Below are 125,467 nucleotides of genomic sequence, written 5' to 3'. Positions count from 1 at the left end.
TGCCAGTTCTGTGAGGCTGGTTATTTTACTTATTTACATAGTGCCACTTAAAACTAAGTTAAGCTCATTCAAACTCATTGCTCTTTGATCTAATGGTATATATAGTGAATAAATACACAAGTTCCTTTCAGTCACTTTCACCTAGCCTGGTTTTAAACCAACATGGAAACTCTTGATATATCCTTCCTATGGTACATTGGTGCTAAATTTCACTGTTCTGCCAGGTAGGCCTATACTTTTCTTACAAATGCTTGCCAAACCCTATTTTATTATTATATTTTTTGGAAAAAAATCACCATTTACTCTAGACACCCTGTACAAACATAACATTTTGGCTTCCAAAAAAGATATGTACCATAGGAAGATCAATCAGAGGACTGTTTAATTGATGGCCAGACAAAACGGAAGGAATCTGAAATCAAAGGCCAACCGCACTGTTGGAAAAAGTCTGTTATAATATATCTTTTTTTTGTGGAACTTCTTTTAGGCATATTCACTCATACTTTTACACACACACAGCTTATAGAGTTCCAGGAGCACCACTAGGGAAAGAAGGAAATTATACATTAACCAACGACTGAAGGGAAAGAATATTGCCAAGAGGGAAAAGAGGCTGCCTATTAATGAAAATCCTGCAAGACTGCATTCAAAACTATGCTGTTCCACACCTCCTCCTCAGGGAGTATACAAGCCAAATTGGCCACAGATGCTGCCAAGCTCCTGTTGGACTAGGCTGCAACTAGATCACATAGAACGAATGACAAAGACAGTCATTGTAAGATTCATATAGACATCTCCTGCTTTACCTAGTTAGCCAAGGGAGAGTGAAGCAAGCTGCTACATAAAACAAAAAACACAAATCGTTATTAAGCAGCAATCACATTTTGGATTTATTGTGTGAACTATGAGAAGACATTTCTATAATAAAGATGCTACTTGGTAAATACCAAATCTGTTATCAAAAGGATTATTGATGGCATTACTTGCAATTCACTAAATTTAGTTAATACTGAGTTGCTGTTATACAGAAAGGCCATCATCTTTAATAGGTATTGAAAAAGGCATTTCTGAAAAGCCAGTAACAAACCAGTAACATTGCTTTTATAAATATTTCTAATAACATGCTCATGTTGGGATGTTGCAGTGGCAGGGTAGATGGAATCCCTGCACTGAAAAGTTCACATTCCACCAGCAGAGGGAACAGGAGGAACCTGTCCATCCAGCAGTCTCTGGCAACTACGGGGTTAATATCCCGTAGGCGTCGGCCTGTTAGGAGACTGGGGGAGGGGAACGAGGTACACCTGGTTTCAATCCCAGGGAACGGGATAATCGCTGAATCCAGGAGTACAAAAGGGGCAGCCTCTCCACCGGTCACAGCAGTGTTTCTGGGTCAAGGAAAGCACAGTCATATATGTCCCAACTAACAAAGTAAACTTTGTTAGTTGGGACACACACACACACACACACACACACACACACACACACACACACACACACACACACACACACACACACACACACACACACACACACACACACACACACACACACACACACACACACACACACACACACACACACACACACACACACACACACACACACACACACACACACACACACACACACACACACACACACACACACACCACCTAAAAATTGAATGTACTGAACATACCAAGACCAGAATCTGTGAGATGTAAAGTTCAGGAATATTGTTTTACTTTATACATCTAGCAGAACCCTTAAAAAAAAAAAAAAAAAAATCAGACAGTATTTTCATTTCCCTTCCTTGCAGCCCTATTAGAGTTACGAGCACGCCACCAGGCTATCACTATCAGGACAACTGACAGCACCTTGGGTGTAAATGACGAACGCATCTTAAAGCTGGCATATTATTTCACAGGGTTTATGAAGTGTACATTTCTATCAGTAGGGTAAAACTTTAACAAGAAAATCTTACTGTCAATTTTGGCTAGTTTCACACCTTCTCTCCAGTAGTTTCACAATGCATTTTGAACTGCCATTACATTAGAGCTGAAGCTGTAACACCAATTGAACAGAGAGAGAGAGAGAGGACAAATTACGTTTCACATAAAGAGATCCTGCTGGGGATGAAATGATCTGCCAATTGAAGATGTAAGGATGACAGCTTTTCCAACAAGATGGCTTCTCTGCTGATTAACCAGCCAGTGTTTCTGAGTGCTCGGACCAGCCTTTTTGTTGATGGGATTCCAGCAGGGTACCAGAGTGGTTTAGTTAGCAATGGCTGAAACCTATTTCAGTGTCCTACGTAGGAGTGATGTTCAAATATGAAGACAGACACACACACAAAAAAGCTAAATGCAAAAAGTCCTGAACAGTACACTGAGAAAAAAATGTTTTGTATAAAAGAAGTCAACCACTCAATCATAAACTCTGTGGTAAAACTTGACAGCAAGTAAACAAACATTTCAGAACTGTTCTTAAAAATGTTACCTCACAACTGGTTTTGTACCAAGTTATTTTCTGTAGAGCCTGTATTATTATTTGTTTATTTAGCAGATGCCTTTATCCACACTGCTTCCTATATTAAATCTATATCCAATTGGCCTTTTTTCACTCTTTTGTCCAAAAGACAAGAGGTCTATTTGTTGTCTTACAATATGGTACAAACCACTTATTCCTATTATAAATGCAGTACATACTCCAGAAGTTTCTACTGGAGGGCAGAAACATGAAGGTTGAGTGGTTTTAATTGTTTAAAATTAGGTTTAGTGCTTAACAACAGTACATTAGCAAGAATTATTTAGTTTGTTTTTGTGTTTTTGAGTGCTTCAGTACGTAATTTAATACAGCACTTCAATGATAACGTTTCACAGACAAGAGCTGAGTAGAGCAGCTAATTAAAACAATTTAATTGGTGAATTGTTGTAGAGTTAATTTACATTGCTTATGTTTTTGAAAAGTTAGTTAGGAGTTGTTTCAGCTTGTGGCATCTGTTTAGTTTGAAGAAGATTTATCTTTCAAATATTTTCTTTGAAATCAGAGAACCTTCTTTTAATCCTTTCTAGTATTGAAACATTATTGCCAATGTAACATACTGTAATTTTAAATTCATTTGAAGCTGATGGAGGAAGTAAAAAAATAATGATGTATTCAACATTTTCTTTTTGTTGTTTATATAGACCCTTGTATAATTAACTTGATATCTGTGTTTTTGTGTAAAAAACAAAACACATCCCCTATTGCACGTACTAGTGTATTAACCCTGAGCTGGGATATTCAGTACAAATATGACCCTAAATATGAAGTAAATCCATTCACATGTAGTTATCTCCCTAAGATTCACAGTAAAATAAATCAATGTAGTGATTTTGAGCAAACTTAAGGGGCCCTAATTCTTGGGATGTGTTTTCCCCTTTTGTGGTTTATGATACATGATATGATACAGGGATGGATAACAGGGTCCCAGGTACTGTAGGTCTTGTATACATTTATAATGGGATACACCTACCCCTGTGCATATATTAAGTTTGGGTTATGTAGCATGGGTGATTTAAAATGTATATTTGTATGTTTCACAAATAGTTCACGTGCAGACTGTGCCTGGACTCAAACAGGGGCGAGGAGTGCCCTGTCACAACAAGATAAAGAAGATTTGTGGAACTCGCATGATTAAAACATTTGTTTTTGACCTCATTGAACAGAAGTCATTCATTTATCATTCTACTGTATCCACAGTAAAGCATAAACTGGCAATAGCTCTTAATGCAGTTGACCACATCCCCCAGTAGAATACAATACTAGCCCCAATGAGTAGAGAAGACAAAAATCTGATACACAGACACAAACTCTGCCTGGAAGGAGGTACAACCATGTCCATGTAATTGAACTACATAACATGTTAAAAGATTAGTCTCACAGCTAGTATTATTAGGTGTCAACAAACAGAGCCTTAGAAAATACATAGCATTTGTTAAAGGCTGCCACACTAAAAGCTAGTCTGTTGTTCAGCTCCATTACTTTAAATCAAAGAGAACATAACTCAATGTGTAATGGTATCTGACATTATACTGGAGAAGCTAAAAAAAAAAAAATACAGAGACTACTATTCCAAATAAAACAGATTTTACCAGTCACATTTGGACAGTGTTTATACTGCAATAATCTGCCTTGAGCTGTACAGCTCTTTATGGTCCTTTCAAATGCTGCCCTCTATTCAGTCACCTAGTCTTGTGTTCATACTTGTGTATTAATGTCTAGACAGCTTAACACATCCCTAATAATCCTTTCTCTTAACTGGTTTAAGCATTTGCATATTTTTTTATAGCGTCGCCAATTACAATGACTTTTTATTCTCGCTAATGCAATCTCTGCATTCAAAACCTGTAATAAATGATACCTGATAATAAATGGCCTATCTAACATATCATAAGCAGTGTGTATGGTGGAAGAGCTATCTATCTAGAACAACTGCAAAAGATTCATTTTAAAATGTGTGTATTTTCAAATGACAGTAAAAACATTGTTTTGAATGAGTACTGTCATTTTTAATTACACATTGTATTTATCAAACTTCGCAGAACACATAACATCTTGATGTTTACTCTTGACTGTCTACAGGCACAGAGAAAACAACTTCAGGGATTCATTCATGAGGATGCTAATTGGACAGATTCACAGAGGGAAATCGCCCCATAATGCCTTGCAGGCAAGAGGGAGGCTGAAGTGGAACAAACCATTTCACTGTGGACGCATTTCAAATGCAGAACAGTAAAGACAGAAATGTTTCAATTAAACAATAAAGCATTAATCTAAAATATACAATTTGTCATGGTCTTACTTAAATGTCCTCTATATATTAGTTAATATTATTATTATTATTCCCTGTACGACATGCAGACGGGAAACTCATCGTTTGGATTGTATGTATTTAAAACATGCAAAAATAACAGATTTTCCGTGCTCCAATGGACAGAGCAACATATGACTTGCAACTGCCTATCAGAAGGCATCTCATAACAATATGCAAGTCTTTGAATCACTTTTAGGCATGCTCTGCAGCTAAACTAATTAAAATAGATCTGTATAAATCAGTGTGTTTTATATAAACACCTTTATCATGGCAAATTTATATGATAAGAAACTAAATTTTTACTACGTTTCGTTTGTCGAAAAAAAGACGGGGGGGGGGGGAGGGTAGGGAGGGAATAAGAATCTCTAGCTTTAATATGCCAAGGATGTATGCTTCTGTTCTTAACCATGATTGTGTGACAAGCAGTAAAACATAAAGAGCTTTTCCTTGCCCCCAAAAAATAGATGAAATAAAAATATGTAACAGCACAGCTCCAGTTTCGAATGATTGTTTTAGTGCGAGCCCACATGGTTCTAATCATTTGAAGCACCACTGCTTCAGTCCAGAGGAAGCCTGCATAATTGATATAAAACAAATAGCCAGAAACACAGTAACTGAAATTTCATTAGATGCAGTTTTCCTGTTATTTATTAAAACAGGTGTAAAGTTGCTTCTACATTTTGCAAAGTCCAAGTTCAGATTACATTATGCTGCATCAGTGACAAACACACAATCACTTCAGTAGATGTATCGTGTGCCATTTTGAACCTGATTATAAGATCAGAAGCAATGAGAGATGGTAATCATTTAATCCTCTAAGAACCTAGAATAGCTTTTGATTTCTCAAGCATTTGATGTTTCCAGTTCCAGTTCCAGTCCAATTGTCAGTATTCAGCAAACAATTAAAGCTTAAAAAGAAAAAAACAACAGTTGGTTCTTTTTATGAAATGTAATGCCGTCTTTCCATAAACAATCCTAAACCATTTTCAAAATATAAGAGAGACAATCTAGGAAGGGTTGCAGGTCACTGTGCCGGGCACTGCAACAGACTACAGGTCCTTTGAGAATTAATCTGCCAAATCTCTTCATCGAGAGCTGTCATTCATTCTCATCGACTGGACAGAGAATGGGAACCCATTATACTGTGCGTCCATCTGCTTAAGTATAAAATGACACAGGAGGGGGAGTAGGAAGCTGTAAAAAACAATGACGGCAACCAATGTTGTGTCAGCAAAACAGATGGGACGGTAGGAATTTCATCTATAGCAGAAGTATGTTCGATTTGAGCAATTTCTTTTCTGAAGACATTTATCTATTTAGAACATTAATGATCACAAGCTATCATACTTAAGGTTAGCGCTTAATTTGGGGGATATGATCCACTTAGCCAAGTTCTCATGATACACATTAAGTAAACAGAAATGAAAGACATTTGCTCACTGGAAAGAGTTGGCATCTAAAGTGCAAGCAGATTCTAATGCTCAAAGACATACCCATCAGTCTGTCACTCTGCATGATCACTTAATGCATCAGAGTGATGTGCATTGACCCTTCCTGCTATGATCATACTGCTATGAAATTACAATAAAATGGAGACATGATAAAGAAGGAAAAACAACAAAAGAAAGCCATCCCTTACTCCATAGAAATGTAAGCTAGTTATAAGGTGAGCACAAGGTTTCCTTAAGCTTCTCACAGCTTGATGAAGGCTGAAATGTTGCTCTGTTTTTAACTTTCTTCTTTTTAAACAACAAAAGAATGGAAATTTGATCTATGATCCATTTTAAGGTGTTGCACCTCTTCTTGTATTAATCGTGAAAAATAAGATTGTTATTGAAAAGTAGCAATGTCCTGCAAGATTAAACAAGCTTAAAACAGGTGCACAAAAAAAGACTCCAGTTTAGTAAAATGTGTATGTTTACCTTATTGAAGGCGGCTGGAGATTGCTTACACAGAAACCTTACCTCTACCTTGTGGCTGGCCTATATTTCTGTTAGGACTGCCTTTAATTTCCATCTGGAGTTTAACATAAGAGCATTACTGTATCTTTTTTATCCACAGTTACTGATCTTGGAATACATGTTTAATGTCAATAGTTTGTATCAAACATAAGTGGTGTGGACTGCAGTTTCCAAATGAAAATAAATCACTTCTCAATGCCAATTCAGTGGTCTCCTTTGGGGAACCTGCACATGGTAGCTCAAGGGTGTGTGCCAATTGCACAGCTTACTGGCACTTATTCCAGGAAAACCTGTAGGCGTTCTAGGCATGCCTCCGGTGTTTGGGGAGGTACAAGCGGTCAAATGGGGATAGCCTTAATAGGAAAAGAATATTAATCACTGCAACAACAACATAGATATAGTACCTTTTAATATCCCATGGGCCCCTTCATACCTTTGTGACACATAATTGGACAAACAATCTAGATACACAGCAACAAGTTTCACAGTTACCGAGTCATTAATCAGTTGTTCAAAAAGATCATTTTTTATTATTTTATACAGACTTGGAAAACACAGAAAAAGATTCAGCTAGTTAGGCCACCACAAGTGAACACTGAAGCAAGTGACAATTAGTAAACTGTAGTCACAAACTTATTTAAATCAATACAGATGTATTTCATACAGTTTATACAGCACCATAGCCACAATGTGAAGAGTATACACACTTCTAGTGATATTTCTCTAAAGAAAAAAAAATTCTTACATAAATCAAATAAACAACAAGCATCACATGGCCTGTTCACCACAAAACAAGTTTGCTTTATAATGACAAGTGCTCTGCAAGCTGAGGAGACCTCTGCTGGGATCCTTGTTATTACCACTGCAGAGCAGCTTACAGTGTCCATGGCTTTGCTAGATGGATTCCTTAAGGTATTTAATGCATTGCTTTAATAATTATAGAAGCAAAATAGTTTTACGATAGATAAGTTGTATATAAATAAAAGTGTATTAAAAAAAAGGTGCACCATTATTTTCATGCTTAGTAACGGGCCTGGGAATTGTTCCACTTTAGAGATTGTTATAATTTGATATTTTATCAGGGGTGAGATCATTTGTTGACAAATGCACGTAGGCATAGTCAGTGGCATCATGACAGATGCTGGATTCCTCCGTTTTACCACTGGTAAATTGTGTTTGCTTGTTTACTTTCCAAATAGCTATGTTCGGGTGTCTTGGCTCATCATCCATCACTGACATAGTGTATGTTCTACCCAGGTTGGTCATCCTGTAGGATTTCTGTCACTAATGGTCGTCTATGTCTGTTTTTCAGGCTCTCATTTATCATAAGGTCCCTCTAGTCCACAAAGCATACACTTTAGAGCCTTTCCCTTAAAAATCAATCTCTTCAACTAGCTGTTCTTGTGGACTGGACAACTGAACTGAAGGATATTTTGTCTGTCTTCATGAACAATTCTCTTGTTAGCCAATCAATTCAGAAAACTAAACAAACTTCTAAATTTATTTTGATGAGGAACTCATTTTTACACAAATACATTTTTGTTACTTTCTTAGCAACAAATGGGCAGTTGCTAGTCATCCAAATGTGAAAAAACAAAACTGTTTCTACATAAAAACATTATTCGCTTTAAGCAAGTCTTAGTGAAAGGTTCGGAATTTTACATTTACATGAAACAGGACCATCTGTATGTAGGTTGCACAGATGTTGAATAACTGAGCTTACCTTCATGCACTCTACAATCTACAAGAGCCGTTACTTTTTTGCAATCTAAACTTATGTTTTTGCATTTCATTGAACTTAAAATATACAGGATATTATATTTAACCCATCAGACCCCAGACTATCTGCTGGGCTTGTCTAACAAATTCTTAAAACACCTACTGCAGTCTGCATCCTTTTCTCTGATACAGTATGTTGTGATTGTTACCGAGCCAACAGGCAAATCACAGAATTGCAACCTACAACCGGGAACATATGGCTAATGTTCACATTTGAACTGCTGAAGCCATTTAAAAGAAAAAAAAAATCATAGTTGCCCCTGCTCCTGTGTGTATTTTATGTTTATGTTGCGTGTGGTGTACTAATGTTGGTGTATACGTATTGGTGCCAGTGCTCGAGTCCCACCAAAAAATGTGCCGGAATGCACTGCCACACTTCAATAGCAGTTCAAAATTAACTAAGAATAACATACAGTAGATGCCCGTTCATCCGAACAGCTGGGGAACATAGCAATGGTTCATGTTAATGAGTGTTGATATGTTTACAAAAATAGCAAAACACGTACATATATATTACACTCTAAAGGTTTATTTAAAAATGAGTATTTTTTGGCCCAAACCTGAGTTTTACACAGCATATAACATCACTCAGCAAAGCACATCTGACAGTGGTACTGAAGCGTTATATACAGTAATCCATCGCGTATCCGCCCATCATATATCCGCCCTAACTGTTTATCTGCCATGATAAACCTCGTCAGCCATGTTAGTTTATTATTGAACAGAGAAGATTAGTTCAGAGATTGTAGATCCAAGCAAAGTTTTCATACACAGTGTTGTATGTGCTCTGTGTGCTGCCATTGCTGGTAGTGTCACGTGAGCTGTTCAGTGTGTTGATGTAAATAAATCCTGTTCGCCTGCGGGGCGTATCAACTTCAACCTCCATCTCGATTTCCTGCCTGTCACTCAGCAGCGAATGCAGGCACCCACACGGCAGACGGCTACTTTGTTACACATTAATACCCTGTATCTTTCAAAACAATGGATTTAGGGGAGCTCCCTAATAAAAGCTGAATCTCAAAACAATTATTATGTGACTATAGCAATTGTTATAGCTGTGTATAATGGTATTTAAAACAGGATTCATTCATCCGACTTTTTACATATCCCTCTTACTCTGGTCCCATTACTGTACATATTTATACATACATTAAATGTAAAACTGATTCAAACTAGTGAAGCACTGTTTTTATTTGTAAGCACATACATATCAGTTCATTGCTTTCACATTTTTTTTTTTTAAATGTTAAAAAAAGGAACAACTATAAAACTTAACTATAAACTGAATACAGTACTAAAAACAAGTTTCAATAAAAAAAAATCTCAAAGGCTGTATTCCATAGTGCTGTTGGTCCTTCAGTTTTATGCTTACATTTGTGTGGATATTTTCCCCAAAACAACAACAAACATAGCAATACAGTATCACGTCTTTCTTAATAGCATATCTAACTAGGATTCCACCTGTAATTCCTAAAAAATATATATTTGATTGAGATTGATATGTTGATCATTTCTAAGTTTTATTAAAGCCGTTTCCTTTATCTTTATTGTTTGGCCCAAAAGGATAAGTAATCTGGAGACTGGCATCATGGAAATATTAATTATTGCATATTTCTTACCCTTTACAACGTTTTAAACAATCTACTGATTAACATGTTATAACATGGACAGTTTAACCTTAAGCGACCAATTACTATACTAAGAAAATCAGTCTTTAATATGTTACACACATGGGATATCACAGTTATGAAGACAAGCAAATGACCATTTTGCCTCATAACACGGAAATATGTATTCTCTCCAACTGCTATTATAAATCACGGTTTTCAATATGGATAAAAATGCCACTAGCGTTAAAAATGGTGGCAATATTAGATCACAGGTCAAAGTGAAGGGTGCTGTTAGAATTTGCTTGAGGATTTGGTCAATTATTCTATCTTTCAGGCACATGGAAAAACTTCTTGCTCTCAGTTAATTTAACATGAATCAGATCCAATATTATTGATTGGCAAAGGTGTATCCTTTTTTAAAGTTAATGGCATGTAAAAGGAACAAAATAAACATCAGGTTTAAAGTAAACTGGTCGACAATAACTGTTGCTAAATAATGTTAATACCAAGTTTCATGACAATTCGCTATGCGGTCCTCCAGATATCTGTCCAAATATGAAATGTGACATACAAACTGTACATAGGACCGTCTCCACTTCGCAGGTGATTTCACCTGGTCTTCTATGGTACATTATCTAACCGTGCACAATTAACTTCCTCTTTGGGTCTAGGTGCATACAGAAACATTTACATATAGCCTAGACTTTTAAAATAACTAAAATATGTAAATGGGCCTGTTTTCCTGTCTAAGACACTTTTTCTTTGAGTTTTTCTATTTCAAAAAAGAAACATCATACATTTATTGATTTCTTCAAAAGATGCCATATTAGTTACTAAAATATATATATATAATATATATAATATATATATATATATATATATATATATATATATATATATATTATATATATATATATATATATAGTACTGTGCAAAAGTTTTAGGCAGGTGTGAAAAAATGCTGTAAAGTAAGAATGCTTTCAAAAATAGACATGTTAATAGTTTATATTTATCAATTAACAAAATGCAAAGTGAGCGAACAGAAGAAAAATCTACATCAAATCCATATTTGGTGTGACCACCCTTTGCCTTCAAAACAGCATCAATTCTTCTAGGTACACTTGCACAAAGTCAGGGATTTTGTAGGCATATAGTCAGGTGTATGATTAAACAATTATACCAAACAGGTGCTAATGATCATCAATTCAATATGTAGGTTGAAACACAATCATTAACTTAAACAGAAACAGCTGTGTAGGAGGAATAAAACTGGGTGAGGAACAGCCAAACTCAGCTAACAAGGTGAGGTTGCTGAAGACAGTTTACTGTCAAAAGTCATACACCATGGCAAGACTGAGCACAGCAACAAGACACAAGGTAGTTATACTGCATCAGCAAGGTCTCTCCCAGGCAGAAATTTCAAGGCAGACAGGGGTTTCCAGATGTGCTGTCCAAGCTCTTTTGAAGAAGCACAAAGAAACGGGCAACGTTGAGGACCGTAGACGCAGTGTTCGGCCAAGGAAACTTACTGCAGCAGATGAAAGACACATCATGCTTACTTCCCTTCGCAATCGGAAGATGTCCAGCAGTGCCATCAGCTCAGAATTGGCAGAAAACAGTGGCACCCTGGTACACCCATCTACTGTCCAGAGAAGTCTGGTCAGAAGTGGCCTTCATGGAAGACTTGCGGCCAAAAAGCCATACCTCCGACGTGGAAACAAGGCCAAGCGACTCAACTATGCACGAAAACACAGGAACTGGGGTGCAGAAAAATGGCAGCAGGTGCTCCGGACTGATGAGTCAAAATTTGAAATATTTGGCTGTAGCAGAAGGCAGTTTGTTCGCTGAAGGGCTGGAGAGCGGTACACGAATGAGTGTCTGCAGGCAACAGTGAAGCATGGTGGAGGTTCCTTGCAAGTTTGGGGCTGCATTTCTAAAAATGGAGTTGGGGATTTCGTCAGAATTAGTGGTCTCCTCAATGCTGAGAAGTACAGACAGATACTTATCCATCATGCAACACCTGATTGGCCCCAAATTTATTCTGCAGCATGACAACGACCCCAAACATACAGCGAAAGTCATTAAGAACTATCTTCAGTGTAAAGAAGAACAAGGAGTCCTGGAAGTGATGGTATGGCCCCCACAGAGTCCTGATCTCAACATCATCGAGTCTGTCTGGGATTACATGAAGAGAGAGAAGCAGCTGAGGCTGCCTAAATCCACAGAAGAACTGTGGTTAGTTCTCCAAGATGTTTGGGCCAACCTACCTGCCGAGTTCCTTCAAAAACTGTGTGCAAGCGTACCTAGAAGAATTGATGCTGTTTTGAAGGCAAAAGGTGGTCACACCAAATATGGATTTGATGTAGATTTTTCTTCTGTTCACTCACTTTGCATTTTGTTAATTAATAAATATAAACTATTAATATGTCTATTTTTGAAAGCATTCTTACTTTACAGCATATTTTCACACCTGCCTAAAACTTTTGCATATATATATATATATATATATATATATATATATATATATATATATATATATATAATATATATATTATCTATTATATATCATATATATTATATAATATATAATATATCTCATTATCAAAATATGTTTTAGAATAAATCTGGCAATAAGTTATATAAAAACTTCAAAAGTAAAAAGGCTGAACAGTGCTCTATTTTTTTCTTTTTTAAGCTAATTAAATCTATTGGGATGCCCCTCCACCAACACATTTATTTTATTTGGCACTCATGATAATACTTGTTTATCCACACAACTGACTAGCAAACACTAATTTATTAACCCATAAACCAGAATACGTAATTTTTAAACACAAAAATTGAATCTATGCCTCTCTACCTGCTCATCTAAACAGCTCTTTCAGTCGAAGTACTTTAATAGGGAGAGATGGATATATGTTTACATACATTGAAACCCAAAAGGTAATGAATTACCATTTTAATTAAATGAATGGTCCGTTTCCATGACAGCTACAGTAAACAGTTACAGTGCAGGAGAAAGGATTCAGTTATAAGCCAGGCAACATTTTAAATGAATGTACTGTGTTACTCTCTTCACAAAAAAGGAAAAAAGCTTTATCCCTATCGCAACAGCAATGATATGTACTTGCTTCCTTATAATCTCCGGAACCAATGTGGTTTTCTGCTTGTATCCAAAATTCTGTTGACAGTGAAGACAGACAAAAAATAATAATACAAAAAATGTTAAACCATCTCACTGTTACATTTGTGAAAGCCTGAAGTGAATTCCTCAATATGATTCTCAGTGTGGACCTGCAGTCCACATGGCCACAAATGTATTCCTTTTCACTGCACACGGCTCTAATAAAGGCGACATTGACCTTTGCAAGTTTGAATGTAATGGTAATGCACTCTTTTACTTCTAACTCCCAATACAGAAATAAATGCTTGACTGGCCAATTGAGAGAAATGTGTACAACACAACACAGAAGAGATATGTTTCAGTATTTAGAAGAACACTTAATGCAGATTTGATATTTTTAGTTTGGTCACAAGAATACGTCTGTCAAGTCTTTTTATTCAATCAAAGTCCTTACAGGCCGGTTTTCTATTGTTATTTAATAATACATCAAGTATTATTTATTTGGCATGTTTCTCAGGTGTTTGCACCTGTGAGAACTCTTCCCATGAGGTTTATAGTTTATGTTATGGAAGAACATACTGGAGCTACTGTACAGTACATATAAGCTTTATGAGTTCAGCAGAGACAGATGGGATCATTTGTTCAGAGTTCTGGCTTTCTCTTATTGGGGTGTGTGCCCCTCCATTTAAGTCATATAAATCCCAGTTTAAGGGACATGCAATTTGAAAAAATAGTATTCAAAATATGAAACTGTATAGGATGCAGAAAGTGGAATTACAGAATCACTTTTTTGAATGTAATAAAATTTGTCACTCCTTAACATTACAGAACACTGAACAATTGGGACCATGGTCACGTCAGGGAGTTCCAAGAAAGAAAAACAAATGACACAAGTACTGTAAACAGGACTGTATAGTGTGTGCTAGACTGCACACAATTTTTACATTAAGATAAAAAATTAAAACAAAGCTTGTATCCAACTAAAACCAAGAAGTTAAGCAAAATCTCAGAAATGCTATATCACTTTACAAACAATTATGTGCATTACATTTTCTACAAGCTGGTTCCTTGTAAAAATGTTTGGGGACTCTCTCTCGCATAAGAGATGGATAGAAATGATCACGTGCCTCAAAGAAACAACACTCAATGCTCTGTCATAAAAAAAGCAAATTAAAATGTACACTTTTTTTGGTATTTTTGATTTTGTTTAACAGTGTACTTCACCCAAATCCAAAAGACCACCTAAAAGTACTATTTGATGGACATATCAACCTACTGTTAAACTTTCTATTAGAGTAATCCTCCCCTCCACCTTCTGTAAGCAGGCATCTGAATCATTTACACCAAAATTTCATTAGAAACATAAGTTTCCCTCAAGAAAATAAGATTTATGAAGCTCTATAGTTAATATATTTTTATCATTATAATATACAAGGAGAATATATGGTACTGTAGATCCCCCATATTCATTAATGCGAGCCGATCTAAAGGTTTTACATTTATTATATTTGTTCTGCTTTATACCAACTAAAATACATTGTGAACATTAATTAAAGGCGATTCTTCCTAAAATGGACAGAATGGAAACATAAGAAATGTATGTGCAATGCTTAAAATCTGGCTATATCTTTTGGAAAATCAGTTTATATATTTTAATGACAGATGTAGACAAAGATCTGTCACAGTATAATAGACCCCTCTGACTGATATCTTTGGGAAGGCAGGACAGAGTGTATGACAAATCACCTGGTATTTGTCATATTTTATTACAAACAACAAAATCTAAATTTAGACACAGGTCTCTCAGCTAGAAAGTTAAATGCAGTATATTTCATACAGGAAGAATGTAAATACACACATGCACTCTCTATTACAAAGTGAAAGGCTTCATGGTTGTGACAGTTTTGTAATTGAACGGCAATTCCCTAAACCACCAAGGTATATTTAAATGTATTCTGGTTTCTGAAGTAAAGCTTTAAGCAAAATCATTCTCAGCTACAATCTAAAATAGAACCCATTTTTTACTTTCATTAGGAGATGGAAAGGTACCCTTGTACATTTTTCAACAACTGTTAAATATTACACAATTTATTACATTAAAAATGAAGCTAGGTTGAGGCTCACTCATCAGTTACTTGGGTATTAAAAGCCACACATCAATGATCCATTAGTGGTCTTTTCAGTGGGTGACGTATTGCAGACAGGACTCCTTTTATTGTGCTTTCATTAAGCTCATTGTGTCAACGGTAAAAAATAAATAAAAAAAGGTACTTTACAGGATTTATGAACTCACAGCATCCACAGGCAAGAAGTTAAACTGCAGGGGTGGTGATACTTCCTTTCACAATAGTACAAAAGAGATTTAATTACCTTGATATTGTGGCAAAAGAAAAGGGTAAACTTTGAATATGCAATAAATGTGCTCATGCTGGGCACTAGCAAGGGCAATTTGCTACTGATCTTTTAGAGGATTTCCAAAGCTCAATGTTCCCTTGTAGAGAAGTGTCAGCCAATTACAGACTATTATTGGCAACAGTGGCTATGGGACTTAGTTGTTATATTTTTACGTAGAATGGGAAGGGTTCAATATCCCACAAGGGCTTTTTGCATCAGGTTAGAGATTAATTAGTGAGACTAATTTCATCACCTTCAACACCTGTGAGCTTTCCTACTGACAATTGCTTTAATGAGAGGCAGTAAGGTGTTTTTTCAAGTGTTCAAGATTCAATATGACTGTATAAATAATACAATTGCTGCATTTTTCTGTTTCCCAAGTATTTAAAAAAAAAAAAAAAAAAAACAAACACCACACACACCGGGCTCCCGAGGGCACGGGGGGGTTGGGGCTTAGGTCTGCCAGAGCTGTGTTGTCCTCTGACGCTAACTCTGAGGTGGCTGTATGGCGAGTCTGCAGTGTGAACTACTGTATATATAATATATATATATATATATATATATATATATATATATATATATATACACACACACACACAATATACATATATTGTGTATATTTAAAACCCACACACCAACAAATCTCAATGCATCACTCAAGGCAGTTTGCACAGGTGTTGAAGGTGAGACTTAGAATTAAATTAGTCATCTAACCTTTAGTCCACAATAGCAACACAAAAAAACCTAATTTTTTAAACATTTACATTCTGCATTTAAACCTGGAATGGAATGGCCATCCAGATCAAGACTTGTGCACCTCTGACCGAGACAGTGGCATGTGTTTATACAATAGAAATACAGAGGAAAGTGGTTTACTGTAAAACAGGTTAATAATTTCAGTTTAGAAAGACACACAATCTTCTTCACCGCTACAACTCTTAATAACAATCATACAAACACAGGTTATTGGGGCTTGTATGTAATGTAATAGTGATACCTTGCTGTTGAAGAAAGACTATCATAACACTTCACTTGAAGAGGTCATTTGTCTTGCAACACACAGAGTTATACTTCTTGTGAGTACATCAAAAGACTGCTTACTGAATCTAATTTCAGAATGTTTAGTATAATGCATTTAGGTCACAAGGTCAGAGTTAGATTTAAAAATGGTTATACTATAAATGGTTCTGAAGAAAGCACCACATGAGCAAGGCAGCAGGTCCAATAAATCATGGAAAATGTAATTGTGGACAATAAGAAGCAACCTTACAGTAAAAGAAACGAAATACACCCTTTTCCCCCAAATCTGCCAGATGAATGTCCCCTCACAGCTGTAAACCACACACCAGCCCAGGAGGACTGAAGATCAACAGGCATCTTCCCGCTGTCTTGCCAGACACCAGGTGAGCGTAAGCAGCACATGTTACCAAGCAATTAAACCCTGGAAGACTGTTTTATGCCTGACCAGTAGGGTTGATGTGGACCGGGATTCGCAATCCTGGGAACCCCTTTATCATCCCCTTTATCATCCGTTTCTGATATCTTGTGCAGCAAGAATGATCAGTTTCTGGTAATACACATGGTCACGTTAAAAAACACGGAAACGTGTGGCTATACATGGGGAAAAAAAAGTCTTATTTTTTTTTATATAACATTTGAGATAAGAAACTGCTAAATAATGGCTTTTGAAAAGAAACCTAACAATTGGAACAACAAAATTGAGCTGGATTATAATGCTTCACAGACTATGAGACTCTATATTTCAGGTATTTATTGAAAATTGATGACAGATAGTTGCTTAGGAAACATGGATTACAAAAGAACATACTACTGCAGGGCCCACAAAGGTGTGATGATACCAGCACTATATACCCTGTTACCATAGCAACTAGCAACAGGAAGATAAATGTGCTACATTCATTTAGCACATGTCTGTAACTCTAAAACACACAAAATAAAAGACACCAGCTTTCTGTTAATCACGCCAAGCCAAAAGGCAGTCCATTGTTTCCCTATAATTATGACAAAAAGGACAGGACAATCTATCCTAAACACAGCACTGAGCTTGCAGATGTACACTGCAGTACTTTATTCAAGTCGGTGTCGTCTACCCCTCCCAATGCAGCACGACAGGTCGCTGCAAATCGCAAATGTTTATAGGCAGCGAAATAAGGACAAAACTATGGCAACTGTTTATGTTGTCCAATATGCAACTTTGCAGTCTGAATATTCTTTCAAATTTAAGCATTTCTATTGATCATCCAACAGTAACCATCTCAGTTCACCCAACCAATTTTCTGGTGTCCGTTGTGTTTTAACTGTTCCAGCAGGAACAGCACTTGATGAAATTCAGATTTCTTACACTTTTGAATATCCTTTATAGGAAATTCTGTAAAGGCTTACAGTTAATTGAAATACTAAACCTGCTCTGCTTTTCTAAGAAATTCAAGAAACCACAAAGGATCCCTTTGGTAAGAAAAATAAAAAACAAAAACAAAAAAGCATTCTAAAAACATGCATTTTTGCTTTGTAGAATGTTCCATGCATAATATTTACTGTTGACATTCTGAGAAAATTAACTGATCAGACACAGTTTACCATATAGGAAAGGCTTTTAGCAGGCTGCAAGATGAGTGTTAACTTGTAATGTGTACACAATTAACCCACTTGTTAGATTTTCTATAATCCTTGCCAAGAACTAATCAGTCAGCTAGATCTGGGAATCTGACATCAGTGGTACTTTGACATGAATTCAGCATAAATCAACAATGACACAGCTCAGATGTGGACTAGTTCAGAACATAACAGCAACCTGACAATCACAGGAAGACCTATGTGAACCCAACACTAAAGCATGCTTGTGGTTTGCGTATCTGTATGGCAGAAAGCATTATTTTACTAACACATGCATGTGATACATAGCATGGACAGTAATGTATATTAATAAAAACTTAGGTCATGAAATAGTTGTGGTAAAGACAGTGAGCTATATCAGTGCCTACTAATGAGAAAGGTTACACTGTGAGCATCTCAGTCAGACAAATGTAAGGACAAATAGGCAAGGCACATTTCTCTAAAGTTTGATCCTCAGCCAGAAGTAAACATGATGGGTTCTACTTTAAAGTAGAAGTGAAAAAGGCAAATTGCAACTGCAATATGTTGTAACATTGTTTTATTTCTTTCAGAAAATAAGGAAATAGTGTGAAATACAGCAATTAACGTAACCAACCTGAATGTTTCCTTACCGTCCGCTCGGGTAAATGGGATGCAACAGAGGCAAATGCCTTTTTGAAGTCTTCCATAGTCAAAAATCCATGACCTTAAAAATAAACAGATTGAGTCACTTTGAGGTTATAATAAATCCCCACTGAAATGATAACTCACTTTCTGTGCATTCAGAATTCAGCTAGGTGTTAGACCCAGGTTACAGGTGTAATGTGATTGACCTTGAGTGATCGGCTTACCCTCTACAAAGCAATAAGAAATGAAGTCACAATTCACAAGGATTTTAGTGATTTTGGTGACTGAGAACCTTAACTGTAATCTAAGATTATATGAAGATATCATCTTTCCTTCACCTTCAATCTGATATGACACACCCCAGAAGGCATGGACTTCAATAGATAATGTACTGGTATGTGGATTTCATTAGTGTCCTTAGATATAATCCAGTATCCAACCGAGTAGAAATAACGGCTTTGGTACTATAGAAAAGGTCAAGCACTACACTCTTAACCATCTCTAGCAGGAGATACCAAGGTGTTGTACTTGAAGTATCATGGGATTTGGTTTAACAGCTGATATGAATACCATATACAGTTAAATAATACATATATTTTTGTATTGGGGGAGGGGACTGACAATTTAAATTTTACATTATTTAAAAAGAATGTAAAGCAGTATTCAACCTTTGCCAATGCCAATGGTAACTTCCATAGAGTCAGTGAAAAGGGGATTGGCATTCTGTCAATATGATTAAAATGAAAAAAGGTAAAGACATTAGTTTGAGCTAACTTGGCCCATGAACAAAGGCATATAAGCTGCCGATATAATAAATATTTATTGTAGAAAGACAATGCAAGATTTAGTGTCACATTTTGGCAACAGATATGGAAAGATTTTTTTGGAGCTTGATTAACGTTGGAAAAACAAAAGCATTATTCATCATAATTCTTTAAATAAATCTTACGGTCAAACAAACCCTAGTATTGTCTATGTAAAATACAATTATATTCTTGTATGCACACAAAAACTATGCCCTTTGGGTTCAGTGGCGGTTCACTCGTAACATTTCTCTATCTCTTGTTTGAGGATTACTATTATTTACATGATTTATTATATATTATATTGCACATCGTGACTTAGACAAGCCAACCCCTGCTCTCCTTTGAAAGAAGGATACAGGATCTTGCATATCCAGAGTAGACAGGAGTCTTACCCAAAGTTCAGTACTAACAGCTCCTACTGGATCACTGACCCACAAAAATGTATCTTGCAGCACCAGGTTTTTATTGGAAGTCACCAAACTAAGTAATGACCAGGCTCAATCTTTTTGCGAGAGCTGACAAAATCTGACTCCAAGGTGGTAGACAGCAGTCTTCACTGTTTTAGAAAAAGGACAGCCAAGACTTGACTTCCTCTCAGGGAAATTTGTACTAGTCTTTTACTTTTCATGCAGATGCCAAAAGGCATATTTCTTGTAACCAAATATTGGATTTACCATTTATGCAATGCTTAAGGGAATATAGTCTTAACTGACTAACCTGACATTTTTTAGTCATATTGCAAGGAATACTGAGGCAAGGCAAGACAAAGCAGCTCAAATCTGGTGTTGACAGACATGCAGACTAAATCTGTTCATACACACAATACATGATTGAAACTGTAAATGCAATATAGCTCAAGCAGTAAGCCCATACCGAACCAGACTTGTGGTACATATAAATAAACTAAGGAGATGATATAACAGAAAGAACGGCTTTCATGTAGAGAATGATTAGAATTTAGATAAAGTATGCAGCAATACAGAAGCATTCAATGAGAAATTAAGAGAGCTATCAACTCTCTTTGCCAAAGCCTATGTGTATTAATAACAAATGTCACAGCAAATTTTAAGAAAATGGGCTAGCTAAGTAAAGGAGAACACATCGTAGAATTAAATACAGCTGAAGCACATAACAAGAACATCCGATTCCCTGTTAGTAATAAGCTGTTAATTAAATACTACCACCTTGAAATTGATTTGGAACGTACCTTCATGCATTTATTTATTTATTAAATTTATTTTTTAAAGTGAACTCAACATACAATGGATATCAAATCCTGTGAAGTTCTGTCTCATCTTTTCATAGTTATCTTGTGCTGCCAGTTTTCTTCCCATGAGACTTATAAAGTGATCCAAAGGCATACCTTTGGGGGATTGGAATTATTTTAGAATTGTACACAGTTCACAGTCTACATTTTCATGCAGGCTAAATTCAGTTTATATATGGAATAGGGAATTTATATCATGTAAGTCATCACATGCTGAAAGCAAGTGAAACTTTATTTATTTATTTATTTTAAACCAGCTCTATTCTGTCTGCGTTGGGAACCGTACTGAGAATGTTGGGAATACTTATTCCGAAATTGTCTGCACACGTAATCATACTCATGCTCTGACAAGTGGCAACAAATATAGTCATGGTGGAGTCCAGTGAGAGAACAGGTAGAAGGAATCAGTAGAAGGTGCAATGGCGGCAGATCAACAACCCCTTACAGGGATGTTTAATACTGGCATCAAGACCTGCAAACATTTAGAACAGCATCTTACAACTTGATTTTGATAAAGCTATGCTGATGCCCTATTTTGAGACATGCATAGATCATCAAAATCACAATCACAATATATAGCCTTCAATAGTTATACTAGTCAGAGGCCATGACCAAGATTCACTCTTAATAAATAACGAATATTAATACCAATTTAATCAACAAAATGTCTACGGAGAAAAAGATACATTTATCTTTAAGTATATTCACTCACTAATGCGATAAAGGCAAAATAAAATATAAATAGTAATTAAATTAAATAAATTATTATTAATCTAATAATTATTCGATTGTGGAGTTGCCCATCTCAAAATTGTTTTTAGAAAGTCTAAAGGTAAGGTAAGTCACATTATTTTGCACTTTTTAATTTAGCAGCTTGATATTGGACTACTATTATCTGATTAGGTTTAAAACTGGGTGAAAGGAACACCACATGGGAATGCTCAGATGCCTTTATTATCAGTACACTTTTGTAGCTGCTCATTGTCACATTCAAAGACACAACCAGCACTGTTTTAACTGCGTTAGCAGCTGAGTGTAAAACAGGACAGATTATTTTTAAATAAAGCGGCAAGCTCTGGAACAGCTACCAGGTGACCTCTTCTTGGTCATCATTTTGGTTGAGTGGCAGTTGACAGTACTTTGTTATATCATTGCAGAGTGCCAATGATTTCTATTGATTGCATTTAAGCACTATCACATACCAAGGGAAAATCCATAATATAAGTAGCTTTTTAGTCCACAGCAAGACAAAACTAGTATTTTCCATTCATTTTAAATACAGAAATATAATTTATGTTTTATTTGTTTTTACTTCTGTAAGTTTCTAAAAAGTTATGATGTCCAGAGTTGGCAATACGTCCAACGTCTAAAACTGTGCATGACAGATTTGCTTAATAACTTTAATAAACATTGATAACAGAAGTCTATTCTGGTTTTTTTTACCTGATAGTGAAAACATCAGCTCTGTAAGAGTTTCCTAAAGTTTTTTTTATTGTTTATTTTGCCTCTTCAGTTAACAGAGATTGAAGATGTCATTTATAAACTCTGACTGCTGTAAATAGTTGAAAGCAACTTGTTCACAGAGTGACATATTTCCCTATAGCTAAAACAAAATTGTAAACAGTGTTAACCAAAGGGACTGAAGGTCTGAAAGTGGACAATGGGGTTATAAACAAGATTGCAAAGAATGCTAAACAATGTCTGCAGTGAAGAAATGCTGCTGCTACTTTAATGTATTCTGGAAGTGAAACACTTCACAGGAGACCCCCCTGTTAGTTATAACATCCATCAATAAAATCACTTAAGTGATGTGTTAAAAGGAATTTGAAATAACTTCTTAGTCACAAAGTAACAAATGTCTCCCCAAAAATGCATACAATCTGGGCACAAACCAGAGGACAGAAGTCATGGATGAACAGTTCTCAACATGGCTAAAAACACAAGTCAATATAAATATAACCCTGTTGCTGGGGACTGAAAGCCACATGCACAAGTCAGACCAATTTTTACATCAGAAATAATACCAGTTTAAACTAACTGAACTGGAACCTTACATGGTTTTATTCTTCACAGTTTCCTGCCAAAACTGAATATGCCAGCATCCCACTACTAGGCCATCATTGTTTCATAGCATTTGAAAGAGCAAAGGCCATCCACTCCATCACCACAACTAATTTAGTAAAAAAAATTAAAAATAAAACATACATACATACATACAAGCAGTAATTTAATTCTTTGGTTCCTCAAAGTAAGATTTAATGGTAGAATATTTCATCACACCAGCATGCTGTTTTAACTAGATTATTCAGAGCTCTCCTACAGGGCAGTATACTAAAGCAATTTTCTCACGACTTAAAACAAGATACAATTACTTACTAATCTAGACCTTCAACCACTTAATATCCTTCTTTAAAATGCCTGTCCATACATTTATACTTGGGTTTATTTACTGAGGTATTGCTTGTCAAATCACCTGTAATGGATATAAATAATCCCTGATTATATTCACATTTAAAACCCTAAAGATTTTGTTAATTCACCCTTTTTGAATGTCATTTATGTTTTATATTTTTATATTTATTATATATATATATATATATATATATATATATATATATATATATATATATATATATATATATGTGTGTGTGTGTGTGTGTGTGTGTGTGTTATAATGTCATCATCTGCTTCTAATATTGTCAGAACAAAAAAATACAACATATTCCATTTATTTTCAATAAAAACACCCACTTTATTGTACAAACAATACAGAACCCTAAACAAGTGGCATGCTTTTGTACTGTTTACTGGAAGGTAAAGTTCGTAAAATTATTATAATTAAATTAACTTTGTATTTTGTCTTTTGTAGGAATCTTACCAGGTATGTTTGCTTGCATAATTGAAGCCATCATTACATCTGTCTCTGTCTGCAACAGAAAAAGAGAAAAAAATATATAATCTCCACCTTTGTGTGAGACTATCAGGGTTGTAAACTGTTCTTGTTATTGCACACCTTTGAATCAAAATAGTCTTAATCTCTTGGCGCCACCCAGTGGATAAATACAAGAAGTATATCTGTCTGTAGAGGCTGACATTTCAAAAGTCTAGATGTTATAAATTAGTACTGTATAGCTATGCAGACAATAGTAGACTGTTTCTCTTGTTTTTCAATATGCTGTATGAGAGGAGTTGTTTTTTTCAAGATCTTTTTGGTTCTTTGCTTTGTTTAATTTGGGATATGCTGATATTTCTCATTTCTCTTTACAGGACTGAATGTGCAAATTTAGCATTTGTAAAATTGATTGAACATACCACCAGAAAGCATAAGGAATAAGCATCGCAAGCAATTTATTTGAGTACATTCTTTGCAATACTGTTAAAGTTTCAGCACTAGGAAATGTCTGTAGTGTTGTCTTTGTCATGGATTATTTTGTCTCCATAGTTTTAGAATAGAGTTTCAACTGGGTTATAATGAAAAAAATAAAAGAAGTCATAGTGATGGACATCCCTCAAGTGTTTTGTATTTTCCACTAAGCTTTACAAAGGCCATTTTTCGTGTTTTTCAAGTTTGACTATTGGTTTCGAAACAGTGCCCATATTTTGCTATGGTGTGCTATATCTTTTATACTTTTTTTTAAATAGATGACTGTGTAGTCAGGTTGTAACTGCATCAGCTGTGCTTGCTTTCCTCTTGTTAATGGCATAATGCATCTCAAGGGTGTTTTTAATGACGAAAAGACTATATAACAGTCATATATATATATATATATATATATATATATATATATATATATATAGATATATATATATCATAAATCATTAAAAGAGTCATTAAAAGGCTTGTGACCGTGGAACTGTTTATTAAATGAATGCTATTTGTACATGTTTACTTGTTTATTTCGATTTAAATATATAGTAGCATGTAATATAATACAGTTTACTGTACTTAGTTTGAGAAATAATTCTACGATGTATTCTTTATTACACGCTATCCACATATCAAATTAATTGTTGGTTTGTTTGTTGTAAGTGTACGGTAAATAATGATTCATGTACTCACCGTAGCGAATTTATTTTTGTCAACATCGGATATTTTTGTATCATGCCTATTAAAATATTTGCTGTAGGAATACATTTTAAAATAAAAACAAAATAGGGCCTACTAAAACAGCTTACAAACAAGCACAATACAGTGCAACCGAAAGTTTTGAAGAGTTGCCTAGAAACTATAAACTGTAACTGGTTGATTTAGCGTCAGTTCACTCTGGTTGGTCAGACTGGCACATCAGGTCGTAAAGGGGGTTTAAAGAGACAAATAAACAAATCACATAAATGAATGTGGCTAGTGCCACAAATGACTAAAAGAGGTCTTGTATTTATATTTTGTAATTTAACAAAACATATAACATTATATCGGTAACCGGTAGGCTCAAATATCATGTGGAGGAACTAACTGATACATGCGCTACTGTGTCCGTTTTCCCACGTCATTTTTTCGCTAAATATCACTAGAACCACTACTTGGTCCAAACAGCCGGTTAAGTAACTAATACAAAATTATAATCATTATTGCTTTTTAATTCTCAAGTTTCGTAGAGAACGCCGAACTCTAATCTGACCATCTCTTCAGTCATATATTATTGTTATTTGTTGTTCCGGGGGAAGTAAAACATAGTTGCACCCAATTCACGCTTGCATGTTTTCAGATTCCGGTGTTTTTTTTTTTAACCTATAATGTTCACAATTTAAATGATTTTTGTTTGGTAAACGTTACAGTGTTAGTCAAATGAAGTATGAACTAGTAGTAACCAATTTTATTAGAATAATTTTCTCGTGAGTTCATTGTCATTTAATTATAGGATTGTATTTTATTTATTTATTTTTTGCTGTGAGCACAGTGGTAAGTTGAAAGACATGTTGCACTTAAGTTGTCGTAGGTATATTAACTATATAAAAACGATACTGACTCGCAGTTTATTTTTTACAGAGACTGTACGCTATTTCTGTTCAAGCGATTGCAATCTTAATCATGAATACACAGTGTAAAAATATGCATATCAAGCATATGTATCAAACACGATTGTTTCGCGCTACAGCAGGTATACTAGTGTTGCTTTGACTGCACATATCAATCAATCAGTCTTTATTTTACATAACGCCTTTCATAGTGGAACACCATCACAAGGCGCATTACAAGATGCAATAAATACAAGAAAATCCATAATACTTCAAATAGAGAAATGCATAATACATGATATACAGTGGAAAGTTCATAATACATAGTGCACTGAATAATGGAAAGTGCGTAATACATGGTAGTAGCATAATACATGAAGTAGTACACTAAATACAGTGGAAAGTGCAGAATACATGAAATAGTACAATAAATACAGTGGAAAGTGCAGAATTCATGATAATAACAATAAAAGACATTGTTACTCAAGGCAAAATTAGATTTATACTGACTGGACAAAAATGGAGCGTGCCATAGGTGTCGCACGTCGCTGATGACAGATCGCCATGTAGCACGTGAAAGTGTATCCCCGTGCTATGCTACACAGGCGCAGAATATCGTCTGGTAGGGCTGCAGTTCTGTTCTTTGTCTCAAAAGGTTGCACGGTCATTTTATGTTCTTGACCTTTCAACTAGAGTTGTGCGCTTTCACGTGGTGTTTTTATTTATTTTTTTGTCTATGACATGGCTTTAACGTCTGACAATATCACACTGCAGACCAAACACGTTGAGATGTTGTCTATGCAGCTGGTACCCGTTTTTCTCAGTGCCATATACATATGTTTTAAATTTTAGTTAATAGCTGAAGTTAAAACTAACTATGTCTTTCCTGAGGCACCTCCACAAATCAATTTCTCCCATGATGTACACAACATTTCCCCTTGTACTTCCAGATGAGCTATGTCTCAAGAGAGTCTGCATGGGAAATGGACTGTCTCAAGCAGCGACGAGGAGGACTCTGCTCCTCTGAGTCTACCTGTGAAAAAAGTGGAGCGCCCTGACAAAGACACAGCTATAAGTCATGGGAAACAGACAACATTGTTTAATGTGAAGAAGGAACCTGGACACTCTCCAAAGACAGATAAAAACAAGTCTTACAAGGAAAGTGGACATAATAAGCCATCGGTTTCTGGAAAGACTTCTAATAAGTTTTTAGGTTCTGGATCTGAGGAAAGAAAGAACGCACCTGCCAGTGAACAACAACCTCTTCCATTTATGACATCAAGAGATTCTGGAACGACCACGCCCGCTGTCAAAAGAAAGAAAGAGAGCGAAGACTCTGGCTGGTGTCTCTCCAGCAGTGATGAGGAGACTGACTCTGAACATGCAGGTAAAAGAGCCACTCGGCAGCAGAGTCCAAGTCCCAAGAGAAGGAAATTCGAAGCAGAGAGGCGTTCCCCAAGCCCAGGGGACTCGCAGCAGCTGGATGAATCTTTCAACTCCTGGGATTTGCTAGAAGGAGGGGAACCTTTCCGATTTTATCTGAATAAAGTCACTGGCATATCAAATAGGTACAACGCTGGGGCTCTCAATATTAAAGGTAAGAACCAATAAAAACGTGTTGACTTGAATAGTGGTTGGATAATTTTTGTGTTTTGCGGTCAAGACAGATAGATAGATAGACAGACAGACAGATAGAGCGATCATTGATACAGACAGACAGACAGATAGATAGATAGATAGATCATTGATAAAAAAAATCCACATTAAATTTCAGCACGTTTTGTCAGTCACTTTTTCACTAGATCACCTTTTCGTTTCCCAAGCTGACAATAAAACTGTTACAGGTGGTAACAAAAGTGAATCAACTAGATGATTGACAGTCACATTGCCCAAGTACTTGGTGATGCAAACAGTGAGTGCATGTTACACATTTAGTAACTTGCCTCTTCGTTGTTAACCTGGAGCAGTTGATGTAGATGCAGTACCATCTGCACTCAAGAGAACACCCTAGATTGGTGGAATGTAGACCCAAATCATGTGTGTAACAAATTATGTTGTTTAATTGGCAGACTATACAGATTTACATACTTTTCAATTTGTTTTAAACAGATATTCTATCGCCTTTCTTTGGGACACTGAGAGCATCTGTTCAGGTATGAAAAGTTAGCAGATTGTTTTTGGAAAAGCAGATGCTTGTAATGTTGCAATAGTTCTCTGGTCTTTATTATTGCTTATGGTTTGTTAATTGTACTTTATTTTGTTTTAGTTTAATTACTGCTTTGATGTGAAATGGCTGGTAAAACAGTACCCACCTGAGTTCAGGTAAGTCTTCCGTTGTTACAGTATATGTTCTGTTGTAAAGATTTCAAAACTAGGGCTCCTGACTCTTGTTTCACAGATGCATTTAATGAAACATGTTTTTATTTGTGTTTACATCACTGGCTCATGGATCCAAAAAATTAGTTAATCACATCCCAGTAAAAATTCTGTTACAATATATCTTAAGACATGTTATTAATAAACAACAGCTAAGATTTGAAATTACTTCAGTTGAGTTTCAAATATATTTGTTCCAACTAAAAGTTTATTTTTTTCTTTTTAAGGTCAAAACCTCTGTTGATTGTCCATGGGGAGAAACGGGAGTCAAAAGTTCGACTGCATGAGGAAGCTCATCCTTACGAACACGTGCGTCTCTGTCAGGTAAGACTGGTTTTATACCTGTGTCTGGTAGAGTTCACTTAAGAACATGGAACATAAGAAAGGTTACAAACGAGAGGAGGCTATTCGGCCCATCTTGCTTGTTTGGTTGTTAGTAGCTTATTGAACCCAGAATCTCATCAAGCAGCTTCTTGAAGGATCCCAGGGTGTCAGCTTCAACAACATTACTGGAGAGTTGGTTCCAGACCTCAGAATTCAGTGTAAAAAAGTGCCTCCTATTGTCTGTTCTGAATGACCCTTTGTCTAATCTCTATTTGTGACCCCTGGTCCTTGTTCTTTTTTTAAGGTCAAAAAAATCCCTTGGGTTGGCATTGTCAATGCCTTTTAGAATACTGAATGCTTGAATCAGGTCACTGTGTAGTCTTCTTTGTTCAAGACTGAATAGATTCAATTATTTTAGCCTGTCTGCATATGACATGCCTATTAAACCCAGAATAATTTTGGTCACTCTTCTTTGCACTCTTTCTAGAGCAGCAATGTCTTTTTTGTAGCGAGGTGACCAGAACTAAACACAATATTTTAGATGAGGTCTTACTAATGCATTGTAAAGTTTTAACATTACTTCCCTTGATTTAAATTCAACACTTTTCACAATATATCTGAGCATCTTGTTGATCTTTTGTATAGTTTCCCCAGATTGTCTAGGTGAAGGCATTTCTAAGTCAATATAAACTCCTAGGTCTTTTTCATAGATTCTTTCTTCAATTTCAATATTTCCATATGATATTTATAATGCACGTTTTTATTGCCTGCATGCAGTACCTTACACTTTTCTCTATTAAATGTCATTTGCCATGTGTCTGCCCAGTTCTGAATCTTGTCTAGATAATTTTGAATGACCTTTGCTGCTGCAACAGTGTTTGCCACTCCTCCTATTTTTGTGTCATCTGCAAATGTAACAAGTTTGCTTACCGTACCAGCATCTAAGTCATTAATGTAGATTAGGAATAGCAGAGGACCTAATACTGATCCATGTGGTACACCACTGGTTACCTCACTCCATCTGGGTGTTTCTTCTCAAAGAACTAAACAGTACATTTAATAAATAAATATATTAATGTATTATGTTATGTTTAGTTTTTCTATTGAATGAATTACTTTGAAGAGATTTATCCTCATCTTAGTGATTGTATAGATACTGTTTCTCCACCAGGGGGTGGTATTGAATCACCATCTATTTTACATGGTCTTTTCCAGTGTTGTAATCAGCCACTGAGATAGGTATCATATGCCACTCTACTTCACCTAGAACTTCTTAACCAACCATCTCTTGTTTTGTTTTTACAGGCAAAGTTAGATATAGCATTTGGGACTCATCATACGTAAGTATTTTGTTTTGATAATAATCTGTTTGATCTAGTTCCAGATTTCACTACCCTTATTTGCTTGTAGGGTCACAATACAATCTGCACAATTGTATGATAAAGTATTTCAGTAATACCCCAGAGGTTAATTTCACAACCTGCATATTAATTTTCTCTATAAACACTGTCAAACTTAATTGGATTCTCTCTCATAAAATCGGTTGATTGATTTTTCAATAAGGTATAACATATTAATGTGTTTAACTCAGCAGTCAGTCAACATGATATACTGGTAGCCATTAAATGGAAATAAATCAGAGTATCCTTGCTGAAATATTTATAAAATTAATGTCAGCTACTTCCTGCAGACTTTTATTGCAATCTGGAGCAGTTGCAGGTCAAAGTAAAAGTCTGTGACTGTAACTCACATAGGCCATAATGACTCTTCAGAATAAAAGTACACCTGTTGCTTCTTAATTGTTTAGTAATAACTTTATTGATGCAGAAATGCTTGTTCAGTTGATTGTTAATGGAAGAGGGTGCTTGGCATTGCAGACACTTTATTTCAAAGGCAATGCTGTAATGTGCAGCAATGACAGTAACATCAACAGAAAGTAATGAAGTGGAGTGTGGAGGGGGGTCATTTTTTTTCTTTCTTTCCACTGCAAAGTACCACGCAGTGTTACGCACAATCAGAATATCAGTGTGCCAGTTACCTGCACAGGTCAGGATTCCCAAATACGGATTTAACAATCCGTATTGCTTATGCTGGTGTTTAAATGGTATGGAAATCCCTATTGTCAGATTGGTAGTATAATTAAGAAATTAAATCTGTACATTCGTATGCGCTGTACTTTCTATTGTGAGACTTGAAGCTGTCAGTTCTTTCATGTCTGAAACGTCTCTATTTCATTTATTTGGAAGAATAGGCTTCTAATAGATTGCGAAAACAGAATACAAACACATTTACAGTTTGAGACTAAATGGTATTATTTACATACATACAGGAGGTTAGGACTAGATTGGTGAAGTGTGTTTTATCTTTTTAATTGACGAGGAAGATTGGATTAAAATTTTTTGTCAAAATAAAATGAAGTCTTCAGTAGTTTGTCTCCAATTGTTCTGTCATGTCTTGCAGGAAGATGATGTTGCTACTATATGAGGAAGGTTTTCGAGTTGTAATTCATACATCAAACCTCATCCACGATGACTGGTATCAGAAAACACAAGGGTGAGTAATTCCAGTAAATATGTTTCAATTATAAGTATAATCTGTATTTTGTCACTGAAATGTTTGGTTTGTTTTAGATTATAGAAATACTTGATTAATGCTTAAAATGCTTGTTTGTAAAGTGCTTAAACGAAGATGTTAATAGAACAATGTAAACTGTTGCAATATAACTGTGAGTCACCAGGGAGCATATCATTAATTTACTGTGGCAACAAGAAGGGTTACAAGAAGAAAAGATAATTATTCAATGTAGAAAAGCCCTTTCATGAAACTAGAATACGTACTTCAATTGTATTACTTTTTTTTTAAAAAAGGTCCTCATATAATCAAACAGTGCACAGAATGAAGCTGGAACAATGTTATCTGAAGAGATTATACATGTACTGGGGCACTTACAGGAATACAAAATATATGTTGAAACGCACATCTGAAAATGAAGTTTCATTTGTAGGTCACAGTGGAGGTAGTGAATTGCAGCCTGTACAACCTGGCGATGTCCAGGTCATAGGGGGCATCCGGCACTCAATCTGGAGCACCTTTACTGGATACGCCACTCGGGAGCCTCTGTGCTGATTTTATTAATACTCAAAGGAACTGACAAACGTTTCAACTAGAAGTCTTTTTCAATGACTTCCATATTCACTGCAATTACTTGTTTTGCCCATTTCACGCAATTAGATTTTGTATGCTTATATGTTTTGCTGTATGCCCTTGTCTGGTTCCATGAGTATGCAAAAGAGTTCCTGATGGATTGATGAACTGACTGTCCAAAGTGCCACATTTCAGGGATGAATGCCAGAGAAAGACAAGGAGCTGTCAATAATATATATATATATATATATATATATATATATATATATATATATATATATATATATATATATATATATATATATTTTTTTTTTTTTTTTTTTTTTTAAATTAGAATCAGAAACTGAAACGTTTCAGCTAACAGATGAAAAGTCGAAACCCAGATAAATTCTCTTTGAAACTGGAGTGGTGTATATTAAACTGATTTCCTTCGTTAGGATATGGCTGAGTCCACTCTATCCCAAGTTACCAGAAGGAAGCTCAGACACCGCTGGGGAATCCTGTACAAACTTCAAACACGACCTGATTGAGTACCTTGCATCGTATCGCTCTCCTACCCTGAATGAGTGGATAAACCATATTAAGGAGTATGATTTATCTGAAACTAGGTAATGATCAGATCTCATATAGAAATAATTATGTTATTAACACTCCCTATTGCAGAGGACAAGAGTGTGTCATCCCACTGTGCCTGGTTTCACAGACCCTGATTTACACTAATCTTACTACAGGGCCTATTTGAAGGAGTGCTTTGTAGGACTCTCTGGATTAGCATATTATTTGTTTTTTTCTGTTTCTGCACACATGGATATTTGGAATGTTTAATTCACCAGTATGTTTTACCATTGCAGGGTGTGCATAGATAATCTCTGAAGAACCTCTGAAAAAGAGAACATACTGCAGCACTACTTGCTCTTTAAATGATTGGTTGTTAGTTTTTTACTGAGGCTTGTATACACATATATCCAGTGCATATGTTAAAGGATGTTTAACACATTGACTCATCGCTGTTTAACTTCTGTCAGGGTTTACCTTATTGGGTCAAGTCCAGGGCGATACCAGGGCGCTCAGAAAGAGAAGTGGGGACACCTCAAACTCAGGAAGGTATAACTGTTTAAAAGTCTAGTGTGGGTATCATATAGTGCTATGATCTATCAAATAAGTGGTTATAACAGATATTCACAATTTCTTGGATTTATTTGCAAACCATGTTGTAAACGCAACCTTTTATTAGAATGTTCAAGCATGGTGATAGAACGTGTTGTGTTGCTGAGCCTGCTGACCCCTGCTGGAAAAGTGAGGTAGTAGGACATGAGTATATTATTACTGATCCTTACATACTAGATGAAACATAGGGTGCTAAAGGACTAAGTGAAATACATCTGCTGCAAAAGTGCTGGTTTGTTCACATTTAGATACTACTTTGGATGGGGTCAAAACTCCACTCCACTACAAGTGTAAGAGCAGGCTATGGAAAAGCTGAAGTTTAAAAGGTGCCTCTCAGTAGCCTATTAAAATCTTCAGTCATTTCAGCATCTGCCTTGGGTGTTGTGACAGTGCGGTAACATAGTCGCTTTCATGAGGGAACAATGGACATGTTAAATGACGATAAATAATTAACTATAAAAAGTACTGTATTTTATGCTTTAAATGTTGGGTTTTTTTTAGGGAAGAATTGAAGGAATATAATGTTTTACGTATGATGAAATGATAATGGCAAGGAGCCAGATTTATGAACTGAATAAACCTGATCTATTTATATATTTGTTTATGTTCCTAAAAGCTGTTAAGCGAACATGCATCATCAGATTCTGGTGAGGAGACCTGGCCTGTTATTGGTCAGTATTCCAGTATTGGATCACTGGGGGCAGATAAAACCAAGTGGCTAACTTCTGAATTTCAGCAGACTCTCACGACTCTTCAAAAAGGGGTTAAATTTCCACTCAACCACGAGATCCCACTTCACTTGGTGAGCAGTTGAACAGAGGATGTAATCTTAGAGGTGTTGAAGGACTTTCTTTATGCAAATTCATAGTCTTCTTTCTGTGTGGCTTACTAATACTGTGAATATGAACAGCTTCTTTTTTTGTGAGAAACAAAATACATAAGCTATTTCAGAATTTAATAATTGAGTCTTCTTGTTTTCACACTTATTTCAAGTAATTGTTGGAAATATCAAAACAGGCTAAATCAGTTTTCTTGTAGCTTCAGTCGGGTCATGGGCTGGGTGCTACATTTTTATTTACTTGAGAATAATGAACATCCTGCCTTGATGGATGTTGCTCAGAAATAAATTTTAAAAAAGAGCCCTTTTGCCAATGGATTTTAAGATAGCTGTCAACCGCTTAGGGCTTTTGTTATCATATACTATTCCATGACCATTGAGACCTATTGCATCTGCACAGTTCAAAATGTGTTGTGAAGTCTTAAATACTGTAGTGAAACATGTAAATGCCTTTATCCCTTCTGAATTAACTTTTAACCATTGGTACATTCTTATAAAATGATTAGCAATTCAACAAAAAAAGAACCCAGTTACTCCTTTAGGTGGTTATCCTTCTGGGGGTGAATGTCCCAGCTACAGGAATATAGTGAAAGCACATATGAATATAAGGCTTACACTTCGAACTGCCTTGAGAGGCCCTCATCTAATTGTAATGAAACTTACAATGGTAGCACAAGTTTTTAAAGGTATAGCTCACAAAAATTAGTTTTGTATACCTGCCTCCACTATAGAACAGGGTACTAACTCATTTCTGTTGTGTCTAACATTTTGAATTGAGAAAGGTATGTTTTTTTTCTGATAAGTAAATGTTAATATATATTTTTTTTAACACATGAAAAAAAATGAAGGCACACATAGCTAATCCAGCTTGCAATAAATCCTAGTATGGGTGAAACTGCTATATGCTTTAGGGATCTTTCCATCCCTGGATTAAATAACTGTACTGTTTTTTGTATTTTTTTACATAGATATATCCAACAGTGGAGAATGTCAGAACAAGTTTGCAAGGTTATCCAGGTAACCTAATTAAATGTACATTTGTGTTCATTATTGTTTAATGAAAAATGCCATGTAGAACATTGATTTTCCATAGTTGCAATAAAAAATGTATTTATAGCTATATGCTCAGACCAGATCAGTTGGACCTATGGAAGTGACTCACCCTTAGGTCAGTGGCTTACATCAGTTCATTACTTTGTGTTGGGAAGCCCTTGAAACAAGCTTTAAAGTGAGACAAATGTTATATATATATATATATATATATATATATATATATATATATATATATATATATATATATATATATATATATATCAAGTTTACAGAGATTTCTTCTTGTGAAGAGAATGTATAAGGCTATAAGAAAGAGAAAGCTTTTTGTTTTCAAATTTGACGTTGTTTCTGTCGCTCCACAGCTGGTGGCTCGTTACCGTACAGTATACAGACAGCACAGAAACAACTCTGGCTTCATTCATACTTCCAGTAAGTAAGATCTTTGATTTTTTGGGGGGACTGGGCCATTATACATTTAATATACATTTTAATATAGTTTAAAAAACTGTATTAAACAGCAGGTCCTTGATCGGCATTATTTTGTTATGAAGATGCAATATTACATGCAGGGGTTGACTGGAATCTGTTTCTTGTTTTTTTTTTGTTTTATTTTAGCTACTAGTTAGGATGGAAGTTTGTGACAAACTACAGTGGCACAGGCTGCTTGAGTTTGACTTCATGTTCCTTAAATAAAATCACGAAAAAAAAAGGTGTTTTATTGCATTTTATATTACTCCTTTATTATTGCTTGCTAACTTACTGTTACCAAGTGTAGAAACCAGGCATGTATGAATTAACATGGTAGCATCAACACTGCCTAGCTTCATAAAGTTATTAGATATGTTTTATTCCACAATCAGATATACATATTCCACAATATTGTCATTGTTGACAAAATATGAAAAAGTATGTTAACTAGTTATAATGCATAACATTTGCAGCTACATTTCAAAGGACAAGCCATATGTTAAACTTTCTTTTATTTGATTTGGAATTTTAAGTAACTGAAGTGTAATGTTATTTTTTCTTTTTGGTTTAGTAAGAAATCTGATAATTCCATAAAAGACACATTTCATGGTTTTCTTGCACTCCAGAAACTGTGTGTTTGGTATTCTCCTGTGTCAGACTGGTGCCCCATTACAGAGAACTGCCAGCCCAGAGTAGTTATATGTAGCTTTCAAAATGCAAAGCTTTTTATGCCTTGGTGCAACATCTCTTCAAAGCATTAATGATCTGTTACGCAGAGACTCAACTACATAGCTTGCTAGCAAGGCACTTCAGAAAATGCATTACTCACACTCATTATATTTAAATTACTTTTTTTTTCCAAATGTGTTTTTGGGATTTAACTGTTTCGCTGTACATTGGAAGTGTCTGAAATAAGATTGTGCCACTGTATATTACTTTTATGAGGCATTAATCTCCTTCCACACCCTTAAATGCAAAATGACTCTGATACTGCTAAAGAATGTTCAGACCATAAGTTCCATCAGAATTAAATAAGCACTTCTACAGATATTTACAAATGTAACTGTGATATACAGACAGTCAGATAGCTTGTCTCCAAACATCCCCAGATTAGGATGCACTCATTGGGTGTTGCTAAAGAAAGTCCTTTCAATACAATTGAAGGAGTAGTTCTGACAGTACACCTGCCTACATCCCTATGGCCCTAAATGATATTTATCTTTTGTGAACATCATCCATAGTGTTATCTTTTTAATTTGTGAGACACTTTAAAGCCTCGGTCTTGCATTTGCAAAGTGCTAGCTTTTTTTTTCCTGTTTTGGGAAAGAAAATGTATCTAAAATTAATTAGAAACCTTTTTATTAACATGAAAAGAGAAAAGTACAGCACTTCAAATCTGCACAAGAACTCAGTAATTGTGTAAGTGTTGTCTGCAAGGCTGATTTAAGTCACATTAGTGTCCGTGTCCATTACTGAATATGCATGTCATTCTTATTTTATATGCAGGCTTTGATTTCAGATTTAACCAGGATTAGTCATCCATAAAAACTGAACTGCTTAAACAAATCTGTTTTTCTCACTGAGTAGAGGTTTGCAAGTACAATGAAAAACAGTAATTCCCTGAGCATGTTTTTTAAAGATATATTTTTCCTTTATTACAAAAGCGAAGCATCATATTTTGGTACTGATTCCTTTTAACCATCAGTTGATGGTGCACCCTAAAGGGCTGTGTTTCTGTTTTGCAGTTGTTTGCAGTTTTATATATAACACAACTGACATGTCTTAAGATCAGGTTTTTGTTAAACTGTGCAAGGACATTTGTTATCATATGCTATTCCGTTGTGTTTGTGCTGGGTGATGTATGTAACCAATTTACCTTGCTGTATAATTCTTATATTTTCTAGTAAATGGTCAGCTGATGTGACAGGAAGAACCCATGCCATGCCACATATAAAGACCTACGCCAGGATCTCTCCACACTTTAAAGAACTTGCTTGGTTTGTTGTGACTAGGTAAATATATTTTAATTGACTGGTGTTGATGAATTCTGATTTTAGTTAATGATAAGGATTTACAGTTGCACGTTTACCTCTGTGGGTGTTCAAGACCTGTATCACCAACTACACAAGGTGTTTCACATTCTCCATGGTGACCTCCTGTGATGTGTTTTTTTTTTTCTTTTTCATCTTGGCTCACCCTGCCACCAGATGTGTTAATTTCAGCGTGTGTTTTAAAGGCAAAAACCCTTCGCCAGCCTTAAGGTTTTGAGCTTGCCCTGCTGATAATCCAGTCATGCAAACAGTATTTCATTTTGTAATAAACAAGTGTTAGCAAAGTATCTATGCAATACCCTGGTGGACTAATTTGTGGCAGCATTTGAGCCCTTTGAGTGATGGGCTCCAGTGCATTACGCATAATATTTAATTGACAGGTCATGTGACATCATAAACCGAGAGAGCGGCTTCGGGTAAAGTTAATTTTCTGCATCGCGACGGGGTCATTCGCAAGACAACCCCAAGCCGATCACAAAAAGATTAATAATAATCATGGAAATCAGATGCATTGCATTCACTAGAATCATGTGATTTGACAGCAGAGTATCAGGAAGAAAAAAGTGCCTGGCCACAGTGGTTGCTTAGAAACGAAACCTTGAGGTGTGGAAAATTCATTAACAAGATGACTATCTTGACTCTGTCTGGGAGTAATAGGCAATTGTTTCAGAATATACAGCAATCAAAAAGAATATTCTGCTCCATTCTCAAGAGTACCTTTGCAAAAAGAGAGATGTGGGCTTTGTTCTGTTTTGAATTGTATGTTTAACTGCTTTCTCTCTAGTTTTTTACTTTGATGGTAAGAATCACTCTGGACGGCTTTGAACTCCAGCTTTTGGAAACAGCATTAAAAACCCTTCTTTTGCTACAATCTAACATTGTGACACTTGAATTTTACTGTTTGAGATACTGCTGTGTTTTTGATGTTCCACACTATTGTCTTGCAAAAATCATTGAAAACCAAACAGGTACAGTAGTGCTTGTCAGAATCTGTCTGATTACCATTCATTGCTAGGCATCAGAAAAAGTTCTCTGGGTCCTCGTAGGAATCAAAGCAACAGGCCACCATGCTTTGCATTGCTATAATTGTGCCTGCCATTGAGGCTGCTGTCTTTTCTAATGAGGCAAACTTGTGCATTTCAGGAGAAGGCAGAATTTGGATGCACTGTTTAAAGTTCTAGGGATTTGATACATTGACGCTGACATTCTGATATACTAGTTTTAATATATCACATGCTTGAGTTCATATTTTAAACTGAATTGTAATTAAATGGGAGTTTCACTTTTGCAAAATACAGGTTTGAAGGTCAGTAGTGTGGAGGCAGTATTCTTGGTAATGGTGTAATAAGAAGAAGTGGGTGGACAGATTCTTATTTAATGCAGTAGAAACCAAGCAATTATTTTTACAGCAGTTCTTAAACAACCTCTTCACTTGCATATTAAATAATTATATCAGCCATGTTTGTTCTGTAGTTGGTTAGAGCATTCTAATGAGGCGGGGTACGACATGTTTCCAAACAGATCATCTCATTGAGCATGGTTTACTTTTGGTGAATAAACATGAGGTTTTTCAAAAGTTGTCAGAGACCTAAAATTGTCAAGTTCTTATCTCTTTACAGATTTTGGGTGCACATGGTCTGGCATAATTCATCTGCGCATCTGTACTGTTCTGTATAGAGCTGGACCAAAAATGGTATTCATTTCAGTTGTACTGCAGGGCAACAGTAGTGTTCAGAACTGGTTAGAGGAAAGAAAAACACTTGCTAACTGGACCCAACTATGTTAATTTTAATATGTTTTGGGGGTACAAAGATGACTTTTTTGTCCTTGGTAAGTATCCATGATAGATGCTACTTAAATTTGACCTACCAATACTAAAACCTAGGTATCAACTCTTATTTTTCAGTGCAAATCTGTCGAAGGCTGCCTGGGGTTCTATGGAGAAAAACAACACCCAGCTAATGATTCGTTCATATGAACTGGGTGTTCTCTTCCTGCCTTCTGCATTTGTAAGTATCTTCTGTAGCAGCAGGAGACCTACAGTGAGTGTTACACACTACAGATATACTTATTTATTGCTGATGCACTTTCCTTGTTCAGGTTTTGTTTTATACTTGCCTGTTTACCACAGACACTAGGCTGGGTGGTACCTTGGTGCAAATATGTTGTAGATACTTGTTTCTTTCTTGATTCAGATAGAACTATACATTTCACTTTGTAGAAGTGGGAAGATCCACAGCAGTTGTTGCAAATTCCACCACACCTTGCTATCACTGTATAATTAGGCCTCTTTATCAAAGCGGGTTTCAGAAAAGTTGCTAAGCAACCACTTCATTCTCCTGTCAACCCATTTGAATGAAAGGGAGAGACAACTCCAAAAAGGGATTACAGAAATGTATGGGAAATGCATAGGAAGTTTTAAAATGATTTACATAATGGGGCATTGTTACATATGTAAGGTTGTGGAAGTAAAGCAAACACTTTGGCTGTGTTAGAGATTGATTTAATATAGGTGCATTTATCATATAAGAAAACACCTCAACCTGCCCCCACATGTTCCAAATTTAGGGAATCTATGCCTTAGTAATATGAGCATCCTAGTTTGAAGACATACATTTAGTGCCTGCTACTGCTGGTGCAGAGCTTGGAGATGATTAAATACAATATGCTTTGTTAAGTATGGGGGGGGGGGGGGGGGTCAGGGGGTGCTCGGCTCTGAAGGTGCCATGGCTGAGACACTTCCCTACTCATGTTCTGATGAAAATTAGTGTCAAGGTAAACTGGAAAAATCAACCACAATACAGTGCTCCCCTTTATAACGCTGTAGTTGGGAGCCATAATTAAGGGACTGCGCTATTTGTGTTCCGCCATGTAACAAGAATACTATTGTTAGTGTAATGGCATTATGGGGGAAATGGGAGCCATGACCGTTCCGCCTTATAATCTCCTTATAAAGGGGGAGCACTGTATTGTCTTTTAATATGAAACATTTCCATCTTTCCATGAACTTGTCAGACATTAGAAAATATAATGCATTGTAAAAACCAAAAATGATAGGAGCTTTTAAGTTCAAGAAATTCTGATATTGAGTAACTGTGTAGTCAATCCACTGTGCACTCCATATTCCTTGGTCTGTTCCTCTATCAACAGTACCAAGAGCTTGGGCTATTCTATATTTTTTTCTTGCAAAATGCATTTAATATTGTTTTGATTTTTCTTTTTCAATTAAATTATGTTTTATAATTTGCATTTAAAGCAGTTGAATCAAATAATATATTAACATCTAGTGTCTGAACATTACATGACATAACAGGAGATTGTGATGCAATCGTAGCAAAATATGTGTTCTCTCAGAGGCATTGCAACTCCCGTTGCAAAGCCGTTTTAACTTGTTTGCAGCTGATGTATTAAGTGTAATTAAGAGTTATTTTAGCAGCTGCAAATGCAATTTTGAGGTCCCTTCAGGCCAAAGCAATAACTAAGAGGCATCCATAAGTGTTTATCAATGAAAATGGTTATGATATGAAATCAGACTTTAAAAAGCAGTCTCGGTCTATACTGTAAGTGCCTTGTTGGATCAGAGATATGTTCTCCCAACCACATTGCAAGCCTTCGAGGAAAATGTAATACTTACGAGGGCATTCTAAGAATATATATATATATATATATATATATATATATATATATATATATATATATATATATATATATATATATATATATGTTAAATGTTATCATTTGTAGTATTATATAGTGTCTTGAAAACTTTTGGACTGCTACCGGCCATACACATTAAGTATTTTGTGGATAATACTGGAAAACCAAAGGGTAATCCCTTTATGATTGCAGAATGTCTAGAGTGGAATTTCCACATTGTTATTTTGGATGACCAGTTAGCTCACTGTTCTCTCTGTTGTATCCCACTAATACAATGGCCTCTGACTACCATTTGAAGTCAGACAGCTCTCTCTTCGAGACGTGGTATCAAACTGCCTTTTATAACTGCCATCGGTAATCTGCAGATCAGCACCGCCTGGTGTGGTTCAGTGCATTATGTGCGCCTCATCTGGGGCGGGCCAGCACTTTTTCCTTGACACTTTATATAAGGTCTTGGAATCTGAGTGAAGTGAGCAACCTCACTGGATACGGACATTGTGATTTTTTTTTTTTTTTTTTATATATCAGTTTCCCTAAACAATTTCCCGAAAGGCTCTTTGAGCTTCATTTTCATATGTAATTTTCTTTCCAAAGCAAAATTGTGTTTTGGCAATTACTGTCTTGTATATGAGTTACAACTATGCTGCATGTAACCAAACAAGAATAATCCTTGTCACAGCAGAGGGAATGGACCACAGCACCTCATTATATATTTATAAAGAAAGCTAGGTGTTTATTAAAAATGATAAACAGTCTCCCACACTTAGAAAACCATGAAGAACCTGTTATTTTTTTCTGCATGAGACAGCACAGTATATCCTTTGGTAGAATAAAAGGCAGTTGCTTTCTCTATATCAGGCTGTACATCAAAGAAACTCCACAGCATAATTGTGTGCAGTGGGTGTTTGAGAACAACACTCTTAGATCATTTTTTGATGTAGTTTTCCTTTTATCATGCACTCTGTTGTAAAATGTGTATTGGGTTGGTCAGTATTGTCTTGTCATGTATATAAAGTACACTTTTATATGCAGGGTGAGTCATACAATCAGGGGAGCGCAGGTTCGCATCCTGGCTGTGCCAAGTAATTGGACGTCACTGGGGTCTGGATGGAGTGTCACATTGGCTCAGGCTCGACATAAATTTGTGTAGATTCCATTCCATACCTCTTTTTATTTATTTTTTTTTAGGTAGGACAGGTTTGTATTTAATGAATAATACATGATCTTTATATTGGCCATGTGGTTATACATTTAAAGGACCTACCCAGTCTTATTGTGTCACTCAGAAATACGGTATATTATCAGATCTCCAGTCAAACTCTCCAGATTGGCTCCCTAACTGTTTTGGAAAACAATTATGAGTATGTTCTATACCAGGGCTCCAGCTTTCTCTCAAAATGCTAGGAGTTGATAAGCAATACGTTGTTAAAATACATCTTGCTTTATGTTCCTTTTTTTAGTGTGAAGTCTATCTGATATTTCCAAGCTGGTTGGTGCTCTGAAAGCAAGTCGTTCTAGATAACTATAAATGAGGAAACAAACATGTGTCTCAAAACAACATTTGTCCATAAACCCAACACAAGTTGGTTTAAAGTAATTTCCTCTCTATACGCCCTTATCTTGGTTCTTTTTGGAAACGTATTTGCATTGAGAACAACAGTCATAACTGTTTCTTTTCTAGCAGTCTCTAGGCCAGACGTGATGAGCTCATCATGTCTGGCCTAGAGATGTGCAAGTGGATGAGGCAAGTTTGGTGAGGCATTGTGGGAATACATACTCTGCTGTGATGTATGGAGAGCAAGAGGCTCACCTTGCTAATGCTAAAAATAGATATTTTTTTTCTTCATGAAAATCTGAGTGTTTGTAGAATTTCAAAATGAGCTGGGTGAAAAAGGAATGGGATAATATTACGGTATACTAGGATTGGACAAAAAAATGTGAATCACCCCAATTCCAGTAGGATTTAGGGCCGTCACGGGCAACTCTTAGGTGTGGAGGCTTTTTCCAAATGTACTGTATTGTGCAAGGGTCTGTGAATGTGCCTGTTTGTCCTGCAAATAAACTAAACCTATACAGTGAATTAACCAGAGATGGACTTCAATTACCCAGCAACCACTTAAAAGCCTAAGGAAATTCTGACTGGAATGTGCCTTTTGAAGATCTTTTTTTTTTTTGTCTCTAAAATTAAAGATGATACACTATTTAAAAAAATACTAAATAGCATGCATCCTACTTTTTTATTTATTTTTTAACTAGGTGTAAGCTAGGCATTGCATTTAAGTGTTTTAACATTTCTTTTTTTTTTCCAAAAAGGATCTCTTTCTATTAAAATGCAACCCCTCAAATGATTAAAACCATGTTTTTCCCACAGAATATGAAAACCTTCACAGTTCAGAAAAATCAATTTTCAGGCAGCAGGGACTCTGCCATGTCCTTTCCTGTTCCATTTGATGTGCCCCCTGTGCACTACACTGGCAAAGGTAATCCTCATAATTTCAACATGTGTGTTTCTGAAAGCCAGGGTGTGATCTGATCATGAAATCATGGGGAAGGAGAAAGGACTTACAAAATCATAGTAGCCACTAAATATCTGAAAGGGCTTTTGTTGAACGACCATTCGCTACCTTAGCCACAGCAGCATGAAGTAGAGACTAAAAATAGTTTCCTTGCTTATCCAGACCTTGATGTTTTTAGATGCGAACACTGCCACACGTATTTCATTTGTATAACCATGTTTAAGCCTGGCCTCGCAGCAGTTCTGCTGTGACACCCCACCCCCTGTTCAAAAAATACGATTCAAATATAATAATAACCCTTATTTGACTAGTTGTAGTTTTGCCTCAGTTATAATGCAAATTGTTTGAAAATTAAGATGTGCTGCTCCAAGAATGCAAAACCCCACTCAAAGAGTGACATCACAATAGCACTTCAAATCTTGTTTGCATTTATAGTCATGTAGGACTCAGTACTTCAAATAACATTTATATATGATGTTTTCCATTTCCTTATACAAGGGTTATAATAAACTTCTTTATTTCAGCAATTTTATAACGGACATTTTCTTTTCTTAAATTACCATGTGAACATTAGAGATCCGTATCCTAGGTTTTTTCTGGGAATGAGTGGGACTGGTATTCATTTCTGAAGTTTGGCGTGAAAACATTGTGCACTGTGCTTCCCTAGACATCCGAGTTCTCAACACCTCTTGAGGGAATATGATTGGAATCAGTTCAATCTGATAGCCTTCAAATGCCACTGTATATAAAATGGGTTCTGGAGTAGAAGTACACTGCATCACCTTGATTGACACTGACTTAGGAGACTCAAGAGGAGAAATTAACCCTTTCCCTCTTGAATACTTTTATCACATGATATCAGTGTATCGGAACCTTCCAGTGTTTATTTTTGTTTTGTTTTGGGTTTTTTGTTCTTGATTAAAGTAATAACATCTTGATTCGCAGGTAGCCAGCATTTGCTTTGCTGCTGTCAGGCAAACTTACAAAATCTGTTTTGTGATTTAATGTAAGAATGCATTAGATAGATTGAATCCTGAATTTCAGTGCTACACACTAGCAACACCAGCTACATGCATGTGTATTTTTTGCATGCATTGTTGTGTATTTTAATAATTTAAGAAATTTTGGAAATTAAAGAAAGAAACTGCATTCAATGCACAGTGTATTTTCCAACTCGACTTGCTGGCTCGTTACAGACATTGTTTTATGAGCTCAGACCACCTATTTAGGCATATCTTTAATACCCATGTTACTCAATTTGCTTGTGCACCATTGTGCTGCCCTTACTGTGCATGTTCTCTGGTGTTAGACAGGTGAGCTCTTTGAATGTCAATGTAGAGAAAGACATCAAACTATTAAGTAGATCAGAAACCATTTCTTGTTACTATGACAGCACCGAAAGGTTTTTTTTTTGTTTGTTTTTTTGGCAGTTCTGTAACTCGGCTGTAGAGCATTCTGGTAATTGAGAAAAGGCACTTGGAGGTTTGCAATTAATTTTTGGAGAAATAGAAGAGGGCAAATGGCACAACAAAGCTTGAAATACTGACTTTATTTAAAAACAATCAAAGGCTTTTGTATTAATTTGCTATATTTCTTGAGATACAGTGGAGCCAATGAGCACATCAAAGCAGCTCTACTGTATGACAGCAACAGGCATCAGAGACTATTTAAATCCACTCATCCTTTGAAACTATAATTCAAGTCTTTTTGTATGACTTGGTTATAATATGTTTGTAATGCACAATAAAAAAAATACATTTAACAACAATACTTCCAAAGGACTTGCATGAATGCATTTGACTTATATTCACATTGCTTGCTTTGTCATTAGCTTAACAGTGTTAGAAGCAAAACTACTGAAGTAGGCTTCCTGCGGTCCCATTAGATTTGTTGTGAAAAAATATCTCTGCATTACTGGGACTGGGATTTCTTGAAAATGACACAGACAACAATAAATAAAGTGTTCTCATGGTAGTCAGATAAATATAAAGCAGTTCATATTTTTGTTAAAAAATGTCTCTTTAATATTACATGCTTAACATACTTTAAACCTTACCTTGCCTATCTGCCTAAGTAGTTGCTGTTGCTGATTTGTGTTGCAATCGATATGTTGAGTGAAAGATGCACCCAATTTTAGCACCACCATCTCTAGGCAGTAAGAATATTACTGAAATATAGCAATTTTTAAAGGAAATGGTGGTTTATTCTAAATATTAGCCCAGTGCCAGGGCAGTTGTTAAGATTAATTGTCTTCATTACTGTAGTGAATTGTCTTCAGGAAACATATTGTGTTATAAGATTTATAGCAAGAATATTTCGTAAGTAGAGTCATTTTCACCTTCACAGTTAGATGGTATATTTTGGATGTTTTGACATTTCAGAGAAAAGATAATGAAGTATTTTTTTTTTACTAGGTAAATATGCCTTTGTACATCTAGGCCTATAACCCCACACTGGTTTTGAAACATGTCTGACATTTTGGAAAAGATTAGTCTGAACATTCAGGGCGTTTTGGAAGAAAACCACTCTGCATTGGAACTGTCATTCCCTAGTGCTAAATAATCTAGTTCTAAGCATCTTAAAAAATGAGTTAGCAGACTCGCCGCCTCTGTTTATATCAGAACACAACTCACAAAAAGCATTTGAGATACAGACTGCGTATTTTCAGTGATATGTAAAATCCTTTGGGGAAAAATGTAACAGCACCCTTTACTTTGACCTGTGACCTTATATGGCTGCCCTATTGTGGCCATCTGACGTTTTGTTGGCCAAGACCAAATGCATTGGCTTGACATTGATTACACAGATGCCTGTAGGACTCTCTAGGTCAGTGTAAGTTTAAGGATCATCCAATAAAAAGGAACTGTTTTGTGGCACTAATTTTACACAGTGTAATGAATAGAAAAGCCTGAACAACAGAAACAAAGAAACACTCCTCCACCTCCCACCCTGGAATTGTGAATCACTCTTTTACTGAGAGGTCTGCTTAGAAGCATCCTCTGATTGCTTTGTTTGTGCCTCTTTTTTAACTATTCAGCAAATTGCTTCTCTGTTTTAATACAGTTTTGTATTGCCAGTTACCATGGGCACCGGGTTTATGTTCCCATTGTATGAAAGCTCGCCTGGTACTGTTCTTGAAAGAGTAGTAATAAGAGTTTAAAGCTCCTTGAATGTTGTTCGCTTTTTGGTGCAGGCGATTGGGAATTGGCAGCTGCACAGTTCTGAGTTTTAGATGTTACATTTTACAGGTTCCCTGACTTTCAGAGGTTAGTGTGACCCTTGCCCGTGTTTCAGTGATCTTACCTTCAGCAAAATTCAAGTAAATTAGAAATGTCATAGCCTGCGTATTAAATGCATCTAAAGCTAGTTTCTGGGTACAGTATATAAATATATTGTATATTTTGGGGGTTTTTTTTCCAACAACTTATTAATTAAAATGTTAATGTTACCTTTAATGAGGATAGTATGGGTTAGAGCTCTGTGTTTGCCTATAATGCACAAAATCTCTGCACCCCAGAGCCAACAACTAAATAATGTGTTTGCTCGTACTTTATCTTTTCTATATGTGCAATACTTACCTTACCAAAGAGCTGAGTGTTTATTTCATATCCTGCTCTTCAGGTCCACATCCTCAGAAGGGTCAATTAAAGACTATCATTTGTATTTTTGTTTCCATGCTTGTACCGTTAACTTCTCTGTCTGATTTTTACTTTGTTTGCGAATAACAGAACACAAAAAATCTATTGAAAGAAATACTTCAAACAGCATAGAAAAAAGCCACGTTCCAGTCAGTTTCACTGAATCATTCATTTTAGTCCTTTCAGTGTTAGTAAAAATTTTAAACCTGATATTCCTCACGGTGCAGATCACAAATAAATTGAGAATACTGAAATTCAATACACATTAACAGAAGATTAAAAATAACAAGCATATTTGGTAAACTATCATGTGAAAATGCATAAACTGCATAATTGTCAGTCTGTCACTCTTTAAATTGTTGTATTTCTTTAAAGATGTGGTCCATTACATAACTAATACGAGAATGGAGAGGTCTGTGGCTGCACAATATCATTGAAAACATACAAGTGTCATGAAAAAATATTGTGGGAATAACCCTGGCCAACAAAGCTGCAGTACAATTATTTGTTACTGACTGAATACAGTTAATTTGAGTCTAGTATAGAAAGCTTCAGCAAAGTAATGCCTTTGGACTTGGTGTAGCAGTACTATGCATGGTCAAACTCTGGAATGTCTGATGTTTAATATGTTTAAAATTGTATTAAGCCTAAATTTAAAATGGTGTAGAATATTTAGATGTTAATGTTTTGATTCATTTGTCTGTCCTTAGATAAACCCTGGATTTGGAATATCCCATACACCTATGGTCCAGATACACATGGGAACATCTGGGTTCCTTCATAAATCACTTGCTTCACATGCAACACCATTTGTACTTTGCATCCAAGTGCTCTGTACCAACAAGAAATGGAAGACTGGGTTGAGGAGTACCGAACCGTTCATTCAAGTGATTTGCGTTACTGGTGCTGTAAAAAGAAATAAATCAATAAATACATTAATAAAATTAATGAATCATTGTCACAGTGTTGTATATTAAGTATATAGGTTATACTGCAATGATACAATTACTTTACAGCACATCCTAATTCAGTATTGGTTGTTGTTTTTTAATAATGTGCACAAAAAAAAGCATACATTGTTATTTTGTAAAATTATCATTTTGCATTCATTTTCTAATTTTCTTGTGGTTTGTAAATAATGTCTTTCCTTGAGATCAGTCGCTGAAAGTTATTTCTTAAATCTTTCACATTAAAAGTCTTTTTAATAAGGTTGCTTTATTAACACTGTGCCTTTTTTTCCTGTCACATTTTATAATCAGTTTCATGTTTTGTTTTACTAGCATACAATGACCCCTGACACTCTTTTTGATTACCAGCCACAGGGATGTTCTGAACATTGAGAGGAAATTGCTTATTCCTGCCTCTAGGTCCACAGGCATGCTTCTTCTGCTAGCCACAGTACATTAAAAGACATGGAAACATTTATAATATAAAAAAGTATCATTTATATCTATACACATGTATTTTGCATTGTGTAACTACTACACCCACACCATGCAGTTGCCTGTTTATTTATAGGTACTCGTCTTATTTGTAAACCGCAGGTTACTATCAAGGTACCGAAGCAAATCTCTCGATTGTAGTAACTAGACCATTCTGATAAATGCTTCCTTTCAAATGTACCTCAACCGGACCTTGTGTCCTGCCTTTTCGAACCCTGATGTTAGAACGCCCTTCTATATACAGTCTTTGTACAATAAGATGTTATTAAGCCACAGCTATTGGATGGAATTCAATAAAATACTGAAGTGGAAACAACCATGCAATTAAGTTTAAGAAGTACAAAATCCTTCATCCGCGAAAATAGTTCAAAAGAACAATGCAACACATTTTATCATCGTATTGAATTGCCATGTGTTCTCAAGGTACTTCGTGTCATGTATGTGTCTGCTAAAAATTGGAAAAAAAAACAATGTTCTGATTTTGAGCTTTAACCCACCTCCTACAACGATCTTCCATGCTGTCTTACTATACAGTAGCAAGAGCCATAAATGCGAGTGAGTCTCAAGCACAGTCGTCGTGCATCCAGTAGACAGGTGAAATCAGATGTGCTAGACACTACTACGCTCGAAACAACGGAGGAACTACAGAGGAAGTTCATCTATACCGGTAGCTTCATATTCGTCTAAAACTACATAAAGAAGCAGCTCTTGTTAAGGAAGGACTTGCTGCACTATATGGAAACAAAAATAAACAGCATTACAATACTGCAAATGCATTTGCCCAAATGAGGTAGTCAAAACAATTTTCTAAACATGCAGGTCACCGGAAAAGCAAACATTATCCTGTGGAATAATTAATACAAGAATCAGAATCCAGTGCAAATGAAGCAACAAACTACGCAACAAATATAAGGAGTTTATCAGGGCTAACACTGAGAGAAGCGATCGGTGGAGTTTAATACCAGAGCTAACAATGAGAGACGCGACCGTAGGGGTTTTTACCAAGGCTAACAATGAGAGAAGCGATCGGTGGATATGCGCGTGTATTTATTTTTATTTTTTTTAAACTCGGCTGGAAACTGTTTTTAAACTCCATTCTGTTTTGGATTGATTATGTAAGTAAGTTATAAGCAAGAATAAAGGGAATTCCTGTAAAGATGTCACCAATTCATCATACTGAATTAAGGAAGATGCGTAAACCTACATTGGGGTATTAAATCAACCAAAAAAAAAAAAAAAACCCGATCCTGTAGATTGTATTTTTATTTTATTTTTTTATTAAAGGGGATTGCCAGGATGCAAAATAATGACAGAAGTCACCTCAGTGGATAACATTTTGTTTTGTTTTTGGTCTTGCTTTTTCAGAATTGAAATAATAATAATAATAATAATAATAATAATAATAATAATAATAATAATAATAATAATAATAATAATAAATAGCAAGTTTTTTGTTTTGTTTTTTAGAATCCAGAACATAAGCATTTTATTCCCCTGGTTGAAATGAAATAATGCCTATAGGTTTCTGTGTGCAATACCGATGAACCGTAATAAGCAAGCGTATCATAATGGCTTGCCGAAGTTGCTGCTGCTGCAGTTTTGGTCCATTAAACGAGGATAATGCAAGATTCTTTCTGCTGGCACTATTGATCATCCTCTACCTCCTCTGTGGTGCCGCTGTCTTTTCAGCTCTGGAGCAGCCGAAAGAAAAGCAGGCAAAAGAGAAGTGGGCGCAGAAGTTTGACAATTTCACGCAGAAGCACAATCTTAGTAAGGCTGAGCTGGTGAACTTTCTGAGGGATTATGAAGAAGCCAACGTTGCTGGGATCCGTGTTGATCACATTCGACCACGCTGGGATTTTACTGGAGCTTTTTATTTTGCGGGGACGGTGGTTTCAACTATAGGTAAGTTGGTAAGGTGTAGAGGAAATAAAAACTCGACGCATGCTCAGTTAATGTCTCTCTGTGGAAGAGCCCTGAGATTTTATCTACAGCAATCGATTTTTGACCTAGCAGTTTTCCCCAATTTCCTTTTTGTGATATACCTGTGTTATCCAGTTTATGGATCCAGGTTTTTACCATTCTCATTCCCGATCTCAGTACTTACAATTGACACAATTGGTTGCTCTTAGTTTTGTTGTTTCTTGCTGGAACATGACGTTTAGTAATGGCTCTCTGGGTTGAGGTCAGTTGTAATGTTACAATTGACCCCACAGACCATTAGCTGAACTATATTTGGGCACATGAATCTTACACTAAAGGAAACAAAATGTTCATATGTCACAATTGTGACTCAGAGTGACATTCTTGCTTGATAAAGCCTATAATTTTAGCGATGAAAAAAAAGCCTTATGTAAAATATTTTATTTTTAAAGATAAAAGATGTTCAGTTTTTGAGTTAAATAAAAACAAACACCTTTGCTTCATTTGAAAATTGATCTTATTCAATAAAACATTCAATTCTTGAGTTAAATTAAATGTGTTGTTGTTTATTTAATTATACTTCACAGAATGTTACATCTGAACCCACCCCCGTTACAACTGTAATTGTAACATCGGAAACCTTATATTTCAAGTACACTTGTCATATGTATATCAGCTTTTAAAGCAGCATAACTATGGGGATTGGCAGAGGACAGATGTAAGTTGTTTGTATCAAAGTCTGGTCAAACTAGCTCAAATCATCTGTGCGTAATGGAGAGAAAGGTAAAAAAAAATGTTACAACTGTCTCCAGTCTCCCATATATATATATATATATATATATATATATATATATATATATATATATATATATATATATATATATATATATATATATATATATGTATATGTAATGTAAAGTACATTGCACAATTTAAGTACTGCTAATAACTAAAAGGAACCTTTTACGTCTATATCTGTATCCTGCTGTTTTTATAGTTTTGTATGAAAATGTATTTGGAGCGGAGGAGGATATCCTGTGTGTACATTCAGATAATGTAAAGTGACATTTCAGCTGCCTGCCTTCTTTGTTTCCTCTTTTCTTCCATTACATGGTAAATTACATGCGATCTTTTGTGGAGTCACTGGCAGCACAGTAACTTTAGATAAAAGACAAAGAGAACAAGCAAGAATGTTGTCATCTAAAATGTATGTATTCACTGTGTTCATAGGAGATAAGTATACAAGCAAACAACCTCTAGTGGCAGTTCCTATCAATCAGCATGCAGTAATTTTAGTAAAACATCAATTATATTCTGCAAATATTTGTCCTTTTTTTACTTTACTCAGTGTAATTAATGTAGCTCTATCCTTTCATTTGGCATAAGTAAAATTTTATTTGCCAATGAGAAGCTATTATTATCTCTAAAATTAGGAGAGTAGGCTGTTGAATTGAATGCAATTTGAAATCTATCACGCTTCTTTCCTTTTCACAAATGAAGCAAACTGACAGACCTGTTGAGATCTGAAACAAAAGGTAGAGTGTGTGGTTTGATTTTTTAATATAAAACTGCATGTTGTACTATGCCTTTGTTTGTTATAACGATTGTGTGACCATACATTGTTTGGCCGGTGTTTATTGGCATAGACGTCCCTCAGAGAAAGCAGAGTTAACGTTCATTCCTTTTCGGTGCTCATCAAAGGTGCGGGATTGGCAGAACCAGAGCTGAAAATCCTCAGTACAGGATATTGCAATGTAAGCGTCATACGTTGTCCCCCAAGCATATGTCCTTAAGGAGGAGAGAGCAGATCTCTCCTAGTTCAACTGATCGTTGGCCCAACTAATCAATGACAGTTGTGCTAACCTGTAAGTTTTCCGATGTGGATTATAGTTAAACTAGCACACTAATTTGAATACTAATGTTTTCCTTAAATGAGCATAGAAGCATCAAGTGCAGTTGTTGCATCAAAAAAAGGCAATAAATTAATATAAATTTCAATCAGCGACATAGATTACTAATGTATTTTAAACCAGTTCAAAATTCACATACAATAATAAAATAAACAATACATAATTTGAACATTTACACATGTGTTACTACTGTATTTGTAAGCTTACATTCTTGCAAGTACCTTTTTTTAAACTAAATAAACAAGTAAAAAAAAGCCAATACAGTACATAAATAAATAGATTAGGCTACAATTTTGAAAATAATTACCAGTTTTCGGGTGCTGAAGCACTATTAATTTGTTTAATTTTACCAAGGACTAAAAAAAATAAGCGTTTGTGGAAACACTTGAAAGAGATCATTGCAACTTTGCTTCCCTAAATTGGGCATTTTGATTTTAGTCAATGCACATGTGTACCTGTTTGGGTACAGGGTAGCACTGAAATGAAGAGCTGTGTGGTCCAGCTGTCTTTAAAAACAGAAACCAGTTCCATTTTATTTATCTTGAAGTACTTGCAGGTGTTCATTTAAATGATTGACACTTAATGATGGATTCAATTACAAACTACAGAGCTGCTTCAGTGTATTATTCCCATGTGTAATGTCATATTTAATGGCCCCTCAGTGGATCTGACTATGCAAAGTTGTTGATGTGTCTGGCTGGAGTCTCACTGGCAGTGCAGTCTTTACTGTCTGGTAGTGTAAGGGAGGAAACCCTGAGGATTCAATGATCCCTGCTGGTCAAGCACTCAGCGATTTCAGGCAGGGAATCCCCAGCTGGACCCTTTCGTCCAGGGTTCAGTAGCTTGATTTCATCCATCGCTAAGATTCGGAAAGTGAAAAAGAGGTGTTACAATGTACAAATCTACCTTTTTTACATACATGTACCAGCAAAATGAATAAGGGCTCTGCTAATCAGTAACTGACCACTGAAGAAGCAACATGTCTACAGATTAAACGATACAAATTAGTCTAACAAAATTAATTACAACTTTATTTGTTAGTTATCCGATTTGATTTGATTAGACTGATTTATATAGTCCTCGACTACATTTTATGTTATAGAAATTTTAATACTACACCACAAGATGTGTTCTTGCATAACACACTGCAAAATGTGAATAAGGGATGTACTGCACTGTTTTAAATGCAGAAGGCATATCTTTAAAAAAAAGATTTATTTATCAATTCTTGAGATCCTCTCATCTCATGTACCAAAACTCTAATCACTGATAATGATAAGATATCAACGCATCTCCCTAAAGCTGCAGTGTTGAGCAAACCCTAATGAATACAAAGCAAGCAGGCTGGAATAAAGATTTAGATTAGCATGCTTGCAGCCTGAAGAAATGAAAAACTACAACAACAACTCAGCCACCTAAATGCATTCTAGTTAACTTAGTGGTTGACATGTGTTTAATTGTGGAAGCCTGAGCACACAGTTCACTTTGGATTATGATTCGAATAAATGAAATGCCAATTCCAATATAGCATAGGCATTGATCATTCTACAGTAACTTCTTACAAAAGGGTCACTCAGACATGTCTTTGTTTGCCCGCAACGACTGGTGCTTTCAGGAGCGGTGGCCCTAAAAACTTGTTCACTGATTATTAAGGCCTCCACTTGTCAAGTTTCATTGCTCTGCATTGTTTTATCCACAACAGCAGCACAGCATGGCAATGTGACCTTTTCTGTGTTTATAATTTAAGGTAGGGTGATAGAGTCTACATGTTTCAAGTAAGCAAATCTTTAAAAACCTAAAGGCTTTCACCTTAGTTCATTAAAAAGACAAATGTCACGGTGGGCGGGTCAGGTCAGGTAAGCAGATTGCTAAGGCTCTGCTTTGAAAGCTATACAATCTCTGTTTTTGTTCTTTCCATATAATAGAAAATTGGATCCCAAATCAGTAAACTGTCGATAGTCAATGTAATGTAGAAATGCCTTACAAATGTTTCCAGCACCCTAACAATAGCTTTGACAGTTTTCCTAATGTATTTTAAGAATCAACATGCGTAATACTGTATTTGAATGTACCACATACAGTAGTTCTCATAGCCAGCCTTGCATTAACTTTTGTTCCGTTATTAACATCTCTGCATGTATTGGTTAACAGAGCATGAGTAGTTGTTAAAGGCTTTGTTCTGTTGCTAAATATTTCCCCGCTGTCACAGAGTGCATTGATGATGCAAACAAGGGAAGAAGACACTTACACGGGATTGTAAATTTTGAAAGCAGTCAGTCAATACACACAGCAGCCCACACACTCAACATAGGAAAAGTAGCTGTATTGACCATGGGAAAGTTTGTTAAGGTTCCAGCTCTCTTATTGGCTACTTTATTAATAACTGCCTATATGTATACTCTATCGATATCTAATTTATTCAGGGCTGGCATATTTGCTTAACAGCGAAAGATTATCCCTCTTCTGTTCTCTCGGTCTGTAAGGGAAAAGAAGGAGCTTCAAAGCAGCAGTGATCTAGTGGGAATTCATCGTGTGTTGTGTAGGCAATGTGCATTATGGAGCTGTATTATGTTTATGGAAATTAGCTTCAAACAGACATGGTACAAAGAATGAATAACAACAGTCCAGCAACTGGAAGATGGTCAGATTAGAAAGAAAACCAGGGGACTGAAATATTAAAGCTGCCTGAGTCATTGATTCCAATTAACAGGTTTTGGTGCACACAAGGATTTTGGAAGAGATTCTTGGAAACATCAACATGTACAGTACAATAAAATCAGATAGAAGAGCATTCATTAAATTTCCCTTCATTCATGGAAACTTGTGTGACCTAATTAACTCTCATACTGTCAAAGAAGGATCTCAGAGTAGGTACTGGTAATCCACCTTTCTCAAGCTTGGTCAGAGGCGAGTGCGAACGAACAGTAATTTATGAAAATTCAGAGGATAGAAAATATTCCTTTCAACTCCTTCAAGTGTTATTTTGCTATTCAGAGGAGCCTGTTTGATGCTTCTTTTGCGTGGGTGTGTCACTTCAAAATGAAAAGGTGTAATGCTTGAGACTTAAGGTGATCAGAGAGTTTTATTCATAAGCTACCAGCCTTCTCGTTTCAAATTAGGTTTTATGTTTTATTAGTCTTTATGTCAAGTAGAGGAAGAAAAACAAATGTTACCATAGAAAGGTTTTTTCCTTGCTCACAGCCATTGCCATTCATTCTGTGCTGACCATTTGCTTCATTCATTGCAGGCTGTATTATATTTATTCGGATTAGGAAGTTGATGCTGGTTGTTAAGATCAATTAGACAAGCTCTGTGATAACTCAAGGGAGTTGGATTTAGTTTTATTTGCAATTGTCGTGTCACAAGTGTTTTGGCTGGAATTTTAGAACAGTCCCTGCTAGGGTGGAACAGGGGATAAAAAACAAATTAGAATAGGAACCCGTGCCAATTCATATCATGCAAGTGTGCTTCCAGGCCAGGAAACCCTGTTGAATACTAGTTACAACCACTGCAAAAACCAGGGAGGGGGGGTCTTCTAGACATTTGCAATGGAAATTGTCCTTTCTTGAGGCTATTGTCATGTCTATCATTGTAGGAGGCTGTGGATTGAATGACATGTATGTATGTACGTATGTATGTATTAATTATTTTTTGCTTTCTCTAAATTAAAAATTTCATATTTCAATTTTACTACGTTGAAATTTTATATTATTGTATGTTCTCTTCATAACTCTTCAACCCTTGGCCTATAGAAAACATCTGTGCTTTTCTTGTTTTTCTTCCATAAAATTTATATTTATAAATTTATATATTTATAAAAGTACCAGTAATAGTGTTCTGTGCCCTGTTGGTATTATTAAGAGCCTGCATGTATAAATCTACTGCTCCACTGACACCAGATATGGAGTCTCCCAGCCAGGGATTATTAAATGTAAGGCCATGCTGCTTTGTGATTATTGCAAACAGCATGGCAATCATGAGGTGGTTTTTGGGCTCCAGAGCCCAGATCAATTTGGCAGATCATCACGTTCTTGTTAGTGTTCCTTTCTGACAACACATATAACGAGACTGAAGCGATGCAGCTTTTTTACCCTATGTTTTTTGTTTTCTAAACAGATTTAAATAAAACTTCTTATTCTATCCTTGTACGTTCCACAGTGAGAAAATGGACTTATATTATGTGAGTCTTTATTTCGTTCCATTTTATTATGGGGAGTTATGCCTTGTCGTCTCTGTCAGGCAATGAATAGGTCTATAAGGGAATCTGCTCCACAAACTACTGCTCATTTACATTCACAGTAATGATATTAAGTACCTGTATTATGGGTTTTCAATAAATATAAAAGAAAACAAAGTTTGTGAAAGGATTATTCAGGTATAGGATTGTATCTTTTCACCGTTCTTATCATCCTTGCTAGTTGTTCCTGCAGTGGTACATAAATTCAAGAACCAACCACAGGATATGACTAACAGTAACGCTTATAAAAATATATATATGGAGAGTATTTATATCATCTATATATGATATATACGGCGCGGTCTCATGTCAATTAATCCAAAAAGTTACCCATTTACCTTTAGATTTAGACTTGCCCATAAGGTTGAAACAGGGCCATGGTCATTGTTGCCAATGGCAATATGAAGATAAATATAGCTGAAACTAATATGCCGTTTTTTATCCACACTGCCTCCTGAATGGAAATTAACTGCAGGAGAGGAATACTGTTCTGTTAAGATAATTCTGGCCTCACCAATATAAATAATAATTTGATATTGTTTTGATGTGATTGTGCATGACTGTCCATTGCTTCTGGAAGCATGTGAACTTCATCTGCTGATGAGACTCTTTTCCACAGTTCTAAAGCTTAAAGAAAATTCTGAACTGGTAATACCAGCCATGATGTTTATTTGAGTGAGGTGGTTTAAAAAAATGAAGGAGGGAGGCCTGTAAGACATTACTTTTCCTTTCTAAAAGCAGATTACTACTTAATTTACAAATGTCAAATTCTCATTTTTAAATAAATCCATTAAACTGTGAAACTTACAATACTGTGTCTAATTGATGAACAATTTGGGACCATTATAAGGTAGCTATTTAGCAGAGATAAAGTCTTAATGATGTTAATTTCAACACAGTTTTTACCATTCTTATCCTTTTACACTTTGCAGGATTTGGAATGACCACGCCTGCAACAATTGGAGGGAAGATCTTCCTGATATTTTATGGCCTTATCGGATGTGCAGCTACCATTCTGTTCTTTAACCTGTTCCTAGAACGCCTGATCACGGTCTTGGCGTACATCCTCAAGGCATGCTACGAGAGGCAGCGGCGGTGGAAAGGGGGAATGCCCCAGGACAACAGAAGGAACTCAGAAGGAGGGGACAGCCTTGCTGGCTGGAAGCCCTCTGTTTATTACGTCATGCTCATCCTGTGTGTGGCAGCCGTTATCATCTCCTGTTGTGCCTCTGCCATGTACACGGACATTGAGGGCTGGACTTACTTTGACTCGCTTTATTTCTGCTTCGTGGCGTTTAGCACCATTGGGTTTGGGGATCTGGTCAGCAGCCAACACATGAGGTACGAGAACCAAAGCCTCTACAGGTTGGGTAATTTTGTCTTCATCCTCATGGGGGTCTGTTGCATTTACTCTTTATTTAACGTCATATCCATCATTATAAAGCAGATTCTGAACTGGATTTTAAAGAAGCTAGACTGCCGCTGCTGCCATCGAAAAGTGTTCAGATCTCGAAGGAACGTCGTGATGCCTGGTAACTTCCGGAGCAGAAGGAATGACTCCATTGAGACAGACATAATCCATGAGAGCGAGACTGACGGCCGCAGGATGTCTGGTGAGATGATCTCAATGAAGGACTTCTTAGCAGCTAACAAGGTGTCCCTGGCCATCATGCAGAAGCAGCTTTCAGAGACAGCCAATGGTAATCCAAGGCAATCAGGCTCCAACTCTCGACACAATGGCTTTTCAGACGGAGTAGGGGCCCTGGCAATCATGAACAACAGACTGGCAGAGACCAGTGTTGACAGGTGACAAATGTGTAACATATGGAAATTAGACATGAAGTATAATCTCAAATCTTTATCCACAACATTCTCTAAATTAATCCAAAGGCACCTCATGGCTGGCCTTTTCTTATTTATTTGTTTGTTTTTTTCTTTAGCCTGATGCACCAAAGCAAGTGCTGTCTTCTTGAAAGATCCAGCTGGTTCCCTATGATTTTTCCATGATAAATTTCAGAGATTGAATTATAGCTTTATATAATGGCAGCATACAGAACAGACTTGAGGTCAGAAAAGGATGATAAACCAGAATATTAGTCTTTCTTCATACAATGTTTTCATAAGCCATACTCTTCCTAATGGTACAAAATTGCTCAAGGTACCCCACCTTCCCTCATTTATAAATTATAAACTAGTCTAGGGAGGAGAAGAACAGCACTTTGCTTTATTAGAACTACTGGGTTGGGCCACCATTTACTGTGATTACAGACTTGACAAGAAGTAGCAGAGATTCCACAAGGTGCTGGAATATGTCACAAGGGATGTAATCCATTCTTTCAGTAATGTTTCACTCTATTGGTGTAGAGAGGTAGGCAAAGGATGATGATGCACCATTCGGGCTTATCTCACACATGCTCAATTTGATTGAGACCCGGGGTTTGTGGTGGCAAAGAAGAAGCCTGAAGTCTCTTTCATGCTCCTCAAACCATTGACACACAATCCTGGCACAGTTGAAGGGTTCATTATTGTCTTGAAAGTAGCCATTGCTATCAGGGTAAAAAGTGGTCAGGCAGTGTATGTCTCTTCTAGCTACAAAAATAACATTTTAGCCAAACAATTTCCCCAAAGACATCGGCCATTAAAATTTCATTATTACTGAAAACTACAACTAGCAAGATATACAGGTTGTGCATATGAGTAAATGCTAGTGCTAGGCAGCTGCACTGTTCTGTAAGGCATAATTTCATGGGAAGGCACATAAACAGTGCGCACACTCTATTCTGAGTGTACACAATACTTCAATACTTCAAAGACTACATGTGATATCTGTGATATCTGTCCTGGAGTAAAAGGTGAAATAACTGATTATAAGAATGGTACATATATAAGGTTATTTAGTGGTACTGAATCAAATAATTAGTATAGGTTACAGGCCTATACATACATTATGTACACTATGTATTATCAATAACTTATAAACCCTTGGTTATGTTTGCAGTCCTGTGGCCTCCTTACTGCAAAACCAGCTGGAGACTGAAGAGCAATAAAATGTTTTGGCATGATAGCTTGCATATGTTATGGTACGTGTTTCCAGTATAAATCAATTTTAAAAAATACATGCATCAATATATATATATATATATATATATATATATATATATATATATATATATATATATATATATATATATATATACACACACACACACACACACACATATATATATATATATATATATATATATATACAGTATATATTGGTGCATTTATTTTGTTTCTGTTTTTCCTTGACAATTACATGATAACCTGTGCTGTGCTGTTAATGCCTTTGTTTTGGTGTTTCAGCATGTAAGGTAGATAAAGATTTCTCTAGGCATGGTCACCATTAGTTTTTCTGGTGGAGACACCTTTCTTTTTCTGTGTCATACCTAGATGTCTGCATTACCCCCAATCCAAAAATGCATGTACTTTCCACTTAGAAGTTAATGAATACATAAATAATGTACTGTATAATGTCGTTGCATTTGCAACTAATGTAACTTGCAACTGAGTACCAGAAAGGTGCTTAATCAGGACAAACATGCATATAATGGAGAACATTAAACCCATTCTCACGCTGAACTTTCACAAACGCATCAGCAAGAAATAAAAATGACGCAAGCTTGTTTTCCTCAGCATTGTGACGATGCGCTCCAACAAATTCTAAATGAAAAAAAAAACAAAACATGTATTGCCATTCTTCAATAATAATCCACACCAAAAACCCGGGCTACCATCCAGAAACCAAAAAGAAATAAAGGTGTCAATCAACATTTAATAAAACATGCATGGACTGGATGTTTCAAATATAGTGGAAACTATTGTCCCCAAGGAGAACAATATGGCTGAGGGGAATATTTTCCCCTGGAGGACATTATATCAAGGAGACAATAGTTTTCCATTATACTGTACTGTGAAGAGGTGAAGGAGTGAAATATGGGGTTTAAAAGTGGTGGGTCCACTCTAGGCACTTTTGTGTACATTGGATACAATTGATATTAGACCTTGCTGCTCCACCTTTGGAAATGCCTTACCTAGGTGTTTCATACTTAGTGTATTAATAAACTCAAGAGATACAGAGAGATACATAGTATAGCAGAACTGAACTCAAATCTGACTTTGAGTTCAGTTCTACTATTTCACATACAAAAAAAAATTCACACACAGTTAATCCCAGTATAGTTCAACTCCTAGCTGCTGCCAGTCACAGTTTATAATGCTGACTGGAGTCAATGGATTGAGATGCCCTTCATCCTCTGCAGGTTATTGTAGAAGGCTTTATGATTACAGTGCTTCAGTCAACTGTAATGGCTTTTCCCTCAGTAAGACATCTTTCCCACTGAGAGAATGTTATTGCTGGTTTTGCCCTGTGGTCCATCCTCCTGTAACTTCCCAGAATTATCTTTCTGTCATTTAGAAAAAAATAATCTTCATGACAGCTGGAAACAGATACATCACATTTCACATTATATCTGACAGCTGTGAATGTAGCTAATGCATTGATCACAGATGACATGAACTGAAGAAGTAGAGCAATTAGGCTTGTTTGGATTTTGGGAGGTTAGGGTGAATGAAGAAAATGCTGTAAAACGGTTTGTGCGTATCTTCAGGAACTTCTTCACTGTCTTTCAATACCTTTACCTTTGCCTGGTCAGTCAGTGCACCTCCATTTCGACCTTGACACCCTCTACCATTCAGTGGTTTTGTGATTATTATGTCCACTGCTGTGGCTAACCTGTGACACTCCAGATGTGATAGGCTCACTAATTAACCCACTGTGCCACGTAGACCACTTTGTGTTGTTCACCTTAATTCGAGGGGACAGGTTAATTCAGAATAGGGTGATGAATTTAAAAAATGACCATGTAATCACCTAATTATCATGCTGTAAATGTTTCTCTTTTTGTATGAGGGAAAGTCTTGCAGAGGATCGTTATCATTCCCATTATAATACACCATGCTAGCTTTTTAACATCAGTCCTCTCCTGCAGCACATATCATTGCCTGAGTAGATAAAGGCACCAGAAAAGAAATTGAGATGACTACAGGTTTACTTTTCGATTACTTTGTGTCAGATTGCTTCATTTTGTACCACCTCCTTTAAAGTTAGCAGAATTCTGTGACTTTATAATAAGCTGTTGTTTCAATAACAAACATTATTGGAATCTTTTAAAGAAATACTGTGTATTGACATGAATGAGATGGCAAATTCTGTTAGCTCTCTGTACAAAAATAATAACAATTAAAACAATGGACTGTGTATGATTTCTGAAATGCAAAATACCATTTAACATTCCATTAATAGAACAAAATGCAATTTTATTTAGTTTAGCTATCCCGATACACAAGTACTTTAGGATTTATTTTAATGAAAGGCGCTATACAAAATAAATAAATAAGTAATGTTGGTATTACCAACACTTCAAAAACCTTAAAAGATTTAGACTGCTGAGAATAAACAGAAGAGCTCTCTGTAAAAAGACTGCAGAATAATGAATGAATAAGCAGAGTTGCATATGAGATTGCCGCACTCAGATTGTGGCTTTGTTTACTTAAAAGTTTCAGTGTGGAGTAACGCAAAGGCAAACAAAAAAACATAAATGTTGGCTTTAAAAAGTTATTTCTAATAAAGTGAAATAGATTAGTTCATTCTATATGAGTTCAGGTCGTAAAACGTTAATCTAGCCAGCCTCACTTTAGGGACTTCAGAATCGAAGATCTGCCAGTTCATTGACCTCTAAAACAACCACACATTTGTACAAATCATGTCTGTATAGAGTACCAGAGGCAGAAAAAATGACAATAAAACAGAAATGATACACCCTGAAAGGCACATCATAAATTGCTGTGATCTATTTTTCTACCTGCTGTTTGTAACTTTGCTGTGAGTGTTTTATTACGTGTTGTATGTGGACGGAAGTAAGGTAAAAATAAAAAAAATCAGCAATCTAGCTTTGTCAGCTGAAATTGCCCTTGACTCATCCCAGCCCCTTGTGTCCTCCTTTTCTTTTTCCATGTTTGATATCATTTTTATAGGGTTCTTAGCTTAGGCTCCAAGGCATTCCAATTAAAGTGAAGGTACACTGAAGATTGCTGAGGGCAATTAAACAGCTGTCCATTAAAGCAGCCAGGGCCCAGCACATGGAGATTTGTGTTGTGGTTGATAGACCTTTGGGACAGCTAACAAATTTTAACGTCATGCTTTTGAGAGACCACCTTCCAATTTAGACTCGGGAAAGAAACTTGCAAATCCATTCCTCTGGATGTTATCAGAATACAGCAGAATATTAGATTATTTCAGTTTGCTAACAAGCAAAACCCTTTGGTTATTATACTTTAATTAGCTTCCCACAGTCATTACAATTCCCCAAGTGTTTGATTGCTGACATTTTCTATAAAGTATTATTTTTTTTAAAGTATCACAGTCTGCAAACTGAATAATGTATCCAGGTATAGAAACAGCTTTGGTTTACTGATGGATGTGGGAGTACAATTATGGGTGAACACATAGTGAAATTATAGATTTAAGACCAATAGACTATACAGTAGAAATAGAATAGTCACTATACACAAATTTAGAGATACTTCATTTGTATTCACAAGACATTATGTGCATACTGCTTGGTGGTTGTCTACAGTCTTGGTTAATCAGGTAGGTCACCAGTTCTTGACCTTGCATTAAGGATTTCACATAACTTTCAAGCTACACAGCTGACCTATTTAACTTCATGGTAGTAGGGAGCTGGTTACTTCTAAATACGTAGGGAGGGAAACGTGTACAGAAAAGACCTATTCACACCAGACAGGATTCAACAAGTGAATGTGAAAAAATAACATTGGTGTCAATTTTTGAGATTTTGTCATGAGGTAGCTTGGGAAATGGCCAATGACCAATCAGAAAAGACTTGCATATCAAAATGCGCGCGCCTGTCACCACCGGCAGTAAAAATATTACTGTATCGCAGGACAAATCACATTGCATCTGGTGTGGATACACACAAATACACACTTCTTTGCTCTTTCTTGACAGGTTCTAAGCGGGTTACAATGTTTGTCATTTCTACACCAGGAGCTTTGTGAAATGGTCTCTGTTTGTCAAACCCTGAATAAATCTGGCAAGATTAAAAAAAAAAAATAGTTAACTTAAAAAAAATACTTCCAAGCCAGATTTACACTTGGTAAACACATTGTGGACTGCGTAAGCATCTTGATAGACTACTTGACTTTAATACAACATCTGAGATCTTAATTTCTATTGAACAGAGGGGGACAAACATTGCTTGAAATCTGTATACTCTCCTTTTTCTTGGAAAACAGTGATTTACATTGCTTAATCATTCAGCCAGTATCAAAACTGAAGATCAATCACTGCAAAATAAAAGAAAATGTGCATAAAACATTGCAGGTCTAGTATACACACATTTTATTTGAGCATTTTCATTTGTGAGCAAGTTAACACTGTTGAAATAAACTTGAACCATTTGCTTAAACATCGTGAATGATATGTAATGCCTACAATCTTTGTAAATGAAATTATTAATCAAAGCACATTAATTCTGTAAAATATCCTATATATTTACTTACAACGTAACAATACATAAGAACAATAATGTGTACACAGTGGAACAACAAGATTTAAATATTAAATTTTACAACATTTGAGATGTTGAGGGACATTTATCTTTCTTAGTGTGTATCGGTCATGAACTCCATCTCTAGCCTGTGATGATAACTCAAGAAGATTAGCCTGATAATCTTATCCAAAAGGGAATCAATTAGCTTAAATCTGCTCTCTAGCAGACTGCTAAACTGGAGTAAATAATCATAGCCTGCTCTCCTTTAGCCTAAAATATATGTGTGGTTGTTTAATAATGCAGCCACATACTGAATGACTCTGTTAAATATGGAATAGATTACAAATGTCACACTTTTTTGTGCTGGTGTTAACCAAAGTAAAACTAGCATTACAGTTTGTTAAATATTTTATATTTTGTACTAACGGAGGTATTATTTAAATGAGTTCAAATATTTAATAGATGTAAAGGGAGAAAAACAAGTAAAGGCCAGCACATGTCATGGCTGATTATCATGTTGAATATACTGTAATCAATTTTTCTTGCCTGAAACAACAATGACTACAGATCAACACACATTGAATAAGAGGAAAGGAAAAACAGTCGACCACCCCATTTGAAGGAGCAATTTAAAGCCAAAGACTATCTTTCCAAAAAAATCTTGATCTCTATTTTTCATTATGGTAAATTTATGTAGGATATTGCAAGAATGAATCATATTTGGACACTCCTATTCTTTTAAATCAATCATAATATTGTGATTATTCTTTTGGTTAATAGCTTTACTAGCTAGCTGTTGATCGGACAGCTGACTGTATAATAGGCAGAACTGCAGTTTTTTTATAGGAGACAAGTTTTGTGTGAACTTAATTATTATTGAGGTTCCCGGCATCAGACGCAGCACACAACCATTCCCTACAGCCCTTCATAAAAAGTGTTTGGGGCAAATCAGTACAACCAGATAGTTAATAGCTCAGCTCCCATTCAAGTGGAAAAGCTACTCAGATAGGGTCTATGACAGATCCCTACTGCATGTGAAATGTTCCAAATGCAAGCATTAAGTAGTTTGCGCGTATATTTCTTTGACTCCAGTATCAGCCCCAAAAGAGTTTGAAAGACAAGACTCAGAATATAATGCTTAATGTGGAAGAACAGTGTAGATAATTTGAATCTGAAGAAACTTACAGTGCCTGATGTTGAAACAGACATGCATCTGTTTAGTTGGAAAGCTGGAAGATAACATTAACCGGTGAAAATAGAAGGAAATGTTCCAGGAGCCAGAGAAACCTTTGAAAACGTTTATGTTGCATTAAATCTGTTGAAACCATTTTACTCTCATTCTTGTGCTTTTAGCACTGACATCTAAACTATTTTGAGATCTGCTGAACCAAAGAAAAGACTGGTCTCGCTTCATATTGAATGCAGGGGTAATTATCACAGAGAATGCATTAGTGCTACACATGCTGAGGTGTGAAAAGAAAAGGTCACGATGTAATTTTGTTTATTTTTTCAGGTATCATCTACATTTCTCTACTTGCAAAGATCTGGGAAACTTAAATCTCTGTAATCTCGAACTTTTAATTTAATTGACATCTACACATGATTATACTAGTATTGTAAACCAAATCTCTGAGCACCACAATGTCTTATCATATTGACATTTGTGGTACCTTTTTGTACCCACTCAGGCAACCATATTGACTCATCTTGTTAATAGGGATGCAATAAATGCAGTGATAGAAGCAGATTAACGTGACTCGCTTTAGTTAAGGTTTTACATACTGATATTTATGAATGTTTACCTTATTATTTTAAATGTATGTTTATCGCCCTGTGATTAAGCATTATTATACAACAACCAGACACTGTTCGTCCATCATTTTCTATGTATGTAAGCACATCTTAGATGGCACTAATTAATTAATGACACCTGTTCTAAAAGCACTGCTTTCTCACGAAACTTCAGAGATGCTCGAGCCCTGCACTCAAATAAGTAACTTTTTCAGTGGAGTAGAAGAAGAAAAAATGATCTATCTGTTCAAATACACCTGCGTCTCTCTGTTTGTAATATGATTCAGGTTTGTTTGTGTATTCAGCTAAATGCAGAAAACATTTCAGAATATAAATGACTTTTCCCAGAAGAATGAAAGTGGGTTCAAAATAAACAGACAAGCACCCTCTTAAGCTAGCTCAGCATGATTTATTTTATTGGCATCTGTATGGTTTTTAATCTGCATTTCCCTTCCCTCCCTGACATGGAAACAGAGTCATATAGAATAATATAAAGAGGGCTGGTGAAAACCTCGTGATATATAATATTGTACACGTCATTTAGTTCAAGTGCCTTCCTTTCTGGCAGGCAAAAAAAAAAATAATAATAATAATAATAATAATATAATAATAATAATAATAATAATAATAATAATAATAATAATAATAATAATCTAAACTTCACTCTTCTGTTGCAAAAAAAAAAAAAGTATTATTTGTATTAATTTTAAAAACATTTAAAGACCGTGCTTTTTTTTTTTTCTCCAGATACTGAATTGAGTTGAAAATATCGCCCCCTTTGGGTAATATATGTCCGTTTAAAGGACATGCTAGAATTCAAGAAAAATATTAAATAAGTTACAGTATTTACATAAAGTGTATTATTTGAGCTTGCTTAACTGAAAATTATTTCTGTCTTTTATTTATTTATTAACTAATGTCTTTAAAAAAAAAATTAAAAAAACACTTTGTTTTTGTAAATTCTTGGTGGCATTCGTGCCCGCAGCTGTTTAATATTGTTGGAAACACCTAGAATACAGAAATGTCGTTTTTGCTTGAGTTTCTTTTTTTATATTTTGTATATCTTTATTTATAATAAAACCAACGAGGTAATAATTCACATCAATAAGCTTTGATTTTGAGCATGTCATTAATAGTTCAAGCACGAAACCTTGCTTCACCATGTTTATCTCCGATGTCACCTGTTCTTTTTTGTGTTCCTGACATGTTACTAGTAGATTTTAAATGTATTATTCGGAGCGCATTTGTTTCTTAATCTATGTCAATGTTTCAAAACTATTTTGAGTTCGCGTTTTCAAAAACCTCACAGTTCACCCTGTTGTGGTTTAGTTTGTCCCTGACTTCTTTGCCGTAGAGTGACGTACTTCCTGAGAGACCGTCCTCTTCGTTGAACGATGGTGAGTGAGCAAATTCTGAGATCTAGGAAGATTTTCTTTTTTAGTTTAGAAATAAAATGACAATTGAACACTTGGTGTGGCAGCGTTTACTCTGTTTATTGCACGGCGTTCAAATAGACTAGCCAGAATATCAAAGTAATTGCTCTTTTCTAACCAAATGGCTGTGTCTCAGATTTGTCTAATCATTCCAGCCCTTACCGGTGTTATTTTTTACTGTACTTCATTTTAACAATTTACACGGATATGTTTTGGTAGCTTGGAGGATGCTATTTTGAAGTAAGATATCGTATTATTTTATTTGTAACTCACGATATCTTGTATATATAAATAAGAGACACATTAACAAAAACAAAGAGAGGGCCGGGGTAAATGAAAAATGTAAATAAACGTTGTCACCAATGCCAACATTTCTGTTCACATTTCTGTATACTGATTAACACAATGTCTATTGATTTTTGACTGACTGTTTTTGTTTGTTTGTTTTAAATAATGTAACTGTAGTTGTATATTCTTTTAAACGGTATATCACTCCATCAGGATCAAAATACGGACGCTTCATTATATTTAGTATTCTACCCAAATAGGATATTTTACGCTGCAAAATGAAAACTATATATACTCGCGAGTGCAAATAATCACTGGAATCATTCGTATGGTCTGGTAAAACATTGCAAATGACTGTCAACAAAACCACGCGTTTGTTAAGGTACAAGTATACCGCTTTAACGTATGATCGAATTTTAAGTCCTGACGGAGGTGGTGTTTTTCTTAATGTACATCACTATACTACCTTTCAAATCATTGTCTGTGCATTGTGACTTAAATTTTACATTCGATTCTAACACTAATATGTGTAGAAGACTAAAATCTATACCGGGAAACCAAAGTTCAAGATTTAAATTCAGCATTGGCTTTAATTGAAAATGAAATTCTCCCTTTTCATTGTGAAAATGTATTTTTCAGGGTCAAAGCCAGAGTGGAGGGCATGGACCTGGTGGTGGCAAGAAGGATGATAAGGTGAAAAAAGTTTATCTTTTGACATTTAAGTTGATATCTGAAATTCTGTCCACTTTTTATAATATCAGTAGTAAGTTTCAGTTTTAAAATAAGAATTAATTAAGCATCATATGATTAATAAAATGTATAATGTATTCTGTTTGCTTTGGCAATACTGAAAAGCCAGACAAATATAACCCAAGAACAATTTAAACTACTTGAGCTTCCCTATATACTGTATTGTACACCTCACGTTAGTAAAGGAAATTATGAAATAATCTGTAGAAACCATTTTGACTAACACAAATATTTTAATCTAAAGGACAAGAAGAAGAAATATGAACCACCAATTCCAACCAGAGTTGGCAAAAGGAAGAAGAAATCAAAAGGACCAGATGCAGCTAGCAAGTTACCATTGGGTATTGAATATATATGTATATAATTTTTTTTTTTAAATTTTAATCAAAGTACTGTAAAATTTGTGGAAAAATAGTTACCGTAATTCATATACAGTAGCCGACTTCAATGTGAATACCTTTAAGAAACGCATATCATAAGAGTCTCTCAAGATTTGTTTTCTAGCATGTCTGGACACGCCTGCAAAAGGTGAAAGATAAAGAAAATGTGAACTTTATTTTTTACTGATGATTGATTGTCCTTTGTTTGTCATAGTGACCCCTCACACTCAGTGCAGACTGAAGCTTCTTAAATTGGAGCGAATTAAAGATTACTTGCTAATGGAAGAAGAATTTATCCGAAATCAAGAACAGATGAAACCCCTAGAAGAGAAGCAAGAGGTATTTCAGTTTAAACAAGTGTATTGGAGTGGTGTTACAGTGGATAACTTCTATACCTGTACCAGTATATCTGTCTATCATAATTTGAGACAGTGTCTTTGCAGTTTGTACACAGTTTTTTCTATTATTCTTAGTCAAGTTCCATTACATGTGTTGTCCAGTAAAACATTCATATTTTATTTGTTTGAACAGGAAGAGAGATCAAAGGTAGATGATCTGCGAGGAACCCCAATGTCTGTGGGTACTCTGGAGGAGATCATAGATGACAACCATGCCATAGTCTCTACATCTGTGGGTTCAGAGCACTATGTCAGTATTCTGTCATTCGTAGACAAGGATCTGCTGGAGCCTGGTTGCTCTGTCCTCCTTAACCACAAGGTAATAAGATTAATGCAATATTTGATAACTCATTATTTTAAATTGGCGTACTTAATTGGTATTTCATTGTATTGACATAAGCTTGTCATAGTGATTTTTTTTTTTTTTAATACTGCTGATGAAGCTGAATAGCAGAATATAGCCTTTGTCATTTGAAAATGGTAGATATTTCTGATCCCACTTGACGCATATGTTTGTTTGCTAGGTTCATGCTGTCATAGGAGTTTTGATGGACGACACAGATCCTTTGGTCACTGTCATGAAGGTTGAGAAGGCCCCTCAGGAGACATATGCAGACATTGGAGGGCTGGATAACCAGATTCAAGAAATCAAAGTAAGAACAATGTATATTTTACATGTAGCTTACTCTTTTTTTGGGTGGAGGGGAGGGGGGTGATGACAAAGATACAGTGGAAGCATACATCTGTCCTTATGTCTCACTTTTATACATGTACAGATAAGAGTTGGTTAGGACATTCTTTTGCACACACTGGAGGTTCCTGGTGACCTGTCTGTGATATTTATTACTTTTAATTTGTTAATTTGCATTTGCAGCCTTGGTACACGTTTGAATAGATGTTTGATTACTGTGTTTTCTCTCACAGGAATCTGTTGAACTTCCACTTACCCATCCAGAATATTATGAAGAGATGGGTATCAAGCCTCCTAAAGGAGTTATTCTATATGGGGCTCCTGGTACAGGTAAGAAATTAAAATAGTTATCAGTTATTCTATTTTTTATTTATTTTTTCTTCAATTTGGTAGCACTTGGGGTTGAGAGGCTAATTACAGACTTTTTTATTTTTTCAAAAGGCAAAACTCTCTTGGCCAAAGCTGTTGCGAATCAGACATCAGCTACTTTTCTTCGAGTGGTTGGGTCCGAGTTAATTCAGAAGTACCTGGGTGATGGTCCAAAACTTGTGCGCGAGCTGTTCAGAGTGGCAGAGGAGCACGCTCCTTCTATTGTATTTATTGATGAAATCGATGCCATTGGTACAAAGAGGTAAGCATTGGTTATGACTTGTTTTTCAGCTCACACTTTGTATTGGATAATTAAACAATATTGTATGATTTAGTGTACAGACATTACAAAATAATAAGATAGCAGGTACAATAGGATTCTTTACCGTTTACTTTCCAATAATGTCTAAAAAACACGGAAACACTTAAGAAAAGTGTAATAACATCCTGTGATTTTTGTGTGCTATATTTGACATTAAATGATTTCAGTTATGAAACAGTCGATCCTACATCTTCTCTTTGGTTGTTCTTTAGTATTGATCATAATTAGGGCTTCTGATTTTCGGTTTTAACCGATAATCCCCCCCCCCACCCCCCCCCCCCCCCCCCCCCCCCCCCCCCCCCCCCCCCCCACCCCCCACAAAAAAAAAAAAAAATTTCCAGTGCATTTGGGCGTTGTCCATCCTTCCTGACTTGTATTTCACATTGGTTCGTTCTGAATACTTTAACGAAAGTAACCAAAATAAGAGTTTCATATAGTATGAAAAAAGCGAAACCCCAGAAAAAAATGATTTATATAGAACTCAAATAGCTAAAAAATCAAAAATCAAAAGCCCTAATCATAATATAAACCACTGAATAATTGACAGTCCCTAAATAAACCAGCAGTTTTTTTCTGAAACATGAGGTTGACATAATTATTAATGTTGCTTTTTGTTTTCAGATACGACTCAAATTCTGGGGGTGAGCGAGAGATTCAGCGTACAATGTTGGAGCTACTCAACCAGCTGGATGGTTTTGATTCTCGTGGAGATGTCAAGGTCATCATGGCAACAAACAGGATAGAAACTCTAGACCCAGCCCTTATCAGGCCAGGTACATAACAGGAAAACATAGATGCAGTAATGCAGTTCCAATTTATGTAAACATGTGTAATATTGCTGCATCTTTATTAAAACTATGTATGTATTTTAAAGATAACCCCAGATGTTTTAAGAATACAAGCTCGTACATTTCTGATGTTAAATTTGAATTACTGAACCTTTCTGTTTCATACAGTGAATATTATACTTGTGCCTGGGTGTGGATGTTACAATCTCCTGTATTTAACACTGTCATTGTAGGAAGAATTGACCGTAAAATTGAGTTCCCATTGCCTGACGAAAAGACCAAGAAGCGAATCTTTCAGATCCACACAAGCAGAATGACACTGGCTGACGATGTAAACTTGGATGATTTAATTTTGGCAAAAGATGATCTTTCTGGGGCAGACATAAAGGTAGTAAAATTAAAAATCTCCAGAGTTGTTTTTGTCATAGATTGAACTAGAGCAAGTGGCCTTTGTTAATCACAATATAAAATATAATAGCTACTACATCTGCCCTGCAAGGTAAATAACATGCAAGCTCATCTACATAGAATAAAGACGGGCATAGATTTAAGCGAAGCTGACAACGTGTGCTGTTGCTTTTACATTAAGCAAAATGTTAAATCTGTGTATTAGCACAGTACTGAGTGATATTATGTATGCTTTAAGTTTTATAGATTTCCTTTTAGTTTGATTTAAAGTAATTACTCATTCATATAATCAGTGCTGGGACAAATATCCGAATATTTGCACAAATATTTTTTAACATGTATTAGGATACAAAAGTCAGATGTTCGCATTTGCTGGGAATGACAAAAATACCTTGTACTTATTTACTGCCTTGCCAGAAGATGAAAATGAAGATTTGCGAGATTTAATATATTAAAAAAACAGGGTCAACACAGCAGCTCTTGAGCCTCTATTTAAAAGTTTTAAACAGCAGAAAGTAAACAAACCAGATTATGCAGGCGCATGCATAGTGATCTCTATGGAAAGCCACCTGGGTCAAAAAATTGTTGTGCTGCTTTAGAGCGAGTCCGAATCTCATGGCACAAAAAAAAGGCAAGCACGTCATTCTGAAATGCCTTGCTTAAACAGTGCCCAACTTGCTGGAAATGTTGTGTAGTGATTTATTTATAGATTGTATATATAATATATTTTTTGTTCTGACTTTCTGTTATGGGGAATGTAATAAATGAGAACGAAAACAGTGAGGTTTTTTTTTTTTTTTTTGCAGTGTCATTTCCACGTTTGTTTTATTTGAAGTGTTTAAAGTTACATTTCAGTTTTTGTTTGCTTGTTCAGCAACAAAAAGGCACAAGTAAACCTCAAGTTATTACTTTGTGAAAACGTGTTGATGGCCACTGTTTACTGTGAAGAAACACCACCTTTGTCGTTACAGTTCGCTTACTTTTTTTATTCAATTTTTATCAAATTTTACGTCAGAGTGGAAATACATGATACAAAATACGACAGGTTTTACAAAAGACACGTTATTCTACCGAAAATGGCTTTTTCACGAAAACTTTTTTAATTACTTAGGCTTACCTTATAAGTTCATCTCACTTAACTGGTTTGTGTTTTGCTTTTTATCTGCTTGTTGGAATAGGGTCGTATATATATATATATAATATAGATATATATATATATATGATATATATAGATATATATTATTGCTTATGTTATGACTTTGTTTTGTTTTTTGTTTCAGGCCATTTGCACAGAAGGTGGATTGATGGCATTACGAGAACGTAGAATGAAAGTGACAAATGAAGACTTTAAAAAGTCCAAAGAAAATGTTCTTTACAAGAAACAGGAGGGCACACCAGAGGGACTCTATCTTTAATTAAAGGAAGAAGCCTTTACATTTCTCTTCATAGTATTGACAGTATACTCGTTGCATAAGGATGTAAACCGCTGTATATTAAAGAAAGCACTGTTTGTATGACCAAGGAGATTTTGATAAAACTCAATGTATGCATGAATTGTGATGTTCTTTCTGGGGCAGGGTTTTAAGATATTGTAAAGCATCTTATTTGACAATAAAATATTTCATTTCAGAAATAACATTTGTCAGGTTTTATGTTAAATATTTACTTATCCACAGTGTTTCACTACAAAAAAAAATATTTTCCCAAATTCTTCATGATTTGTATGGATTGGAGAACTTTTGCAAGAACTAGTTTAGTTTGTAGTAGAAATAGTCATTTACATTGGAACGTCTTTGATTCTAACAAGCATTTTATTTTGTGAATGTAACATATAAATCATTGCTTTAACCCAGATTTTATTTTATAATTACCAGACATCTAAACAGATACAGTATTAGCATTTCTATGCATTCTGAAATCACATTTATTGGAATAAACAAAATGTAGCAATCGTCACATTAGCTTTAGGAAATTGAATTTATAAATTTGTGCTGCTAATACTACTTGTTATAGCATTAATAGCGCATCTGGTAATATATGTCCAAACACAATCTTATTGAAACCACTGTATCTGCAATGTTAGCGTTGGTTGGAGCACCTAGTATAATGCATTTTGTGCCCAATAAAAATGATGCAACAGAAGCCCTGCTTTGAAGTGTAACAACATTTAAAGTGGATCCATATATTGTGAATGTGATCTGTCAAAGTACTAAGTGTCAGGTATGCATGATCTCGTGTCTTTGTATTCGGAAGCGAAGTTTATTTGGAATCCACCCCCTTGTAAAGTCCCTGTTTGTGGTGCCCCCTGCTGACATGTGAATAACCCTGGATCATCAAAACCTGGAGTACTGCAGAGTAGCCTATCTGATTGGTGTGTTTGAAAATTCTAAATATCTACTTTTAAAAAGAAAAACTCTTACAAGAACTTAAGTTTTTTTTATTATTATTATTATTATATTATTATTATTATTAACGTGTTAGACAAAACCCTATTCACACAAAACCAGCACAGTTGATATTTATACCTATACAGATATATTTAAACATTCTGATCGTGAATAATATGAAGACATTTCATAAACTGTAACAACCAGTTTTGGACACCTGGGCATCATCAGATATTGTTAAACATTCTTAAAATCCTCAAGTACCAATAATTCTACATTTAATAACAGCATAGCATTGTGAAGAACTCAGTTTGCAGTCTCAGCTCTGTACTATCTGGATATCAGCCTATGAAACAGATTAAAGTGACTCTTCAGTAGTAGTAGCCCATTGTCTCCCTTTGAGCAAGGTGATAATCGTCAAGCCCCTGGCCCTGAAAGAAAAAACTGGCAAATTAGTTTCTGACAATTATTATGTCTATGTTATGGTCTTGTCAAAAGTTGCTGAACGATAATGGCTTAACCTGTCTTGACTTATTAGGTACCATTTGAGAAGAACATAGTGATGACATGCAATACAGCTCACAAACCAGATTTCATATATGTCCGCATTTCCCACCTCAATGACTTCAAACTGCATCCTCTGTTTCTCTTGTTCTGCTCTCCTCCTCACCACAACCTACAAAGAAAATATCAATATAAATACATTTAAAATTACAGAGGGTAATTAAACACACTTGGAATGAACTGCTAAAACTTGATGAGTACTACAGCAGAACTATACAGTATTGAGCTTCAGTTGATTCCCTATTGCTTTTAAAGTATGTGTTAGGGGCGACCCCTGCTGATAACACTGAATATGTATCAAAAATGAACTCCATCCTGTAACCTGATGAAAGGGGTGTTTATTTGAACTAACTTTTTCATTGATGTCATCATCTTATTTTACAAGGTTGATAAAGTAGAAACTGTACATACTACCACACAATGCAATGTCCCATGTACTTTGGACCTCTACCTACTCTTTAACATCTGGAGACTAACCATACAAAGAAATAGGAAAATCATATTCTATTCTAGGCTAGGCATTTGGCATGATTCTATTTCTCAAACCAAATGTCACTACCATTAATACAGGACACAGCCCAGTGCTCCTGTCTCACTGCGACGAGTATAAACTGTTAATTACTCACAAAGACTGCAATTCCTGTCAGAATAGCCAAGGCGATGACTATGATGATGGCAGCAAACCCTGGGGAGATGGTCTTCATGTTGATGCGTGGGGGCTCATTGTCAAAGAACAGGACTTTGATTGAATCACGCTCAACTTCCAAGCTCCTGCCATCAACTTCAAGGGAGAATTTGCTCTTCTTCAGCTGTAAGCAAAAGACGGTTGCAAAACGTTTTAGTCCGATGGTCTCAACTTTGCCACCACACAATTCAGCGCCATTGATACTGGGCACCATTGGTGGTAGACTCTGAAAGTGAGGCGAAGCACATGCATGGAGACTGAACTGCACGCTGATGAAGGCATTAGTAGGTTTGTCCATCCAGTGGTGAAAATCAGAAGTAACATAAGAGCTGGTTGACACCACTAGATAAATACTTTCACATAAAGGAGTACAGAGCAGGCACTATTCTTAAATCAGTACTTTAAGGTTTATTTTTATGTTTATAAACATTAACTTAGGTTAAACCATGCTTGAAGAATGAACTAACCCCCTCCAAAACATTTGAAAAGGGCCAAACAAAAACAGACATTTCTTAAAACAGTCCCGTAAAGGTTTGTTAATAGGGCGCTTTGTTTCAAATATTTGGAGCTTTAGCTTACTCCAGCTTGATATCAGTGATAAAGTACAGTACAGTAACTGTGTCCTCTGGTTTAGCTAGTGGAGGTCCATGCACCATCAAGTTGCGCTATAACATCAAGTACGTTTCTTAGGTAAAATAAAAATATGTTAATGATAATTCAGTGATCCAGTATTATTACTTGATTCCTCCATTAGTGATACCTACATCTCTCTCAATGTAGTAGGCCACTGTAGCTACATCTACAGGATCCTTGGTGCCATTCTCACTCAGTCTGATTGACACCTCATGGGACAGCTCTTGAATCTGCAGCCATCAGGAACAACAGAATTATAAATCAATGAGTCATACAACTCTGATCAAAACACAAGCTTCATAGAAATCGGCTCTTGCCAAGAAAAACAATTAACAATAATTGCCAATGATTCTCAGGAGGCTCGTACAAGTTTTCAAAAGAAGGCTGACAGTAAAAATGTATTATAAAATCAAACCAGCAGACCCTACCCATTGTGGTATAAAACCATTGGCTCACACACAAAGGCCAGTGTAAGGTTCCAGTGTTCACACAAGGGGATTATCAATGGCATCTATTCCCAATCCTGTAATGATTCAGAATGCCCTGGAATGCATCCGAATTGCTTCATTGTTACTATCTGGGGATATGGTGTAACTATCTCTAACATCTTGATTACCATAACAAAATGTTAAAGTGTAATATTGAGCCAAATTGTAATAATAATAATTAAAAAAAAATGTTACTTATCTTTGTTAGGTTTGTAATTTATTCAAAAATGTATACCTACACTTATTTCTAGAATTTGGGTTGCCTTTAACGTGTATTCTTTGACCAGTTTAATGGCCAGTTTCCTGAAACAAAAACCAATAAAACAACAATTAGTATTTACTTGCAATCTAAAATAATAAACAAATTTAAATGTATGGAGGTTGCACTGTTGATTAGTTGTTAACTAGTGTTACGTACTGTGCATGTCAGGGTAAGACAGCTAAAGGTATGGTTGTGTGTTTGTGCCACTTAAAACACTTGTATTTCAACTGCCAATTTAAATCCATCAGACAATGAAAATGACATTTTCTTTTTTTTCTTCTTCTTACCTTTCTTTGAGGTCATAAATAACTTAAAAAAAACAAAAAACTTTTCCCTACCTTCGTACCTCCTCTTCTGTTCCCATGTAAAACGTAAACTCAACTTTGAAGGTAAAAAAAATCTCGATGAGGCTGTGGATTTAGAAAATTGCATTTAGAAATGTTTTGCTCTCACAATAGACCATCTTTATTTGGTTTGTCTTATAAAGATAAAATGTTGGGCAAACTACCATTGAATAGTGGTTTCTACTGCAACACCTTGTGGGTTAGCACAGCATTAGAATGCCTAACAATAATACTAATCCAGACCATTCAATCCTAAGGAGAATCACAGCTTTAAATAGTTTATACTATTCAAATAGTGTCTGTTTTTTAATATGCAACAACAATAAACTTACATGTCTGGGAAAGAATACCCAATACTAAAATTAAGATGGGCAAACAACCTTGGACACTAGTCCAGTGCCATCTTTACCAGGGCAATAGCACCACTATCTAAAATGGTCATGTGACAATACATTTAATATATGTCCTTACTTACTGAACACGTACTAGTCGATCGCATTTCGGGTCGTCTCCAGTCTTGTCAGTGACCCTGACCCCAGCGCTGTCCACACACCAGCACAGGTTGGAGTCGTCGTCACACTGCTTGGCTCTGAAGGTGCCATTCCTCTCACACTCTGGGTCGTACACACTGTCCATATCCAGGCGACCTCCGTGGGGACTGCCCCCGTGCTTACTCTTGTGAAGCATCTCCAGGTGCATCAGTCTGCATTTTGGAGTCACTGGAGGAATATATATACCAACAGCCAGATGGCTGGAGATTAGTACCGCTGTAAGGCCGGAAAGTGGTAGATTGTCAGAATGTGGTACGCATACCCGTTTAACGCCAAAAAATGGTATGCCCATTGGAGCATGGTACTGCACAAGTCACTGCGAACAAGACAGACTGCAGTTCACCCACAAAATTATGTTTATACTTTTAGATGACCCAATTTATTACTCATCCGTTAAGTCACATACATTTGCTAAGTTGTAAAAAAATTGAATTAAAAAGAACCTTAAAGGCAAACTAAGTACATCGCACCCCGTTCAGATTGGTTGTTTCTTCGTTTTCTGAGGTAAAATCACATGCTGAATCCCATGTACCACTTTTTTACATGTACCACAAAATAACACCACACTGAGAGGTTTATGCTAGAATGCTAAAGTAAAACTGTACTGTTGAGTATACTACAATACGTGTTTACAAATAAATATACTGTAATATTGCAATATTCTGCACTGTAGTAAATATATACAATTGAACAGAAAAGTATTATTTAATTTCAATAGTTATTCTTTTAATTGAAAATGCAATTTAATATCTTTATTGAAACAATATTTTTTCAACAGACTTGGACTGGCTGGCTGTAACAGTATTTTAATTATATTGTTGATATCTAATGAGATACATTTCTATAGTAAAATAATGTATTTTTGTTTGTTTGTTTTTTCATGATCCACCGAGCACACTTGGGTATTTAAAAGCACAGCAAATTGTCTGTTTTATCAGCTGGTTGAGTATTGCAAGGCAACTGTTAATGTCCTAGAGAAAGGGTTTGTCAATAAACCTGCTGTCAGTTCAAGCTGGCCTGCTTCACCAGTTCTGAAAACCCACAGAGAAGAAACAGAAGAAAACAGGCAAGAGGAGCGAGCATTGAACATACACTGGTTGCAGTTGACAGTGTGATTATCGTGGCCATGGAAAACAGCCTCACAGGTCCCACACCTGTTCAGGTGACAGGTGACATATTCATTATATTTACAAAAGGCATCCTCGCACACTTCATCAAATTCGCAGTTCTCCCGGGCCGGGAAGGCATCAGGGCATTCATCATCTGCAATATAAAAACACAAGACATTTCCCTGTGGTCTGGGTAGCTTAGAATAGTGGCGTTTAAGCAAAATAGCAAGACAGGGTGGTGAAGTAGTGGGATAGAGCCACACCTCGGGTGCATTTGCTCTCATATTCTGCTACATTTTAAAGAGCCTTTCCCATTATGCACTTGTACAGTAGCATATACTATAAAAGTTGTAGTCCTGTGTGGGGTTTTGATCACTTGTTACAAATTATAGAAATTTGTTGTACAAAATGTCCAATTTGCCCAGTGTTGGTTAATGTAAATGCTAATGGTGATTGTGACCAGAGACTTGTTTTCTAATATCAAATAGCTACTTGTTTTTTGCCTTTTCTAAGAAGCCTTTCAACCTTATTGGCATGTTTTGCATCAACAGACAGTAAATTGATCTTTGTTGGTTTACACACCCACAGCAAGCCATTAATGAGTATGCTCAATGATACTGGTCTAAAACTGGACAGCATCCCTGATAACTGTCCCCAAATACTAATCACTTTCCTTTCCTGTCCTTTTTGAACAATAATATTTAAAAAGCAGAAGAGAAAAACAGTTCTCAAGTTGCGCTATATTTTATTGCTCAATTAAATCAGCTTTAGTTAAATAAATGAAGATCACACTAATTCATTTGTAAACAGAGCAAGCTTGTAACCATTAATTGTTTAATTACAGTGGATGCAGCTGACTACATTCTTGCGAGAGGGGGCCCTTTATCCACTGTATTCAGCTTCAAGACAGTTTCAGGTTTGTTATTGAAAAGAACTGACTGGGAAGCATGAACCAATTGATTTTCCTCAAACAGTCCATGTGGAAACAGAAGTTTTTAATACAATTCAAAGAGAGGACGATAGTGGTGTGTGTTTCAAACACTGCATCTGTAAACTAGCCCACATAACAGTAAAAAAAAAATGAGCGCAAAATAAACTGAATGCCTTCTCACAAGCACTGGCACAACCAAAGAATTCCACCTTAGACAGCACTTGAATTTGTCTTTAAGCAATTAACTTTAAAATCTCTTCTTCACAGTTTTAGAATATCTGGAATACTATTTTAAAAAAGGAACTTATCGAATACTATGACAAACTAGAAGCATTTCAATAGAGCATTCATGAACTGTTATACTAATTTCAGTTTTCCCACATCAACTAAAAATATATTCCAGTGCATTTTACCCAATTATTTAATGGCAGTGGTAAATACAATAACTATCAGAAAAAAAACACAAGTGCATTGCAATATCAAATTACAGTATCAGTAAAAAAGAAAAACATTGAAAAAATGTAGCAGAATGTAACAGCACTGGGCCTATATTTCTAATCTTGGAAACATTCTAGAGCTGTCCTTTCACATACACTTTTTATGAAATTCAGTGATATTTATAACATTGCAGAACTCCTGACAGACTCACCTGGCACTGCAGACACAGCAACTGTACTTTGAAAGATCAACACAGAAATAATACAGAAGGTTTTCAGCTTCATCTCTGCAGGGTTTCTTTTAATAAATCCAGCACTACTAAATTAGAAAAGAGAGTCCCCAATTTTCAGAAAGACTCACCTTTACACTCGGCAGTAGGTTATCTTAAACCAGTCAGCTCTGGTCAATTAACACTTTAGTTTGTCATTATATCTTAAAATGTTGAATTATTCAACAGGGAGCTTGACGCTAAAATGCCTCAAGCCTTGGGGCGATGTCCCCGCTTGAAATAGCTTCAGTGATTTGCATTGACCTCTAATTACTTGCGTTCCCAGCAACAGGTAAACACAGAAGAGAAAAAGCTGCAAGGTAGTTGAGTATAAGCATGAAAAAAACAAACATGTCTTTACAAGCTGGTGTTAAATGTCTGCTTGTGAAAGTCTGGCCCTCTCTTGGCATGTTATGATAGTCTGTTCCAGGTGGACATCAAGGCAGTCATCGTCTCTGGTACCGGTTTGAAGGATGAGGATCCCTTGATAGAACCCTCACATAGCTGTCGGAAACATTTTAAAGGAAACCAGTCTGGGACAAACAACCTTTTTTCAACAGTATTTAATAGCAAATAGTACATTACATACAGTACATACTATACAAAATAATGTATTAAAAAAAGTATATGTTCAATAATATATACCATATTTAAACTGTCACAAATATACAAAAACAGGCATACAAATGTTATAATAATTTCTTCAATCTGTTGTTATTGCATAGTAATCAATCTGGCTTTTCGGACAGGTCTGTTCCCTTAAATAAAGCTCAGAGAGTGATTTTGGTGATGCTTTATCTTACAAGCACAACTAAATGTTTAGTATTATATAATACAGTCTTTTAGTAATCACCCAAACACTGATATACCAGTTTTCCCCAGCAGATTCATGATGAAGTCCCCATGTTCTGCCCAGTCTTCTGTGTTCAGTCTTCAAGGAGAATGTCCACTTCTTCCAATGGCACTCTCACTCTCAATTCTTTCTCGGTCATTAGATCCATAATCTCCTGCATGTGATCAGGGAAATATTCTATTGCATCCATATACAGACCCTGTTGAAAGAAGACAAGCTTTAATTCCAACGAGGAATGAATATTAACCATGGGAAAATTAACTGAAAAAACCTACCTATTAAATAAAGAATAATGCAAAAATAATACTACAGCAAGTCTCTTGTGTATAAATAAAAGGTTGAATATGAAGATCCTGGGAATGGCTTGATTGATGACTAAACCCCCTCATCTATCCAGATTCCTTACCTTTACCCAGGGGCAGTCCTGGACAGCTTTGTAAAATGCTCCCCTGCTCCTCTCTCTGTTTCCTTGGGACACCTATAGAATAAAAAAACAACACAGGGAGTGGTTATCAAAACAAAGTTCCTGTTGGGAACAAAATCAACCTGCAAACATTCAATAAAGCAGGCAAGATGATTTTCTGGACTGACTTTAAATAGAATTTCAACATTCCATGCTAAAGTGGGCAAAGCTGACACATTTCACAAAAAGCTGCCTTGAATAATTTGGTTAGATCGTACTTACAGTTATGGCAGGGAATTCGATATTCTGAAGCGCCCTTGAGATGTGTCATGATAATCATGTGTCATGATAATTAGGTAATGCATTGTGTATTCAGTATATATGTTTTGAAATTGGTTTAATGAAAGTGCCAATGTTTTCTCTTACCAGAAAGTGCAAGTACATTCTCCACAGTAAGGGACAGTGTGCTCCACTGTCGCTCTGCACAGCATGTTCAAACAACAGCCTTATCCGGTTGCTCAGTCCGCTTTCTGGTATAGTAGAATAAACTCCTCCAATATCCACCCTAGTAAAACAAACAATAGCATAACTAGAATGGTTCATATAGGCTTAGTAATGATCAGAGACTGGCAAGCCTTACCTTACTACACTATTTCCAATATATACAACACACACAACATTTAAGTGTATCGGGTTCTGCATTGTAAGCTAATTCAAGAGATTTGCCTGTATGTGAAAAGAAAAACTGTAAATACTGATACTTCACTGTAGGCCCTATATTGTATATGTTGTCTCCTCTTGTTTATAGACTTATCTGTGATTTATCATGCTCTCATTACACTAAACTTTTTGGGATGAGATTCTAAAATGCTTCATGGTTCACCTAAAGCAAAAAAAAAAAAAAAAGTCCACCATATGAAGAATATTTTTGATGTGTTTATTTATTTAATTCTTACCTTTGAACAGAATCTACCAGTTCTTTTCTCTTCTGTTCTGCATAGATGGCAAACAATCGGGGAGTAATCATTTCAGTGCTTCTTGTGACACTGTCAAAAAACCTCCTAGCTCGGCTGGCGTTATGGTACTTGTTTTCTGTTTGCACATAGAGCCTCCAAAGGCAGTGGTTGCCGGGAAACAGCTTCAAAGCACTGGTAAGTGTTTCTCGAAGAGGGCCTAATGGGTACACATTGACCTTCATGTGATACCTGAGCAGCATGGAGCGCATCAGAGTAAGTGTTTCCAGCCCTGTAGGCCGAGTCCACATACTGGTAATCTCTGTCTTTTTATGTGAGAAAAGCTCAGAAGTTTTCTCAAGAGCCTGCATATAAACTCTGTCAGCTGCCTCAATACCCACTGTTAGATACTGAAATAGAGCAAAACAGGCTACCAGGCTGACTGCCACATCTGCCTTCACCGTGGCAACCGTGGAGTCACACAGCAGACTGCTTTCTGTTAAACAGCCTAGGAATGCACATTCGTAAGCTTTCCGGGCTTTCAGGATATTAACAGGAGACACTTGTCCTTTATAGGCGGAGTACGGTCCACATTCTGCAAGTTTTGTTAAAATATGAACTGCCCGAGAAGCTGCAGCTCCTCCAACAGCATCTTCCATGGCTTCCAATTCTAACTGTGTGTACAGCAAGCACAGACTGCACAGTACAGGATTCTCAAGTCCTTGACCTGTGGCCAGTGCAATGGCAGTGTCAAACACTTTTCTAGAGTCTTCAAGGTTCCCAAGCAACCATTCTAGATGAGCATACTCTTTCCAGAGAGAGAGGTTGTTCCGGTTTTCAGCCTCTTTCAGGAGATTTTTCGCTAGTTTCTTACTTTTCTTCCCTTGAGATTTCAGCTTCTTGTTTTTGTTTTGAAGATAAAGGAGAACCTATAGGGCAATTATAGAGATGCAAGTAAAAAAATAACTAGAATAAGGGTGAGAATCAACACTAGTTTCATCATATCAACCACATGAATTTACTGTATTATTACTTCTTGTCAAGCTAGAACTTTTAACGCAGGCAAGCAGCAACTCACAATGATTTGAATGCAACTCTAATAAAATAATGAAAACAGTAATGGAGATCCTGGAACAGCTGTTATGTTAGGTCTTCCTATTGCAAAATTTTCTAAAGAGGTTTTAGAAGCTAAAATACCTTTAATTTCTCATACTGGAGCCAATAGAGGGAGAGAAGAGACTTTTCCTCTTTAGAGAACAGTGGCAATGCCTGATGAAAGACATTCTGTATGAATTCCTCCCCGTCTTTACAGTGACCGATCTGCCTTTTCACACTGTGGAGAGTGGTCGTGTGCCCGATGCAGTTCACCCCACAACACTGAAGGTCCAGTGAAGTCAAAGGCCTTTCTGTCGCCAGTCCACTGTCAAACACAGACCACTCGTCCAGTGTTATACTCCAGTCCGGACCAGAATAACTGCATCCAGACGGAATCCCCAAGAATTGCAGAAAGGAAGACATCAGCTGAAACCTGAGCTCTGGTTTTAAAATTCTAATCATGGAGGGGCCAATATCATCAAACAAAACCTGTGAAAAGGAAACATTTTTGTTGAAAAAAAAAAAAAAAAAAAAAAAAAAAAAACATTTAGAAATAACAGGTTTGATATTATAGAAGATGTGTTATTCAGTATTTACCTGGGACACATTTTAAGGTATGTAGCTCATGGTTCTATCACTTTTGTAATAGTGAAAAATATATATTTTTTACTGGTTTCTTGTTTTTGCTAAAGTTACTGTAAGGCAAACAAAGTTGTGTAGCATAAAAAGCTTACAATCAATACCACGTGGTTGAGAAGGGGACTATGTAATACACTAGATTTACAGTATATATGTATCTCATAATCAAATATGGCAAAATGTACCTGTCGATCAGGGTCCTCACAGTCTTCCTCTGACTGACCCTTGGATTTGTCAGGTCTCCATGGCAACCAGTTCTTTGTCTCCCGTGAGGCCTCAACATCTAGCCAAATACTCCATTTTGGCAAAGTCTTATCCTTCACTTCAGTATCATCTTCAATATCTTCATCTTCATCATCTATGAACAGAAAACTACTAGTCATACCAATGTTTATATAGCATATTAAATAAAATTTAAAAAATCTGAAAAACAACAACTAGCAATAGGCATTCGAAGTATCGTAGGATAAATACAATTCCTATTTATTTGTATTTTAAAAAAAAATTAAAAAGTTGACTTAGTGATGTCATTTGGTTATTTGTTAGAAATGTTAGTTGGTAAAATGTGACGTACATAAATAAAATCCTTATAATGGCCCCCACCTTGTTCGTTTGGTATCAGCCAACCCCCCCTCTCCTGCTGGTGCATCCAGGATTGCCAGCCTCGAGCTCCTCTCTCCCCAAAGCGGGGCTCCCCGCTGTCCCAGAACGGCTCCAAAAATTCAACCTGTTCACAAAGGACAAAAATACGTTCACGGTAGAAGCATAGATACTGCAGTAGCTTAGCTGCAAAGGAACAACATTGTGACCGTTCATAACCCTAATTAAATCAGATAACAAAGGAGTCAAAACCAAGGCTTTAGTATCCATTTTCTTACATCAGCATTAGTAGCAACACTGTCCACAGATCATGGCAAATATATTTCTGTGCTTTTTTTTTTTTTTAAAACGAGGAGCTACATTTTCCAAGCAACATACTGTATTAAAAGAAAGCTCCCCTTTACCATAACACTTCCTGTGGTAAAGCCTAAGGGATTCACTCCCATAACCCCAGAAGAGTGCATTATACTATGGAATAGTTTTGTACGGGTATGTTTTTATTTTATTCCAGTGATGTTTAATCACAGTAATTACACTCTGAAGCTACAAGTCTAATTTCCACGGTCCCAAGGGCTGCATTGAAGTCCTCACTTGAAACTTTCAATTGATACAAGAAGTTCTGAGGTTTACAAAGGTCAACTCCAATGGACGATAATAATATCTGCCACACGCAAACTAGGAAAATATTCATTCATTACAGGATAGAATATGCAAGATCATACCCATGTAATTCGAAACCAAAAAGGCCCCAAGAGAACGAATATGAACATACAACCTTCAAAAGGACAAATTAACTTTTTATTTTATTTGTGTTGTGCTTTATTAAATTTACATTGTTTTTTTTCAACCCAGAGATACAATACCTGTATCTGTTCAAGTATGGTAATACAACTTCATGGTCTTACTTGTTCTATAAAAGGCTAATACAATCTCAATAACCTCTCCAGGCTGCCTTGTGTGCTAATTCAAAAAGGCCGATTGTGTTAGTTCCCTTGTACCTATTGTTCAGCTGCTTAAAAATGAATATGAAATCTTTTATATAGAGCTCTTTGACTCCACATTCAGCAGGGACTAGAATAGGCTTGAGGTATGGTTGTATGTTTTAAGAAAACAGCCCAGATTTTAAACAACCACATTAAATCAGTGAAGCATTCAAAAGGCCCTGCATATTTTCCAATGTAAAGTAGACATCAACTAGATTATAGCTTCTCTAGCTAGAGGCAACTCATATATTCACGTTGTCAAGGGAACTCACTAGGGGTAGACCAACTACTAATTTGTTGAATAGTTTGTGCACTTTAAAACAGCTTGGCCTTTTTAAAAACTATAAATAATTTTGATATATATAATATCATTATATATATAATATTATATATATAATATATATATATAGATATATATATATATATATATCAATTCTATACGGAAATCAATGGTACCATAAGAGTGCCTTTAGTTACCACTGGACCTACTTCCATTATATAAGTAAGTATTTTCATTATATAAGTACACAGTAGAACAAAGGAAGTGTTTAAAACTATGTATACACTGTGGACTATAACAATGTCTGTATGGAGAATTATGTGGAAAAGATGCAGATTGGAATTCCTAGTAAATGTAAAGAAGTGACTCGAATGAATGTATAAGGAATGTGTTTACCTGCTCTCTGGTCGGCAGATCTTTCACGCTATCTGGTTTAAAGAAGGTAAAGTCGAGGACTGCCTGAAAGAGTGAAATCACTTTCTCTGAGTGGCCAGCCTGTCTCAGGAAGTGGCACTGCTGAAGAAATATTTCTAAAAAAAAAAAAAAATGTTGTTTTTAACTTTTCATGCAAAATAAGTTTATTTGGCTCTCACCTGTGAATTAAACAACTTCTTCTATGTGAAATACCCTACTGCTTGTTTTAGTTAAATAAAGCATCATTTCTGTATGCAGCAATTCAGCAAATAATGTTCTTTATCTTTCTGTTAAATGAAAGTTATCTCGCAATAGAACAAAATCTTTTAATGACACATTACAGTACCGGCTCAGTATATTGTTTCCCTTCTTTTACTACAGTCAATATCTATCTGGAACACTAGGTGGCATGTGTTACCATTTTATTGAACAAGCATTCTACAATCATATGACTGTTCAGTATCATACATTTATGTATGGAATATGTATATCTTTAACTGAATGAATAACAATCCTCAAATACAGTGTGTGTGTGTGTGTGTGTGTGTGTGTGTGTGTGTGTATATATGTGTGTGCACTGCTAAACGGTCATGGCAGAATCAGTAGTATATTAAATCTATTGATATTTCTGATAACAGTAGCTAGTGGTGGTGCTGGAATAATTTTTACAGTGGGGATGCTGAAATCAATTGAAGAAAACTGTAACCCCTGTATAAGATGGAAGCAGGTACACAGCACTTCAATCCAGGGGGTGCTACCGCACCCCCCGCACCTGTAGTTTGAGCATCCCTGTAGCTACCCTTCTCTTTTTTTGGCAGAAATGAAACTTGAATTTTTTTGATTGATACTTTCATTCTGTTAATGGATGTGGATACTTTGCGCTCCTTCCAAAGGCATTATTACTTGAATTTGCAGGGCCATTCCTTCAGCCTAAGGCTCTGGTGATCCGTCTTCAGTCATTGCATGGATCAGTAACATTAAGTCAGCACCATTCTGTTCTGCAATCAACCTAAAACCGTTACCCCCCCCTTGCTTCAAAAGCAGGATGATTCTCAGCTTCCTGAATACAATAAAACACATTACTTACATCATGAACCCCTGCATCTTCTCATTCCTTGAGCACTCATTAATAATTTGCAGTCAAAACATGAAATAGTACAGCAAACAATTCAATATATAGTGTACCTTGACACAATGACAAGTGCCAATGGAAACTAGACCCAAGAGGCTTCCTTTTAGGAAGGTCTGTGTACAGGTTAAAGTTTCACCCAATTTACTATAGCGCTTGTGCATAATGGCCTTCGTATCAGGCTTCTTGCAAAGCATAAAAGGGTCCCAAAACAAAAGATTTTCCACATTGTATGAAATGCAGAGTTAGTACTTTAGCTTCCCATTAAATGGATATTGTAGCGAACACAATAATTTCATATAATTTCTCTGCCATGCACATCTATTCATTTTATAGGTCTGAAATAGGCAGTTTTGGAAAAAAAAAAAAAACACATTATAGAAAACATGGATTTTCATTTCAAAACTTAATGTCTGGTACTACACTAGGTTAGACAAAACTCTGTTCACAAGCCATGCTTTCACACTGTCTTGTACCTGAATGAAATTATCCCCGTCCCTTTACTGGCTTCTTTCCCGTCAATAACCAATCAACTGCTTCCCCTATTCACAGACAAGCTTGCGACCAGCAACATACTATGACCCAAAAAATATTGCAAAGGTGAAATGATCCAGACAGTGCAAACTGATAACCCAAGAATAAGGCTTTAAAACAGAAAGCTTCTTTTAACTTAAAGCAGCACCAGAAGTCATGTTTTAAAATGAAAACACATGTGTACTATAATGTGCACATTTTAAAACGGCACATTTGAGTCCTGTGCAGCTAATGGAAGTGCAAAATGGCTAAGATATAATGAATTATTTTATTTGGTACAATTGTAACATCATCTACATTTTCTTAATAATGTCTCACCAGCTTTATATCCATTTAAGCGTGTTCTCCATCAGTCTCTATTGTTTCTTATTAGATCATTATTTTACCAGCTTACTTACTAATATTCAACCACTAAAACAAAGCCCTGAAGTGAGCAGATTAGTCAGTGTGCCTGGTCGATAAAGTTCTAAGCAGAAACAACAATACAGAACACAACAGAGATAACACGACAAGATATTAAACATTAAGAAAATGTAGATGGTATAAAGTAAAAATAGGTCATTCTTACCATTTTTTAAAATCAAATCCATAAAACTATTTTTTCAAAATCTCAGATTCAGATTTTTTTATTGATGGAACCTTTCAGATATGCATCTTATTTTCAAGTGCGCAGTAATTGCCTCCACTATTCAAGACCAAACTATTCCACAATGTGTTTTAGCTGCTACATATATTGGCTTACTTGGGAGCTAAGCACAAGACCCTTAAAAAGTAAAGAACTGTAATCTACATATTAGGTGCTGTACATGTAAATGCTTTTTTTCTGTTCATGTTGATACATTCTTAGACAGATTCTTACCTAGTATGGCTTCCTCTGTACCAGGCAGTGCAGGGTGGGACAACATACAGCCATCGTGAACTGCAGCTAAAGTAGTAAGGCACTTTCCATAAATACTATTGACTTTTAACACTGAGAATGTGCTAAACTGACTTTGACAGAACAGAAGGTACTTCTTCCACAGCTCTGTGTTATTTGGATGCAGAAAGACCAGCTTCTTCCACTCTTTGAGCACTGTAGAGGGTTCCCACAGTTCCTTGCACAGCTCCAGCCTGGCTAACTTCAGCTTCACACTGCCAGGGTTGCTTTCGATGGCTCTCTCTAAAATGGCGATTTTCTTCTCAAGAGTCACCTTGAGGGATGTCTTCCGCTTTTCTGATTCCCTCTCACTCATGGTGAAGGGACTGGGTCCTGTCATTAGTTCATCCTAATTACATGATCAAAATATAAAAAGTGTTAACCCAAGTACTTAAGAAACTATATGATTCATATACAGTGCATGGACAACTTGTGTAACAAAGCTACTATTGCTACTGGAAAAAATAGAACTTAGCTTTTTGTGAACAAAAATGAAACATCCCAGAGCCTAATGTAAAGGGGACAGAAATATGTCATATAGATCTGCATCACTAATATGATCAGAGGTTAAAACAACATGGCAGTGAAATTGTTCATTTTTACTGGACGTGCAAAAGGATCTTTATACAGCTGTAAACCAACTCTGTAAAGACACTAGCTCGGACTGGGTGACACTTTTGTTTCACAATATGGCAGCATCAGCATTGTAAAGTTACTGACACAAAATGGTTCAAACTTAGTGCCACAGTATCTCTATATTTATGGACTTACATTGCCTCATTAAATTTGTCCACATTTCTGATATTCAAGTACAATAGCTACCATTCTCCTTTGAAAAAAACTAAAATTCAATATAAAATACTGAATGAATTTTGAAGGTTTTGTTTTGCAAAATGTCACAGAAGAAAAACGTTCATGGATTTATGATTCAAGAGTAAAAACGAGTTATAGATAAATCCCGAAAGAAAAATCAGCGTTTGTCTGTGCTGTGTGTGGTGACATTTCCAAAACTGAAAAATAACCCCTAGACCAATCCCACAACTACTGTAAGATGAAGCATATCAGACAGGTCAAAGTACAGTATCAAAATCCCCTGGCCATTGAATCCTGGAGCTTCACACATAAAACCAGGGCTGTTTTGTAATGCAGGATTCTTGCAAAGCCTATTTGAGGATGCAACTGTCCCTTAGTTGAAGCCTGCCTTTGTAATTAAACTGTTTTTATTAATAATCGTGTGCTAGAGTTGCAGTCCTCATCATGAGGTTGACACTGGAATAAACTATCCAGATCAAGACAGGAACTGGGGAGTGATGGCAGCAATTGATTATGTTCCTGTTGGACATACATACTGCATTACGGGTTTTATTAATTAGAAAGCGGAAATTGATTGTCTTTAAATAGTAATTAACGTTTTGTTTTTTCAAGCAGTACTTTGTGTGCTAGTTAAACTGAGGGTTTAAAATTACGATACATTTCGTTTGTCTCAAAAGACTTTTATTCAATTGAACAAGTAAAAAAGAAAATCTATTGTGGGGATAAATATTCAATCTCAGTTTACTGTGTAATGGTATTAATAAACCATGGTAAAACTATAAGTAGCAGTCAAGTAGACAAATGTTTTTTAACGTTCAATGTTAAACCACCTTCAATAATACTGCTAAACAGAAACAAACTATACAGATCAACAAAAAAATAAGTCCTTATTTTCCTTATTATACTTTCGTATAATTCTATGAAATTAGAAAACATATATCAGGTATGCAGAAGTTTTTCTTTCTGCCCAAATGCCACAAACAAAGAGACAGCTAATCCAAAATAAGAACTGTCACTGGTGTTCCAGCATGTTTAAAGAATGCTCTTTTATATATTATAAACAAATAAAATATAATCCTCTCATGACTCCGTACCTGAAAGTTTACAAACTCCATCCAAGTTTTGGCATCCTCTGGGTTTTCTCTTAGCTTCCTGTTGAATTCTTCCACTTTACTGATCATCGCAGTGTTTACATTCCCAGCGGCCCCGGCTGGCCTGGCCTGCTGGTTCTCAGGCTCTGGCTGACCCTTGCCCTGAAGCCAGAGGGTGGTGGAGGCATCATAAACCCCCAGGGGATTGACCCAGGCTGGGGCGGCAGGGCCTCTGACATCCTCCTCCTTCCAGTCAGAGATTGCCATGAAATCACTAGTGACAGGCGTCTGCTTGGCACCTGGGCCCGCGTCACTGGGGTGCACTGGAAACCCCTCTGTGCTCAGCAGCAGGCGCCCTGCTTTGCTGAAGTACCGATCCTGCTTCTTCTCTGCCTTTTTCTTCTCCGATGCTGAATCCACCCAAGTTATAAAATGCCTTTTTGGGTTTAGGCCCAGACAGGAGTTTCCTTTCCTCCTGTACCTGAAATAAATCAGACCAAACAGTTTGAACCCAAACAAAAGTTTCCTTTGCTGGTACTATTAACCTGTCAGCACAGGGGCTTAACAAATTGTGAGCCACATTCACAAAGCATTAGCATGCTCAGAAGTGCTGCTGCCATATAATTTCTAACAAAGCAAACCAATTTGATGCTGAAATAGATTTCTCTGTAAACAAAAAGTGATAGGAAACAACCCTTATGACATGAGAACTCACCCATTATGTAGCAGATAACTTTCATTTATGGTACTGGTTATTATTTCTGTTACAACATAACTGTATGAGAAGATTTCATGTTTGTTTAGCAGAACTAAATACGGTAAAAAAAAAAAAAAACTATCTAGTACAGACCACCATTTAAAATCAGAAGTGTAATTGTCCAATTGTACACCTCAGCATAGCTTTGACCTTCCGAGACATATCACAAGCTTCTGCTGCAAAGCTCAATCCAATCAACAAACAAAAAAAAACACAATGCAGGAAGTTGCCACATTCCTCTTTTGTTGCTGCTGTGCATTTAAAAATATTGATGGTGAACGCTGCACCACTGTGATCAAACAAGACTACTTTAATTGTCTTAACAGTGTCAGATCTAAATACTTATTACACATATACCTTATATCCACCTCCATTTACAGTAAAATAGACTATACGCCAATATGTCAGTGCTGATGTGGGAACTTTCAAGACCTATACTATAGAAGCAGCCATGTATACAAACAAAATAGAAGTGGCATTCTTTCAAATTATCGAAAGGATCACACAATTAACCTTATCTTTGTTTACCAAGACCATACAGTGTTTGTTTGAAATTAAACACTTCTGACACTTTGGCTCAGTGTATGTACATCAAACCATATTGCCTATTTTTAAACTATGATAAAGGGTAGAAACAAGTACTGCTATACATGCAGAGAGACAAAAAGCAATGCATTACAGGGACAGTAAAACTGGGGAATAAGTGTCACTTTTCTATTAAAAGGCAGAACAAGAAAACAGCATTTGAATAACTGCTGCCCATTTAATCGATAGGTCATCTTTTAGATCCCACTTCATACAAAAACACTTTACCTAGCGATGTCTCCTCTATAGAGTGATTTATACTCCCAGTTGGCACGGTCTGCTTTCTTATCAACACAGAAAGGGCGATCTGTTGGGGTCTGAAGGTCATCAAGCCAAACAAAGCAACCTTGAAGATGTACTTGCTCCTGCCTTAAAACACACAAAAAAAAAGAAAACTAGATGGGTCATAATAGTTTTAGCTTATAAATCTAATTAACATGAAATCTAACAGCTTCAAAAGAACTATTCACTGGGTGAATGGCTTTGTACTACTGTATGTCTTGGAGAATCCTGTGCACTAACTTAGAAATGCAGACACTTGGCAGTTTTCTATGTGATGCACCAAAGAGCTGGAACGCTCCTTTGACAGCATGTTACCAGCAGAGCAGGATTGAATTGCACTGACAAGCTGAAGATAGCCTGACTGTCGCAGTCCTTGACGTGTCAAAGGGCTCTCTCTGGCACAGACGTCAATAGTACGATCTCAAACATTTACTTGAATTAACTTTATTGCTACATTTTAGTACTCCTAGTACATCAGAAGGGGAGGAAAGGACATTGTCATTTAAAAAATAATTCAGTGTTGGGCAGAAGTATGTGCTGTTCATTCCTCGATGATTACTGTCTCCAATTCTTAGCTGGGGGAGGAAATCAGCAGGTAAGTCTGTCCTCCAGACTGTCTTCTCTCTCTTTTAATAATGCTCCTTGAAAAACCTGACTAAGTTCAGTCCTGCACATACCATGTGCCAATTACATTATCAGTGCTACAGTCAGCCAGCCTTATTTTTTGTTATGCAACCGTACTTAGGATACGTTGCTTTCATATATTGTGCGTCAGGGATGCCATTTACATAACAAAAATAAAATGTCATGTGTGGGACTGCAAATTTAGATGCTGCAAGTATTTTGTATTTCCCAGAAGAAAATAGGTCAAATTCAGCTGAGAAGGATTTGTTTTAATTGTTCGTCTCAAATTAAATGAAGCATACTTCATTAACAAACATTTGCAATCTGAACAGAAAGAAACAGTAATTGAAATATAATACTGGGATATTTGGTGCCAAGGCATAGCATGTATAATGCATTTAGGCGTAGGCATCACACATTATAGATCCAAGTATCTGATGATTTATAATGAAAATTCCTACATTCATTTAACTGGGATAATGGGATGGGTTTGACTAGTTATTTGACAGAATTTCTAAATGGCAGAAGAATGTATTTTAAATCCAAGATCCTCAGTAAAGAAATGAGTCATAATACATAATATGCTTTTCCAGGAGACAGTTGAGATATTACACTACATTCTTGCACTCGGGCAAATTTGGCATGATGTCACCCCACGGTTAATAAAACTATGCATTCCATATTTACTGGGAATGTTCAACACGTATATGTTTTGAATAGAATGTTAAGCTCTTTAATATTAAAGGTTGTCCAGTAATTGACCTCAGTGAATGCAATACCTTGGCTGCTCTGTTTCTTGCTCAAGTCTTGAAGCCTCACTCGCGTGACCCCTGGGGGAATCGCTGTCAGAACCAGATCTGCTGCTCTCTGACTCCTCTCTGCTTTTCTTCTTGTGTTTTCTCTTTTGTTTCTTCTTCTTTTTGTCCTTTTTCTTCTTTTTAGGTTTTGGGAAGTCTTCCTCGTCAGGTTCTTCCAATGGCGGATGATCAACAAACAAACTGTAACAAAAAAACAGATAGTTGTAACACTGAAAATATTCGATCTGTAGGTAGTTCCTGTAAAATGTTATCAAAAAACAAAAAGGCAAGTCACCTTGGTCTTCATTCGAAATGTGAACCCATGCACTGATCATGTCTGTCTGTCACGCTCTACATGTTGAACATGACAACTGCCTTGAATTTTCACCAATGTTATACAAATCTTTCGTGGACTCCTAGCCCCTGTGCATTTGGGTAGGATGTATTTTATACATATGTTGATGACAATCAGTATGCGAGTGTGCTGGTTTCATTTGCTTCCTAAGCCTTACAGAGATTGAATTACATTTGAAGTATGTAAAAACCAGATTCATCACAGTCAGTATGTCATAATAACTGATCACATACTGAACCAATTTTTCAGAGGGGTCTCTATAGACAGGCAGTCTTTAACACAAGTTTGCGGAGTATCGTTTGCATGCTGTACCTTGGGTCGGCTGAACTCTGAACAGCCCGTTCTTCCCCCTTGGTACAGTGCTGGTGCAGTGTTAACGCATCCTCAGTGCGGAAGCTTTGATTGCTTAGCCAGTCCAACCCTGTGGGAAGAAAGAAGAATGCAAAATCAATTGCAATCAGCTCCCTGAGCTCTTTAAGCCAAGGATGTATCAGGTCTCATGGCAGCAAATTTCAAAACAAAATATCACTGTCATTTATATTGTTCAAGGACACCATAGAACAGTACATGGGAAATCTCATTCAGAACAAACTGACAGGTTTCCATGCTCTGTAGCAGACTTTTAATCTTGTTTTCTTATAAATCTCTGCTGTCATACTGAGGGAAAGTGTGCTAGCTATACAGCAGGTTAGTGAGCCCCACCCTCTCTCAATTAGTCTTCCAGAGACTTAATTAATTAATCAATCACATGGTCCTACTCAGCACTTTTCAAAAAGGACTTTTTAAATTATGTACAGTTGGTGCAGGGCCTACAAAGATTTATTTCAAATTCAAGATGGATATTCCAATATTCTTTCCCTTTCAATCAATTGAAAACAAAAAATGTTGGTGAGTTTTTACCTCCGTTTATGGTTGATAACCAGAGACTTTAAATACACTGTAAAAAAAAGAAACTTATTGAAAAGGAAATAAAAGATACTTAAACTTGGGCTGTCAGGGGCTACAGAGGCGCAAGACATTGACATCAAGGGTCAAGCAACCCACCTGAGTTGGAATAACACAAAACAATGTGTAGAATTTCTTTACAAACTAATATATTTGTGTACATTCATTTGATACCTCATAAACAGTATTTTCGCCCACATTTTTTTTTTTAATATTTACTTGAACAAATCAATAAATGCATTTCCCCTCACTCACTTGCCTAGTAAATATATATTTTATAAACCCTGAAATTGTAATGGTCCCTTTAAATATATGCAAAATATTTTAAATCCAGTCTTTACCGTTGCAGAAACACATTAAAACTATAAACACAGCTTACAGACTCAAAATGATCATATCATTTGTGGCAATAAAAACGTTAAATCAATCTCTATACCAATATCATAATAAGTATTGCTTTAAGGGGCCAGTTAATTTACATTTTGGCACAGATGATGCTGGATATAAATGGTATTATTAAAACTATATATGGTTATGTGGCAATACATTAGTAAGTAAACACCAGTACCTGTCGCTAATTAGGTAACTTGTCAAAAAATATCGACTTAATGTGTGTATATGATTATAGTTTAGTTTGGGGTTCAGGTTAAAATATCTCCGGATTCACAGTATTATGATTGGGGTTCGGTAGCTTAAATCACATACACCGTATGATTATTCGCCTTCTGCCTGTCTGCAATTAAATACCCAGCTATTCCGTATTCCTAACAGTGCATTCAACCGGTACACAACACTAGTTCAAGCAGCAACACATCGCCGAATGCGCTGCTCTGCCTGTTTGACCAACACAAACAGTATTACATTAAGGTGATCGCGATTATCTGTTTACTTCAATGTAGTTACCTTTTGATGAATTTTCATTCTTCAAGTTATTATTACTTGACAGTCCCGCAAAAGCTGGAAAAAGTGCCATATTCATGCAGCACTTGTCACTTGAACATATCAACAGTCGACTACTTTTAGCGTCATTGATAGGCCTCTGAACAGGGGCACTATGGGAGTTGTAGTTCTTTATGATATTTTACTTACACGGTAGTCTTATGAATTGTTTAACATTCATAAGACGTACGAGTTGAAACGAAGCTGCCTGTACATACAGGAGGTATCCTACCTGCATGAATAAATCAACAAAAATGTGCAGAACAGATTAAGTGTCTATACAGTTTAATGAATTATGTGTGTAGGTGTAAAACTACAACAGTTTCAAAATGTGTTATTTCCATATTTGATGAGAACAACGCCAGCATGCGGTTTTGTAATATATTTAGTATCAAAGGAGTGTGCGTGTCCCAATACAACTGGCTGGTTACACTTGCATACCAAGTCGACTATAAACGAGCTTCCTTCTTATATTAAGACTTTGAGACCTTGCTGTGTAGTGAGATCTCTATAATTACACCAGACCGCCAACCGCTATTATTATCCAAGTTACCAACTGCTTTATACAATGAATGGTGGAGCATGAACAATTTATAATGATATATGTTAATTTTTGCTTTGCAATTACATTTTCTAAATTTAAACTACTCTTTCCAATCTATAGCAGATCGACTAAAAACAGTAATCAGTAAAGAGCAATTAATTCATTTTTCTTTTGCTCCACTTTGCACTGTTTTTTTTACACCACAATGATGAAGTGTGTTTATATATATAAAATATATATATAATATATACATATATATATATATATAATTAACTATCTAATTTACTGCTCATTTACTGATTTCTGTTTTTAGTCCTATTGCTAAAGATTGGAAAGGGTATATTGGAAATGGCTACTGCAGTGGAGTGCACTTTAAGTAGAGAACAGGACTAGAATAGGTCTGAGAGAGGTGTATTTAATTAAATAAATGCACGTTGTACAAGGTAAATGCATCTGATTTTCATATTGTGTAAAATGTAGCAATGCTTATCTCAGATAAATGTGTAGTGTAGAATTACATGTACATTCAATTTTTCTTTTTTTTTTGTAACTTTCATTTTTCTTACAGCTCTTTTTTAGGGCGTTTTGTAATTTAGTCCTGTCATTATGGGACTGTTTTGATATGACCATAAAAATATATGCCAATTACACTATCACAATTAATTCATTATAAAACCTTTTTTTTTTTTTTTTTTTACCTGACCGAATAATTACGTCAAATACCAGAGTGGTTTATTCTGTGTCTTCTGCTTGAAGTTCCCGTGCCGAAAATTAAGCTGTACATGCAAGATCCGCTAGAGGTCAGAAGAAAGAAAGAAATTCAGTTTTCTTTTTAATCAGTATTCGCTACTTAACAGAAGAAGGTAGTGTTTGACACAAAATCTTAAAAAAAAAAAAAAGTATTATTTTCTAAATTGGTCAGAAATGACTCTGGGACCTACAACAAATTTAAGTTATGCGTCTCTTCCGAATTTCTTAAATGCTGATTTGCTAAACATGTCCCTAATGTACCTCTAGGTAGTTTAATACATTATTTAAAATTAATTGACCACAGAGTGGTTATGCTATGAACTTGAATCAATTCTGAAAGAATTAGCGATCAATCGCTTTTGACTTTGGTCTCGATCAATATGTATGCGGTCAAGTGGTAATGTAGTAAATGTATACTGAATACTGCAATACAGCCATCGTTCTTCTAGCTGGTGGAATGCCAAGCTACTGAATCAAAGTCCCAACTGCAAATTCCTGTATTAAAAAAAAAATACGCAGAGCTTCTGAATAGGAGTAGTGAATGACTTTTAGTTAGTAGTCTTCGAAATATTATACATTCAAGTTTTCTTGAGTGCTTGTATAGCTGATTAGTTCTATGCAAACAGTTTTTTTTTTTTTTTTTCTAGTAATGTTGAAACTAAACAAAGTTCAAACTCCAAATGGAAACTAGAAAAAGCGTTCAATCATTGGGGAAAATGCAGATGCTCATTTACAATTAAAACATGTCATTATTTGTTATACACAAAAAATACGTGTTCTACTGGAACATTACATCATTAAACCTGTGCAATTTAAAGTTGTACCCTTACTTTATGTTAAATATTTTATTTCATTTATGTTTAAATTTATAGATATAATATACGCAAATACGTGACTGGGAAAGATATATATCGATATATATATAATTATATATACTATATATAATATATACAAATATATATACTTGATAAACAAAAGCACTTACTGTAATTAAATGATTAAATGTGTACCCTAGTGGAATGAGAGTTGCCTGTCCCCTAATGATACAGCGTTGTCCTTTATCTGATAAAGCTCAATGACCGATAAAGTAACAATCGGAAATGCATTACTTCACAATCAAAACGAAGTGTTCATAATTTCAAAGCAGCTCAAATAGTAGAAATAATAATAAAATGTCAGACCAGTGCAGTACTTCAAGTTTCACAGCAAGCGTATATGTATAGCGAGAGAAAAAAAAAAAACTAAACACACCTAATTTGCATGAAGTAATTTATGGAAAACAGTTAAGATATGCCTGCATATTATAATGTGGCGAATTCAAAAAATTATCCTGTCAGCTGTCACAGTAACAAAACTTGAAAATAATTAACGGAAGTTACACATTTGAATTAGCAAGTACAAAATATTTATAAAGCATCGTCAGGATACTTTTCCTCTGAATGAAGATGCTTCTCTGATACACTCTTCTGCTTCAGTTTTAGGTTAAGTTTATGATACCCAGTCACACGTTTCTTTTCTTGTCTTCTTGGTTTTCAAAGGGTTACAGTTCGCGACACAATACGTGCTGGAGGTTGTGAATTAAGCTATATGATATTTAGAACCCATATTGCAAAACCTACACTTTTTTATATTCCCATACCAGAACACTATACACTTCTACTCGTATCCATTGATACCCAACACGCTCGCTTCGGATTCGCCCTAACCATCATTACTTGACGCATTGCAGGTCCAACGTAGCCAATCACAAGAAGCAACACATCGAACTAAAAATTGCGGGTCCGTTTACACCAATCAAACAAAGCGTCTCAAAATCTGTAACAAATTGTCGGCGTCAACTAGGAAATGGTAAAACCTTCTCATTAGAACCGCAAGGTGTACCCTTCCGCCGAAATAGTCCCCAATGCGGGTTCTTTTCTTTTTGGCGCGTGTTACGTGTTGTAGTAATTAAGAATGTATACCCTTGAATTTTGTAAATATATTTTATTTTTGGGAAAAGTTTGTTCATTGCATTTATGCAAGCAGTGTATATGTGCCCTGGTTACCTTCATGTGAAACATAAGACAGCAATAGGTTAGTACAAGTGGAGAATAGATTTTAAAAAGGTGCGCCTATGGTCTGTATTGGGCAATATGATTATTGCGGTGTTCTGAATAAGGATGTGATATAATACAGTAGTGTATTCAGTATTAAATGCTTCTGTGTGAATACATGTACTGTAGCAATTCACAATGTAGGATAACACAACAATTGATAGAAAACATTATATAGACCTTGGCCATTGTTCTAAAAGCCAAATGCATGCAACTGTAAAGCTTACTTACATTGTAAAGGACACGCACATATTTGCAAATCAGGTGTTAACACAGATTACAATAGATTGCACCAACACCATGCATTAGTTGCACTGTAGGGCTCACCAACAAAGCACAGCTAAAGAGAAAATGATTCACACAGGTTAGAACCATATGGTTACCAGTAGCTGGTGTTTTGTATACTTTTCTTCTCCACTGGTGGGTGCAGATTCCAAAACGTAAAAGCACTGCAACACACTGCTATTAACACTGACATTACAGCAAAACAGATAACTTATATACTGAAGCTAACCTATTACAATATTTTCCAGTCAGCACATCCCTATTACACTGCAATAGCTTTTAGTAGGCAGGGTTCTATTTTATGACAGATCAGAAATACAAAAATACATGTATATAGATTGGAGATTTGAAGTTAAGGTAAATGGTCTGGTCAAAACCCTATAGTATGTGCTGCAGTAAGCAACAAAAAAAACGATATTGTTTTTGGACAATAGCCTACTACAGTATTCTTTATGTGGGTGGTTAAGTTAAAACAATAAAATACGAATTTGGTAACGATGAAGGAACTACTTAAATGAAGCTAATTGGCGCTATACAATCTGAAAATAAATGACCCATCCAAAATAAACATAAGTGAGGGAGCTGTCACTGCATTGTTCAAAGATACCATGAAACAACTGAATTAGTACATTTACTTCTAGTTTTCAGTCTTCTTTAAATATGAATCACGTGATTGGCTCTTGCATGAAGGCAATTTAAACATCCAGTTAATAATATATGTATTAGTTTAATGTTTTAAACAGATTTATATGCTAATCCATGTGGATATTTTTTTTCACACTTATTACCAGATCCCCAGTATAGTTGGCCTGTATATGCCAAATCAATGACAATTAGATTAATTTAGATTAACTTTTGTATGAGGAAAAACAGGCCTAATGTTATTATACAAACTCTTTTAAAAGGGGTTTCTTACACATATTCTCCAGCTTTCAACAACATTCGCCAGCGACAACGACTTAAATGTTTTTTTTTTTGTTGTTGTTTTTTTTGCAGGCTCTTTCAGAGTGAAGTTCATTTTCTGTGACACCTTAGTATTTTTAACATGCTCAACAAACTTTATGCAAGGTAATGAATTCCAAGTAGTTGTGCTGTATTGATAATACCGCGCCCACCCGCTGCTGTATGATTGAAATAAGCATGTTTCCCGCCCTGTTGGTGTTGGAGTGGGAGGAGACTTCACTTTTCCTGTAGTGAAGAAGAAAGAAGTGAGGACTGTCTGCGTGGCGGAGGAATACACTGTTATATAGCCACGGATTGAACGCTAACACACCTACAGTAGTCTGTGGAGGTCTTGGTGATAACGTGTGGGAGCTGTATATATTAATCCAGTTTAGCAATCGGAACAAGAACAGTCAAATATGGTATGTATCGATTAGATATGAAAATAATTCCAATCTTATCAAATGATAATGTATTGCCTGTAATCAAGAAATTGCATATTTGTTTAAAACTGTTACTGGTACTCCCATACTGTATAGTACCCGTTGACTGATTTTACATCGGATGTCAATGCGTTTTATCGCAAGGGGAGTGTATGTTTTTCCACTTTCTTTTGTCTTCTGCTAGAGGTGGATTGTTACTTTTCGATCATTTAGTGGCCACCGTCATTTTGTATTTACTGTATTTTGTAAGGAAAAAAAAATACATACACACACACACACACACACATATATAACAAATACGTTAGTTTATCAAAATGCGTACCGTTCATTGTTAGAAATAAAAATAATTTTACAGATGTACAGTCAGAATAGGGCGGATATGGGCAGTGCGCAAGTTTCTGGAGTCTTTTTGGGTGTGTTTTTAACTGGTTTTAATAAAGATGAATGAAAAAGATAGAACGGGCTTATTATTGCCTGACCATACCAAGCAGCACAGCATGTTTAGTCTGTGAGCATCACACTGCTGCTCTATATTATCATCTGTCGAGTAGGGTTTTAAAGATATTTTGAAATATTTTAAGTGTAGTTTCTGGCCTGAGTTAGCACAGAATGCCATAATGTATTTTTTGTATGATCCCTTAACCTCTCAGATAACACACTGATTACGTACTATCCACAGCATATATGAATATAAAACCAAATTGCTGCTTTTTCCAAGGAAAATAATTTAATATAACTTTATTAGTTGGCTGCAACAGTAGCTCTTTTTATTGGTAAATTGAATACATGTAGCTAGTACAGTAGTGATTGCACTCCTAAGCAGTGAATGTAATTATGTGGGCTCAAGTCAGGTTATCTGAAAAGTTGAATAGTTTACTGTATTGTACCCAATTCATATACATAGTAATAGACTTGTTAGCCTGGTATGTAATCGTGGACAAGTAAAAAACGCAAGGCTTTTTGTGACTGCTGTGAAATGTAAGTTTATTTCACCATTGGAATTTCTGAAAGGACAAAAAGAGTAACCAGTCTTCTCCCAGTAATTAATGGGTGAGGCAGTACAAGGTTTGATTTAAGTGTTGTGTGCCACAGGGCGTTCTTGTAGTTGCCATGTAGCTGGTAGTGTTTGTGGGGTTTGTTGTTGCCAGGTTGTGTGGGGTTGCTTAGCTGGATTGTGAAATACTGTACCAATTTCTATTGTGCTCCCCAAAGACATATACAAAAAGAAACCCTTAACACACTCTGGAAATAATGGATTGCAATTCATAAAGTGAAAACAGAAGTACACACTGCAGACAGTTTTTACAGGGTCCATAGGTAACATACAGTTTTACTGTTATTAGGCACCATAGGAATGCTTACTTTTACACTTTTTTTTTTTTTTTTTTTTTTTTTTTTTAGTTGTGGCTAGGATTGAATGGCACTCATTTATTTGTGTAATGTATTGCTTGGAAAACCTTTTTTTTTCTGTGGGATAGAGGAAGCGAAGTGATTATGAAAAATGTACCCTCATAGCCCCTCTGGTCTTATTTACTGTTTTATTTAATACAGGATTGTTAGCAGGTGTGAGGTTCAGCTTTACTGCACAGCTCCTTGGATCGAATATTTTTAAATAATTTTTTTTTTTTTTCATAAGAAGCATTTAGCAGTGCAAACCCCAGATTACCACCTACACACCGTATTAGACACAAGCCTGATATTCAGCAGCAGCCCTGCTATATTTTATTATTCAAAACTTGACAAATAAAGCGAACGTTGGAGCAAGGCAGATGTGCAAATAAAAGAACTGGCAGCATTAATCTCCTGGGACCATGCATAGAAGTGGCTCATCAGAGGGGGCAGCAGCATCCTTAGAAAGACACATCGCTCAGCCTTTTGGTGAACATATCCTTACACTGAAGGGTAAAGTTTGAAATCCGATCTGCGGGGTGGAGTTTTTATTTTTGTATTTTTAGTGCAGCTACCTAGGCAGGCCTAGAGGGGAAGGCAGAGAGGAACATCCTGCTATTGCCTACAAGAGGGAGAGTCCAGCCCTTCCCGTGCCTGCGGTGACATGAGATTCTACTGTATCTGCTTGTGGTTTTGGCTTAATGTGGTGATCTCTTAATGAATCTCCCTTTGGAAGCTACTGTGCATAATGTATTCTTTTCACTTTCTTTGCAGGCTGACCAACTGACCGAGGAGCAGATTGCTGGTAAGTGAATGCTTATTTATTTACAGGAAGCCTAATTTGAAATGTTCATCAATATTTACAGATTAGTGACCTTTGGGTCTCCTTGGGAACCTGAAGTTAATGATTTCGTAAGACTGGTGGATTATTTCTGTTCTTGTATTTACAGTCTTATTTATGTATGTGGTTCCTTTCTTCAGGATCAATGCAGAGGGCACTGTGAGGCCTATTTTGTTTTGCAATCAAAACAGATGTGCTTGGGTTGCATTGTGATTTCTTGCATCACTGGTTTATCAGAAACAACAAGTTGTTTAATGGCTTCCTTGTTTTTCCTCCCTTTCAGAGTTCAAGGAGGCCTTCTCCTTATTCGACAAGGACGGCGATGGCACCATCACGACGAAAGAGCTGGGCACCGTCATGAGGTCACTGGGTCAGAACCCAACAGAGGCAGAGTTGCAGGACATGATCAACGAGGTGGACGCAGATGGTAGGTTTGTGTTGAAATACAGAGTGGAAAGCCAGCCATGCTGAATCACTTCAATATTGAGAAGTTCACTTTCCTGACTTTCACTTTTATTCACTGCGAGTCACTCCAATGGAATCTGGTCAGGCCACAAGAGGCATGTTTTTGGCTTTTTTTTTTTTTTTTGCTCAACACTATCCCATGATATGGAACATTAAGTATTTCCTAGCTGGTGAGGACTCCTTGATTTGGGATGAACTATGATTTTTAAATGTTATTTTTATATATGTGAATCTGGATAGTTACCCAAGTTTTATATAGAATAATTAAGATAGTAATGCCAAATTGAAAGTGGGAATTGGAATATAATTGAGTGCCTAACTTAACAGTTATTTAAAGAATGGGTCACGCTTTATTTTAAGGGCTGTTTTTTTAGTTTATTAACTCTTAACAAACACTGTTAATTTTTAACTAAGGTTTAGGATTAGGGTTAGGGTTAATAAAAACCTGATTTAATTTGCTAAACATTACTCCAATAACAATTTGAACCTATTTTCGAGCAGATGATCATCCATAGGGCTCTGGTGTTTGATTGATCATCCGTAGGGCTCTGGTGTTTGCAGTTTTAGCTGACCCATTATATATTATTAACTAACAGTTAACAGAAAATAAATAATGTACATTAACATGTTTATTAGCTGTTTTTTACCAAAGAATGTGTTAAATCAATACTGTTAAATAAATGAAAAATACTCCAGAAATGCTTAATCCTTCAGTATAAATGAATTGTAAGACATGTAGCAGTACTAAAAGAAAAATTCTTATTGTTTCAAATATTAGAAGTACTGATAGACTAGTTTCTTGAATCTTAAATGTAAAAAAGTTGTCTGTATCAAAAGTACGGTAGCTTGATTTCAGTGGTCCTTTTTTAAACCATCACAATTTCTCCATATAGCCTCATTATAGCTGCCGGCAAGTTATTTTTTACTACGCTGTGAGTTTTGGACAAGTTTCTTATTGTGGAAACAAGGTCTGATTGCTTGTTAACCAGGCGATGTGAACACAGAATTACAGCTTTGGGACTAAAAGGGTGTGTGAAAACAGTATCCGCCACAGGCAACCTTTTAATGAGAATTAAGCAGTCTTGTTGGGTAGGGTATTTGTAAAGCTAAACAGTAGAGAACTGATGCTATATATATATATATATATATATATATATATATATATATATATATATATATATATATATATATACATACCTTCTCTCATACCCTCAGTCCTAGTGGTGTAAATACAGCTTTATACCTTCTGTATTTTAAAAACTATGGGGTAGAGCACATTCAACCATTTTCAAACCAGTTTACCATTACTTCAGAATATATTTGATTTTGTAGCACAAATAACTTTCAGGTGTTCTCGCACAGTAACTTGATGTTTTACTTGTGACACAGGTCTACTTTTCAAGCTTATTTACTGACATAAAAGGCCTTTTTTTTGCTAGAACAATTGCTTTAATGCAGATCTTCAGTCAGTGCTGATTTTAGCTTTACTGGGATTTGTTGTCCCCTTGGAATTGGACTAGAACCACATACTCCTTTTAAAAACCTAACGAAGAGTAAAAACCTGGGCTAGAATCCAAAAGCTTCATATTTCATTAGAATCTTGCTGAAAATAGCAAAGTGTTAATTTGTTAGCTTTGAGTTTGTGGAAGGACTTGATACTTAATACAGAGCAAAGGTTGGCATGTGAACAGAAATCCACAACAAACGAGGGTGCTATTCCAGGATTGTCAAGTGACATTCCATGAACCTTAAACTGGTAGGATTTTGGTTTTGGAAGTTAGCATTGTATCTAGATATATCTTTACATATGTCGAGATAACTTTGTATCCATTTTTGATGAAACTTGGTTTGGGCATTCCATTTTAGTGTCAGAGTTCAATAAGGAGGTGCCTGTTTGCCCTCAAGTACAGTAAACACTGTGGAATTAGAGAACCGCTTACTGTATCCAGCTGTGAAACAGTGGTTGATGTTTTTTTTTTACTGCATGTTATTGAGAGAAGGGGGACCTGTCTGGCCACATGTTGCATTTTTACATTTACATACATTGAGTGCAGGTCCTGGTTTTCTACCTTTTCATGGTGCTGATGGCTGCAAGTGTGTGTGTGTAGCTGTGGCTGACACAATCTAAGTGGGTTTAGAGTGGGTTACTTCCATCTACTAGGTTATAAGTATTGTATAGGGCACACATTTCTCACCTGGTATGATGTCATCTGCACATGTCATGCCTCTCTTTCAGTTAAAAGTTCATTTAACTACATCAAAAGCTCGTCTTTGTTTCTGCCTTGTTAGGTAATCTAATTGAAAATGCATTGCAGTATAAGTAGGTGTTTAAGAGTGGGTTTTGAATATGGAAATGAGTTGTGTTGCAGCTCTGCAAAAAGAGCTGATAGGATACAAGTGTTCCTCTGTACAGATATGTTATAATACAAGGCACTGCAGATGTTCATTCATATTAAAATTCTGAAGATTATGTTCCGGGGAATATTTACAGAGCACTACAATTAAGATAAGTATAGGCTATCTGATGTTCTAGATGTATGCAAAATGAAATCCTGAAAATAAACCTCTTTCTTTTGGATATTGACATTGTGTGTTTTGATTAGGTCTCAAGATGGGTTGCAGTAAGATGATTATTAAAGCTGAGAAATAAGATTCGATGCTGGTGAAGAGATCAGGGTTTAAATGGATATGTTTGACTTGCTAATAAGGTTCTTGTTTTTGGTTCAAGGTAACGGAACAATTGACTTTCCTGAATTCTTGACCATGATGGCCAGGAAAATGAAAGACACAGACAGTGAAGAGGAGATTCGTGAGGCCTTCCGGGTGTTTGACAAGGTGCATACAAAAAAAATAAGAATGTTTTTATACTTAATAAACTAGCTTTCAGTCCATGATGCAGTTTGCAAACTAAATCATTGCAGATGTGTGTGCTGCTCTAATCTGTGCACAGCCAGATCTGCATCTGCAAACAAGGTGACATGTTTTGTCTCTTTCAGGATGGTAATGGTTACATCAGTGCAGCCGAATTGCGTCACGTCATGACAAACCTAGGAGAAAAATTAACAGACGAAGAAGTAGACGAAATGATCAGAGAAGCAGATATTGACGGAGATGGCCAAGTCAATTATGAAGGTACGTTTTTTATTTGGATATCTTTTCAAACGGTCAGACTGAAGTGTGCTCGGTGCACTTTTTGCTAATGATGTTTCCATGATACAGATGTTTGTTTGATTTCGTAGTGTAACGTATGCACTAACAATTTACAAGACCTATGTGATTTTTAAAGCAGAAAACCGATTGCTGAATTCAAGCGATTTATTTATTTATTTATTTTTTAAGTTTCCAGAACCATTAAACAACATTTAATTAGTATCTGAACGAACGAGAAAAATAAAATCTTTTATTTAACGAACGCATGAAATGCTTGACTTTGCGATTATATATATATATATATATATATATATATATATATATATATATATAATATATGACTGTTTTTTGCAAACAAAATACTAATAAAGTGCTTACAATAATTTTTTTTGTCTAGTTTTATTTAGTATTACAATCCTATTTGATTTGTATTGTCTAATTGGCCAGATATTTAACTGAAGATCTACATCAGATGCCTGTAATAGGGGAAACCCATGTGTAACATGTTTTAAAATGGCTGAGCATGGCTCATAGCTAGTTTTGTCATGGTAGCTGTACCTAGTACAGCTAATGCGTTGATGTTCCCCTTTCATATTTACACATGCAGTATTTTCCAATATGTATAGATAAATGTGTACATCATAGAAAAAACACAAGCATATAAAGATGTATAAAATCAATGTTGTGGGGTTATTGCAAGTGCATAATACCACAAGCCACTTTATTAAAAGGTACTGTAAACCACCATTACTGTTTAGTCTCTTAAGTGACTTGTGTAGAAAAACCTCTGTGCATCAAGGAATCGTTATTTTTGTTAATGAAATGGTATGTAAAGTTTGTATTTTTCTCTCTTTACAGAATTTGTACAAATGATGACTGCAAAATGAAGCCCTCCTGGCCTTCCCCTGTCCCTCTTAGAAGAAAAATCAGTTGAATCTTTTACTTACCTCTTGCAAAAATGTTCATTTATTCATACTGTTTCTGTATAGAAAACATTGAATGTTGGGGGAAAAAAAATCTTCTCTCCGAAAAAAAAAAAAAAAAAAACTGCATGTAATGGTTGGTGGTCTTGTCCCCAGAAATCAGTACAGCATCAAATACAAATTTCTATACTACCTTAACAAAAACAACGATTTAAAAAAGCACTTGGTGAACTCTGCAGTTCAATATGCTAGGAATACTGTTTGGGCTGGCCATTTTTTTCATGCATGCAGCTTGAGAGTTGAGCACAGTCCTGATGTTTTAAAACATGTGCTAATTCCACTCAATGTTGTATTGTGGGTATAGTACAAGTTGTATTTGGTTTACCTGAGAATGAAATGCAAACAGAAAAGAAAAGGCTGTAATGATATTGTCAATATTCCAGAAGTGGAATGGGAATTTTCAGGGTGCGCAAAACAATAAAGAGAAATAATAAAAGAACAATATGGATGGCATGTCGGTATTTCAAAATTGTTAACATGTTCTGCAGTGCACTGTAGTGAAAAGAGGTGTCCGGCTGTGAACATTCACTAAATTTTATAAAGTAATCCTCAGCAAGGGAACATGTTAGAATTGGACTTTTTTGGTTTTGTTTTGTTTCTGTTCTCAACTATGACATGGACGTGTCAAACGATACTGTATATCTACAGTACATAGGATTTCAGCACAGCAATCTACTAGGCTGTTCATCTAATTGCAGTTTACATTCATTCCAAGTTGTACATGCTAGTCTTATTTTTTTTCCAATAAAAGACCATTAACTTTAAAAAATATATATATGTATGTTTGTGTTTGTTACTAATGATGAAATGAAAATATTTGGATAATGTACTCTGAATCCAGCAGGGCATGGTTAGTTTTGATGGCACAACACTTAATACGTGCTTTCTATAAACGTATAACCAAATTAACAAGGTGTCTGTACATAGTCCCCAAATGATTACGCTTCACAGCAACACTGATTTCAGTCTGCAAGTGGCACGATCTCTTAGCAGCGAGAATATGTTGAACAGCAAATACATATTAATTAAAAAAAAAAACAAACAAAAAAAAACTAGTCAGTTAAATTATAGCTAACAAACATCCAAGTCTCAAATGTGCAGTTTGAAAGAATGTGTATTTTCATTTTAAGGCCTCATATCAGGTCCTACACTTGGTTATATACAGCTCTGTTCTCAAACCATGCTTTTACTGTCTTGTTTTTGTTTTGTTTTTTTTTTCTGGTAAGTTCACATGGAAGGTGAAATTGGCCCTACCCCTTCACTGACTTCTTTTTCTGTCAATAACCAATCAGCTGGCTATTGACTACATGCTTTAACCCAACTGATGCTGCTGGGTGAAATGACCAAGGAACTAAAGCAGTACCAGGCTTCCTGGAACTTAGAAAGGCAGTAATGTTGATAAACACACCAACAGGAATGAATATCTAAACCCAGCAGTAACAAGTGAGGGGGAAAATTTTATAAACTGTCAAGTAAATGTCATTGAAATGTATTTCAGGTTTTATATATCCTGTGTTATTTTTCTGTCTGCCTACAATAATGTTCTAACCTCTTCGAAATAAAAAAAAAAAAAACTTCTAGTCATAAACAAATGAATGGATAATGTAATATGACTAGGCCTACCACCAACTGTTGAAATCCAGCTCCTATCACCTATATCTAACATTTAGAATATGTCTAGATTAAGAAGAATTTTATACACCAAGCAGTGCTGTTTTGGATGCTTAACTGCTGTCTTGGCCATATATTCAGCATGTGGTTAATGGAATAATATTTAGACCAAACATTTGAGGAAAATGGGATGTCCATGATGTTAGGAATTCTTCAACTAGTGTACAGGCCCCAACCTGACTGGAAACTGCCTAAATTTGACTCTTGGAAGGAATATAAAAATGTAATTGTGTTTCTATGCATTCTCAGCCAGGTCCAAACGTTAGGAGTATCTGATTCTGTCCAGGACCCCAGTATGATCCTTTCATGGGAACACTAAACCTTGATCTGTACAATATTCACAAATCATGTCCACTAATGATGATACACACCAGTGTAGAGTGTGTGGGCGAGTCTCTGACAGGCTTGTGATGATGCTACTAACCCCCGCCTGCTGGCAGCTTTGGCTAGAGCAGGGACGGCATGCTTTTGTTGAGAGCCGTGTGGTTGTAGCTATAGCGAGTGGTTGGCTTTCTTTATGCCTAAATCCCAGTCAAGTACAGCTAGATGTTTATTGAATAAAAAAACTGACAATTAAACCTGCGTATTGAAAATTTGTCAACATTTTTGCATTTGATGTGCTTTGTGGTAATTACGTTATCTATAATTATTCTGATAAGGTTGCTGTGTTGGGTTTTGAAACTGGAGACCTCATGAAATAATTAGATATTTCAAAACAGAATCTGAAGAGATGGCTGACTGCATGAATAAAATGCCACAAACAGGATACAATATTAGGCTACAATAGCATTTGACTTTGTGTTGAAAGAAATCAGGGCATGCTGATGCAGTATACATAGACTATGCTAAAAGGCTTTAGACACAGTAAGTTCAGTATACATTTTAATTTACCACAGAAAAAGAGTGGGAACGATACCCAAACTTCTTAAAAGTCTATAAGGTTGCACATTTTTTTTCTTCTAAATTCCTTATAGGATAAAAGCAATGACAAACATTTCAACTGGCAGTCTTTCACAATGTCTTCAATGTAGACATTATTTAGTACAATTGAGTATTTATACAGTAATGTAGTTACAGACAACAAAAGGCAGCACATTGAGATTTGGTGCAGTCTTCAAAATCATGTTAACAGAAAAATAATTTGTGTTTTGTTTCCATAAGTGTGTTCATGGAGGATGGGGGAGGTGGGCGCCATGCAGAAATAATCAACAGCTCAATACAATTTAGGCCATTTTAAAATATGCAATCCACTGCTTTTTTAGATTTTTCTCCTCTGTTGTATACTCTGATCTATGTCCACACCACCTCCTCTTGTTTTGTAAGACATTTCATTTTGGCCCAGTAATCCAGGGTGATTTTAACAGATACAAGCAGTTTATAAACTCCCACAGAGGTGGTCTTACTGAAATGAGAACACAGCTTGTTCTTGTAAAATGAACTCTTGGTTTGTAATTGTGCAAGACAGCTTCGCCTGACTCTGCATGTATTAGTTCCTCACACACTGCTGCATATTAATGTGTTCTGCATTTGTTTGGTTGAGTATATTAAAGATTAATCTCTAATGACAGAAGCACTTTGTGCATGATTTTCAAAGAAAGCTTGGTAAGGCAAGTATGACTTTATCCACTCAATATTCACAGGCCACTTACAGAAGCAGCTTTGTGCTGCTAAAAATCTCCAGCAATGCACCTGCTTCTCCAGGTGAGACATTTGAATTATTAATGCAGCTTCTCCCAGTATCATGTTGCTCTGCTGGAAATTTGTCATTTGAGCTTTTTGAAATTTGAATCCTCAATAAATGCCATCTTGGTTAAAAAGGGGCAGATTATATATATATATATATATATATATATATATATATATATATATATATATATATATATATATATATATATATAATGAGTGAAGGGCTCAGAATCTACAGGGGCCATTTTTTCTGAACTTGAAATCTAGATAACAGATTCTGTAATCCTATATTTTGTGATCGAGATTACTTTGAGCTGGTTTTTCAGAAAATGTCACTGCTGGATTACATTTATCCAGATTACAAATAATTACAATTACGAAATCTGTTTTTTTTTTTTTTTTTTTTTTTTTCAAAAAAGCACAAAATATAGGATTACAAAATCCATATTACTGTTATCCAGATTACAAGTTTTGAAAAAGCGGCCCCAGCTGACTAATAAATGACGATGTTGATTGGATAACCCAAACGCTGAGTTCAGGTTTTTAGGAAGCCTTTGCAAAGCTTTGCAAAGGTTATGACCAATTTATCTAGTTACCTTCAATTGAATAACACTAGCAGAAAAGGGCTTGTTCAAACTGTCAAGTACTTGTTCTGCAAGACAGATTCCCTGCCTATCCTAAATAAAGCAAGTGTCAAATTCTCAACTTGCCAGAGATTTATGATGTTTTATAACCACAATATAATTCTTTCAATTGCATCACACTTTAGGGTACCGAGGACTCTAAAATGTGCAAGGCTGAGCACGACTGCTTAGGAAAAGAATTTTCAAAACTTTTCTTAGAAAGAAGTAATTGGAAGAAGTGGCTTAATCAACACATTTTGGTCCTACATTTGAAACACAGAGCGGAATATTTAAAAAAACATATTAGAATATTAAGCTGAGAATGTTGTTGAATGAGTAAACTATGACCCATGTAAATTCAGATTACTTAGGGGTTGAATTGATCAATTTATACCACACCAGATAAGCCACAGCTGTTTATAGCACCAAGGTATTCAAATGGATTGCATCACCCCCTTATTTTCACAGGGAGTCATGAGATAACTATTGAATGGATGGCTGATGTAGTCCTGTCTTAATATCCACAGCTATGAAATGAGTTACAAAAAATCTAGCTGTGGTTTATCCTTGCAGAGTACAGATGGACGAAATCAACTCTATAGCCAAATAGGTAAGTTAAAACATTCCCATGCTTTCTGTTGAATTGTTTTCAAGATCAAACTGTTCTTTATACCATGGCACAATTGTTTTACATATAAATCAGTATCAAAGTTTTTAAGTTTCTTGTGGAAAATAATAATAATTCAGACCCCAAGATATACTGGTAAGGATAGGCCCAACACACAGTTTAATACAAATCTGGTTATAATACTGCTGAGCACTGCTGCCGTCTCACAATCCTGTGTGCCAGTTGCCTCTCCGCTATTGTATTGGGTGTAATTTTGCACATCAAGTTTTCTCCTTGTGAGTGACAGATAGATCAGCCCCAGAGGGTTAAATTAGACCCTGCATAAATATTTCAAACGTAAATGAAGCACAGCACGCCAGCCACAGTAAGGGGATAGCAGTTCATTAGGCCTTTTCAGTTGAGCGAAGTTGCTGGTCTGTAGCAGTCTGTATTACCCCCAGCATGAAAAGCCTGTTATTGGTAAAAAATAATTCCACCACATATAAATAGATAGATACTATAGATAGACAGGTATTTGGTTCCAGGTTTTACAACCCCACCTATCCTATAGGTTGAGCATACGTGGTAATTGTACTGCCAACAAAGAAATGTAATTTATACTGTACTGTGATATGATAATATGGTTAGTAAATGTAATAATTCACTAACCTACATCATATTTTATTAACACACCAGCAACCAATATTGTAGCATTTCCCATTTTTAGCTGGTGATTTCATGGAACTGTACCTTGAATAGTGCTGTAAAATAATGAAATTGCTACTGTATAGTACAGTACATTGTGTATAAAATGGACAACATTTGAAACTGCTTTTGTCTTGCTTACACATACCTTTGTTTATGGTTTGTAGTTAACATTTTAAGTGTACTACAGATTTCGCTTGCTGTACCACGTAACTGATATGCACTCACTGTAGGCGCTCCTGCAGTCCTCTGCCAGGTGTGTAGCAGACTGGCAGAGAAGAGATTGAGTCAACCACGCATATTCTTACAACCTGGTGTTGTTCTTAGCTTTAATTTGCCTGTGAGATCAGCAGCATGCTCCCTGCTACACAGAAACTGCTAATCATGCTGGGCTGCGGCAGTGTACTGCAGTAGCACCACCCTTCGTAGCAGCCACCTCACACCCCCACTCCCTCTCTGTCTGTCTGCACTGTGGAGGTGTGCTGACAGCCAGACTACGGAAGAACCTGGAGATTACAGCCCCAGCGCACAGCAGTCTTGTCTGCATTGCAGGGCATTGAAACTGGAGCATCAGGAGCTGCCTGATGGAGATCTACTGTAGGTTATTTTTTTGTTTGTTTGTTTTTGACAGGCTGTACACTTGGTGAAATCTCATGCAAGTCTGCACCAGTCAATGGGATCAATTGGTGGGGGGCGTTCTTTCACACCTTCCCCAGTATTGAAAACCAAAAGACAAAAACAAAAAAGAAAAACTCAGCATGTTTCCTCATTCCAGAAGGGGCTAAGTCATTACCACCAAAGAAAGAATACTTCCCAAATGACGATAGGTGTCCAAAATACAAAGATGGTACTGGACGTCTGACAAAAGTACTGTATAATCTGTTTTTTTTTTTTTTACTGGCTATTTATGCCATGTGTATTCAGTATGTAGGATGTACAGAAAGGCAGCTGTTTATTTCTGTTTTCTAATCATTTCCTATGCGGTAGGTCATGTGAGCCCCTGGAGCAGAGAGGAGGCGGAGCTGGAACAGATTCAAAGTCACGTTGTCACACTAGTGGATGCCTATTGAAAACAGGAAACCAGGAGAAACAGAATCAAATAAACACAGGGGTGCTCTTTAGGGAATCAACCTTTTCTATGTACTCTCATTAAAATTATATCTTAACTAGATGCCTTAGAGAATACAACCAACTGCACACAATCTGGGGAATTGCAGGCAAATCTAGTTGTTAGACAGTGAATATAAACAGGAGAAGGATGTTGCAAATCCCATAGAGAAATACATAATTTGTCACTTTAAAGACACACATGGGTTTAGATACATGACAAATGAACTTAATCCCTTACATAACACACTCATTTTTAAAGCAATACAGTAACACATATAACATATGCTGTACAACTGCTTTAGTAGACATGACTTCATTGTGCAGTGTTTGACAGTTTGAAATACATCTAAGCAGAATAAAGAAGAGTGACCTCTTTTGGTGCATTGTCTGATTTTCATGTTTACAAGCAGAAATGTGTTTTATTTTTTTGATGCATGATCTTACCAGTCATTATTGAAATGGATTCTACCTCATCATCCATCTTGGATCTCCGCTCTATAGAACAGATATCCAAGAGGTACATACAACATATTGCACAGGTCAGGATTAACACATACTAGTCATCCAGGGGTGGTTCATGTCAATATTAAGATAACCTCGATGCAGTTGTTTGAAAGCTCTTGAGTTGTATGATCGTTATCCTTAGCGGTGTATGCTGTTCTGTAATTTACACTTTTGTACGGGTAGATTTGGATTGCAGCAGTAGCTTGTCAAACTTGCTGTTTTCTCTAATACCGTGGGATCAGAAAAATAGGCTTTTCTGGAGAAGCAGCTGATGATCTCTCCTCCTCCCCAGCTGTGCTCTTTGATCCCTGATCTCTTAAATACTTCCCTTTCGGTTCTATTTGGAATTCTTTTAATCTCCAATTTCTGTCAGCCATTATCAACCCCTTTTAGGAAATGGTATTCAGTCTGTAAAGTGTAGGGAGCTGTGTGTATTTTGCTGTTATGTGTGAATGCATGTGTGTTTGTATTATTTTTACATTTATCTGCCTGTAAGCACAGAATCCTGTGATCTGCAATTTCACACTTACGTCACTTTTGTCATCAGAAATGATGGTCTTAATAATGGGTCCTAAACTGACTGTGACTGAAAGTTCACTTTATGTACCACATATTAAGCATCTTCACTCCAATGTAGATCAGCAATATAGCACACTATGGCTAAATGCTCCAAGGGTCTTTTATATCAGTTTAACAAATTATTTAGCGTCCTCGTCATTATCACTCAAGGTGCAAATGAACCCGCAGTTTCCACATTCCAGTGCCTGCCTTGACCACTCTGAAACCTTGGCAGATCACATGTCATACTGCAGGTAAACAGATGTTCTGCCTCCTCATAAATCTGGTTAACACCAAGATAATCATAACCGATTGAAGGGGAAGGGGCTAGGAGTTGACCATGGTGCCTTAAGCTTTGATCCAGATTACCTAAGCACTGCCCTTTGACATTAGTGAAGTTCATAGTTCATGGTGGGGTGACTATGAAGCATTTCAGACTGTAAAAAGTGGTTTAAGGGTGTGAAGTCAAATATTAAATAAATAATAAATTCCTCCTAATTGAAGAAACGAAAACACAGTGCAGTATCTGCATTCTGTAGTATTCGTCCAAGACATCAACATGGTAAACATTGACCCTTTGTCTATTTTATTAGATTATTATTATTATTATTATTATTATTATTATTATTAGTAGTAGTAGTAGTAGTAGTAGTAGTAGTCGTCATAGTCTTAGTTAACCAATATATATGCTCAGGCCTTGAACAATTGTTCCCCAGGGACATTTCCCACTAGACTGTCCACAGCTGCACTACCCCACTGGTGAATCACATTTCAGAGAATAAAGAGGGAGTAATAGATGCACCATGCGGTAACCAATAATCTTAATCTGGATGGAGGTTTTCAAGCATTTACAATTCATCAGTGGAAATACAGCTTGTGCAGAGGCTATAACAGATCCCACGTGATAATGCTTCAATGCAGCCCTTCTTTAAAAGGGCAGGGTTAAATTTCCGCGCGCATATGAGCTTCGGTGTCTGTTTTCAAATGTGCCATGTTGCACTGAATTGTGTGGTGGCTTTGTGATGTACACTGCTGACTATTTGCAGGAAATATTCAAACCCAGACCTCCAAAGAAGAAAGACTAGTGCACTAATTCACTGTCCCATGACCTCCCATGTTGTAATGCAGAGTAATACAAGCATAACAGCAAATGCCTGTATCCACACTTCATTTACTCGGTAAGATTTACCTTAAAGGTTCTGGCAAGTTAACAGGGATCAGAAAGAGAAAGAAACATTAGTGCACCAGTGTATTCCGTCAAGAACAGCCTCACTTCTGAAATAAGATGTTCTAATTGAAACTAACTTTCTCGAGTCACAGTGCAGTGATAGTGAGCCTTCAGTGGTATTTACTGCATTGATTTTTTTTTTTTTTTTTTACTGCAGTGTCTTTTTAAATATTATAATCCACATGGCTGTTCAGTTACAAAGAAGATTATTGCAACCCTTGGTTTGCTGTCAATAGTTTAGCAACACAGGATTATAAGATTTGTGATAAGATATCTTGAAAGAGAAGGGAAGTCTTGTGGTCAACATTTGTTCTGGAAAGCCACAAGGAAGTGGATTCCCCTGATTCCGTATATGTGGCTAGCACCCATGGAAATATATTGAGCAGAAGATACAAATCCTCAGGTATGCCTGTCAATAAATTGAGATGGAATACCCAAGATCTTCAAGATCTGCTTGACGAAGATATACCCTTCTCCAGTGTACTGTAGTGACCTCCAGGCTCCTGCACAGTCCGCTTTTAATTTGTCTGCGTGTCTATATCTTAGGAATACATTGAGGTACTTCTAACAAATTAATTTGATTTGTTGTATTTATGAGGTGGTCAGATATAATTGCTGAAATAGCTAGCTAATGTTTTTAAACAATACAGTACCGTTTGGAGAATGCTTAAAGTTCTGGCACTTGTCATTGTCATGCTCTGCATAAAGCCTTCCCTTAACTGTGTGGATGCCTACTGGAATATCTCCAGAAGAAAAAAAAAAGCACCCACCAAATTAAAGTGCAACAGATGATCCTACTACAGCAATGAACTCACAAGCCCATACTGACCACTGAGTCAACTGAGGGACAGCCAATGGAAGACCAGGGGAATCAATTTAATATAATACAGGGTGATAAAGCAATCATGTGAAGATGTATTGGACAAACACAGTCAACACCCACAACAGGAATGAAAGCACGGATGCCTGTCTGATGCAGAAAAATAATCATGTTGCATATCTAAACAGAAGTCTCGTTAGATCCTTTAGATACACTGTGACTGTAACAACATAACAGAATCAGTTTAGGAATAGAAAGACATGCAGTCCTGAACTGAAATGAAGGTGGGCCAATAAAAATAAATTAAAAAATTCAGGTAGTCTAGTCAAAATATTTCATGGATATCTGTGTCTATATTTGATACACTATTACTCATCGTACTTTTGTATAATGTATGGTAGTAGTTAACTCAAAGTTAGAAACACACATTTCAGTATTTTAGGTATCTTACACAGTATAAGGTCAGGAGCAGACATCTTATTACAATGGCACTAATGCACACTATTGCAATTAAAGAAGCAGATTTGCTAACCATAGTTAACTTCACTTAAAGACAGTACCAGTAGGCTTTATGGTTGACATTGAATTGTGCATTCATGCATCTGGCGTGCAGAGTGCCAACAAGCTGGAGTGCTGTTGCTGCTACAGTGCAGATAGGCACTCCCTTTATGAGCAGTGTGGGAGCCTGCTTCTACTCTTGCAACAACAGCAGGTTACTTTTATTAGGAGAAAATATTTACGTGGACTGTGCCTGCCAAAATACAGATTTGTATCAAATATGAGTTACGTCAATTAAAAGGGTTGTAAGCCCAGTCCTATGTGATGCTCCTGCTCATTCTTTTGGCTGCAGGTGGTAATGCCAAGTCCATCCCAGCTCTGTGTGCCACCCTTCCCCACACACTGCAGTGAATGGAAAGCTGAGGAGCCATTAATAGATACAGTTACAGCAGCGCAATTGTCACGGTTCCCTTGCGTGTAACTGAGGAAGCTGAAACCCAGCCGAGTAAGCCATTCATTACCATACTAATGAGCCTCTTCTAATAGTTGCACCTTCATTACCAAAGTACAGTGGGTGTAAAGGCGATCACTGACTGTTTAATCCATTGTTTTAAACTGCCATGCACGTTTCGTCACCTCCTTTTAGAAGCTACACATAACTTTGTCCAGCTGTCTTTGCCAGTGTTCTGTTTGTGGAGTGATGGAGTAGGTGCGTTACTGTGTGCTGCTTCAATAGAGACTAAGGCTAAATATTTTACATTGCTTCGGGAACCTAAAACCATTGTTTTAGGCAGATTTCAACATAAACAGGTTCTCATATGAAAAAATAGTATAGTATGGCAGACTAGGAGCAAATATCATCTCACACAATCATATTCTGTTCTCAAATGTAGTTCTCAAAATCAAGTAATACTGTTGTCGGTGTTGACAGGTGCTAATTTCCCTGCTTGTCAATTCATTATAACATATTTTTGATCAGTTTGTCTAGTTTTTGATCTTGCTTCACTGTGCACTTATTCCCTAGATGTTTCTGCCCTTTATCTACATTTCTAAATCTGTACCCCAAGCCAATAACAAAGTAAGTCTTTAATTGTTGCTGGAACTAATTGGCCACACAGTATGCCAGATAAAATATTGAGCTGCTCTTACTACAGAAAAACAAAAATGTCCTTTTCTTTTGCCATCCTCATGAGGCATAATACTCAATGTTGGTATTACCTTCTGGGTTCTGTGTAATAGTATGATTTAGTAAGTCTACTATTGATCTACTGGTGCTGACAGGTTAACATTATTAAAAAGCTCCTCACCAATCAGAGTACTTCATCTGAACACATTCTAAGATCTCACACTCTCGTGAACATTCCATCATGTCATGTTTTTCTTAAGAGTTATTATAATCAGTAGCCATTAAAAGTGTTATTATCAGAGGCCTTAGCTTTTTTTTTTTTATAAATCGTTGCCAATTATTTTTTATTATTTTCTCCCAATTTGATATGTGCAATTATTTTTAGGCTCAGCTCACCTCTCCCACCCCTGCGCTGACTCAGGAAGCCGAAGATGAACGCATGCTGTTCGCCGAAGCGTGTGCCGTCAGCCGGGAGCGCCCGTCCATGGTTGGCTGTGGAATAGCCTGGACTCGAACTCCAGGCCCTAGGGCGCATCCTACACTCCCACGCAGAGTGCTTTTACTGGATGTGACACTTGGGAGCCCCCTGAGGCCCCCTGAGGCCCCCTGAGGCCGTAGCATTTTGAAAACAGTTTTATGTTTTTTTTTTTACATACACATCCAGTACCTTTATAGTTACATGCCCAGGATTTGAGGATTTTAGGCTTCAGAATGTACTTAAGGGATGAGGACCTTGTGATATAAGGAGAGATCTCATTAAAAATCAACAGCTGATGAGACAGCACCCTGGCTGTGCTGTATTTACTGGGTCGCACAAACTACCCGTGTGAACCTGTTACCCAATAAGAAAAGAGAATATGTAAATACCATGTGATGGGGGATCATGTTAACAAAGATCATGGCTGTGGTTTAATCCTACAAAAAGATCTTCAACGGAAATGTAATGGAGCTAGACTGGCAGTGCAACGGTCTGGAGTGTTAGTGGCAATGATTGCATTAGGGTAGCTACAATGGTCAGATCTATTGGTAAAATGACACCAGAGTAGTAACAGTACCAGAATGTTATAAAGCAAACAAAAGTACAGTACTACTATATTAGTACAGTATTAGTAAAAGGACCAAAGTACAATATTTGCACAACTTTTACCCATTGCACACTTCCATATTCTTTGTGTGAAATAAGCAAACATATGTGTTCATGATGGTAACGTACTTGGTTAAATGAAGCACTCTGCTTGCCTGCCTTACAGCCCTTGCTCTTCATTAACAGTACCATCAGGGAATCCATGCCTATAGAGTCTTTTCTCAACCTACTGTAACCTTTTTAAAGGAAGGCGTTCTGTAATTCTATGGGCGAGGCTCAGCCTGCTCCACTAACCCTGCTGGCTACCCTGTACTATACAGAACAAAATATTCTGCAAGTCTTTCTCCATCGTCCCTCCTTTGCACCTGTATCTCCCTTCAATTGTGACTCCTGCCGGACCAAAATTCAAGCTGGGCCAAACAGTTTAATAATCCCACACTAACAATCCTATACTACACCTAGCAATGCTGAGCTTCAATCTTTGAATGAAAATCTATCTATGGATCTTACTCAATAGCAGGTGGTTTCAACCATCAATTTTAACACCACAAGCAATACATTTATTGTTAAAAATCCCTTGTCAAACGCTGAAGATGAATGGTGTCACACTTAACTTGTTAATTGACTCCCTTAATACAACTCACAGAAAAAAGTGACAGACTATTCCTTCCGAGCTGCTGAGTCAGCCCTCAGAAGCAGTTTATTAGTACCCTTTTTTCTTTCTTACTCAGAGCTGTTTACTGTTATTTTTTTATTTTTTCTTTCACAGCCATAAACAATAACGTATTTTAGAGGCTGTTCCAGCCTGTAAAAAAAAAAAAGATAGGGTTGAGCAAAAGAGAATGAAAGCCGAATTCCAGATATGACCCATACCTCAAATGAAAGCTTCACATTCCTTACGCATAAACTGTGAAAACAGTATCGTTTAATGCTGCTTAGAAAACTTTATGAACTTGCAAAAATTAATCTTTTACTTAAGTAAAAATGATTCCTTTTTAATTGGCAGATTCCTATTGGCTGATTTTAAGTTAAATTGGCTATTGAAAAACGTTTCTTTGAGTTGAATTCTAGTATTAAATAGAAGATGGCGTCATAGAAATTTTTTAGTATGTTATTTTGGTGTTGGCTGTATTGCATTTCACAATTTTAAGTGAAATTGTCAAAACACACATGTTCAATGCTGCTATGAAAGGAATATTCGGTCCAGCATAGTCAGGATTGAGAAACTCTGATTGTTTAGAAAAGTGTAATGAATCTAATCTATGAGATAATTAAGAGCAGGTCACGGATTTTGAAAGCATCAGGTGCTGTATCAATTTAAATGTCTTCCATGATTTTCTTACTTCCCTAAATGCTGGTTTTCCACAAAATGATTCCTACCCCTTTCGAAATCTGCTGGTGGTAAAAATGCCACTTGAGTACAATCAATTTCCCTGATGCAGTTTTAAGCTCCTGCAGCCAATAACTCACATTTCGTTTTCTGTAAGCTTTCCCATCACTGAGAAAGAGACATATTGATTTCTGTCTTTTTAAAGCAGCAATCAAGAGGCAAAAGCATTGAGAGATGCGAGAGTGACTGATGCTGACATCGTCAGTTACTGCGGTTTAAATGATCTTGTCCTAAAGAGAGTACGGCTAGACTCTTCACAGTATGTAGGGCAACACGCAGTCATCTGTACAATACATGAGAGGCGGGTTCAGCTGAAACAGTCGACATCACAAGCCAATAAAAGGGCTGCTTTTAATGTGCAAGACTTTCTATAAACTGCATATGCTGTGTCATGATTGCAATTTCCTTCAAACGGAAACTGTTCTTGAGTATATGTCATCTGACTGATAGACATATGTATACAAAATGTCCCCAGTACTGAAAATCTACTTCTTGGTGATTGAGATAATGTTCTATTCCTGCTAAAGAGCCGGTCACAACAAAGGCATGTTTCCAGAAAGAAGCTAAAAGCCGGCAAGTTGTGCAACAGCACAGAGATGACTTCTGTTTTTATTAGACCATGCTCAGCTACCTGCGAGTGTGTGTGTGTGTGTGTTGTCAGTCAGTCACAGTATTATGTAAGCAGGCACTGCAGTGTATAGAATAGCTGGGCTATGCAGAGATGTTGTGTTCATTAACACTTCCAGTGTCTGAACTAAGTGAATGTTGTTATTCTTCCTCACAGAGCCTAAATGCCACATCCTCCTCAAGGACAATGAACACAAAGGACAGAGATCTGAACCACTGCAGTGAGATTTTCAAGCTTTTTCCAGCACCCCTGTCCTGACTAGAACACCCTTCGTCATTCAGTCCTAGGCTGCCAATTGTGGCATATTATGACAAACTGCATGGAGGCTTTGTGATATGTACTAATGAGCCAGATTCAGACCCAGAACTCCAGAGATCACAGGCATGAGAACATTTTTAAAGATCTTCATAGGGAAGACAACACATTGTGTAAAAAAATGATGTAGTGTTTATTTCAGTTACTTGTAAACTGTTATAACAGCTATAATGGTTTATAAGTAACTTGAACCCTGCAAAAGAGATAAAAAATAAATAAATAAATAAATAAAAACAATTTGAAAGGTCTAATTAAGCAAATTATCGGTTCAATTAAGGGTCTAGTTAAGTAATTGACAGCTCACTTGTGGTGTTTTAGCTGTATTTTCACTTAGCCAGCAGTGGAATATCATTTGTACCTTTACTCATCCAATGATATTTGTCTAGCATCACCCACACTGTGACTGAAGGTGAAGGGCTCAGAGTTGCATCCTGCAGTAGCTCAGTTAATGACTCCCAACACACCTCCAGAGATTAGGCTGTTTGGCATGTAAACAATTACTGCTGTGTTCTTCTGTATCATTCGGTTTTCTGACCAAAAATGAAAGTAACATATCCCCCCACCCCAAAAGCCAAGGACTGCTATATGCAACATACCACTATCCTGTAAATCTCAATAATATACTACTTGCCTTTTCACCTGTCAAATATTGCATCTCAGCTATCTAATTTCCCTTCCTTTTTAGCAGGCTTGGCATAATTACTTAGCCTTGTGTAAATTATTTAGACACTTCAGCACTGATAAAGTAGCTTCAGTGCAGCATTCGAATCTCTGCAGAGAAGACGTGGCAACTAACAGTGTGGATGAGCTAGCACAAGCGATGCGCACCAAGAAAGGTCAATAGATTCTACAAAGGGAGAGGCACATGTCACAAGAAATATTTTTAAATAACACATATAGCAGAGGGGAGGCCGCAGTATAAGGGTTAGATTGCTTTGATCAGGGGGCACAACGCAGACTGGATCCTTATCCACAATCTAACAAAAATCAGTGGAACTCATTCTTTGAAACAAATTATTTGAGTTTAAAGCTGCTTTGGACAGATTCCATTTTAATGTTGATTCCTTCGAATGCATCTAAATTCAATTAATAAACGGGGTATGAAATCATTTTAAAATTAATTTCTTCATGCTGAGATCCTTTAAGCTCATTGTGTTGCCCCCTCCAAATCAAGCCATGCAAAATGCTTGAACAATCGGTGAACTTGTGTTTTAAATGAACACTGGGATTGCATAAAAAAAAAGTCAGCTCTTTAAACTATTTCTGCAGTTGTTAAGAGATTATGGTCTGTGCACCCGTAGGGACAATTCTCAGGTTGCTATAACAGAAGTAGTTGCAATATTTCAATGTATTATTCTCAGTGGGTTGTTACAGGTATTTGTAAGGTAAAAACATACTTAATTTCTCACTAACTCAACTAATGAGTAGACCAGTGGTTTTTAAGACCCAACCGTGTGATAATACACATATAATATATAATATTCTGTAGGTATTACCAGTAAAAAATAAATAAATAAAAAGTATTATTAATGCTCAAGCATGTTTTTTTAAGGTGTTTTCTTTTTCGGGGGGGTGGGGGGGGGGGGGGGAGCGAAGATGGAATATATAAACTGAAAGTTGAAAAAGTTATACTGGATTCTAGCACACTGCAAGATTAACAGAAGAAAATATAGAACACAAAATGTAGGACAAGGACATAGTTGTAGATGCTGGAGGTTTATAACCTAATCTCTACCCTTGTCCTATTAAGGACATCCCTGGAGTCACACAGGCATGATTTATCCCGAACCATCACTGAGGTACACAATCTAAACAGGTTAGAGGGCCACAGAATATGGAGAGACCTTAGAAGTTTATCACTTTGTTCACAAGTTTATAAGGGATTAGATCAGTTCTTTTGAATGCCAGTGGTGTTTAAGGAGATAAAGAAAATGGAGCCTGATTCATCAATAATTTCCTTTCAATGCAAAGTTTGGATGTTTTATTTTGTAAAAGGCCAGAAAAATCTTTAGTTTCAGACTGGTGTATTAATTGGTTGTTGATTTGCTGGCAGCTACACTAGACTGGGGTTGACTACCATAGAATATTAACCACTGGAAATTACTTTTAATTTGCTTCCATGAAAATGGTAGATTGACATCTGGCAGCAGCAACATATTGTAACACAGCAGCACCATAAAGCACATTTAAGCTGTAGCCTTAGTTAACATTAACTATAAGCCAGTGCATAGTTAATGCAAAGTGAAGAACTGCACTGCGATGATAACAGTCAGATATGAAAAGAGGAAAGTCTCCAAGAGCTGAGATTTAACAAATACAGACACTGCTGCTGCAGCACTCTAGCACTCTCAATATTCTTAATACCCTCCTGGCAAAACTGCTCTAAAAACTGTCAATTACCAAATACAGTTCCTGCATGTCCTTTGTGATTTA

The 125,467-nt window shown here is 36.2% G+C and overlaps 6 protein-coding genes across 6 annotated transcripts; 4 read left to right on the top strand and 2 right to left on the bottom strand.

Moving 5' to 3' along the window:
- The first annotated feature begins 25,740 nt into the window (after positions 1 to 25,740).
- On the top strand, positions 25,741 to 48,356 carry LOC121329588 (tyrosyl-DNA phosphodiesterase 1-like). Its single transcript, XM_041275243.1, has 16 exons — positions 25,741 to 25,918; positions 26,925 to 27,571; positions 28,084 to 28,127; positions 28,241 to 28,296; positions 28,578 to 28,674; positions 29,980 to 30,014; positions 31,135 to 31,227; positions 32,256 to 32,426; positions 32,844 to 32,922; positions 33,602 to 33,787; positions 34,792 to 34,840; positions 35,239 to 35,305; positions 37,249 to 37,356; positions 39,302 to 39,404; positions 43,424 to 43,532; positions 47,917 to 48,356. Exons 2-16 carry the CDS (start codon positions 26,932 to 26,934, stop codon positions 47,988 to 47,990), a joined length of 1,911 nt encoding a protein of 636 aa, XP_041131177.1. The 5' UTR covers positions 25,741 to 25,918; positions 26,925 to 26,931; the 3' UTR covers positions 47,991 to 48,356.
- Positions 48,357 to 50,158: 1,802 nt separating this feature from the next.
- LOC121330350 (potassium channel subfamily K member 13-like) lies at positions 50,159 to 59,744 on the top strand. Its single transcript, XM_041276810.1, has 2 exons — positions 50,159 to 50,553; positions 57,651 to 59,744. The coding sequence occupies exons 1-2, from the start codon at positions 50,217 to 50,219 to the stop codon at positions 58,526 to 58,528; spliced, it is 1,215 nt and encodes a 404-aa protein (XP_041132744.1). The 5' UTR covers positions 50,159 to 50,216; the 3' UTR covers positions 58,529 to 59,744.
- Positions 59,745 to 67,463: 7,719 nt separating this feature from the next.
- LOC121330334 (26S proteasome regulatory subunit 4) lies at positions 67,464 to 73,582 on the top strand. Its single transcript, XM_041276785.1, has 11 exons — positions 67,464 to 67,519; positions 68,483 to 68,536; positions 68,838 to 68,934; positions 69,188 to 69,312; positions 69,505 to 69,690; positions 69,896 to 70,024; positions 70,296 to 70,392; positions 70,504 to 70,693; positions 71,375 to 71,526; positions 71,775 to 71,929; positions 73,230 to 73,582. The coding sequence occupies exons 1-11, from the start codon at positions 67,517 to 67,519 to the stop codon at positions 73,362 to 73,364; spliced, it is 1,323 nt and encodes a 440-aa protein (XP_041132719.1). The 5' UTR covers positions 67,464 to 67,516; the 3' UTR covers positions 73,365 to 73,582.
- A 1,125-nt stretch (positions 73,583 to 74,707) lies between these two features.
- On the bottom strand, positions 74,708 to 80,625 carry LOC121329681 (epithelial cell adhesion molecule-like). The gene is made up of 9 exons (XM_041275388.1): positions 80,553 to 80,625; positions 78,956 to 79,126; positions 77,788 to 78,031; positions 77,307 to 77,378; positions 76,946 to 77,009; positions 76,350 to 76,448; positions 75,527 to 75,709; positions 74,953 to 75,012; positions 74,708 to 74,767 (listed from the first exon to the last, which is right to left on the bottom strand). The coding sequence occupies exons 1-9, from the start codon at positions 80,623 to 80,625 to the stop codon at positions 74,708 to 74,710; spliced, it is 1,026 nt and encodes a 341-aa protein (XP_041131322.1).
- Positions 80,626 to 81,274: 649 nt separating this feature from the next.
- On the bottom strand, positions 81,275 to 97,287 carry LOC121330368 (nuclear exosome regulator NRDE2-like). Its single transcript, XM_041276842.1, has 14 exons — positions 96,561 to 97,287; positions 95,025 to 95,133; positions 94,340 to 94,558; positions 92,883 to 93,023; positions 91,316 to 91,793; positions 89,352 to 89,757; positions 86,812 to 86,945; positions 85,156 to 85,279; positions 84,738 to 84,910; positions 84,016 to 84,402; positions 82,822 to 83,747; positions 82,292 to 82,430; positions 81,869 to 81,940; positions 81,275 to 81,661 (listed from the first exon to the last, which is right to left on the bottom strand). The coding sequence occupies exons 1-14, from the start codon at positions 96,634 to 96,636 to the stop codon at positions 81,536 to 81,538; spliced, it is 3,510 nt and encodes a 1,169-aa protein (XP_041132776.1). The 5' UTR covers positions 96,637 to 97,287; the 3' UTR covers positions 81,275 to 81,535.
- Positions 97,288 to 101,525: 4,238 nt separating this feature from the next.
- On the top strand, positions 101,526 to 109,250 carry LOC121329906 (calmodulin-1). Its single transcript, XM_041275923.1, has 6 exons — positions 101,526 to 101,632; positions 103,817 to 103,847; positions 104,167 to 104,310; positions 107,077 to 107,183; positions 107,345 to 107,480; positions 108,357 to 109,250. Exons 1-6 carry the CDS (start codon positions 101,630 to 101,632, stop codon positions 108,383 to 108,385), a joined length of 450 nt encoding a protein of 149 aa, XP_041131857.1. The 5' UTR covers positions 101,526 to 101,629; the 3' UTR covers positions 108,386 to 109,250.
- Positions 109,251 to 125,467: the final 16,217 nt, after the last annotated feature.

This window comes from Polyodon spathula, chromosome 17 (genome assembly GCF_017654505.1).
Source record: "Polyodon spathula isolate WHYD16114869_AA chromosome 17, ASM1765450v1, whole genome shotgun sequence".
NCBI classification, from domain to species: domain Eukaryota; kingdom Metazoa; phylum Chordata; class Actinopteri; order Acipenseriformes; family Polyodontidae; genus Polyodon; species Polyodon spathula.
Note: the sequence above shows the minus strand (reverse complement) of the source record. Positions and strands in the feature narration are given on the sequence as shown.

Excerpts from the sequence above, each read along its gene's own strand:
- LOC121329588 (XM_041275243.1), top strand. The coding sequence starts at position 26,932 with ATGTCTCAAGAGAGTCTGCATGGGAAATGGACTGTCTCAAGCAGCGAC. Across the intron at positions 31,228-32,255 it reads TGGTATCAGAAAACACAAGG|GATATGGCTGAGTCCACTCT; the intron begins GTGAGTAATTCC and ends TTCCTTCGTTAG. Across the intron at positions 43,533-47,916 it reads TGTGCACTACACTGGCAAAG|ATAAACCCTGGATTTGGAAT; the intron begins GTAATCCTCATA and ends GTCTGTCCTTAG.
- LOC121330334 (XM_041276785.1), top strand. Across the intron at positions 70,393-70,503 it reads ATATGGGGCTCCTGGTACAG|GCAAAACTCTCTTGGCCAAA; the intron begins GTAAGAAATTAA and ends TTTTTTCAAAAG. Across the intron at positions 71,930-73,229 it reads TTTCTGGGGCAGACATAAAG|GCCATTTGCACAGAAGGTGG; the intron begins GTAGTAAAATTA and ends TTTTTGTTTCAG.
- LOC121330350 (XM_041276810.1), top strand. The coding sequence starts at position 50,217 with ATGGCTTGCCGAAGTTGCTGCTGCTGCAGTTTTGGTCCATTAAACGAG. Across the intron at positions 50,554-57,650 it reads GACGGTGGTTTCAACTATAG|GATTTGGAATGACCACGCCT; the intron begins GTAAGTTGGTAA and ends TACACTTTGCAG.
- LOC121329681 (XM_041275388.1), bottom strand. The coding sequence starts at position 80,625 with ATGAAGCTGAAAACCTTCTGTATTATTTCTGTGTTGATCTTTCAAAGT. Across the intron at positions 78,032-78,955 it reads CACTGTCAACTGCAACCAGT|TGACTCCAAAATGCAGACTG; the intron begins GTATGTTCAATG and ends ATATTCCTCCAG. Across the intron at positions 75,710-76,349 it reads CCTACTACATTGAGAGAGAT|CTGAAGAAGAGCAAATTCTC; the intron begins GTAGGTATCACT and ends TTTTGCTTACAG.
- LOC121329906 (XM_041275923.1), top strand. Across the intron at positions 103,848-104,166 it reads GACCGAGGAGCAGATTGCTG|AGTTCAAGGAGGCCTTCTCC; the intron begins GTAAGTGAATGC and ends CCTCCCTTTCAG. Across the intron at positions 104,311-107,076 it reads CAACGAGGTGGACGCAGATG|GTAACGGAACAATTGACTTT; the intron begins GTAGGTTTGTGT and ends TTTTGGTTCAAG.
- LOC121330368 (XM_041276842.1), bottom strand. The coding sequence starts at position 96,636 with ATGAATATGGCACTTTTTCCAGCTTTTGCGGGACTGTCAAGTAATAAT. Across the intron at positions 93,024-94,339 it reads CAAGAAACAGAGCAGCCAAG|GCAGGAGCAAGTACATCTTC; the intron begins GTATTGCATTCA and ends GTGTGTTTTAAG. Across the intron at positions 84,403-84,737 it reads GTGAGGACCCTGATCGACAG|GTTTTGTTTGATGATATTGG; the intron begins GTACATTTTGCC and ends TCCTTTTCACAG.